We start from the raw sequence: 144179 nt of genomic DNA on the forward strand, positions 1-144179 counted from the left end.
TTTTCTAAACCTTACCCTAACCCTAACAGTAACCTTAGCAAGCAGTTGCTTATCAATATACTGTAGTCAGTTGTTTATCAACACATAGTTTGTTGATAGTATGACCACTGCTCAGTAGAGCATCTACAGATGGACTATCCAAGTAAAATGTGACCTAATTAAGGTAGACCAACTGAGAATCTTCTGAGGTGGATCTGCTGTTGTCCCCTCCTCAATCAATCAATCAAATGTATTTATAAAGCCCTTTTAACATCAGCTGATGTCACAAAATGCTGTACAGAAACCCAGCCTAAAACCCCAAACAGCAAGCAATGCAGGTGTTGGCATGGTAACCCTCACACCTACAGTGTCATGTTATCTGACATATTCATTCAGGAGTCATGGGGCAGTGCTGCCCACATTGTCAACCACTGAGGCCACTGTTTGACTCAATATTCTCAACAATGTCAACTTTATCACCAAGGCAAAGCAATAATTAAAGGTTTGTTTTTCCTGTTCAAAGTTAGTATTCATTCTTAGATTCACCTTCCTTCAATCCAACTTTTTAACCAAAAGTTGAGAAATATTCTACAGCTTTCACTTTCTGTCTCTGCATTTCACCCTTAGCTTTGATTTTATGATCCATGTCAAGTCACCCCCCCCCCCTCTTCCCCCCTTCCCCCCAAACACACATACCCCTGTCACAGATGTCAGATAGTTGAAGATAAGATTCAGATGAGCCAGTCAGATATACCATGATAGAGGCTGGTGTCACAGAGACCATGCAGCCTAGCTATGCCCCCCTCCCAGGATTCCCCTCTGCTGTCTCTATCCATGGGCCTCAGAAAGTCCCTCTGCTGTCTCTACCTATGGGCCTCAGAAAGTCCCTCTTCTGTCTCTACCCATGGGCCTCAGAAAGTCCCTCTGCTGTCTCTATCCATGAGCCTCAGAAAGTCCCTCTGCTGTCTCTACCCATGGGCCTCAGAAAGTCCCTCTGCTGTCTCTATCCATGGGCCTCAGAAAGTCCCTCTACCCATGGGCCTCAGAAAGTCCCTCTGCTGTCTCTACCTATGGGCCTCAGAAAGTCTCTCTGCTGTCTCTATCCATGGGCCTCAGAAAGTCCCTCTACCCATGGGCCTCAGAAAGTCCCTCTGCTGTCTCTACCTATGGGCTTCAGAAAGTCCCTCTGCTGTCTCTATCCATGGGCCTCAGAAAGTCCCTCTTCTGTCTCTACCCATGGGCCTCAGAAAGTCCCTCTGCCGTCTCTACCCATGGGCCTCAGAAAGTCCCTCTACCCATGGGCCTCAGAAAGTCCCTCTGCCGTCTCTACCCATTGGCCTCAGAAAGTCCCTCTGCCGTCTCTACCCATGGGCCTCAGAAAGTCCCTCTGCTGTCTCTATCCATGGGCCTCAGAAAGTCCCTCTACCGTCTCTACCCATGGGCCTCAGAAAGTCCCTCTGCCGTCTCTACCCATAGGGCCTCAGAAAGTCCCTCTACCGTCTCTACCTATGGGCCTCAGAAAGTCCCTCTGCTGTCTCTATCCATGGGCCTCAGAAAGTCCCTCTACCGTCTCTACCTATGGGCCTCAGAAAGTCCCTCTGCTGTCTCTTTACTAGTGTGTGTGTGTGTGTGTGTGTGTGTGTGTGTGTGTGTGTGTGTGTGTGTGCCAGGTTCACAGCTGGAGTGCTACTGCTCTCAGCAGGGCACATCTCCTTCAGATGAAAGGTTGCAAAGGTCACTTTGCACCGGCTGCATCTCTCTCAGTTCAACAAGGAAATGTCTGCTTGGCTAATCTGATGAAGACTTTATTGGCAATAGCTGATTTCCAAGGAACATTTCTCCCAAAGAAATTCCACAGAATTTCACAGTAGCATACCTCAGGAGCCTTTACCGTGGTTGTGAAATCTGCAGCAGACTTTAAAACTGTTTGAGAGCATTCTTCTGTACGGTAGATAGAAGCCATTTACCCCCTCCCTTCCATCTTTTTAAGACTTCTAGCAAGTTACATACCAAAGATTAGCCCACTTTCAACAGTCTTATGTTAGTAGCCCTAAGGAAACAGGTCTGACACCGACATCTTACTCAGTCAGAAATCCCTTTGTCCCTTTGTGTTGTCGTGTGTTGCTGCCATGCTATGTTGTTGTCTTAGTGTAGTGTTGTGTTGTCTCTCTTGTCGTGATGTGTGTTTTGTCCTATATATATATATATTTTTTTTTTTATCCCAGCCCCCGTCCCCGCAGGAGGCCTTTTGCCTCTTGATAGGCTGTCATTGTAAATAAGAATTTGTTCTTAATGACTTGCCTAAAGGCTAAATAAAATAAATGAAATAACATTTTAAAAACATATAGTGTTTCCATATGGCCAGATATGTATCATTACCTACATGGTATTAAATACAGTATATAACTTGACTCATTTGGATTCATTTCTGCAATAGGAGCTGGAGTAAACTCCCAGGGGCTTGATAGCTGGACAGTATGTACGATAACACTCAGGAAACAGAAACACTGGCTTCATACATGAGTAAAGTTGATACAATGACAACAACATGGAATCATAAACTGTACTGCTCTCCCATCCTTAAGAAGTCATTTTCCAGTGTTTTCACACCTCCTCCTTCTGATCGGGTGCACAGGATCAGTGTTGGTCACTCGAACCATTCAGAAAAACACTACCTTTGTGTGTGGACAGACCAACAGAGAAACAGACAAATTCCTCTACAGAAAAAAAGGTATTTTTTTCTCCCACGTCCTAATATGGGCATGGGCGTCAGTCCACAGTGAGATAGCTATGTGATCACATCACCGTCTGGAAAAAAAAAACTGAAAGAAATCACTTGTAAATACCAACTTTTGGACCATAGTATGGAATATATGGAGTCTTTTTACACGTTGACTTGACATTGTAAAATATTATTCAAAATATGCTTAATTCCAGTAGCCCCAGTGATTGTGTATGCAAATGCACTGTTGAATATTTTATCAAAGATATGAAACTGGTTTTCTAGTCAAGGTCCCCTCCAGGGTGTTAGTGTGCAGTGTATTCTCTGGTCAGCTGGAGGCAGTTGTTGGGAACTGTTTGACTTCTCTGCTCATTCTGTACCTTTGGGGAAAAGGATTGTGGGAGTAGCTTCCTGTGAGAGGAAGCTCTGATGGCCTGTAATAGTATATTCTTTATATTCCGCCGCAGCCTACAGAGAATTAACAAATATCTCTGCCTTTATGCCATCATCATGGCCCTGTTATTACCAAGCCAAACAAAACATAATAACCGGCTATCAAATTATTAAATAACTGTGTTGAGCATTCCTTAGCTGTGCAACACCTGAGTATCAAATTCTGCACACAAATATATTGGTAGTTAACAATGTGGCATTAGACTGAATCATGTGATTCAAAGATTAAATTGATCCAGATTGACACTTTCAGTACAGTTTTTATAACAAGGGTCAAAAAGTAGTCTAATACAAATGAATGTAGCCATTACTCTTGAATATATTTGAAGGTTGAACATAAATCAGAATACATAGCACTATCATTTTATTATAGTCTCTATGACATACTCTATGTTGTCAGCCAGTCAATGAATATGTGGATTGTCCTGGCCCTTTTGTGTGGTACGACCCTTGACACGATGCTGATGGTGTCACAGCAGTAGTACGAGTCAGCGTTTGGATCCAGATGGGCTGGAACCTGATTCAGAAGCTCCCTCTCGTGCTGAGTGCTCTCATCTCATGCAGCTAGTTATCCACTTCACCTGGGCAAGTGCTTTTCACTGGTAGAAGTGAATTGTTTATTTCATCTAAAAAACCCTCTGATCAATTAACCAGTGCACTGAGCCAGATAGAAATCTATTGCGCATACAGTACATTAGAATGTATAGCTAGAATGTTACTCACCGACAAAAAACACACATTTCCCTTGCATTACTAATCACGTGAGGACTGAACTAGTTTTTAGAAAAATATATAAATTAACAGTAATCCTAATAGGATGTGTTTTCTATGACCGTCTGTCAGGACCGGAATAAGAATATCCAGGACAACTACAGCACCCGGTGTTCACAGGAGGCCCAAGAAGATGATCAAGGACCTCGAGCCACCCGAGCCACGGTCTGTTCACCATGCTACTAGAAAGTGAAGGCAGTACAGCTGCATCAACGCTGGGACCGAGAGACTGCGAAACAGCTTCTATCTCCAGTCACCACCTAGCCGGCCTCCACTCAATACCCTGACCTGAATCTTAGTCACTGTTACTAGCCGGCTACCACCCGGTACTCTGCCCTGCACCTTAGAGACTGCTGCCCTATGTACACAGTGATTGAACACTGGTCACTTTAATAATGTTTACATGACTGTTTTACCCACTTCATATGCATATACTGTGTTCTAGTCAAGGATCATCCTATACAACTACTGCTGTCCACTTCATATGTATATACTGTATTCTAGTCAAGGATCATCCTATATAACTACTGCTGTCCACTTCATATGTATATACTGTATTCTAGTCAAGGATCCTCCTATATAACTACTGCTGTCCACTTCATATGTATATACTGTATTCTAGTCAAGGATCATCCTATATAACTACTGCTGTCCACTTCATATGTATATACTGTATTCTAGCCCTGGTTTATCCTATATAACTACTGCTGTATACACCTTTTCTATTCATATACTGTCGATAATGTCTATACACACCATTATATACATAGACATGTACATTCCGGACTCTGACATTGCTCGTTCTGACGTTTCTTCATTTCTTTATTTAGATGTTGGGTATTTATGTATATTTGTTTTGTATTGGCACAGCTAGAAACATCAGCATTTCGCTGCACCTGCGATAACATCTGCAACAATATGTGTACACGACCAATAAAAGTTGATTTGATTTGACTTGAGTCAAATTTCAGGACTCTTTCCACCCCTGCCCATTGATTGGGTTAATCATTGGTGAGGCCAGTCTAACTAGTACAACTAGAGGTGTTGCCCTAATTATCCAATTTAAAGAAATATATACAGTGGGGCAAAAAATAATTTAGTCAGCCACCAATTGTGCAAGTTCTCCCACTTAAAAAGATGAGAGAGGCCTGTAATTTCATCATAGGTACACTTCAACTATGACAGACAAAATGAGAAAAAAAATATCCAGAAAATCACATTATAGGATTTTTAATGAATTTATTTGCAAATGATGGTGGAAAATAAGTATTTGGTCACCTACAAAAGTTTATCTCAATACTTTGTTATATACCCTTTGTTGGCAATGACAGAGGTCAAATGTTTTTTGTAAGTCTTCATACGGTTTTCACACACTGTTGCTTTTGTCCCATTCCTCCATGCATATCTCCTCTTGAGCAGTGATGTTTTGGGGCTGTTGCTGGGCAACACAGACTTTCAACTACCTCCAAAGATTTTCTACATTTTACATTTTAGTCATTTAGCAGACGCTCTTATCCAGAGTGACTTACAGTAGAGTGCATACATTTTATTACATTTTACATACTGAGACAAGGATATCCCTACCGGCCAAACCCTCCCTAACCCGGACGACGCTATGCCAATTGTGCGTCGCCCCACGGACCTCCCGGTTGCGGCCGGCTGCGACAGAGCCTGGGCGCGAACCCAGCCCAGCCTGGGCGCGAACCCAGAGACTCTGGTGGCCCTAGACCACTGCGCCACCCGGGAGGTCATTTTCTATGGGGTTGAGATCTGGATTGGCTAGGCCACTCCAGGACCTTGAAATGCTTCTTACGAAGCCACTCCTTCGTTGCCCGGGCGGTGTGTTTGGGATCATTGTCATGCTGAAAGACCCAGCCACGTTTCATCTTCAATGCCCTTGCTGATGGAAGGAGGTTTTCACTCAAAATCTCACGATACATGGCCCCAATCATTCTTTCCTTTACACGGATCAGTCGTCCTGGTCCCTTTGCAGAAAAACAGCCCCAAAGCATGATGTTTCCACCCACATGCTTCCCAGTAGGTATGGTGTTCTTTGGACGCAACTCAGCATTCTTTGTCCTCCAAACACGACGAGTTGAGTTTTTACCAAAAAGTTATATTTTGGTTTCATCTGACCATATGATATTCTCGCAATATTCTTCTGGATCATCCAAATGCTCTCTAGCTAACTGCAGACGGGCCTGGACATGTACTGGCTTAAGCAGGGGGACACGTCTGGCACTGCAGGATTTGAGTCCCTGGCGGCGTAGTGTGTTACTGATGGTAGGCTTTGTTACTTTGGTCCCAGCTCTCTGCAGGTCATTCACTAGGTCCCCCCGTGTGGTTCTGGGATTTTTGTTCACCGTTCTTGTGATCATTTTGACCCCCATGGGTGAGATCTTACGTGGAGCCCAAGATCGAGGGAGATTATCAGTGGTCTTGTATGTCTTCCATTTCCTAATAATTGCTCCCACAGTTGATTTATTCAAACCAAGCTGCTTACCTATTGCAGATTCAGTCTTCCCAGCCTGGTGCAGGTCTACAATTTTGTTCCTGGTGTCTTTTGACAGCTCTTTGGTCTTGGCCATAGTGGAGTTTGGAGTGTGACTGTTTGAGGTTGTGGACAGGTGTCTTTTATACTGATAACAAGTTCAAACAGGTGCCATTAATACAGGTAACGAGTGGAGGACAGAGGAGCCTTTTAAAGAAGAAGTTACAGGTCTGTGAGAGCCAGAAATCTTGCGTGTTTGTAGGTGACCAAATACTTATTTTCCACCATAATTTGCAAATAAATTCATAAAAAATCCTACAATGTGATTTTATGGATTTGTTTTTCTCATTTTGTCTGTCATAGTTGAAGTGTACCTATGATGAAAATTACAGGCCTCTCTCATCTTTTTAAGTGGGAGAACTTGCACAATTGGTGGCTGACTAAATACTTTTTTGCCCCACTGTATATATATTTAACCTTTATTTAACTTGACCGTGTCCCCACTTTCAATGACTACAGTGCAGTGACTGTACTGTGAATACCACTCATTTCAACAAGTATTAATCAACTAATGTTGATCATTATCAAATTGCGGTAGGCTAAATGGAGTCAAGAATAGCCTTGTGTTGTTGAGACAGTGTCCTTGAGAAACCTGCTTTTCCCATGAAATACAGCCCAGATGGAAACCCACACTGGAACGTAAACAAACATGGGCTCTCTGTGTTTCCCATGCGTGTAGATACAGCTATCTGCCTATATACAACTACTGAAGCCAACAGTAAACCTCTCTGCTAATTTTAGTTTCATAACCATCATAATTACTCATCAATGGATGAATGTCTTTAGTCATGTACAATGCGGGTGTATGTACAGACGAGGAGAATAAGGCGTTTCAACAATGGCATTTCCTCAAAGGTTAGATGGGTATTGTAAGTAGTTTTTCTCTGATAGTCAGGGGATGTTTCCATTGCACACTGCCGTACACATTCTAGCAACACGTATAATGACAATGTATTCTTTATCGGCTGAATTTTGTAATTCGAGAGCGTTATGATTTCTAGTCACTTCAGTGAAGAACATAACAGATTTTTTGTATTTTATAATACAAAGCCAAAGTAACCACAACTTCAGCACAATTGTTGTCTGTTAACAGCCTCCAGTTTCTAAATGCCGTCCATACCAGATGTGTGTAATGCCTGCAGAGATGTGGCCTGTCTGCCTACCTGGATCGGTAAATTGCCACTTTCACCTTAACATTCTTCAGGGACAGTGGAGCTTATACACCATATACACCGTATACACCGTATACCCACTTATTTTTCAGACGGCATTGCGTATACCCACCTCTTACTCCCCACAACGTGTATCAATGTAGCGTAGTGGAGGTATATGCCCTATCATTTAACAAGGCTCATGGAACGAAATGGAAATGTTTAGCTACATTTGTTTAGAGATTTTTTTATTTTACCTTTTTTTTACTAGGCAAGTCAGTTACACATTCTTATTTACAATGACGGCCTACACCGGCCAAACCCGGACGACGCTGGGCTAATTGAGCACCGCCCTATGGGACTCCCAATCACAGACAGTTATGATACAGCCTGGATTCGAACCAGGGTGTCTGTAGTGATGCCCCTAGCACTGCGATGCAGTGCCTTAGACCACCGTGCCACTCAGGAGCGAGCCAGTGATCTAATATTTCTTCACATTTTCGGTGTGATTTTGGCAACAGGCTACTTTGAAGCAAGATAAGATATGCATCATAATATGAAGTAAATGTCCATGTTTCAAACAATTAAGGAACAGGATATAGTGATGCTAGTGATAGGCCTACCTGGTTTCTGGTAGATGGAAAGGCTTTCCCAAAAACCTTCTCAATTCAATGTTAACTAGCGACAAAGTAGCCTGTCAGAATGATATCATGATTATTTGCATCAGTCCAGTGGCCATTTGTTTTTCAAACTCCATCTCACGCGCTACAGGAAAACTGCTAACCAAATAACAGTGCTAGGTGCCTGCGCTACAGGAAAACTGCTAACCAAATAACAGTGCTAGGTGCCTGCGCTACAGGAAAACTGCTAACCAAATAACAGCGCTAGGTGCCTGCACACTTGAGTTAAAGAGTGACTACACTCAAAACTATACAAAAAATGTCTTAGATTTTTCCCAGAGCTCAAAAGTGGTGCCCTGATGTGGTTACTGTTGTGGACTTAGAACATCCTATTTGTTTTGGTATTAAAAACGTCTGTTCTGACTCAGTTGACAGCCTCTGTTTCAATAGTAGACCTACTATTAGCCTAATACACAGTACAGCATGGCTTGGCCTGACTGTGAAAGACCCATATGAGATGAATCATTTTAGGTCATTGTCACTGTTTCTCAAAGAAATGTTCACACAGGGAAAGTATTGTCAAAATAGTCCACTACTGTTAAAAAAAAAAAAAGGAAGTCACCCCTCCCCCCTGTTTTAATGCTCCAGTTCCTACCATTCTCAGAATGTAAGCTAACTTTTGCTGTGGGACACTTGAGGGCTTGTTTAAGATTCGTCACCCGCTTGTCTGAAAAGAAAAAGGTGACTTTTCTAACTGAGCAAGTGTCGGCCAGCTCATGCAGAGACCATTTATGTGTCATAAGACCTCACAAATTATCTGCTATTCAAATCATAATAACTTACTTTATATGATTGTTATTCGATTTATAATGACAGATTATTTAAACAACCATAGATGGTCCTACAATATGATGAATTAAGTGGACAGCTTGTCATATGATGTTAGAGTTGTTAGGTTAATAAATACTGATTGTCTCCCTGAAGCATATAGCACTGTATGATCACACTTGATCATCTGTTTTGGTTTATTTGGGATATTTCTGTAAAGAAGGACTGCTGTGAGAAGACCAATAGCAGAGTGCCTGTCTGCTGACTGACTGCAAGTCATACATAGGAACTTTAATCAGTAATGAGGAACTAACTTCCTGACAACTGAGCTACTGAAAATGGGCCAAAGAGCAAAATGCTCTCACATTGTTACCAACATGCAACAGTATACACAAGAACTGTGCCAGAAATAGAACAACAATTTCTCAAGCCCACATATGACAAATATTTTTATTAAATATGATAGATTACTTTGTATGTGTCTGACCTGTAACACATTTTCTGAGTGGTGAAAGGTACATCAACAGAGAAATGTGGACAGAATTATGATTTTCTTATTTTGTCAGCCATGGATGAATCAGCCATGTTTTATACAGAAACAAAGGTTTTCTCCTGGTTCCTTTAGGACATAAAGCTCATTGATTTAGACTTGTGAACAGCACCAGTCTCTGTAAGAGGCAGGGGGTGTTATGAGCCATAAGCACCTGTCTGCTACCATGGAAACAGAGAGAGAAAGAGGGACCTGGCCATTCAGCTTCGAGGCTGAACACAGAGACAGATGCGTTCAGCACCACAGAGGCTGCTAGCTGCAGCTATTCTGGTGGCTGTTGCAACTTCCTGTAGGAACCAGCTAGCCCTCATTCACCCAGTAGTGTTTCCTGTTGAGAAAATGACTCGCTGGTGCTGGCGGTGAAAGTATCTGCATGTCCTTACATGAATGAACTGTACTATTTCATTTATTTATGGTTTGTGGGGGTTTAGTATTTGATGGCTGACAGAGTTTGTGGTGGATTTTGAATCATTCTGTACTATTTTATTGCTAAACTTTCAGAATAAGAATGTTGTTAAGTATGAAGCAGAGCCATTCATTTTAAATGAAAAGGCTCCGCTATGAAGCATCAAATAATTATAATTCTGTGAAGATGAGAATTGAGACGGTAGTATGCCTACATTACTGGATAGAGAATACAGAACACGAAACACGGAATATGGTACACAGAATACAGAACACGGAACACGGAATATGGTACACAGAATTCAGAACACGGAACACGGAATATGGTACACAGAATACAGAACACGGAACACGGAATATGGTACACAGAATACAGAACACGGAACACGGAATATGGTACACAGAATACAGAATAGTACAGTAACTGCAGCATCTAGTATGTGGCCTGACTCTCAAAGCTCTTGATTAGATTTACACTCCAGCCGCCATGAGGATCAGGCTGAGGCACCCAGGGACTCGAAGACATCTGTGTTCCTCCCAGAGAGAGAGAGCTGAGCTGCAGCCCACAGCCAGTCCATCAGGCAGAGAGGCAAGTGCCTTCCCATCACAACTGACAGATGGCCTTCTGGGCCCTCACTGTGGGCCACGTTCATCACAATCCCCTCTCTCTCTGTGTGTGTGTGTGTCTGTGTGTGTGTGTGTGTGTGTGTGTGTGTGTGTGTGTGTGTGTGTGTGTGTGTGTGTGTGTGTGTGTGTGTGTGTGTGTGTGTGTGTGTGTGTGTGTGTGTGTGTGTGTGTGTGTGTGTGTGTGTGTGTGTGTGTGTGTGTGTGTGTGTGTGTGTGTGTGTGTGTGAGTGTGTGAGTGTGTGTGTGTGTGTCCTCCACGATGCAGACACCATAATGGCGATGACATCACGGTCCAGAGAAGTCCATGAAAACATCAGAGGATGAGGGAGGGAAGGAGCCCAGCACACAGAGGGGGAGATTACGTTACCCTGTCAGTTTAAAATCCTATTAGTTCGACACTACAACGCCTTTTGTGGATGCTGTTCAATGGATGGACATTGGACACCATTGGGCACATTCTAACAGTTTATTAACTGTTGGGGTTGGCTGAAGGAGCACTTTGGGGCAGATTTCTTACTGAAAAGCAGCAACCGTTTAACTACATGGGTTCATCTATTCCCTCCATACCTGGATGCCAAGATAAAATCATCCTTCACTCTTAGAATGGTCTGAATCAGCTTTACATAAATACTACTCAGGTGCAGTAGCTAAAGCTAAAAGTTATTGCAGAATATGTAGTCATTGAAATGGCACATACTGTATGAGTAAAATTACAACATTGCCATGGCCAGTATTGACATGGGCTATTTTTATCCTCTGATGTTTTCATGGACTTCTCTGGACCGAATTTGAAGATTCTCTGTCTTTGGAAAGTGTTTTGATACAGTGAGCAGTTAGTCAATTTATTAGTGTTAATGAGGGGCACAGAAGGGTGGCAGCGTCCGTAGCTGACGTGGTAGCCCCTTTGGAGAGCTCCTTGGTCTTCATGGTACCGCTTGCTTGGTGGTGCCCCTTGCTTAGTGGTGTTGCAGACTCTGGGGCCTTTCAGAACAGGTGTATATATACTGAGATCATGTGACAGATCATGTAACACTTAGATTGCACACAGGTGGACTTTATTAAACTCATTATGTGACTTCTGAAGGTAATTGGTTGCACCAGATCTTATTTAGGGGCTTCACAGCAAAGTGGGTGAATACATACTGTATGCACGCACCACTTTTCAGTTAAAAAAAAATATATATGTTTTTTGAAACAATATAAATATATTTTTTTTTACTTCACCAATTTGTATTATTTTGTGTATGTCCATTACATGAAATCCAAATAAAAAACAATTTAAATTACAGGTTGTAATGCAACAAAATAGAAAAACGCTAATGGAGATGAATACTTTTGCAAGGCACTGTATTCATACCTCTGCCTAAACATCAGCACCACAGGTAACTTCCACACAGCTGTGAACGATCTGAGAGACAAGGCAAGAAGGGCCTTCTATGCCATCGAAAGGAAGAAAAATTTGACATACGAATTAGGATCTGGCTAAAAATACTTGAATCAGTTATAGAACCCACTGCCCTCTATGGTTGTGAGGTCTGGGGTCCGCTCACCAACCAAGAAATCACTAAATGGGACAAACACCAAATTGAGACTCTGCATGCAGAATTCTGCAAAAAGTATCCTCTGTGTGCAACGTAAAACAGCAAATAATGCATTCAGAGCAGAATTAGGCCGATACCTGCTAATTATCAAAATCCAGAAAAGAGCCATTAAATTCTACAACCACCGAAAAGGAAATGATTCCCAAACCTTCCTTAAAAAAGCCATCAGACCTGGCTCTCAAGAGAAGACAGGCTATGTGCACACTGCTCACATAATGAGGTGGACACTGAGCGGCACTTCCTAACCTCCTGCCAAATGTATGACCATATTAGAGACACATATTTCCCTCAGATGACACAGACCCACAAAGAATTAAAAAACAAATCTAATTTTGATAAACTCCCATATCTACTGGGTGAAACACGACATTGTGCCATCACAGCAGCTACATTTGTGACCTGTTGCCACAAGAAAAGTGCAACCAGTGAAGAACAAACACCATTGTAATTACAACCCATATTTATGTTTATTTATTTTAACTATTTGCACATTGTCACGCCCTGACCTTAGTATTCTTTGTTTTCTTTATTATTTTAGTTAGGTCAGGGTGTGACATGGGGAATGTTTGTGTTTTGTTGGTTTTGGGTGTTTCTATGGTAAAGGGGTTGTTGGGTGTAGTATATGGGTTTGTGTTGAGTACATGTGTCTAGCGTTGTCTATGTATGTTTAGTTGTCTAGGAGAGTCTATGGTTACCTGAATGAGTTCCCAATTAGAGACAGCTGATTTCGGTTGTCTCTGATTGGGAGCCTTATTTAGGGTAGCCATAGGCTTTCATTTTGTTGTGAGTAGTTGTCTATGTGATACGTTTGTAGCCTGTGTGTGCACATCGTTGTTTAGCTTCACGATCGTTTTTCTTGTTTTGTATAGTTCGTAAGTGTGTTTGTTTCGTTTGCCTTCTTCACCAATAAAAGGAGATGGCTTATTTTCCTAAAGCTGCGTTTTGGTCCATCAATCCTCTACACGATCGTGACAGAACTACTCACCAATACAGGACCAAGCGGCATGGAAAGCGGCAACAGGACCCACCTACACAGGATTCGTGGACATGGGAGGAGATACTGGATGGTAAGGGGCCGTGGGCACAACCGGGAGAATATCGCCTTCCTCGTGAAGAGCTGGAGGCAGCTAAAGCCGAGAGGAGGCGATATGAGGAGGCAGCACGGAGACAAGGCTGGAAGCCCGTGAGTACAACCCAAAAATTTCTTGGGGGGGGCCTTAAAGGGAGTGTGGCGAAGTCCGGTAGGAAACCTGCGCCTACTCCCTGTACTTACCGTGGAGAGCGAGAGTACGGGCAGACACCGTGTTACGCAGTAGAGCGCACGGTGTCTCCTGTACGCGTGCATAGCCCGGTTCGGTACATTTCAGCTCCATGTATCGGCCGGGCTAGACTGAGCGTTGAGCCGTATGTCATGAAGCCGGCCCAACGCATCTGGTCACCAGTGCGTCTCCTCGGGCCGGCGTACATGGCACCAGCCTTAAGCATGGTGTCCCCGGTTCGCCTACATAGGCCGGTGCGGGTTATTCCACCTCCCCGCACTGGTCAGGCGACGGGGAGCATACAACCAGGCTCGGCGCTCAAGGGAGCCAGTACGCCTGCACGGTCCGGTATTTCCGGCGCCACCTCCCCGCTCCAACTCAGTACCACCAGTGCCTCCTCCACGCACTAACTATATGGTGCGTGTCTCCAGCCCTTTACCACCAGTGCCTAAACCACGCACCAAGCCTCCTGTGTGTCCCCAGAGTCCTGTGCGTCCTGTTGCTGCTCCCCGCACTAGCCCTGAGATGCGTGTCCCCAGCCCGGTGCCACCAGTCCCGGCACCACGCACCAGGCCTACAGTGCGCCTCAGCCGGCAGGAGTCTGCCGTCTGCACAGCGATGCCTGAACTGCCCGTCTCCCCAGCGCCATCTGAGCCATCCGTCTCCCCAGCGCCATCTGAGCCATCCGTCTCCCCAGCGCCATCTGAGCCATCCGTCTCCCCAGCGCCGTCTGAGCCATCCGTCTCCCCAGCGCCGTCTGAGCCATCCGTCTGCCATGAGCCTGCAAAGCCGCCCGTCTGCCATGAGCCTGCAAAGCCACCCGTCTGCCATGAGCCTGCAAAGCCGCCCGTCTGCCATGAGCCTGCAGAGCCGCCCGTCTGCCATGAGCCTGCAGAGCCGCCCGTCTGCCATGAGCCTGCAGAGCCGCCCGTCTGCCATGAGCCTGCAGAGCCGCCCGTCTGCCATGAGCCTACAGAGCCGCCCGTCTGCCATGAGCCTACAGAGCCGCCCGCCAGACAGGATCTGCCAGAGCCGCCCGCCAGACAGGATCTGCCAGAGCCGCCCGCCAGACAGGATCTGCCAGAGCCGTCCGCCAGACAGGATCTGCCAGAGCCGTCCGCCAGACAGGATCTGCCAGAGCCGCCCGCCAGACAGGATCTGCCAGAGCCGCCCGCCAGACAGGATCTGCCAGAGCCGCCCGCCAGACAGGATCTGCCAGAGCCGCCCGCCAGACAGGATCTGCCAGAGCCGCCCGCCAGACAGGATCTGCCAGAGCCGCCCGCCAGACAGGATCTGCCAGAGCCGCCCGCCAGACAGGATCTGCCAGAGCCGCCCGCCAGACAGGATCTGCCAGAGCGGCCCGCCAGACAGGATCTGCCAGAGCGGCCCGCCAGACAGGATCTGCCAGAGCGGCCCGCCAGACAGGATCTGCCAGAGCCGCCAACCAGACAGGATCTGCCAGATCCGTCAGCCAGCCATGAGCAGCCAGATCCGTCAGCTAGCCATGAGCAGCCAGATCCGTCAGCCAGCCATGAGCAGCCAGATCCGTCAGCCAGCCATGAGCAGCCAGATCCGTCAGCCAGCCATGAGCAGCCAGATCCGTCAGCTAGCCATGAGCAGCCAGATCCGTCAGCTAGCCATGAGCAGCCAGATCCGTCAGCTAGCCATGAGCAGCCAGATCCGTCAGCCAGCCATGAGCAGCCAGATCCGTCAGCCAGCCATGAGCAGCCAGATCCGTCAGCCAGCCATGGGCCGTCCCTCAGTCCGGAGCTGCAGTCCCTCAGTCCGGAGCTGCAGTCCCTCAGTCCGGAGCTGCAGTCCCTCAGTCCGGAGCTGCAGTCCCTCAGTCCGGAGCTGCAGTCCCTCAGTCCGGAGCTGCAGTCCCTCAGTCCGGAGCTGCCGTCCCTCAGTCCGGAGCTGCCGTCCCTCAGTCCGGAGCTGCCGTCCCTCAGTCCGGAGCTGCCGTCCCTCAGTCCGGAGCTGCCGTCCCTCAGTCCGGAGCTGCCGTCCCTCAGTCCGGAGCTGCCGTCCCTCAGTCCGGAGCTGCCGTCCCTCAGTCCGGAGCTGCCGTCCCTCAGTCCGGAGCTGCCGTCCCTCAGTCCGGAGCTGCCCCTTATCCTGGTGCTGTCCCTTACCCTGGTACTGCCCCTTAGTTCGGAGCTGCCCCTGACCCTGGTACTGCCCCTTACCCTGGTACTGCCCCTTAGTCCGGAGCTGCCCCTTAGTCCGGAACTGCCCCTTAATGCAGTGTGGTTAATGTGGAGGGGGGTCTTTTGGAGGAAGCTAAGGAGGCGGTTAGGGACTGTGGTGACGTGGGGACCACGACCAGAGCCGGAGCCGCCACCGTGGATGGAAGCCCACCCAGACCCTCCCCTAGACTGGTTAATGGTGCGCCCTGAGTTCGCACCTTAAGGGGGGGGTTATGTCACGCCCTGACCTTAGTATTCTTTGTTTTCTTTATTATTTTAGTTAGGTCAGGGTGTGACATGGGGAATGTTTGTGTTTTGTTGGTTTTGGGTGTTTCTATGGTAAAGGGGTTGTTGGGTGTAGTATATGGGTTTGTGTTGAGTACATGTGTCTAGCGTTGTCTATGTATGTTTAGTTGTCTAGGAGAGTCTATGGTTACCTGAATGAGTTCCCAATTAGAGACAGCTGATTTCGGTTGTCTCTGATTGGGAGCCTTATTTAGGGTAGCCATAGGCTTTCATTTTGTTGTGAGTAGTTGTCTATGTGATACGTTTGTAGCCTGTGTGTGCACATCGTTGTTTAGCTTCACGATCGTTTTTCTTGTTTTGTTTAGTTCGTAAGTGTGTTTGTTTCGTTTGCTTTCTTCACCAATAAAAGGAGATGGCTTATTTTCCTAAAGCTGCGTTTTGGTCCATCAATCCTCTACACGATCGTGACACACATCATTACATAGACATAATATGACATTTGAAGTGTCTTTATTTTTTGGTATCTTTTATGAGTGTAATGTTTACTGTTCATTTTGTATTGTTTATTTCACTTTGATTTATTATCTATTTCACTTGCTTTGGCAATGTAAACATATTTTTTTTAACTTTATTTAACTAGGCAAGTCAGTTAAGAACAACTTATTATTTTCAATGACGGCCTACCAGGGAACAGTGGGTTAACTGCCTTGTTCAAGGATAGAACGACACATTTTTACCTTGTCAGCTCAGGGATTTGATCTTGCAACCTTTCGGTTACTAGTTTAACGCTCTAACCACTAGGCTACCGGTTTCTCGTACCAATAAAGCCCCTTAAATTGAAATAGAGAGAGAGAGTGAGAATGAGAGAGAGAACGAGAGAATGAGAGAGAGAACGAGAGAATGAGAGAGAGAACGAGAGAATGAGAGAGAGAACGAGAGAATGAGAGAGAGAACGAGAGAATGAGAGAGAGAACGAGAGAATGAGAGAGAGAACGAGAGAATGAGAGAGAGAACGAGAGAATGAGAGAGAGAACGAGAGAATGAGAGAGAGAACGAGAGAATGAGAGAGAGAACGAGAGAATGAGAGAGAGAACGAGAGAATGAGAGAGAGAACGAGAGAATGAGAGAGAGAACGAGAGAATGAGAGAGAGAGAACGAGAGAATGAGAGAGAGAACGAGAGAATGAGAGAGAGAGAACGAGAGAATGAGAGAGAGAATGAGAGAATGAGAGAGAGAATGAGAGAACGAGAGAGAGAATGAGAGAAAGAGAGAGAGAAGATGCAGCCCAGGGAGGGTAGGACACAAAGGACCTAATTTCTTCTCAGACACTAAACAAGTCCACTAATGCTGCTCCACACTCACCCCTTCAGCTAGCAGATGGCCAGGGGCCAGGCCGTGGCAGAGTCCTCCATTCACAGAGACTAGGTGCGTCACAGTATATCTGCCATGGGGGCAATTATCATCTGTCTTGTGCCTGAGGAGAAAGGACACACCCACTCCGACTCCTCTAAACACAGGCATTGAAAAATCAGAGCACCGAGAACAAGAGTTAAACTGTTAAACTCAGCAAAAACACTGGGCTTTCCATTATGTAACGGTCAGTCATAATCTGACGTCAGACAGTAAATTTATTTAAAGACAGTAAATTAATTTAAAGACATCAACAGTGACGTTTCTGTGTATTTGTGTCACAGTCACCCAACGTATACTTAATCAATACGAGATAGATGCATTGATTGGGTAAGATGAATATCCAAGGAGGAAGATGATGTCACTGTTGACAGAATCAGCAGACTAGAAGAAGATATTTATCCAGATTCTCCAACTGGATTTGACACGAGCATACAATTTAACTGTAAGAAACCTGAATCAATTCGGGCACAAAGAGGAGAGTTCAAACTTGTTTGTATTTCCCTTTACAGCACAGAGGCCGCACCTGTGTTAGCACGTGACCTAGATGCTGCCTGCCAGTGCTTGTCACCTTGGATTAGGTTCAGGTAGCTGTCAACTGTGTACCTGTCACCCTCATTACAGAGCAGGTCGTCACAAAGCCACAGTAGACACAGAAAATGACACTCTCTGCCTGCCTGTGTGTGTCATAACATTTCCTCCCATAGGAATAGCTATAGTGAAAGCCTGCTCAATGGAGTGTGTAACCGTCTACATTACTCCAGCTCATAAATAAGTAATACAACAGGCAGTCAAATGCATCATCACCGTATTTGGCCACAGTGCAGAAGTCAGCACCTTTCCTGGTGCTGTATTTTATCAGGCTACTCATATCTCTTACCTTAAACCAGAATCTCTGTTTGTGGGTGTGGGTGTGTGTGTGTGTGTGGGTATGTGGGTGGGTGTGTGTGTGTGGGTGTGTGTATGGGTGTGTGTGTGTGTGTGGGTGTGTGTGTGTATGTGTGTGTGTGGGTGTGAGTATGGGTGTGTGTATGTGTGGGTGGGTGGGTATGTGTGTGGGTGTGTGTATGTGAGGGTGGGTATGTGTGGGTGTGTATGTGTGGGTGTGTGTATGGGTGTGTGTGTGTGTGTGTATGGGTGGGTGTGTGTGTGTGTGTGTGTGGGTGTGTGTATGTGTGGGTGTATGTGTGGTTGTGTATGTGTGGGTGTGTGTGTGTATGGGGGTGTGTATGGGTGTGTGTGTGTGTGTGTGTGTGTGTGTGTGTGTGTGTGTGTGTGTGTGTAAGTGTGCGTGTGTGTGGGTGGGTATGTGTGTGGATGTGTGGGTGGGTGTGTATGTGTGGGTGGGTGTATGTGTGGGTGTGTGTATGTATGTGTGGGTGGGTATGTGTGTGGGTGTGTGTATGTGTATGTGTGGGTGTGTATGTGGGTGGGTGTGTATGTGGGTGGGTGTATGTGTGGGTATGTGAGTGGGTGTGTATGTGGGTGGGTGTAATAGCTTGCATGGGGAGACAGTACTCCCTCCTCCACACTCAGACATGCAGTAGTCTTGTCCAAGGGAATGTTTGGGGAGTTGGAGGATGCGATGACAGCGGAGGGGGAGCCTCTCATTGTGCCTATGTCAGATGACTGTCTGAGATAGCTGCAGCACAGCTGGAGGCAGACTGGGAAGGAGGGGGTCTCCTGCTCCTGTTTTTCTAGACTGACTGAACAATGGCCCAGTGCAGCTAGGAAGACGGAAGACGTCCTGTGCAGGGCTGTGATAGGCTGATCTGGGATCGACACTAGCCCACTAGTAGTGGGCTGGATCAGACTGTGTTGAGGTTATAACTATAGTGGGCTGCATCAGACTGTGTTGAGGTTATAACTATAGTGGGCTGGATCAGACTGTGTTGAGGTTATAACTATAGTGGGCTGGATCAGACTGTGTTGAGGTTATAACTATAGTGGGCTGGATCAGACTGTGTTGAGGTTATAACTATAGTGGGCTGGATCAGACTGTGTTGAGGTTATAACTATAGTGGGCTGGATCAGACTGTGTTGAGGTTATAACTATAGTGGGCTGGATCAGACTGTGTTGAGGTTATAACTATAGTGGGCTGGATCAGACTGTGTTGAGGTGATAACTATACTGGGCTGGATCAGACTGTGTTGAGGTTATAACTATAGTGGGCTGGATCAGACTGTGTTGAGGTGATAACTATACTGGGCTGGATCAGACTGTGTTGAGGTTATAACTATAGTGGGCTGGATCAGACTGTGTTGAGGTGATAACTATACTGGGCTGGATCAGACTGTGTTGAGGTTATAACTATAGTGGGCTGGATCAGACTGTGTTGAGGTTATAACTATAGTGGGCTGGATCAGACTGTGTTGAGGTTATAACTATAGTGGGCTGGATCAGACTGTGTTGAGGTTATAACTATAGTGGGCTGGATCAGACTGTGTTGAGGTTATAACTATAGTGGGCTGGATCAGACTGTGTTTAGGTTATAACTATAGTAGGCTGGATCAGACTGTGTTGAGGTTATAACTATAGTGGGCTGGATCAGACTGTGTTGAGGTTATAACTATAGTGGGCTGGATCAGACTGTGTTGAGGTTATAACTATAGTGGGCTGGATCAGACTGTGTTTAGGTTATAACTATAGTGGGCTGGATCAGACTGTGTTGAGGTTATAACTATAGTGGGCTGGATCAGACTGTATTGAGGTTATAACTATAGTGGGCTGGATCAGACTGTGTTTAGGTTATAACTATAGTGGGCTGGATCAGACTGTGTTTAGGTTATAACTATAGTGGGCTGGATCAGACTGTTTTGAGGTTATAACTATAGCGGGCTGGATCAGACTGTGTTTAGGTTATAACTATAGTGGGCTGGATCAGACTGTTTTGAGGTTCTAACTATAGTGGGCTGGATCAGACTGTGTTGAGGTTATAACTATAGTGGGCTGGATCAGACTGTTTTGAGGTTATAACTATAGTGGGCTGGATCAGACTGTGTTTAGGTTATAACTATAGTAGGCTGGATCAGACTGTGTTTAGGTTATAACTATAGTAGGCTACATCAGACTGTGCTGAGGTTCTAGAGTGGGCTGGCTTTTACTGTGACACTGTTTTTGGTGGACATCATTACAGCTTGATGAGGGGAGACAGACACTGTCTTTGGGGACATCATTACAACTTGATGAGGGTAGACAGTGTGTATTTGGGGACAACATCAGTACAGCTTGACGAGGGTAGACAGTGTCTTTGGTACATCATTAGCAGAGGCTGTAATCTGCCCGAGTTGATCAGTCAAAATTCCCACATTACACAGGCAGACAAATTGATATCTTTAGCCACTAATTGGTATTTTCACCAATCATATGGGTAAAATCTTTGGGCAAAATATCAGAATTAGGCTGCCTGTGTAAACACAGCCTTTGTTGTGCATGATTACGTTTCTACAGTACATTTAATTTCTCATTGGGAGTTGTGTCATCAAATCAAATCAAATTGTATTGGTCACATACACATGGTTAGCAGATGTTAATGCGAGTGTAGCGAAATCCTTGTGCTTCTAGTTCCGACCATGCAGAAATATCGAACAAGTAATCTAACAATTTCACAACTACCATATACACACAAGTGTAAAGGAATAAGAATATGTACAGATACATATATGGATGAGTGATGGCCGAACGGCATAGGCAAGATGCAGTAGATGGTATAGAGTACAGTATATACATATGAGATGAGTAATGTAGGGTATGTAAACATTATATAAAGTGGCATTGTTTAAAGTGACTAGTGATACATTGATTACATCCCATTTTTAATTATTAAAGTGGCTAGAGATTTGAGTCAGTATGTTTGCAGCAGAAACTCAATGTTAGTGATGGATGTTTAACAGTCTGATGGTCTTGAGATAGAAGCTGTTTTTCAGTCTCTCGGTCCCAGCTATGATGCACCTGTACTGACCTCGCCTTCTGGATGATAGCGGGGTGAACAGGCAGTGGCTCGGGTGGTTGTTGCCCTCCATGCTATTAGTGCCTTCAAGAGGCGGGGGGGGGGGGGGGGGGGGGGGGGGTCAAATCATGACGTCAGTGATCTTCAGGTCAGAAAGTCAGAGCTTTAGAAAGATGCCCGAGTTTGTGACTTGGATGACCATTCAAAAGATGAGTCGGAGCGTGTCCCCTCCCCACAAGGAGTCCCCAGTTGTTCTGAACGCAGCAAACGCACCGGACTAAATTAATCTGGTACGAGACCATGGTGTCCAGGAAGAACGGGGAAATCAAAAACACTCGGCTGGAGAGCTCAGCCGCGTTCAGTGGGATTGTCATTAAGACTAACAGCAATCCACTTAACGACTACACCTGCTGATAGCTGTATCAAATTATGGGGATGAGTTAATTGACTAGTAAAACCTGTAATGAAGTACGCAAGCCATCTCCATTGGTGGCTAAACTTCTGAAATTGTTAGAACATATTGCCAAAATGCTTGTTGCCTGTAGGATGGGACGGGATTGCAGTATTGTCACCCCCCCCCCCTCCCCTCCATGAAAACATCCAGTACAATTGAAGCTATGCAGTTACTATTGTGGGAACAGCCATTTTGGCCATTGTAATATATCAAGTCCAGCCCTACCAAGTAATAAGTCCTTTAAGAATTTGGCTTTCCTACTACAAGTTCAGCCCATGGGTTCATTGTTTTGCTGGGGCAGGCAAGCCATTAAGCCAGTTGTAGTGATGCGTGCCAATGGTGCTTTTCTAGGTCAGTTGTGTGCACTGTGCCAAGGGCTCATCCACTTAGTGCCAAAGCCCACTAGTGAGTCAGTGAAACCATATCACCAGCATTACAAACAAAAACACTAGTCTTTCCCTTCTAGCAGCACCTTTGCACTGAACTGAAATAGTTGCCTCACCTAGCCAGTTTAAGGCTAACTGGAAATGACTCTGGATAAGCATGCTAAATGACTAAACTGCCACCACAGTCCAGCAGTTAGAAACACATGGCTTGGATTCTGATTAACAGTGATTGCACAGCCATTCAACAGTATAGAATATAATTCCAGATGTCCAAAAGGATAGCCCCAATTTGGTTGACACACTTGCAGAGTTGTAATGAACATTAATGTAGAACAAGGTGTACAATGTGAATCTTGAAACAAATGTAAGTACATTCAAAAGGAAATAACAATATCAAACAGTTACATTTTTTAATTGCATATCAAAACAAACTTGTGCATTCCAAGAATTGAACTTATACAAAACAATTGAACAAGTAACAGAAGCAAAACACTGCTTGATTTGAAAGCATTTCACAGGTGGCCAGAAGCTGAACTACACTGGATGTCAGACGTGTGGGTCCCTGGTTGGGCTGATCCATCACACCCTTGCTCCTCCCTTCACAACCACAAGTTGCTGGATGCAGGGACACGGCAGGGACAGGTGACAGAGCGCTGAAGTGAGTCAGCACGGGACGAGCAACACATCCTCCTAGTCAGGCTGCCAGTCAGTAGTTGTTTCCTTTCAGACTTTATGTAAAAGGGAGGGGGAGGGGGTTCTAGGGAGGAGGCTGTACAGGCTTCTGCTTTTGTCCAATTACAATGCAACTTAGGTTTTGGTTACAGTTATACAGCTGAAAGAGGTGAAAAAAAGGCAACGCTCGTGGAATGTACAGTGCATAGTGGAGGCTTGGGCTTTCATGCTGTTGCTTGCTTCTCCTGTTCAATGGCTGCAAGGAAGGGGATAGCATGTTAGTTCTTCATGTTTGCACACAGTGTCAACTTATCAGTAAGACAACACAAATTTCACAAAGGATAATCAGCATTTGACGTAGAATAAACTTAACATACTCTCTTTGGTGGGCAAGGGGTTTTTCTCCTGCGTTTCGGTCTTCTTCAACTTGGTCTTGTCAAAGTTGGAGACTTCCGCTAGATCTGGCTTGTCAGACATCTTTGCAGAGGATCTGGTCAGAGCAGATGACACCGAACAATTAGACATTTAGGTTTCAATGCAAATGAAAAAGCAACAATTTACTCCAGATTGGCAAATAAACAAAACTGTCTATCTAACCATGGGCCTTGAACACAATTTAACAGCTTCCATAATAGTTACTCTTAATAGGCCCATACATTCGAATCAAAGCCCAAAAGCAGACAAAGAGCACAATCCCCTACAGCACATGTGTTGGGGGGGGGGTTAAGAAACGCTTTCATTCTCCCCCTGTAAGGCAGGGCAAGCAGCCCACATCTAATTCGAGTATATACACACACACAACCTAGTCCATTACTTTTCTAGATTTACAAAAAGCAACGTATAATGTCATTATTTATGCAGTTTATTCTACGAGCACGTGTTCTCATCATTGGCGATAAATCTGGAGAACAGCATTGTGCCATTCTGAGAGCTGTCTAACAACCACCGCCCTGCTTGGGCAGCATCGCAAAACAGGTTGAGGCCAACTAGTGGCGTCGACCATCAGGTCAGCATTTGCACATTTGCTTTTTCATATTGACATTGTAGCACATCCTAAATCAAGACATGATAGTATTTGTAGGCAACATTGTAGCCTACGTTAAAAGATCCACACGTTTCACTCAAAAGAAGACAGACACTAGGAGGGTACCCACGTCAAGTGAGAGAACAAACAATTACACTATTGAATATGACTTCAACATCTAGAAACACATTAAGTGAGCAATATATATTGATTAAGCTTTTATGCCTAAGGATATTGCAGCGGTTCGAACCATTTATAGCCTACACGACATAACATACTACATGACTGTAAAGTTAACCTAGTTGGTTAAACATGCTATGTAGGCCCTATGACAATAAATAATTTGTTTGCGCACTCACCGGAGGTGTATTGGATACAGATGAGTCTCAATCCAGATGGCGCAGAGCACAAGTGAAGGCGGGCTGGTCAATCAAAGTCTATTATACTCCGCAATATGCTAATTTACAGCATGACGTCACGTCCCTTCACTCTCTTGCACAACTTGGTTGGGGAAAATATATATTACGTAATCTTCACAAGCGAGAGAGAGCATAAATAATATATATTGTTTTATTTGTTTATCGTACTGGACAACGACTTTTTATCTGATATGATTTAGGGCACCATTTCAGAGCATTGCTGTCAACGCCAAACCAGTCCACTGTCACCGGTAACTCTTCGTGATTGTGTCAATAATGACATCCTGTGGATTAACACAGTATTACATCAGATGGTAACCCTGACTTCATTGGTTTGCATTAGAAACATAGTAGGACTACTAGTTGATTACATTTTAGATAATGCATTTTAGATAATGCATGATCGTAAGGCACACTGGGGCTGTGACTGTCTGCGTAGTTCCCTATACAATGTTTTGAATTTGTGATCTTTTGAAATGATAATTCATATAATAAAACAATGAGTTATAACAATTTCAGTTCAATTCAATAAATGTAGGCCAGCTAAAAAATAAATAAAAATAATGTTTTTATTGTCACATACCATAAGTGCCACTGAACGGCTGACACCACAGCCCCAGATTCCCCCCATCTGAGCCTAATGAAACATTAATTTGACTGTTATCCCATAAAGACAGATGCCCACAGACGGACTGCTCCAATATTATCATTTTTTAAAATCAGATATCTACTTACAAATGGCATGAAGTTTCAACATATTAGCAAAAACCTTTGAAAATTCAGTTTAGAACCACCCACTAACCACTAACCACCATATCAAACTGAAAATTTGAACCACAAGTATAATAACTGGTGGCCATAGTCTTTGGCATTAAAGCAATGAATAGAACATTTCTTTACGTGTTGCTGATTTCAGATGTACAGAATCATCCATATTGTTCAGTGCAGAGTTAGACAAAATGATATAATAAGCGCTTGTAAAAAGGGATTGCAGTTGTTGTGTTTAACTGCTTAGTCTATTTGTGTGAGAAAGCTACCTCCCTCTTGAGTCTCTGGTCTGGCATGTGCTCTACTTATTGGTGAAGTACCTGGAGTACATCTGGTTGTACATCACCTGGTTGTCTAACCTGACAGCGTTCCTCAGGCACTGCCAGAACCAGGGCTCTGCGGCTGCAGTCCGGGTCCATTCCAGAACACTCTTCCCACACAGACGCCGCCGCAGACGGAGGAAGTGAGAGTGCTGCAGTACAGGTTCCAGGAGAACCAGCACAATCACGTCCATGTTTTCATCCAGCAGCCTCTGGTGGGCCAAGTACATAGCCATCCTGAAGGTGCCGGTCCTGACATATGCCTCGGTCAGCACAAAAACGGTCTTGCGGCTCTGTCGGATGCTGTGGGAGAGGTTGTCTATCAGGGGGACCCCTGGGACCCAGTCTCGCTCCTCCAGACAGAGAGGCAGGTGTTTCTCCTGCCTCTCCTCCTGCCTCTCCTCCAGCTGCACCCGCAGTTGGTTCAGTACCCAGTCTGTCACCAACAAGTCTCTGGTGTCGTAGGTAACAAAGGCATCATAGAGATTGTCTGTTGTTGTGGACCCAAAGGAATGGTAGCCCTTCAGCTTCGCCCTCAGGTAGTATAGAATATAGGAAGCATCCCAATAAAACACATGAGCTGCCATGGTGATGGCCATGGTGAGTATGATCAAGGAAGCAGAGAGGGAGTACTTCAGGAAGGCGTTGCTGTCATTGACGCATTCTTTAATGTCAAACAGTATCACTGGTTGTCCTCTCGTTTTGGCTGGCATGTTGCAGATCAACTCAGTGGCCAGTCTGGGGATCTCGACGTCTGTGTTATGCATAATCCACTGGATGAAGTCTAATAAGTCACAGGTACACTGGAATGGATTACCTTGCAAGAACAAGGTTTTCATGTAGTTTTCAGAGCCTGATAGGACGGTGGTCTCGTTGACGATGGTCAGTTGGTTGTGGCTGAGGTCAAGTATCTGAAGGTTTTGGGCACCTTTAAAAAATCCATCAGAGAGTTGACAAATCTGATTGTAGCTCAAGTCAAGCATCTGAAGTGCATTTGTGAAGTTTGAGAGATTTGCTGACATGTGATATAAAGAATTAAAGCTTAGATCCAGACTATTCAGTTGTTGGAAACTAGCCAGTTTATCCCAATCGAAATGGGTGAGTAAATTATGACTCATGCATAGTTTCTGAAGGGTATACGGTAAGTTTTCATAGACTGTTGATGGAATCTTCTCAATGCTGTTGAATGATATATCCAGATAGGTTAAATTCACCAGGTTTTTAAAAAGGCTGTTGTATGAGCCGTCCCTCTCTTTCCATAATGTGGCCAACAAATTGTGTTGAAATTGAAGCTCTTTCAAAGATGCGCTTGTCATCTGCTTAGTTGTTAATGTAAAAATGTTATTGTTTGACATATTCAGTACTTTCAAAGCTGGTAGATTTGTCAAAAAATTTAAATTATGTGTCACACCTGACACTCCAAAATAGTGGCTGTTGTAGCTTAGATCTAATACTTGTAGTTTGTGTAATTCCTTAAATGCATTGTCATAGGCCAGGTCAATCTTGTTAAACGACAGGTCCAGATATGTTAGGGCTGGTAACGTCGTGAACTCTGTCCCATTCAGTGCTGCAGAAAATCCATTTCTTGATAGGTTCAGACATGCAATGTCACCATAGCCCTCAAATTGCTTTGGAGAAATGAAGAAGATATTATTTGAACTAAGGACCAGCACTCGACCAGAGTCAAAGCACTCTTGTTTCACAAGGCCGTGTTTTAACTCAAAGGAAAAATCCTTTGAATGTGAATAGTGACTAGTGAGAGGTGACTTGTGCAGCGCCGGCTTTGAATTGCTTCCTAAGACACGGCCTGGTGAATCGCTCACTGAAACTGGATACAGCCTATTTTCTGCGAGGTATATTAGTTTCAAGTGTGAGAATTTTCTGAATATGGTAGAATTAGAGCGAACAATGAAATTAATTCCCATGTTTAACGCTGACAGATTTTTTAGATGATGGAGAGGGCTGAGAGTATCTGACTGGATTTCTTTAAAAACATAACCTGCTATATGTAATGTTCTAAGTGACACCAATTTAGAAAACTGTCTTGAAAGCAGTAGGGTGTCAGGGTAAGCTAACAAATCATAATTGAATGAAAAATCCATAACTTCTAGCTTTGGTAGATAGCTAAAAAAATTTCCTTCAGTCATAGCCTTAGACAAGAAATTATAAGAGAGGAACAGTTGTTTAAGATTGTTTAAACTCTCAAACCAGGAGTTATTGATACAACCGAGTGAGTTCCCTGCTAGGTGCAGTGTCTGTAACTCTGTAAGGCCATGAAATGCATGAGGATGAATATCTAGGTAAATTTTGGGACAGGGGACACACGGAAATGGAGCATTGGAGCATCGTGGACAGTTTCCCTGTAATTCAAGGGTTTCTAGATGGGTTAGTCCATGGAAATCATCCTTATCAATATACTGTATCTTGTTAGATTCAAGCCGTAATGTTTTTAAAGAGCTTGGAAGTTCTTTTGGAACTTGAGTTAAATTATTAAAGGCCAACGTCAAAACTTCTAAGTTAATCAATGCTGCGAATGTGCCGTTTCCTATAGTAAAATTATTCTCACAAGGATTCCAGTAGTAGCAGTTTTTGGATAAGAAAAGCTCCTTCACATGTGTTATACCAGAGAGGTTGCTCATATTCAAGAAATTGATTTTGTTATTGTCCAGCATGAGTTTTTCCAGGCTGAGTGGGAGGTTTTGTGGAATTTCAATGAGGCCATTTCCATTAAGCCTTAGGTCCTGCAGGTTTGTCAGATTTTTGAAGGCACCTTCGGCAATGTGACTTATATGGTTCTGGTTGACCCAGTTGAGATTGAGAACGGTCAGGTTCTCCAGATTAGAAAATGCACCAAAAGATACATTCTGGATGTTGTTTTCTGATAGGTCCAGCACAGTCACATTCCTGGTGATGCCAACGGGTACATTTCTCAGTTGACGCTCCTCACAATTGAAGATGATGTCATTAGTGGTTTTGGAAGTATTGACCACCTTAATGTCACATGGCATCCATAAGGTACATGAGGTATTTATGACCAGGAAGTGACACAGGAACAATGATGCCAACTGTAACCAGCAGGTGGTAGCAGCCTGTAAATATAAAGTACAAACGTGTGAGGATGGAAATATAATGACAGATTAATGAAAGACTAATGATTCATGAGGAGATGTCTAACTAACGTGGAGTCAGAGGACGCTGGTTGGAGGAGGTATAGAAGGACGGGCTCTTTGTAATGGCTGAAATGGAATAAATGGAACGTCCGCCAGCCTCCACTGTGTGGAGTAGACCTACAAGTAGCCCAAGATGTAAGTAGCCCAAGATGTACTCTCAAGGAGCCTACCATTACTCCTTGAAATCCAAGGACCTTATAAGACATGTTATTTTCAGAGGTAGACTGGCTCTGGTAGAAAAAAACAGCCATATACTCCATGTCAACGTGAATCAATTATCAATTGCGATACAGTTCTAGATACAGTTGAAGTCGGAAGTTTACATACACCTTAGCCAGACACATTTAAACTCAGTTTAACAATTCCTGACATTTAATCCTAGTAAAAATGCCCTATCTTAGGTCAATTAGGATCACCACTTTATTTTAAGAATGTGAAATGTCAGAATAATAGTAGAGAGAATTATTTATTTCAGCTTTTATTTCTTTCATCACATTCCCATTGGGTCAGAAGTTTACATACACTCAATTAGTATTTGGTAGCATTGCCTATAAATTGTTACTTGGGTTGAAAGTTTCGGGTAGCCTTCTACAAGCTTCCCACAATGATTTGGGTGAATTTTGGCCCATTCCTCCTGCAGAGCTGGTGTAACTGAATCAGGTTTGTAGACCTCCTCGCTCGCACACACTTTTTCAGTTCTGCCCACAAATTTCCTATTGGATTGAGGTCAGGGCTTTGTGATGGCCACTCCAATACCTGGACTTTGTTGTCCTTAAGCCATTTTGCCACAACTTTGGAAGTATGCTTGGGGTCATTGTCCATTTGGAAGACTCATTTGCGACCAAGCTTTAACTTCCTGACTGATGTCTTGAGATGTTGCTTCAATATATCCACATAATTTTCCTTTCTCATGATGTCATCTATTTTGTGAAGTGCACCAGTCCCTTCTGCAGCAAAGCACCCCCACAACATGATGCTTCCATCCCCGTGCTTCACGGTTGGGATGGTTTTCATTGGCTTGCAAGCCTCCCCCTTTTTCCTCCAAACATAATGATGGTCATTAGGGCCAAACAGTTTTATTTTTGTTTCATCAGACCAGAGGACATTTCTCAGAAAAAGTACGATCTTCGTCCCCATGTGCAGTTGCAAACCGTATTCTGGCTTTTTTATCGCAGTTTTGGAGCAGTGGCTTCTTCCTTGCTGAGCAGCCTTTCAGGTTATGTCGATATAGGACTCGTTTTACAGTGGATATAGATACTTTTGTACCTGTTTCCTCCAGCATCTTCACAATGTCCTTTGCTGTTGTTCTGGGAGTGATTTGCACTTTTCGCACCAAAGTACATTCATCTCTAGGAGACAGAACGCGTCTCCTTCCTGAGCGGTGTGATGGTTGCGTGGTCCCATGGTGTTCATACTTGCATACTATTGTTTGTACAGATGAATGTGGTACCTTCAGGCATTTGGAAATTGTTCCCAAGGATGAACCAGACTTGTGGAGATCTACCATTTTTTTCTGAGGTCTTGGCTGGTTTCTTTTGAATATCCCATGATGTCAAGCAAAGAGGCACTGAGTTTGAAGGTAGGCCTTGAAATACATCCACAGGTACACCTCCAATTGACTCAAATTATGTCAATTAGCCTATCAGAAGCTTCTAAATGACGTCCTTTTCTGGAATTTTCCAAGCTGTTTAAAGGCACTGTCAACTTAGTGTATTTAAACTTCTGACCCACTGGAATTGTGATACAGTGAATTATAAGTGAAATAATCTGTCTGTAAACAATTGTTTGAAAAATGACTTGTGTCATGCAGAAAGTAGATGTCCTAACTGACTTGCCAAAACTATAGTTTGTTAACAAGAAATGTGTGGAGTGGTTGAAAAACGAGTTTTAATCACTCCAACCTAAGTGTATGTAAACTTCCAACTTCAACTGTACCCTTTACTTTCATATCACATCAACATAATTTCACAAATGCATAATACACACTTACTGTACACTGTTTTATCACAGTTTCAGCCAACATTATTTTTTCAGTGACAACACATTTCTGGCGGCCATCTTCCGTTACACACAGGTGTTCAGAGCATACTAAATAGCACTTTACCACAGGTATTTGGAGTATGCTAGATAGCTCATTACCACAGGTGTTCATGGCATGCTAGATAGCTAATTAGCACAGATGTTCAGAGCGTGCTAGGTAGCTAATTAGCACAGGTGTTCAGAGCATGCTAGATAGCTAATTAGCACAGGTGTTCAGAGCGTGCTAGATAGCTAATTAGCACAGGTGTTCAGAGCGTGCTAATTAGCACAGGTGTTCAGAGCGTGCTAATTAGCACAGGTGTTCAGAGCATGCTAGATAGCTAATTAGCACAGGTGTTCAGAGCGTGCTAGATAGCTAATTAGCACAGGTGTTCAGAGCGTGCTAAATAGCTAATTAGCACAGGTGTTCAGAGCGTGCTAGATAGCTAAGTAGCACAGGTGGTCCCTCTGTCTTCCATCTGTCTTCCGTAAACATGTGCTGTAACGTGGAGATTTGGCCATGTGTGATGTTATTTCTCGCTGATATCAAAGATAATGTCCTTATGCTTCCAAAAACGTACTGCAAGCCATTCGTGTTAATGGTCAGACTGAGCGTCGGGGCTCTTAACAAATCCCCCCTCACAGAAGACGCCTTCACCCAATGACTCTTATGTGTAATGTAATGGAACTGAGAGTAAAGATCAAGGGCTGGCCTACAAGCACACATTTTATGGACAATAGCTCAATAGCAATAGCTTTGTGATGGAGGACATACTACTAATTTCCGCATACTAGTTATCTACAATATGTTTGCCTAGATAGAAATGGCATTTGTGAATGTAGCGATTGTGAAATATCACTACTTCCCCTTTAAAAAGTCATGTATTTTCTCATGTTTCATTATCAATTTTGCCGCTTGAGAAAAACAAATACCCCAAATACCCCAAATACCCTAAATAGACATATACCCTACATATATTAATAATAACTGATGTGAATCAAACTTACCATATTGTTTACCGTTGATTCCTTGTCAGATTTTGAAAGCCTTTCAAATAAGTAGTGCCTGATAGTTTAGTTACCAATTAGCAAAACAGTTTAATAAAACTGCAGGGGACTGTTCGTTTTCTTTTTGTTTCCATCGATGTAGTTCCTTGTGTAATGACTCAATTCCTCTCTACTCAAACACACATTGAAGTGCAACTAAAATTCCCCTTGCAGCTAGAGTTAGTCAAATGTGTTCAACAAGCTGGTTGGTTGCCTCAGTCAGGTGGATTCTGGGTAGTCAGTGTTGGGGCATGTTTTTAGGGAAGTTCTCTTCTGATTTTCTTCCTACTTTCTGTAATTAATTTATTTTTATACTGTTTCATATGGCATGCATCAAGAGATTAAAGGCAGAATCAATTAAACATTTTGTGAATCATTATTATTTTTATACATTTATTGTTACCTTACTCTCCGCAGCAGGATAGGAGCTTGAGACAGTATATTTATAAGCATTGCAGTACAGCAAACATAATCAGTCAGTATTAGAGATGAAAATTCATATCTAAATATTCTCAACATATACATTACATTTACTGTAAACCTTAAAACCATATTCTCACCAGATACATTACATTTACTTTAAACCTTAAAACCGTCTTTAAGATAATTGTCACATTTACAACAATTACCACATAAAAAGTCTACACTACCCACTGGGCACAGATGTCAATTCAACGTCTATTCCATATTGTTTCCATGTCATTTTATTGAAATGATGTGGAAACAACACCGATTCAACCAGTGTGTGCAGAGGGGGTAAGGTGTATTCTAAGTGAAAAAATGTAATCTCCTCCTGAAGAGATTACTGTATTGTTTTTGAGTGCCTCTGACTGGCTGGCACCATAGCCACAGATTCCCATCCCCCCATCTGAGCTAAATCAAACAGAAACTTCATAGATTAATTGATGAAGTTCTCCATTGGTTTGCTTCCCTCTTTTTGTCATTAAAGACATTACACAATCATTACACAATCACAAAAAAGGGCAATGCTATGTATTCTTAACATGGCGAAAAATCATTGTGTTTGGCCTTTTTCAAAGAGTCTCCTTGAAGAGATTACTGTATTGTTTTTGACTGTCTGTTACCAGTACACTCCTTAGGCTAAACCAAAAGTATTGCTGCGCTTGAGGATTTGTTGGCCACTCCATCACTGACCGCCTATACAACCTCTTCCGGAGTCTCAGGTACTTTGAGTGACTGGGGACTTTTTCCAGGAAAATCAAGACAATCACATCATCTCTCTCATCCATAAGCCTCTGATGGGCCATGTAGAATGCGGTCTTGAAGTCGCCGCTCTTGATGTACTTGTTCGTCAGTATGAACACGGTCCTCTTGCTCTGGTGAATGCTCTGGGAGAGGTTGTCAATCAGGGGGCAGCCAGGGATCCAGTCTCGTTCCTCCAGACACAGCTGTAAGGGGTGGTCCTCATGGTCCTCCAGCTGAACAAGCAGCTCCTTCAGCACCCACTCAGATACCTCCGGGTCCTTCTTGTCGTACACTACGAAGGCGTCGTAGGAAGCGCTCGGCGAGGACAGGCGTCTGTAACCTTTGAACTTGGCCAGGAGGAAGTGGTAGAGGTACCACACGTCCCAGAGGAAGAGGTGGCTGGAGATGGAGAGGGTGACGAAGCTGAGCACCAGGGATGTGAGGAGGATGTAGAGGATGATGGATAGGTAGTTATGCTGGCAGGCCTGCAGTTCTAGGTCCAGGGAGATGACCGGATGACCCTTCTGGGCTCCTGGAGCAGCACAGGTCACAGCGGTGGCCAGTCTGGGGATGTTCACCATGGTGCGGTTCAGCCACATCACAAACATGAGGGCGTTACAGTTGCACATGAACTTGTTGTTGTTCAGGACTAACGTGTCCATTTGATCGACAACATCATCAGGCATGCTGGTCTGCTCAATGTTTTGAATGTGATTGAAGCTGAGATCCAGATACTTCAAACTAAAGGCGTCCTTGAGGAAATACGCAGAGAGTTTGGATATTTGATTTTTGCGTAAGAGGAGAGTCTTGAGAGATCTGGTGCAGTTGGAGAGCTCTGGGGGAACTGTTGATATGCTATTGCTACTGAGATCTAGGACCTCTAAGTACTGAAGAATAATCAGCTTCTCCCAACTAAAAATCTTCAGTTTGTTGTTGTTGATGTAGAGATTAGTGAGTTTGTCTGGCAGGCCTTGGAAGACTTGCTGAGGGATGAAGTTGAGGTTGTTGTGAGAGATGTCTAGGACCCTCAGATTTAGCAGTTTTTTGAAGTAGTCGATGTATCTTGTATCACCGTCTCTCCAAAGCATATCTAAACGGTTACCTTTGAACTCTAACTTCTCCAGAGAGAGACTCTCCAGCTCTGTGTTGGTGGATGTAGAAATCTTATTATAGTTCATTAGTAATATCTTCAGTTTGGTCAGCTTTTTGGTGAAATTAAGCATGTGGGTCAAACCCTCAGATTCAAAGTAATGGTTGTTGTTGCTTATGTCCAAGATAACTAAACGACTCAGTTCCTGAAACGCTGAGGAATAGAGAAGGTCTAGACGATTGAATGAGAAGTCAAGGTACTGTAACTTAGTGAGGAAAGTAAACTCAGAACCATTTAGACTTTGGCTCATGGCATTTCCAGAGAGATTTAGGCATCTAAGGTCAGCAAGGTTCAAGAATCTGGAGTGAAGGAAAAATATATTATTCCTGCTGATATCCAGGGTTTTTCCAAACTTGCTGCACTGGGTATTGACGAATGAATTCAGCGTCCCATCCTCCTTGTCCTTGTATTTGCAGCTGCGAGCGTACTCATCGTATCTAAAATAATGAATCTCTCTCACTTCTCCATTGCGGCTATGCCCAGCATCTGACATTGGGGAGCCATGTATGGCTTCTCCTCCTGAAAAGGCAACAGACTGACCACTTTCAGAGGGGGACGATATTTTGTTGTCAGATAAATTGATTATTTTTAAGCTTTTCAGTTCCATTAGAATGCTGAGGTTGGTTATTTTGATGAAGTTGGTGCCCAAGTCAATGACCTCCAGGTTCTTTAGATGAATCAGTGGGCTGATGCCTTCCAGGGTGAGTTGCTGGAAGACGAAGGCCCTGATGCGGAGTACTTTCAAGGATTTCAGGGAGGAAAATGAGGAACTAAGGTGCAGTGTAGCTGGATACCTCTGCAGCTCGTAGTTAAAAGACAGGTCCAATTCTTCCAGGTTGGGTAGAGCTTGTGGGAAGTAAGTAAATGCTATCTCTCGAGCTAAAAAGTTGGTTGAGAGATCAAGTACTCGCAGCTCTTTACAGTTCTGAAACCACTCTCTAAGCACATACGTAAGGGAGTTACTATGCATGCGTAGTATCCTCAGTTTGGTCAACGTTTTAAAGGTGCGTGTGTCTATCTGAAGTGAATTGTTAGGACACGGAATACAAGGAAATGGTGCATTGTAACAGCGCGGGCAGTTTCCGCTCAGGTCAAGTATCTCCAATTGGGTTAGGTTATGAAAATCTTTGTCAGTAACCATTTCAATCTTGTTGTTATAGAGATACAACTCTCTGAGACTTGTCGGTAATCTTGGGGGAATGTAGGATAGGTTATTTGACTTGAGGGATAGGAGAGTCATGTTATCAAGCTGTAGAAATGCTCCCTCCTCAATTTGATAGGAAACATTACATGGGTTACGATAGTAACAATTTTGACCCAGGTAAAGAATCTGTACATTAGTGATGTCAGAGAGGTTCCTTTTCAGAATGGTATATATTTTATTCACCTCTAGACTGAGCAGAATGAGGTTCGGAGGGAGACCCTTTGGAATGCTGGTAAGCTGATTCCCATCCAAATACAGAGCCTTCAGATTCCTCAGGTCTTTGAAGGTGTTTGTCTTGATAGTCACACTCTCTGTGCACATGCGGTCCTTGGGGCCGATCTTGATGGGCACGCAGTTACAGCGCATGTCGATCTCGGTGAGGTTCTCCAGGCCCTGGAAGGATGTTGAGTTAATGAGAGGGATGTGGTTGATGGTGAGGGTCAGGTTGGTGGTGTTTCTGGGGATGTCCTTTGGGACCTCCAGAAGTCCTCTCTCAGTGCAATCTACGTTGACCATTGTGTCGTTGCTGGCCAGGGTGACGTCACAGGGTAGGGTTTTGGGGTACCAGCTTCCAGCTGCCAGCACAGAGGAGCACCACAGGCCCAGCAGTATCACCCCACACACGTGGAAAGATGCACATTCGGACCTCTGGGGGAACAGGACAGTGTTATTACTAGAGGGATAATGATAACACACTCTGACCTCTGGGGGAACAGGACAGTGTTATTTCTAGAGGGATAATGATAACACATTCGGACCTCTGGGGGAACAGGACAGTGTTATTTCTAGAGGGATGATAACACACTCTGACCTCTGGGGGAACAGGACAGTGTTATTTCTAGAGGGATAATTATAACACACTCTGACCTCTGGGGGAACAGGACAGTGTTATTACTAGAGGGGTAATGATAACACACTCTGACCTCTGGGGGAACAGGACAGTGTTATTTCTAGAGGGATAATGATAACACACTCTGACCTCTGGGGGAACAGGACAGTGTTATTACTAGAGGGATAATGATAACACACTCTGACCTCTGGGGGAATAGGACAGTGTTATTACTAGAGGGATAATGATAACACACTCTGACCTCTGGGGGAACAGGACAGTGTTATTTCTACAGGGATAATGATAACACACTCTGACCTCTGGGGGAACAGGACAGTGTTATTTCTACAGGGATAATGATAACACACTCTGACCTCTGGGGGAACAGGACAGTGTTATTACTAGAGGGATAATGATAACACACTCTGACCTCTGGGGGAACAGGACAGTATTATTACTAGAGGGATAATGACAACACACTCTGACCTCTGGGGGAACAGGACAGTGTTATTACTAGAGGGATAATGATAACAAGTTTTATTTGCCAGTCGCCTCTCTTAAACCACAGGACACAAGAGAGTCTTAAAATAATTTAGTAAATTAACTGCTCAATAAAATATACAAATATAGAAACCAGTGGCTCAGCTCAACAAAGCTGAGCAACAAAGCTACTGCAGATGTTGGTTAATTTAGGAAAAGGTTGTGATGGCATTTTTTATTTTTTACTATTTCTTGTTCTGATTCTATTGACCTTTACTATGTTGTTCTGCATAGACATAAACTTAAACAATATATAAAAATGTCCTTTTACCTCTATTGAGTCAAAATTCAAAAGGCACTCGCACATCTGAGCAATCTTTTTTGCAGGCGCATGGTAACAGTTGAACAAGATGAAGGAATAAGGAAACCGCACACTGCTCTTGAATGTATCACTGATCTTTAATAAGTTTACGTATTGGCCTCACGGCCTTCGTCAAAAAAAGCTCTGACGAAGGCCGTGAGGCCAATACATAAGCTTATTAAAGATCAGTGATACCATCAAGAGCAGTGTGCAGTTTCCTTTTTTCCTTCACCTCTATTGAGTCCTTTATAATCATGGTTAATTAAGAGTATTGGCACACACATGCATCAATCTAAGTAACATGATTAAAACTAATCCCCATCAAAATCTGTCAGTTATAATTTCAGAGAAATCCAATATTTTTGTCTCAATCCACCACATCTACCTATGTTGGTCTTCTGCATCGGCGGTGGAAGGTGTCCAAGCTACAGCGATGTTTGTCAGACCATGAGATGTCCTGAAAGTCGGTCTTCTCACGAAAAATGTATGTAGTGTCCAAGCGGTTTGGCCTTCAAAACGACTACGACCACTCTATCCACTCTATGGTCCTAATAGTTGGAAGGCCAAACCGTTCAGTGTTTTCTGTTTTGCTCTACGACCCGTCTGAAGGTAACCCATACAAACGAATGGAAGTATGGAGGTTGTTTTGTGCCAACAAAAATAAGGGGTTAAATATGTGTCCAAAAAACTCAAATATTTCCTGAGCTTTCTTATATCTCCTAGACAGACTCTTCAAAACATGATGTATTTTTTAGACCGACTTTTTAGCCAATTATTAATGTGCGATTCAATGCGTCTCGGTAGTAGCAAAGGCCAAATTCAATATGTTATTGAATTTATACCTAAAGGGGTCCTAAAATCCCAAATCGAATAACTAAATGATCCATGGTATGACCATCGTGTTAGCTTAGAGGTTAGAGACACAGGTTAATCCCCAGTTTCTTCATTTTCATCAATCTTTTTTTTCTCCTTGCACAATGGATGTGCATGCTACACCCTATATTCATGAACTGTATTATCATGTGAAATGTATTACCATATTACATGTATTACCATATGAAAGGTATTACCATATTACATGTATTATCATATGGAATGTATTATCATATGCACTGTATTACCATATTAGATGTATTACCATATTAGATGTATGACCATATTAAATGTACTATCATATGGAATGTATTATCATATGCACTGTATTACCATATTAGATGTATGACCATATGAAATGTATTATCATATGGAATGTATTATCATATGAAAGGTATTACCATATGACATGTATTACCATATTAAATGTATTATCATATGGAACGTCTTACCATATTAGATGTATTACCATATTAGATGTATTATCATATGCACTGTATTACCATATTAGATGTATTACCATATTAGATGTATTACCATATTACATGTATTACCATATTAAATGTAGTATCATATGAAATGTATTACCATATGAACGGAATTCTTACCATCATGTGAGACATCATTGTTCAGATCAACGTTTGTGTGGATAAGTTCTCACGCCTCAGTTCTCTCTTACTGTAAAATAAAAGGACTACTAAGAACGATAAAATGTTCACGTGAAAACGAGAAAACACAGGCTGATGGAACGTGGAAGGACAACAGATGCGCGAGTGAAAGTGTCTTTAATAGCTTCCACTTCCCTTTAGGCAGATGCTAGACACCCATCTATCAATAGGCATATAGTACAACTGTTGCCTAAGGTCATGTTCCTAAAATCTAAATTGTTAAATCAATAAATGTTGTCTATTTCTGGTGCAGGCTTAATTGAAGCACTTGATCAGCATTTTCTGTATGTAGACTTTCTTGGTTTATAAAATCTAATACTATACATTCAATAGCTTAATTTGCATATATATATATATATATATATATATATATATATATATATATATATATATATATATATTTAAATATAATTTAAGCAGTTTGCAGCAGTACTGATGAATTGTGTGTGAATGGAGCTTCTTTCAAGCATGTGCTCATCCTTGATTTTTAACATTTATTGATAGGAATATGCATACAGTTTGTCTTATTTATGATAGCATTGCAGTCTTCAAAATGTTCTGCCTTAATATTAAATCTAAAAAGGGATTAAAGTGGATTTTTCCCCCCCAAACGATCTACACAACCTACTCCACATTTTCAAAGCGAAAGAAAAATTATATTCAAACAAAGATGTTTTGATTGCATATGTCTTCACACCCCAGAGTTAATACCGGGTGGAGGCGCATTCCACATTTCTTTTGATCCTGACAAACTCTCCAGTCCCTGCCGGTGACAAGCATACCCATACCATGATGCTGCCAGCAAATACAGAGGGTTTCACTTTGTGATGTGTTGTATTCAAGTTTTTAAATTAGGCAAAAAATTACATTTCTTTGCCATGTTGTCTTGCAGAATTACTTAAGGGCCTTGTTGCAAACATAATGTGGATTTAACACAGGCTTCCTTCTTTTCACTTTGTGATACAGGTTAGTAATGTGGTGAATGAAATGTTGTAAAACACTAAGTATTTGGTGGCAGCATCATGTTATGGGTATGCTTGCCACTGGCAGGGACTGGGGAGTTTGTCGGGATCAAAGGAAATATGAAAGGAGCAAAGCCCAGGTAAAAAGTTAAAGGAAAACGTGCCTTAGGTCTCTATTCAATACATATTGCAGAAGTACAGCTTTACAGCGTGATTTAAATATTAAAGCAATGTTGCCATGTTAGCAGAGACTGCATTCAGTATGTTGCTCTAAGATTTGTGAAAAGTTGATAAAATCTTATGAAATTTTTTTCACAGCTGTAATTGTTGCCAAAGCTGCTTTCACCAAGTATTACCTCTGGGGTGTGAATAAATATGCAATCAAGAAATCTTAGTTTTCAATTTTGTATTTATTTGGAAGAATTTCAAAACATTTCATTTCACAATTTAGATGAAAAATTTTAGGTAGTAAAATGTGAAAACTTTGCAAAGGGTGTGTAGACTGACTATGGGCACTGTATACAAGGAGGAAACGTGTTTACTGGAGACATGTGCTGACACATTTCTCTATTGTGTTACCACAGTTTCAGGTTCATTTTTTCTGTAAATGAAAGTGAAACTTAGGTTTAGAGAAACACATCACAAAACTTTCCATCAGTTGGGCGTGCATGCAGGGACAACTGGGACAGTAGCTAGTGGCTGCAGTGAAAAACACAGCTGTCTGTGCCTGGCGAGGTTAGAATACCCCATGCAGACACACTCTCCAGTTTCCAAACAGTAAATAATTAAACATTGTTATTCAACAAACAAGGTCCAGGAGAGTTTTTGGTATAAATTATGAGAAAGATGAAGTAAGCTCCCTTCACTCATGCAGAAAGGGGCTTGGCTTTAGAGAACAAGAAAACAATATTTGTGAAATATTTTGAAATTGATAATTGAAAATTAAAATGGACCTTTATGTATGCCATTTGTTATCAGAAGAATAAAGGAGACCAGAGACCATAATCAGATTGCAGAGTTTTAAACCTTTAATATGTTACAGTGCTGACTACGTAAATAACAGGAAAGTACTCAGTGATCATGTGCAAAGATTCATAAACTACGTTGGGTTCAGCAAATGAAAAAGATTCATAAACTACGTTGGGTTCAGCAAATGAAAAAGATTCATAAACTACGTTGGGTTCAGCAAATTAAAAAGATTGAGGTCACAATGGACTGTATCACATAATATCATTTATTGTCTTCCACATTGATTTGTCTAGAGCTCTTTGTCATATAATATGTATCATGTGTAAAATAATATTTCAATACAATGAATACAAATATAATGCAGATCCAATAGAGGACACATGATGCCCCAAAAATTAATTATCAATTTGTAAAAGTATACTTATCAAGTAATATCAGTGTATATACCCTAAGATGAATTATTTTCTTGTCAGAGGCCTAAATATAATCTCTTTTAAAAGTGTCATCACGATTCAGAAAAGGCAAGGTGCGTCACAGCAGTTCACATTGGTTTGAGTCGAATAAACCCATGTCTCTTACGTATGGCTTTGAAATCACTAATCAGAAAGACAACCGTGCTGTTCTGTTTACTTGTAAAGGAGTGTTGTAATTGAGCAACTCAGTGTATTGACAATAGCAGACATGGTGGTTAGAGTGATGTGTCATCGGGGGAGCTGCCCGAAGCCGTTTCAGCAGTCGCAAGCGGACATAACTCATGACGACCTCGTCACCTTGGCTACCAGCTCGTCGCCTTGGTGACCAGCTCGTCACCTTAGCTACCAGCTCGTCCACCTTAGCTACCAGCTCGTCACCTTAGCTACCAGCTCGTCACCTTGGATACCAGGTTGTCACCTCCAGCTCATCACCTTGGCTACCAGCTCGTCCACCTTGGCTACCAGCTTATCTGCCTTGGCTACCAACTCGTCCACCTTGGCTACCAGCTCGTCACCTTGGCTACCAGCTCGTCACCTTGGATACCAGCTCGTCACCTTGGATACCAGCTCGTCACCTTGGCTACCAGCTCGTCCACCTTGACTACCAGCTCGTCTGCCTTGGCTACCAACTCATCCACCTTGGCTACCAGCTTGTCCACCTTGGCTACCAGCTCGTCTACCTTGGCTACCAACTCATCACCTTGGCTACCAACTTGTCACCTTGGCTACCAGCTCGTCCACCTTGGCTACCAACTCTCCACCTTGGCTACCAGCTCGTCTACCTTGGCTAACAACTCGTCACCTTGGCTACCAACTCGTCACCTTGGCTACCAGCTCGTCCACCTTAGCGACCAGCTCGTCCACCTTAGCGACCAGCTCGTCCACCTTGGCGACCAGCTCGTCCACCTTGGCGACCAGCTCGCTCTGCCGGCTCTCATGGCTAAAGCCCTCCACCAGTGACATGCAGGCCTTTGTTAAGCAGCAGAGCATGTGAAAACTGAGTCAGGGTGAGCAGGGTGCACCAGGGCCATGTGACTACAGGCGCTGCCTCGCTCTAGGGCCTCCATGGAGAGCAGCTGGCTGAATCTCCACAGGTCGGGCTACCTGACCTCTGACCTCTGGATCTCTCTCTGGCCCCCTCCCTGACCTACACTGGAGCGCACTAGGGCTATTATCTAAAGGGCATCTCTCTGTGTGTCTGGGACCCCCTTGGGGAGGCTGTAAGTCTTCCCTTCAGTGAGTTCACATGGGCCAGCATTGTTCCCAGACTCATGTCACTCAAAGTCACAACACTGGCCATGTTGAGGTGTTCAGCCACAGTGGAGGGTTCAGCTCCAGAGGTGCATAGAGAGATTGTGTTCTCTACCTCAACACTGAGGTCGGTAGGGAGTGATTGGGTCCTTTGACCTCCAGAGAACGGCTGTGGGATGGGGTTTTCTCCACCTTCATCTACATCGTCCCCAACCATGTTGGTCTTCCTTGGGGAAGCATTGAGTGGCACCTCCTCCAGGCACATCCACCACCTCCTGCGGTGCAGTCTGGGTAGTGGCATGGCCCGGAGCTGCTTGGCATCCCGTGACTGAGAGCTAACTGATCTAACAGACCATACTGAGCCCTGAGACAAGCTCTTGGAAAGTGTCTTGGAAAAAGCAAATCTCCCCTCTGTGGCTTGGTGGAGTCGTCGGGTGACTGGACTCTCTGGGCGCTCCACCCGTTCAGAGTGGCTTTTGTTTTTTCCAGCAGCGCTTCGAGGCTCCCAGAGCCCGGCGTGATGCTGCTCCAGCTCCTCCTCAGCATCCGACTCCTGAGGCTGCTTGTGATACGTTCACATGGGTGTAAGCTTGAGAGGAATGCCTGGGTGCAGTATGGGAGGGACTCAGGGCTGTGGCACCCCTGCTGCTTTGGCACACTGGGAACACTGGACTCTGGACGTGCTGCTGCTACTGGTGAATGATGGTGGTGAGTTGGTGGTGGTGGCGGCGGAGTTGACCTCAGAGAGAGCTGAGGAGGAGTCTTTCCCAGCAGCCGTCTCCAGCTGTGTACAAGCTACACTACGGGGGAGCAGAAATACAAAGAGAATCATTAAGCATCTCCCTGACAACATGGTGCATTGCTTTGATCTCTCATCACCCTTTCCTGTTTTCATCAGCCGACTTTTTAGTAAGATTTTTTTCTCTAATTATGCTTTCATAACATAGCTTGATTTCTAGAGAATGGTGTAAAATAGAATAACGTTGCATTTCAGCACTTTGACCAACTCTCCCTGCAGCAAGTTTTGCATAATGGACCGAGAAGGCCTCACGCACAGCAATATTATTACATCTTACAACAATCCTCTACACATCACAGGAGTTTGGTGGCACCTTAATTGGGGAGGATGGGCTCATGTTAATGACTGGAGCGGAATCAGTGAAATGGTATCAAATACATCAAACACGTGGTTTCCATGGTTTCCATGTGTTTGATGCCATTCCATTCGCTCCTTTCCGGCCATTATTATGAGCCGTCCTCCTCTCAGCAGCCTCCTGTGCTGCACATGCATGCACTGTATTATTGTATAAATACTATTGACATTCTACTGTCTTTCTGCCTGAAGGGATGATTATACCCTGTCACTCTGACGCATATCCTAATCCCCATGAGTTAATCATTTATCAACAGCCACACTTCCCTCCTGGAATTGTTTCCCAAAGCCACTTAAAAATCCACTTAAGAATTTGATTTTCCTGTGTTTTATGCATATTTCCACACTATGAGGTTGGAATAATACTGGAAAAAGACCTGTAAGCACACAGACATCATAGGAATACACTTATTTAGTTGTACCTGTGGTTTCTTTGATCTTGGGCATCCGGTGGCAGTCATCTCCTCGTACGGTACCGAACCCAGGCTCAGCACTGGTGGCTGCGTGGATCTTCCTCAGCAGGGTGGGGTCCATGGTCTGATGTCTAGCCTTGCCTTGCTGCGTGGCCTGGCCTTGGGTGCCATAGGCCTTCTCCTCCCAACTCATATGGCCCATTCCCTTGAGGGAACACTCCGACAGTAGATGCATGTTTTCTCCAGCGCAGAGGGGGGAGTCCATGGGCGTGACACATCTGCTGCTTCCTGTACTGCAGCTAGCGTCTATGGAGGAACACTGTGAGCTCTGGAGGGAGTGGACACCCTCGCTGCTCTGTAACGATGGCATGTGCTTACTAAGGTGGTACTCATAGAGCCGTGTGACATCCTGCTCGGCTGAGGGGATCCTCGACTGCTGCTGCTGCCGGTCGCTGCTGGGTAAATTGGCTTCCTGGGTACTGTGGGGGTCTTTGGCATGGGAGTGTGAAGCCTCTAACTGCTGGCTCCTTTCATCCCAGTCCTGCTTGTCTCCCTTAATTGTTACCCTGTCAGAGAGGGAGGCTTGTGAGTCATTCACACAGTCTAGGGAAAGATTGTTGGCCACTTTGTTTTCAGGCGGCCGGTGATATCTTGGGGGCTTCTCTCGATACGGATATGGCGTTCGGCCCAACTCGAATTGGTTCATGTATGGAGATTCCCTTACAATAGCATTATATTTGGGTGGCTCCCCTCTATTTGAGTGGACTTTGCTGTTTCGTTTTTCTCTTGAGTCACTGGTATCTCCCTGAATCCTTCCCTCAGGGTCACTGTGCTTTCCTGGCTGCTTGCTCATCAAAGAGCCCATGTGCAGTTTGCTAAAGTAGTCGGTGGGGGACTTGGTCTCCATGGTCTCTGGCTCCATCTCTCCCCTTTCTGAGTAGAGGATCTGGGTGGATGACACACCCGAGGACGTGGCCCCTTCCTCTTTCTTCTTCTCCTCCTCCTCCTCCCCCTGGGTCTCCTGAGGGTCGTGCTGTATGGCCAGGGCCGTCCCGTCCTCATACCGTGTTACAGGAAACTCTATTTTCTCCTCAGTCAGAGTGTGGTAGCCCTCAGTGGTTGCTACATACAGTCTCAGGTGGGTTTCAGAGAGTTTCTGTGCAGCGACCAGCTCTGAGCTCTCTGTCATCTCAGAGGAGTTAGTCTCGTTGCCAGAGTCTGACGAGGACTCGGGGCTAAATGCCCTTGATATTTCTATACCTGTGTGCCACAGAGAGAAAGACATTTTATTAACAACTTCACCTGAGAGATATTATAAAATAGTACACATTTCATTGGTACAAAAAGAATGAAAGCTGTGAGTTGAAATGCATTTGTGCACTGTTCATAAATTATAAAACAAACAAAATGATACACAAAAAAAGCTCTGGAGACAAAATTAGTGTCACACAGCAAATGTTTTACGTTCAAAATGAATGACACAATGCACACACAAAATGGAAACATAGAACAAAATGTTTTTTTTATTGAAAAATCAACAACAACAAATGAAAAACGTTCATGTCTAGATAATTTGCGTGGTGTTAATGAATAAACGTTACAGTAGTGTAAGAAGAAGAACCTGTGCTATTTTCTGACTGTGGTTTTGGGCTCTGCTCCTCAGAAGCTGCCAGGGCCTCCAGGGCCTGTAATGTGGACACCACAGCTTCGTCCAGGGCCCCCTCAAGGCCCTCCTCCACCTGTGTGGTGACTGAGTCTATGAGGGACACTGGGATATTATCACGGGTCCCCTGGCCCTTCTTGACAGGCAACCGGGCCCCCCCGTGCTGCTCGTCCTCATCAGAGCGGTCCCTGAAGCCTGGGGGCGGGGCTGCGATGGCCAGGTTGAGGGAGTGAAGCAACACATCTTCGTTATCTTTCTCGTCCTTACCCTCCCATGGCGGGGGCAGGGAGGTCAGGTCGATGATGTCATCGCTGGACCCAGAGAGCGTGAGGAACCTAGCCTTGTCCAGATCCCCCATCAGTCCCATGTCCTCCTCGCAGCTGATGTCCTCCTCGTCCTCGTCCGCGTCTGTGGTGTCCGCATAGCATATGTCGTGCAGCAGCGGCTCCTCACTGCACTCGGTGATGCCGAAGATTTTGTCAGCGTAAGGATATCCCTCCCCGGTCATCCCCATGGGATCACTGCTGTTGTAGTCCTCATCTAGTCGCTCATACATGGGGTCGTGTAGAACCTCTGGGCCTTCCTCCATCAGCCTCTGGTAGCCCAGGTTCTGGGGGTCCACACTGTCTAACGGAGGATCCCCGAAAGTGAAGGAGACCTTGACGCTGCGGGGGGAGTCCTGGGGTTTGGGCCTGGGGACACAGAGGTAGGGTTGGGGGTGTGTTGGACCACTGGTCCCCCCTCTGGCATCCACCCTCTCTGCCATTTGCATGCAGTACTGGGGCGGCTGCTGTATCTCAGTGATATAGCCAGGGGCAATGTAGTCTGTGTCTCTATTGGTGGAGGGCTCTCTGATGCAGCGCTGGTTGTTGTGGTGCTGGTGCTCCTCACATCCCCTAAAGGAAGCGCTGTATGTCCACTCTATGGCCTGGTAGACCTGCTTTACTCTGGAGTCATGGCCTGAGGATAGGAACCAAACCAGGGGTTGATAATCAGGTTTCTGCAACAGCAGTTATATTGTATCGACTTAGAACTGTATAGAGTCTAGAGACTCACCGGTGTTGACAACATTCCCTGTTTTGGCCACGTTGAAGATGGAACGACGAGAGTCCACCAGTAGTCTGTAGTATCCAGCAGTCAGACAGGCCAGATTCATCGCATCAGTGGACTCCATTAGCAGAGTGATGGGCTGGAAGATAAGAGGACAACAATGAACACACACTAACTGGAAATAGACTAAGATTAAGTAATGTCAGGAGCTGAATTAAGACAAGGCTTAGTGGTATTCTAATGGTTCTCATTGAGCATTCATTTCCTTGCTCAATATTATTACAGAATATAATTTTCTTTGCTTATTAAGGCAAAGTACTAGAGGCTGATTTTTTTTGTTGTTGCATCAAATGAGCATTTCTGAGATTTTAGGGTATTTTGGTATTAGTACTTTAATTAAAAAGTAAACATAATATTTCTTAAACTTGATGTAGATGTATATTTTATTTTGTTTATCATACTTCTGTCATAAAAATTTCTGGAATTTTAACCACATTAAAATGGACATAAATCCATAATTTCACAGCTCACTACAAGTAATGACACTTCATTTAAAAAATTTAAACTACGTAATCACCAAAAGTAACTATTGAGAGCTCCACAAACAATAACTAGTAATGCTGCATACTCAAAGAAAGGTTCAAATCTCACCTTTCTGGTTAAAATACATTCCTGAGATGTAGTCACTTTTTAAGACACAAGCGTAAGTACACAGTACAAATATGATAAAAATATGAAATATTTGATGTTACATATTTCCTATTCAACAAAACTGTATGTACAGTATAAGGCTAGAAATGACTTATATGCTTTCTAAATATAGCATAATCAAATGATAAAATGACTAACTATAAAATTAATGAAATTGTTTTTTATTTCTTCATCAATCTACACACAATACCCCATAATGACATCACAATACCCCACAATGACGAAGCAAAAACGGGTTTGTAGAAATTTTGGCAAAAAAATAAAAACTGACATTTACATAAGTATTCAGACCCTTTACTCAGTACTTTGTTGAAGCACCTTTGGCAGTGATTACAGCCTCAACTCTTCTTGGGTATGATGCTACAAGCTTGGCACACCAGTATTTGGGGAGTTTCTCCCATTCTTCTTTGTAGATTCTCTCAAGCTCTGTCAGCTTGGATGGGGAGCGCTGGTGCATAGCTATTTTCAGGTCTCTCCAGAGATGTTCGATCGGGTTCAAGTCCGGGGTCTTGCTGGGCCACTCAAGGACATTCAGAGACCTGTTCCGAAGCCAGTCCTGCATTTTCTTGGCTGTGTGCTTAGGGTCATTGTCCTATTGGAAGGTGAACCTTCACCCCGAACTGAGATCCTGAGTGCTATGGAGCAGGTTTTCAACAAGAATCTCTCTGTACTTTGCTCTGTTCATCTTTCCCTCGATCCTGACTAGACTCCCTGCCGCTGAAAAACATCCCCACAGCATGATGCTGCCACCACCATGCTTCACCTTAGGAATGGTGCCAGGTTTCCTCCAGATGTGACACTTGGCATTCAGACCAAAGAGTTCAATCTTGGTTTCATCACACCAGAGAATCTTGTTTCTCATGTTCTGAGAGTCCTTTATGTGCCTTTTGGTAAGCTCCAAGCGGGGATTGTGTGCCTTTTACTGAGGAGTGGCTTTCGTCTGACCACTCTACAATAAAGACCTGAATGGTGGAGTGCTGCAGATGGTTGTCCTTCTGGAAGGTTCTCTAATCTCCACAGAGGAATTCAGGAGCTCTGTCAGAGTGAACATTGTGTTCTTGGTCACCTCCCTGACCAAGGCCCTTCTACCCCGATTGATCCGTTTGGCCAGACGACCAGCTCTAGGAATAGTCATGGTGGTTCCATACTTCTTCCATTTAAGAATGATGGAGGCCACTGTTCTTGGGGACCTTCAATGCTGCAGAAATGTTTTGGTACCCTTCCCCAAATCTGTGCCTCGACACAATCCTATCTCGGAGCTCTACAAACAATTCCTTCAAGCCTTATGGCTTGGTTTTTGCTCTGACATGCACTGTCAACTGTGGGACCTTATATAGACAGGTGTGTGCCTTTCCAAATAATTTCCAATCAATTGAATTTACCACAGGTCGACTCTAATCAAGTTGTAGAAACAAAGGATGATCAATGGAAACAGGAAGCACCTGAGCTCAATTTAAAGTCTCATAGCAAAGGGTGTTAGGGGGAGCAGCACAGGGGAATCCAAGCGCAGACTCAGACAGGAAAACAGGGATGAATGAACCCAGATATTTATTGTAACAGGGAGAGATGAAGTGCGGATCCAGAGAAGTTCGGATGAGTTGTAGGAAACCAGATGTGGAGGCTGAGGTTTGAGTGAGCTGGGTTGGGACAGGGTAAACAGGTCCAGAGGGGAATCCAAGGGAGTGTTGGTGGGTTGAATCCAGAACAAGGTAGCAGGGTGGTGAGATGTGGAACAGAAGACAGGAAACAGAGTCAGAGCAGCAAGACGAACAGAGATTACGATCTGGCAGAGGGGAAGTGGCAGGACTGAGTATTTGTAGAGGTCTAGATTATGGAACGGGTTGCAGCTGGTGGGGAACTGCTCTGACTAAAGCACACCTGTCTCCAACCACACAATCACACAGAGAGAGAGAGAGGGAGAGGGAGTACTAGGGGAATGGCTGCAGGTCAAGGAGACACTGGATGTCCACTAGGGGGTGTGGCAGGAGGAGCAGATGTGACAAAGGGTCTGAATACTTACAGTATGTAAATAAGGTATTTCAGTTTTTATTTATTTTATACATTTGCAAAAGATTCTAAAAACCTGTTTTTGCTTTGTCATTATGGGGTATTCTGTGTAGATTGATGAGGGGGGAAAAGTATTTTATCCATTTTAGAATAAGGCTGTAACGTAACAAAATGTGGAAAAAGTCTAGAGGTCTGAAAACTTTCCAAATGCTCTGTAAATTCTTCAGACTTGTATAGAGAAAATTGTTGTAACATTTTATTATATTATATTTTTATTTGGAAATATTTACCAAAAATGCAGTTTACCTACATATTTTTGTATTTTTATAGATTAAAATAATAATAATTATTTAACCTTTATTTAACAAGGCAAGTCAGTTAAGAACAAATTCTTATTTACAATGACGGCCTATAGATAGAAAGATTAAAAAACGATATATCCACAATACGTTCCTGGAGTGTCTTAACAAAATGTTACATATTTTTATAGAATATTTCAGAAAAAGTTTCATATTGGTGTCAATATTCAACTGCTAAAAAGTTTGTTGTGATAGGATTAATGGGAAAAAAATACCACACTCAGAATGAGTTCATGTAGAAGATTTCACCTTCACATCCAGAACATGTAGCTCTACCCTGACATTCTTCTCGTCCTCTGTGTACATCTCGATACGGTTGACGTGGCTGAAGTCCGCCAGCAGCGCCACCAGGTTAGTCTTGGTGTTGATCACATGACTGATGCCATACCTGGGACCCACTAGTAAGGTCACCTCTGTGTGCTTCTCTCCTTGCTGTGGGCATAAAGCAGAAGGGAAACCAGTGAAAGACAATACACACGGGGGTGGACTGGGACCACATATTGGCCGTGGCATTTCTAACACACCGGACCATTTTTATCCTTGAGGCCCCCATACAGGCCCAATTTTTTCCTTGAAGCCCCCACACCAGCCCATTTCCCCCTTGAGGCCCATACACCAGCCCATTTTTGTCCTTGAGGCCCTTACACAGGCCCATTTTCTTTCTTGAAGCACCCACACGGCCCATTTCTTTCACTTATGGCCCCCATATTAGCCAGATAAGGATCTGATATTGATATTTGGTGTGTCGTTACTCAAAAGTTCAGAAAATAAGAGGTAGTTATTTACCAGCAGTATAGATTTAAACACCCGCCCTCCATACAGTCTCAGGTCACTGAGATACTTCAGATAGTGGACCTTGGCCTGCAATGCTGACAGCTGAAAGAGAACATGAGCAATTTAGGCTACTGTCGTTGCATGAATGTGCACAGAGGATTTATTTTACAAAGAAGGTGGCGCTATGATTGGTCACAGTGACGCATTACATTATCTAACAGTGGGAAATGTATGAGAGCATGAGAAATCAGGTTCAGTATTCCACTAGGTGGTGCTCTTTTCCAATGTGCTGCATTACGAGTGAGCTGGAGAAGAGGGGGAGAAGAGGAGACAGGAAAGAGAGGGAGAAGAGGAGACAGAAGAGAGAGAGAGAGATTGAGAAGAGACGAGAGAGAGGGAGAAGATACAGGAGAAAGAGAGAGGGAGGAGACAGGAGAGAGAGAAAGAGAGAGAGAGAGGAGACAGGAGAGAGAGAAAGAGAGAGAGAGAGAGGAGAGAGAGAGAGAGAGAGAAAGAGAGAGAGAAAGAGAGAGAGAGAGAAGAGGAGACAGGAGAGAGAGAGAGAGAGAGAGAGAGAGAGAGAGAGAGAGAGAGAGAGAGAGAGAGAGAGAGAGAGAGAGAGAGAGAGAGAGAGAGAGAGAGATATGTATTTAATGCTTTAATGTATTGTTGTTCTGATTAATATTGTTGTTGTAGCTGTTATTAATGGTAATTCCATGTCCACTACTACTATTATTATTGCTGTTGGTCCCACCATTTATTTATATATAAATATATATATATATTGTATATATATACATATATATTTGATTTAGATTTTTCGATATGTTTACTTTGACAATGTAAGTAATAATTTAATAATGAACTTGCCATGTCAATAAAGTCAATTGAATTGAATTGAATTGAATTGAGAGAGAGAGAGAGAGAGAGAGAGGGAGAAAGAGAGAGAGAGAGAGAGAAAATAGGAGAGAGAGAGATATGTATGGAGACGAGGAGACAGAGGAGAGAGAGAGAGAGAAGAGGAGACAGAAGAGAGAGAGAAATAGAGAGAGAGAGAGAGAAGAGGAGAAAGAGAGAGAGAGAGAAGAGATTGGGTGAAAAGCCAAAATGTGCAGTTTTGGCAGCCAAATATGTGTCCTCCTGCCACAACCTGAGGGACAGCCAGTGAAAAATGCAATGTAATATTGATAATATTTCCCATTTAGCTTAGTTTTGTTTTGTCTTTCATACCAGGTCATATGTCTTCTCAAGTCATATTGACACTGGTCTACTACTGTTGCTTTAATGTATTGTTGTTCTGATTAATATTGTTGTTGTTGTTAATGGTAATCCCATGTCCACTACTACTGTTATTATTGCTGTTGGTCCCACCATTTATTTATATATAAATATATATATATATTTTGTATATATATACATATATATTTGATTTTGATTTTTCGATATGTATACTTTGACAATGTAAGTAATAACGAACCTACCATGTCAATAAAGTCAATTGAATTGAATTGAATTGAATTGAGAAGAGGAGAGAGAGAGAGAGAAGAGGAGAGAGAAAGAGAGAGAAAGAGAGAGAGAGAGAGAGAGAGAGAGAGAGAGAGAGAGAGAGAGAGAGAGATGGAGAAGAGGAGACAGAGAGAGAGAGATCGAGAGAGAGAGAGATGGAGAAGAGGAGACAGAGAGAGAGAGAGGGAGAGAGAGAGAGAGAGAGAGAGAGAGAGAGAGAGAGAGAGAAAAGACAAGATAAAAAAATACAAATATATAAATAAATATAAAAATAAAAAGACATGGCTACCCAAAGAGGAGCGTGTATGTGGTCACTGCACGACAGGGGAGGTAGAAACAGAGATGCACTTCTCTCCTTTACTGTGATAAATATTCCTCACCAAGAGATTCATTATTCACAGAAATGTCTACATTTATTCCAAATTTTAACTTACTAAACCCAGAGGAAAAACTAAAAATACTCATGGGCGAAGGAGCAATGGCTCCTCTTGCAGCCAAATATGTATTTGCCTGCCATAGCCTGAGAGACACTGAATAATAACATCTGCATAGTAAGCAGTAACTGTTATTACTATTATTACTGTTGTTTATCATTCCAAGTAGTAATGTTATGGGTGGTAATGGTAATGATAGCAGTTTAATGATGGTGGTGGTGGTGGTAGTAGTGGTAATGATGATAGTAGTTGTAGTACCGATGTAATGGTGAAGATGACCGTTATTTAGTTATAAGTTAGTTATAGTTTCATTTTTTTATTACATTACGTTCGATTATTGACTGTTACCATTTTATTGTTACTATTTTTATATTTAATTTTGTATTATTATTTACTGCCATTCTATATTATTATTTGTCATTGTTTATAATTTTATTACAATGTATATTGTATACATTGTTGCTTTGGCAATATTGACACAATGTTTTTCATGCCAATAAAGCAGCTTGAATTTGAATTTGAATTTGAATTTGAGAGAGAGAGAGAGAGAGAGAGAGAGAGAGAGGGAGAGAGAGAGAGAGATGGAGAAGAGGAGACAGAGAGAGAGAGATGGAGAAGAGGAGACAGAGAGAGAGAGAAAGAGAGGAAACAGGAGAGAGATAATAAAGGTACTCTACCTTTTTTCCAGGAGGTACCAGATTCTGGTTGGTTTTGAGAATGTGTGTTAGGGCTTTCTTGATGTTCTTCTCTTTCATACTGGATAGTACTGCAGGAGGGAGGAACAGTGCCAAACCCCACTCCTTCCTGTAGAGCAAGAAACCATGGTAACACAGGTTTAATGTACAACAGAAGAATGCATTCGTCCAGCAACAATCAATCACTTTATAAAGAGGGGGTGCATTGATTAGCCAACAGCTAGTCGATTATAATCAATATGCATATTAAATACATGTGGTATTTATGACGCACCAATCAATGGGGAAATCATTACTGTATCTGACATGGATGTAATTCCTTCATGAAGACACCCAAGCCAGATAATGATTTTTTATTTCCAGATTATTCTCAAGTCACTGAGCAAGTGTTGAGAGTCTAATGTTGTGAGGGTGTCAAAAGCTCTCATAACAATGTGTTGGTGGACTGAACATGTAAGGAAATGCAGTGCCATGTTTGAACTTTAAGGAATCACACTAGACATTGGATCTGTTCTGTGTTGACCTGGTGGTGGGAAGCAGTGTGAAACCCAAGCTACTCACTCAATGTACTTGAGGGAGACTTTCTGCGATTGTTTGGTGTTAATAGTGAGGATGTACATCTGCAGGGCAGCCAGACGCAGGGCCGTGTCGTATTTCAGCTCTGACCCAAATCTCTCCAGCACCACGTCATTACAGCTCTTGGAGAGGAGAAGAGGAGGAGGAAGAGAGGACAGGAGAGATAAGCAAAGGGGAGAGGAGAGATGTTACACTGGTTAGACTATTGTTCCTGACCTTGAACCAGACAGTACTAGTACACAGTAACTATGGTATGAAGTTACATTTGGCTCCCCTAGTGTCTCTGGTTGTGGTGGGCTCCAAGTCAACAGCAGATCATTAAAACATTTCTGATCTAATGTTTCTACAAGGAATCTTACCAAATACATATCAATGAATATCATAGAAAAATATACATTTTGATAACACAACAAACCTGATACTTTTCAATCAGGCAGTGTTGTCTTCCATGTGCTGTGACTCACCTGAACATAGAGGTATTCAAACGCCACTGCATCTCTCCTGAGGAGGTCAATGGGGTCCTTTGGGACAAAGCTGATGCGGAAGAAGCATTTCATCTTGTGCGCCCCTGGTCTCTGTGTTGCCTAAGGCACCAGACCAGGACAAGGAAGTGACATTTAGTGATGCGGTGTCATGAATAATGAATAATGGATTAAAGATACTGCCATTTAAATGCTGACATTTATTTTAAAAACTCATTACAAACCTATAAAATAAGCTTCAAATCTATATCCTCGTTTGAATGCTTACAGAAACAAAACAAAATGTATAACTCACATTTGTTATAACAAATGTATTTAAGACCAGAATGATAAACATTGTTTTATTACAGTTTTTCATTTTTATATTGAATATATAATACTGACCTGTCTTTTTTGTGACTGTTTAAAATGAGCAAAAGGTGAAAAACAATTTCTCAGCCACATTATACTTATATTCATCTACAGTCTGTTGGGGTGTCTGCATAATGTTCACCGTTACCCTACAATCATTCAATCACATGCCCAACAACATCCATTTCACACTGACTATGAGGAAAAAAAGCAGGTCATATTTGATTACACTGTATTGGGGCCTAATATTGTCAATCTGTCGTCTACCCGAGCATGAAGCCACCCCACTGTCCCCCCCCCCCCCCCCCCCCGATGACGTCTCACCTGAGTTAACATCTCCTGCTCGTGGAGGAGCATGAGTCTGCTGGCCGAACCCTCGTGTCTGTGCTCCAGCATCAGTGAGAAGTGTTCAATACTCTTAATGAAGAGCTTCTCTTGCAGGGTCAAGATGACATCCTTTCACACAGACAGAAGACACATTCATTATTCAGATGTTACTGTATGTGTCAGGCACGTGCAGGGACCACCAAGTGACAGAGTGAGGTGTGACGAGAGGAGAAAAGCTGTGTAAAGCACACATTTGCATTATATATACCCTAGCTAAATATGTATGTATTCTTAAGCAAAAAAAAAAATACTGCATATCCTAGTAAGATAATGGAAAATAAATGGGGTTTGAGTCTCAGTAAAAACCTATTCAAAATGGAGGATTTTTTCACATCCTATAATCATAATTGTACAGCGCATAACTTGACAGTGTGTCAGCCGGCGTTACATAGTATCAGACAGATAGAAAACGTACACGTTGGAGATGTTTTGTTTATGAGGAAATAAAGCCCTGGCCTACTTCTCCATGCTTCACAGTTAAATGAAGTTCCAGCTGACGTGCCTTCGTGGGAGTGCTTTGTGTAATGCACATTTGGACACCTGCTGAATCCTAATGAAGTAAAGATAATATGATATGCTGCTGTGTTCAAAGGAATTAACTCTTCTAGAAGTGGCCTATGAATGATGTAAGGTTAAATAGAAAAGTCATTTTTTTAAACGAAACACTGTCCCCATTACAATGTCTTAGTGAATGCCACAGTGTACCTTAATGGATGTGTTCCTGTCAAACTTAAAGGATTTAGTCTGTCCGTTCTCCAGGTACACCTTCAGAACATTTGTCATGAAGAGTAGAGAGTTGTCCTTCACAGATTCCTGGAAATAAGAAGAAAATGGGGATGATTACTATAGCTTCAATATTGATCAGTGGGCTACACTGTGAAATGGGGATGATTACTATAGCTTCCATATTGATCAGTGGGCTACACTGTGAAATGGGGATGATTACTATAGCTCCCATATTGATCAGTGGGCTACACTGTGAAATGGGGGAAGATAATGGAAATAACTATCAGCAATGGCAATGTGAAGAAGAACACGACTGCGTCCAATACAGTTTAACAGTGTAACATATATTGCAATATTAGAAGATTCAAAGTCATTATCATTGGTGCTTTTAGCTTTTGGAGAACACTGGTATACAATCACATGAGACAGAGAGGGATGGATAGTTTCAGTGCAGTACTGTAGGTCTTACCGGGACTTGACCGTTAATGATGACCTCCTCTGCGAAGCGGACTTTCACTGGATTAGACTTTAACTTGGCCTTTTTGGCTGCACTGATGAACGCAGATTTGGGTGACTAGGGGTGGGGGTCGGTGGGAGAAACAGAAGTTAAAAAACAGTTGGCAACAGGACTTCCCCTTCGGAGAAGTCACAACAAATCAGCCGTTTCTCTCTCTCTCTTTTCTCTCTCTCTCTCGCTCTCTCACTCTCTCTCTCCCACGCTCTCTTTCTGCCTCTCCCTCTCTCGGCCTCTCTCTCTCTCTCCCCCGCTCTCTTTCTGCCTCTCCCTCTCTCGGCCTCTCACTCTCTGTACCCCGCTCTCTTTCTGCCTCTCCCTCTCTCGCTCTCTCACGCTCACTCTCTCTCTCCCACGCTCTCTTTCTGCCTCTCCCTCTCTCGGCCTCTCACTCTCTCTCCCCCGCTCTCTTTCTGCCTCTCCCTCTCTCGGCCTCTCTCTCTCTCTCCCACGCTCTCTTTCTGCCTCTCCCTCTCTCGGCCTCTCTCTCTCGTGTGAGAGCAGAGACTTCATACAGAGAAATATAATTAGAAGAAATTAATGCTCAAATTATATAATTTTCAGAGCTGTTTTTGAAATGATTCAATTTAATACGTTTTACAAGTTCTGTGCAGCCTTTCTGAATGTAATTGTTACTTTTGTAATATGAAAAATGTGAAATGTGCTTCCGAAAGCCAGGTTACAACACAGCATGATTTCTGCTAGAGTTGGAACACACAGCATTCTCTCTTTCTCTTTCTCTCTCCCTTATCCCTCTCTTTCGCTCTCTCTCCCTCTGTCTCCCTGTCCCTCTCTCTCTCCCTTCACTCTGTCTCTCTCTTTCTACCTTCACTCTGTCTCTCTCTCTCTCTCCCTTCACTCTGTCTTTCTCTCTCTCCCTTCACTCTCTCTCTCCACCTTCTCCCTCTCTCTCAAGCGAATTGAAGGTGCTTTTACAGTGCCTTGCAAAAGTATTCACCCCCTTGGCGTTTTTTCTATTTTGTTGCATTACAACCTGTAATTTAAATGGATTTTTATATGGATTTCAAGAAATGGACATGCACAAAATAGTCCAAATTGGCGAAGTTAAATAAAAAATGAACTTGTTTAAAAAAAATCTAAAAAATAAGAAACGGAAAAGTGGTGCGTGCATACAGCATGTATTCACACCATTTGCTATGAAGCCCCTAAATAAGATCTGGTGCAACCAATTACCTTCAGAAGTCATATAATTAGTTAAATAAAGTCCAACTGTGTGCAATCTATGTGTCACATGATCTGTCACCTGATCTCAGTATATATACACCTGTTCTGAAAGGCCCCAGAGTCTGCAAAACCACCAAGCAAGCAGTTCTATGAAGACCAAACAGGTCAGGGGCAAAGTTGTGGAGAAGTACAGATCAGGGCTGGGTTATAAAAAACATATCAGAAACTTTGAACATCCCATGGAGCACCATTAAATCCATTTTTTTTAAATGGAAAGAATAAATGGAAAGATAAAATAAGCAAAAATGTTTGTTGTTTGCCAAAATTCATGTGGGAGACTCCCCAAACATATGGAAGAAGGTACTCTGGTCAGATGAAGGTACTCTGGTCAGATGAGACAAAAATGTTGCTTTTTGGACATCAAGGAAAACACCATGTCTGGCACAAACCCAACACCTTCCATCACCCTGATTACAGCATTCCCACAGTGAAGCATGGTGGTGGCAGCATCATGCTGTGGAGATGTTTTTCATCATTAGGGACTGGAAAACTGGTCAGAATTGAAGGAATGATGGATGGCGCTAAATACAGGGAAATTCTTGAGGGAAACCTGTTTCAGTCTTCCAGAGATTTGAGACTGGGACAGAGGTTCCCCTTCCAGCAGGACAATGACCCTAAGCATACTGCTAAAGCAACACTTGAGTGGTTTAAGGGGAAACATGTAAAGGTATTGGAATGGCCTCGTCAAAACCCAGACCTCAATCCAATTGAGAATCTGTGGTATGACTTAAAGATTGCTATACACCAGCGGAACCCATCCAACTTGAAGGAGCTGGAGCAGTTTTGCACTGAAGAATGGGCAAAAATCACAGTGGCTAGATGTGCCAAGCTTATAGAGACATACCCCAAGAGACTTGCAGTGTTAGTTGCTGCAAAAGGTGGCTCTACAAAGTATTGACTTTGGGGGGTGAATAGTTATGATGCTCAAGTTCTGTTTTTTTGTCTTGTTTCTAGTTTGTTTCACAATAAAAAATATTTTGCATCTTCAAAGTGGTAGGCATGTTGTGTAAATCAAATGATACAAATCTATTTTAATTTCAGGTTGGAAGGCAACAAAATAGGAAAAATGCATAGGAGGTGAATACTTTCGCAAGGCACTGTATGATGAGCTCCTTCTCAAGGTGAAGTAGTTTCCAGTATAATAACACTTATCAGGCTGTAGAGACAGTCTTCGTACAGGGAAATATAATTAGAAGAATGTACAGTAATGCTCAGATTATATAATTTTCAAAGCTGTTTGTGAAATATTCAATTGAATAAGTTTGACAAGTTCTGTGTAGCCTTTCTGGATGTAATTGTTACTTTTGTAATATATAAACCACTATTGTTTTCTCTACAGTTACTTCTGAAATGTGCTTCGAAAAGCCAGGTTACAACACAATAGACAGAATTATATTAAAATCATTGTCTATTTTGGTGATGACAGCACAAATCCATCTCATTGAACTATTCTATAAATCATATCACTGACGTTCACAATAGCGGTTACTGTGGCATTGTATCCATCACCATATGGTTCTCCCGAGTACTAACAACTGTGGACATGGCAGGTTCAGGTTAACTTGGGGTCTCAAGCTTGGTTTTGAAGCTACCATGAGAGGACTTGGACCGTGTTCAGTGTTCAGTGTTTGGACTGCATTCCCTGTGAGTTAACCAGGGGAACACTCAGCAGTATCCTGCCTGTTACAACGCAAGCACAGACATATGGCCACGTTTCATGTCTCGGATTGTCTCGGATTCACAGAGTCAACAAACCAATCAGCATCGCAGACAAACCGTCTATTGAAATCTTTTCCCCAGGAGTTTGCTCTGAATCTTTTCAATGGAACCTTTGAAGATGGGAGGAAGACTTACTGGGTACGGTAGAACCACTGTCAAAACAATGGATTCTTTGCAGCTCCTGGGAACACAACACAAACAAACCAAAAACATCATTATAGATTGAAAAGGTAAATATGTCAAATTCAGCGGAAGTCGATTAATCCACTCTGAGTCATGCATTGTTTGGCCTACAGTGGGCAGATTATGACTGTTAGAAATAAGCCGACAAAGATGGGTTAACAAGATGAGCAATCTGGGTCACACTTTGTCTGGATAGTCCATCAGTAGATGCTCTACAGATGGTCATACTATCAACAAACTACACTATACATACAAAAGTATCTGGACACACCTTCAAATTAGTGGATTCGGCTATTTCAGACACACCCGTTGCTGACAGGTGTATAAAATTGAGCACAAAGCTATGCAACCCCATAGAACAAACATTGTCAATAGAATGGCCTATAATCAAGAGCTTAGTGACTTTTAACGTGGCAACGTCATAGGATGGCACCATTACAACAAGTCAGTTTGTCAAATGTCTGCCCTGCTAGAGCTGCCAACTGTAAGTTCTGTTATTGTGAAGTGGAAACGTCTAAGAGCAACAATGGCTCAGCCGCAAAGTGGTAGGCCGCACAAGCTCACAGAATGGGACCGTAGAGTGCTGAAGCGTGAAGCACAATAACTGTTTGTCGGGGGCTTCATGAAATGGGTTTCCATGGCCAAACAGCCGTACACAAGTCTAAGATCACCATGCACAGTGCCGAGCGTTGGCTGGAGTGGTGTAATTCTCACCCCCATTGGAGCAATGGAAACGCATTTTCTGGAGTGATGAATCATGCTTCACCATCTGGCAGACCGACAGACGAATCTGGGTTTGGCAGATGCCAGGAGAAGACTACCTGCCTGAATGCATAGTGCCAACTGTAAAGTTTGGTGGACGAGGAATAATGGTCTGGGGCAGTTTTTTCTGGTTCGGGCTAGTCCCCTAAATTACAGTGAAGGGAAATCTTAATGCTACAGCATACAATTACATTCTAGACGATTCGGTGCTTCCAACTTTGTAGCAACAGTTTGGGGAAGGCCCTTTCCTGTTTCAGCATGACAATGCCCCCGTACACAAAGCGAGGTACCTATAGAAATGGTTTGTCGAGATTGGTGTGGAAGAACTTGACTGGCCTGACCTCAACCCCATCGAAGACCTTTGGGATTGGAACATCGACTGCGAGCCAAGCCTAACCGCCCAACATCAGTGCCCGACCTCACTAATGCTCTTGTAGCTGAATGGAAGCAAGTGCCCGCAGCAATGTTCCAACATCTGGTGGAAAGCCTTCCCAGAAGAGTGGAGGCTGTTATAGCAGCAAATGGGGGGGGGGGGGGCAACTCCATACTAATGCGCATGATTTTGGAATGAGATTTAATACAAGCAGGTGTCCACATACTTTTGATCATGTAGTATATCGGTTGATAACTGCTTGCTAAGGTTACAGTTATGGTTAGGGTAGGGGTTAAGTTTATGGTTAGGGGTAAGGGGTAAGGGTTAAGTTTAGGGTTAGGGTAAGGGTTAAGTTTAGGGTTAGGGGTAAGGGTTAAGTTTAGAGTTAGGGTTAGGGTTAAGTTTAGGGGTAAGGGTTAAGTTTAGGGTTGGGAGTAAATGTTAAGTTTAGGGTTAGGGTAAGGGTTAAGTTTAGGGGTAAGGGTTAAGTTTAGGGTTAGGGGTAAGGGTTAAGTTTAGGGTTAGGGTAAGGGTTAAGTTTAGGGTTAGGGTAAGGGTTAAGTTTAGGGTTAGGGGTAAGGGTTAAGTTTAGGGTTAGGGGTAAGGGTTAAGTTTAGGGTTAGGGTAAGGGTTAAGTTTAGGATTAGGGTAAGGGTTAAGTTTAGGGTTAGGTTAAGGGTTAAGTTTAGGGTTAGGGTAAGGGTTATGTTTAGGGTTACTAGATAGTTTGTTGAAATGTAACTGATAGTTTGTAGATAGTCTGTAGAGCATCTAGAGATGGTTTCCAAATAAAGTGTTACAGCAATCTGTTCTAGCGATGCCTCATGCCTGGAAGTTAATCCTGTATTGGTACAGTAGTTTACTGCTGAGAGAGAGCACAACACACTGCAAGGCCAGGGGAGCAGTGATGGAATGGACTCCTTAGTCTCATTTTTCACTGCACTAATCTGCTGTACAGACACACTCCACAGTCCACAACATGTAGGTCATGAGAGGACTGGCCGTTCAGCCACTCACTCACTCACTCACTCACTCACTCACTCACTCACTCACTCACTCACTCACTCACTCACTCACTCAGTCAGTCACTCAGTCAGTCACTCAGTCACTCAGTCACTCAGTCACTCACTCACTCACTCACTCACTCACTCACTCACTCACTCACTCACTCAGTCACTCAGTCACTCAGTCACTCAGTCACTCAGTCACTCAGTCACTCAGTCACTCAGTCACTCAGTCACTCAGTCACTCAGTCAGTCACTCAGTCACTCACTCACTCACTCACTCACTCACTCACTCACTCACTCACTCACTCACTCACTCACTCACTCACTTAGTCACCTGAGTCAAACACATCAATTTAATAAGACACATGGAAATAATTCCCACTGCTATACGTTTGGACCTGCATGGTGCAGCAGTGGACTAAACACTGTACCCACTACATGTACCTACACATTATTATTGGTATTCAAATTGAAACTATACAGAGGGAATGATCCTATAAGTAGATTGTTCACTGTTTGTTTCTTTTCAGGCATTAATGCATTCATATAGACATTTACTGTCTACTGTCCCGGCGAAGGACTCACGAGTGATGAAAATGACTCAGCCAGGCAAAGTACACACAGCTTGATATCACAATGTTCCAGGAAAGAACTGGCCTACAGCACAAACATAAATCCTATCTAAACTCAGCAGGGTATGCTACTAGAGACGTTGAGATCTTGTACCTGACGAGGTCGATGACCATCTCCCTGGGGGCGGAGCTGACCAGCTCGTCGTTAATCATGATGATCTCGTCTCCGGGGGTCAGTCTGCCCTCAGAGGGACCTCCTACCAAGACACAGGGAACCCCAGTGGTATCAATTACAACGTTTCTAGCTAGTAATTCATCTTTGTTTTCTGAATTCATTGTACTCTGGCCTTTAGGCTTACGTTTGGCTAATTTAGGAAGTACCCTAATGTGAATGGTCAATTAATATAACATGAACATGGACTTTCATTGGATGTCATCATCACCCATTGGTCGCCATCTTTTGTCATCTGGTCACCATTGGATAGTACTAAATCTTACTTCCTGATGCTAATGGCTATATGTGACATTATTAGTTAGATGTGGTTCATTAATGCTGATTGGTTTACAGGTGGGCTGGTGTGTTACCTGGTGTGACTGACCGAACCACCACTGGTTTTTCACTGCCTGCCACAAAGCCGAATCCCAGGACTGGATCTCGTCTCATCTCCACCTTACGGGGGGCCGGAGGTACAAACTTGTCCCCGTCCAGACGAACCTCCTCCAAGGAGCTGCTTTGGGACATGTGGCTGGGAGAGGAGAAAGGAGAAGGACAACCATAGAACAGGTAAGAATAGTATCACTCTGATGAAGATCCACTGACCAGAAGCTCAGCTACATTAAAGAAATGTGCATCTGAGTGGAAGTGTCCAGAGGCTTTTTTTCCACGATTGAAAAGGGAGTAAATTACAGGAAACTTTCAAAGTTTACCAGTAAACTACCATAATTTTGGTTTCTTTCAAGTATTTTATGTAATCTATCACAAGACATTTAGTGGCCCTTTTCAGGATGTCAGATTATCACAGTGGTCTGTAATTATCTCATGTGTGGCCTTATCACATGTAAAATATATGAAATAATTAAACAAGATTTACAATTATTTTCAAATACATTTTAAATGACAAAGCTGTAAAACGTTATCCTAAATTTAAACCATCAGCTTAGTGAATATCATTGGTATTTAATATGAGGGTTTCAGCATTCAAATATGCTTTAAATGTTTTTACAAACTTGTATATATTTTACTGTCAATACTTATTTGTTGTCAATGTTTTGGCGTCAAACTAGTGGAAGTTATGAAAAAAGTCAATAGTTGGACAAGTTGCAGAGGTAATTGAAAATAATTCCATTGTTGATTAGATGCTTTAATAATTAATGAATTACTAAACCACATGGTCTAGCTACTAGAAACGTATGGACAATATGGACACAGATAGAATACATGAATACTATATATGAATACAAAAAATGGTTAAGCTATTTAAGTATACTATTAGAAAACAATATGCTATCTAGAACCTAAAAAGCTGTCCTCATAGGAGAACCCTTTGAAGAACCCTTTTTAGTTCCAGGTAGAACCCTTTTGGGTTCCATGAAGAACCCTTTCCACAGAGTCCTCTATATGGAACCAAAAAGGGTTGTACCTAGAACCAAAAAGGATTCTACAATGGGGTCAGCCAAAGATCCCTTTTGGAACCCTTTTTTCTAAGAGGGTATAAATTACCAAAGGTACGATAGAATGCCCTAGAATTTCTGTTAATTCCCAAAATTACTGAAGATTCCTGTAACTTTGGTAAATTACCGGTAGCTTTTCAACCCTAACAATGTCACTAAAGGACTGACACACCAGCTGAAAGACACAAATCTGTTTGTTTTTTACCATACATTTCCTATTTAAAACAGATGTGTGATTCAGTATATCCAAAATGAAAATGGGCCAAAAATGTGTTCAAAATCTATGTAACAAAGTATGTAAAAATCTACATGCACCAAGATTCCATTCTATGAAATACTGCTGTAACTTTTGCCAGATTATTCCATAAATCTAAAAAATACAGCAGGAGTACAGCATTAAATGTCTCTTCGATATGAACCAGTCTATTAAGATCCTTAAACGTTCAACGCTGAAAAGCAGCATTTAGTCAGAAATTACAAACTACTGCCATGCCTCGAAATAGAACACGTGGGCGATGACAATCAAGCTGACATTGTATCTTCCTGCAGCCAACGCTCACTGCCACTCTTAATAAGAAAATCTCAAACAAAACCCACACACATACTGACACAGAAAATGTACTCGATGCCTTTTCAAGATTCAGCAGTGAAACAGTATATGGCAGCGTCTTACATGCACGTGATTATTCAGGAACACCGGAAACCCGAAATAGACACTGTGGCCATTAGCCTATGAGACAATTGGCCTGTGTGAGGTGGTGCATTATGGGGAGGGGTCAGTAAAAGGTCCTGAGGTTCTAACAGAGACATACTGGGATCATGTTTGACCTGTGGCACCACTGTGGTTGGCCAACCTGTCACTCACTGACTGTTAGTCAATCTACCTCAAACCCTGATTTCCCCCTCTCATTTCAACTAGTCAACGTTGAATTGAATTAGTTGATATTCCCTCATCTATGTAAATACACTGCTATTCAATTTGACTACCATGCTAACTGTGTTGAATACCAGTGGTGTAAAGTACTTAACAAAAAACACTTTAAAGTACAGTTAAGTAATTTTTGGGTGTATCTGTACTTTACTTTAGTATTTATATTTTTGAAAACTTTTACAACATTCTTTAAGAAAATATTGTACTTTTTACGCAATACATTTACCTTGACACCCAAATGTACTTGTTACATGTTGAATGCTTAGCAGGACAGGAAAATGGTCCAATTCACCAACTTTTCAACAGAACATCCCTGGTCATCCCTACTGCCACTGATCTGGTGGACTCACTGAACACACAGGCTTTGTTTGTAAATAATGACTGAATGTTGGAGTGTGTCCCTGGCTAAATGGTGCCATCTTGTTTGCTTAATATAAGGAATTTGAAATGATTTATACTTTTTCTTTTACTTTTGATAGTTAAGTATATTTTAAACCAAATTATTTTAGACTTTTATTCAAGTATCTTCACTTTTACTCAAGTATGAAATGTGGGTACTTTTTCCACCACTGTTGAATACGTGCATTTGTAGATCATGTCCAGTACGCAAATGATAGCAGTCTTTACATTGACAGGTCATTTTTTGTTAATACCACATAAGCAGTTAAGAAAACAGTTTGTGTGCTGCTTTGTAGCTTTGCTTCTTTCTGTATTTTCCTCCAGCTTTCCCTTCTCCAATTCCTCTCTCCAGAAGCAGGACTGTAGCATCCAAGGCAGGAGCAGCAGCAGCAGTAGCAGCTCTCTCCATGGTGCCCACTGTGCTGGGTAATTAGGCTCATGGGCTGGCTGAGGAGCCAGTGTGTAATTCACAGTCATTTCTGACACATGTTCCACTCGCCACTGAATACCCACAATTAATCTTTCAAGGCACTGAGCGAGAGCAGGGAGGTTGCAGGCAGGGTCTTTCTCAACATTTACATGGAGACCTATGGCCACAGACACTCAGATGTCTTCTGACATTTCAACCACATTGTGAGGCATGTTATATGGTTGTTTCGCTTGGTTTAGGTTACGATTGTAACATATTGTATTTGATTACATTCAAATTCACCAAGGTGCCACTGAGACAAATTGACTTTGAATTTGTAGTGTGAGTTTCAGCACTTCTTCTTCTTCGATGAGGTTTAATGGCGGTTGGCATCCAATAAATGTTGCATTACCGCCACCTACTAGCGCTACACATTCCTTTGTCTCATGCCCTTTTCTCCAATGCTACACATTCCTTTGTCTCATGCCCTTTTCTCCAATGCTACACATTCCTTTGTCTCATGCTCTTTTCTCCAATGCTACACATTCCTTTGTCTCATGCCCTTTTCTCCAATGCTACACATTCCTTTGTCTCATGCCCTTTCCTCCAATGCTACACATTCCTTTGTCTCATGCCCTTTTCTCCAATGCTACACATTCCTTTGTCTCATGCCCTTTTCTCCAATGCTACACATTCCTTTGTCTCATGCCCTTTTCTCCAATGCTACACATTCCTTTGTCTCATGCCCTTTTCTCCAATGCTACACATTCCTTTGTCTCATGCCCTTTTCTCCAATGCTACACATTCCTTTGTCTCATGCCCTTTCGCACACTTCTCACACCTAGGAACCTCCCTCCTACACACTGCTGCCACATGCCCATAAGCTTGACACCTGTAACAACGTAACGTATTCGGCACAAAAGCTTGTACAGGGTAACTTATATATCCTAATGTAACCGATGTGAAGCTAGCTAGCTAGTTAGCGGTGGTGCGCGCTAATAGCGTTTCAATCGGTGACGTCACTCGCTCTGAGACCTTGAAGTAGTTGTTCCCCTTGCTCTGCAAGGGCCGTGGCCTTTGTGGCGCGATGGGTAACAATGCTTTGTGGGTGTCAGTTGTTGATGTGTGTAGAGGGTCCCAGGTAGGGGCGAGGAGAGGGACGGAAGCTATATTGTTACACTAACATCACTTTGTTGGGCAAAGACCCAACATCAAAACTCAAAAGAACAGACAATGACTATTCTGTTTTGCCACTCATGCCACCCTGTCTGTGTCTCACCAAACGACAATTATCACAAACACCGGGAATCTTCCCCTTCAGTTGGTCAACTTTTACATTTACCACTACCGCTATTATTCACTCCTTTCAATAGCACCCTTTTCTTGAAAGCAAAACAATTCACATCTCTTGCCCCCATTCGTTTAACACAAACATTTATCACAAGACCACTTCTGGTTAACCTCACCGATTCCACAGCACCAAACTCTGTTTTCACCAACCCCGAAACCACAAATGAATCAGCCAAAAGGCAAGGGTCTACTTTTTCCTTAAAACTTCACTCCTATTGTCACAGACTCATCTTTATCCTGACCCTCGGTGCAAGCCTCGGGCTCCGAGAACTTCACCACACCAACCATCTCCGATACTTTGCCCTCATTCACTTCTATTTATCCTCCTGTCTTCAGCTCACTCTGCTTACACTTTCTACCATTCTCCTTTAACAAACCACCTCCCTTTTTTCTGCCATTTTTAACTGACTCAAGCTCACCTTCTTCCTCCCTCTTAGACCTACTCTGTCTCTCTTTTTCCCCTCCATTCCTCCTCCGTATTCCAAGTATAAGTCTCCTTGTGATAATTCTGCACTTCTCCTGACATACATCTTGTTCTTGCCTTCCCAAGGGAGGCCATTTAACCGGCTGTCACAATCTCCGTACAATCAGCATGAACCCCTCGGGAATGTAGCACTCAACAGTGCATCCCACTTATAAAGCAGCTGCTTCTTCTTGATGTTCTCCTTAATCAATAACTACCGCAAAGCTTTTCTATTTCAAACAAGCGTGCTCTTCCAACCACCGTCCACCGTCTCGAGTTTCAGCATTGACATGACAACCACAACATATAGAGGGCTTGCAGTTGACGTACGACTCCTAATGGTGGCCATGTTGGAAGACCACCGCATGAATTCTTGCAACATCAACAGCCGAGGGGCTTCTCCAAACGGCATGATAACAGTGCCTAAAACGAGTTGATTTATCACCACAGTCATTTTCTGTGGAGTATTTGGCTGCTCTAACAAGGCAGGAAAGACAATGGGAAAAATATGTTTACAGATTCCCAGCAATCATGAAAACACCATTGGTGATACCAATGAGATAAAACTCAAGAACTGTCAGAAAAGTAAAGAAACCTTTTTGCCCGTCAAGACCTGAACCTGAGCTGTCAGTACAGGGTCTGCCATGATCATTTCATCACTGGAAAGTCAAGTTTGATTGAATTTGAGTTTAGGTTAGCTGTTAAAAACCTCTTAAGGGCCGGAGGCAGTGTTCGTAAATTCGGATGACTGACGTGCCCAAAGCTTGTTACTCAGGCCCAGAAGCTAGGATATGCATATAATTGGTAGCCTTGGATATAAAACACTTTGAAGTTTCTAAAACTGTTAAGAATAATATCTGTGAGTATAACAGAACTGATATGGCAGACAAAAACCTGAGGAGAATCCATCTGGATTATTTTTCTTTTGAGGTCACCACCCATTCAAATGCTTGTCTATGGGATAGTCAAATGAATTCCTCCCAGATTGCAGTTCCTATGGCTTCCACTAGATGTCAACAGTCTTTAGAAAGGGTTTCAGGCTTGTTTTTTGAAAAATGAGTTAGTAGTTGTAGTTTTTCAAGGTGGCTCTCATTTTAGACTGTAGTCTTGTGGCGCGCGTGGATGAGGGCGTGCACTTCGTTATTTCTCTCCGGAAATGAACACACTATTCTCCGTCTTAAATTGTATCATTTATTTACATATTAGGGTACCTGAGGATTGATTAGAAATGTTGTTTGACTTGTTTGAACAAAGTTTATTGGTAACTGTTGGGATTCCTTTGTATTCATGTTGAACTAGTGGAACGGGAGGATTACTGAATCAAACGCGCCAACTAAACTGACTTTTCTGGGATATAAAGAAGGACTTTATCGAACAAAATTACCATTTGATGTGTAGCTGGGACCCTTGGGATTGCAAACAGAGGAAGATCTTTAAAGGTAAGTGATTTATTTTATCGCTATTTCTGACTTTGTGATGCCTGTGCTGGTTTGGAAAATGTTTTTAATGCTTTTGTGTGTGGGGCGCTGTCCTCAGATAATCACATGGTGTGCTTACGCCATAAGGCGTTTTTGAAATCTGACAAAGTGGCTGGATTAACAAGAAGTTAAGCTTTTAAATGATGTAGGACACTTGTATGTTCATGAATGTTTAATATTATGATTTTGTAATTTGAATTTGGTGCGCTCCAGCGTCACCGGATGTAGTCGATTTTGATCCCGATAACGGTATTTGTGCGCTAAGAGGTTTTAAGATAACCAGGTGTTAACAACATCACTGTTTACAAAATTAGCCAGCTAGATAGCTTGTGGTCTAATTATTAGCATGTGTCGGGTAAGCTTTGGGGAAGAATAATTTTTTCAACATAAAAATGCACATTTATAACAAAGGTTTGCATGCCTCTATCATTGCATTTGCAGAATAATGTAAGACTACTATTCCCACTGTGATAAGTAGCTTGGATAATGATCATTTAGGCTATTAATAAATGAATGGTAAAGCAAGATTAGAGCCAAAGCAAGACTAGAGTAGGTTAGAGCCAGACGAGCTTCAGTGATGTGCATCGTACAGACAGACTCTCTCTAGAGTAGGTTAGAGCCAGACGAGCTTCAGTGATGTGCATCGTACAGACAGACTCTCTCTAGAGTAGGTTAGAGCCAGACGAGCTTCAGTGATGTGCATCGTACAGACAGACTCTCTCTAGAGTAGGTTAGAGCCAGACGAGCTTCAGTGATGTGCATCGTACAGACAGACTCTCTCTAGAGTAGGTTAGAGCCAGACGAGCTTCAGTGATGTGCATCGTACAGACAGACTCTCTCTAGAGTAGGTTAGAGCCAGACGAGCTTCAGTGATGTGCATCGTACAGACAGACTCTCTCTAGAGTAGGTTAGAGCCAGACGAGCTTCAGTGATGTGCATCGTACAGACAGACTCTCTGCATCCAATACGCTCTGTCTTCCTCTGGAGCACTGCTCTTATGTAACCTCTCTCTGCCGTCACGCCGTTCCAGCTCTAGCCCCTGGGTCAATAGTTCCCCTGACTATTTCCTACTGTGCCTATCTCAATGCAAAGCATCATAATTATAACACATCTCCCTTATATGGCAGCTACATGTAATCACGAGGGAAATGATGTGTACACCTTTTCTACTGTATTACAGCAGGGTTTTAAATATACTGTATATATATATATATATATATATATATATATATATATATATATTCTATGAGTACATACTGGATGTAAATTAGAATGCACCATGTTATGCATGAAGAGATAGGGAAGTAAGAATGCCAGGGTGGCTCTGGGAATCTTGTTGATGCAGGCTGTCATATTTGTACTGCTTGATCATCACTGCTGGGAGAGGAGAGCAGAAGAAAATATATCCTCCTACAGAAACAGCATAAGAGATGAAGAAGCAGCCTCACTTGTTACGCTGTGCTTTGTAGTCCCAACACAGTACACTACACCACAGTACACTACATTACAGTACAATACACTACACTACACTACATTACATTACACTACAGTACAGTACATTAAACTACACAACAGTACACAACAGTACACTACAGTACACTACATTACAGTACAATACACTACAGTACAGTACACTACATTAGACTACACTACAGTACACTACACTACATTCGACTAAAGTACACTACAGTACAGCACACTACAGTACACTACAGTACATTACACTACATTACACTACAGTACACTACACTACAGACAATACACTACAGTACACTACAGTACACTAAAGTACAGAACAGTACACTACAGTACACTACAGTATAGTACAGTACTCTGCAGTACAGTACACTGCAGTACACTACAGTATAGTACAGTACTCTGCAGTACAGTACACTACAGTACACTACAGTATAGTACAGTACTCTGCAGTACAGTACACTACAGTACACTACACTACAGTACACTACAGTACACTACAGTATAGTACAGTACTCTGCAGTACAGTACACTACAGTACAGCGAAACCACAGTCAGATCCCCAAAGCTACATCACCCTGGCATCTCAACAGCTACATCACCATGGCATCCCCACAGCTACATCAACCTGGCATCCCCACAGCTACATCACACTGGCATCCCCACAACTACATCCACCTGGCATCTCCACAGCTACATCCACCTGGCATCCCCACAGCTACATCCACCTGGCATCTCCACAGCTACATCACCCTGGCATCCCCACAGCTACATCCACCTGGCATCTCCACAGCTACATCACCCTGGCATCCCCACAGCTACATCCACCTGGCATCTCCACAGCTACATCACCCTGGCATCCCCACAGCTACATCCACCTGGCATCCCCACAGCTACATCACACTGGCATCCCCACAGCTACATATACCTGGCATCTTCACAGCTACATCACCCTGGCATCCCCACAGCTACATCACCCTGGCATCTCCACAGCTACATCACCCTGGCATCTCCACAGCTACATCACCCTGGCATCTCCACAGCTACATCCACCTGGCATCTCCACAGCTACAACACCCTGGCATCTCCACAGCTACATCACACTGGCATCTCCACAGCTACATCTACCTGGCATCTCCACAGCTACATCACCCTGGCATCTCCACAGCTACACCACCCTGGCATCTCCACAGCTACATACCCTGGCATCTCCACAGCTACGTCACCCTGGCATCTCCACAGCTACGTCACCCTGGCATCTCCACAGCTACATCACCCTGGCATCTCCACAGCTACATATACCTGGCATCTCCACAGCTACATCACCCTGGCATCTCCACAGCTACATCACCCTGGCATCCCCACAGCTACATCCACCTGGCATCTTCACAGCTACATCACCCTGGCATCTCCACAGCTACATCACCCTGGCATCCCCACAGCTACATCCACCTGGCATCTCCACAGCTACATCACACTGGCATCTCCACAGCTACATCACCCTGGCATCCCCACAGCTACATCACACTGGCATCTCCACAGCTACGTCCACCTGGCATCTTTACAGCTACGTCACCCTGGCATCCCCACAGCTACATGCACCTGGCATCTCCACAGCTACATCACCCTGGCATCTCCACAGCTACATATCCCTGGCATCCCCACAGCTACATCACCCTGGCATCCCCACAGCTACATCACCCTGGCATCCCCACAGCTACATCCACCTGGCATCTCCACAGCTACATCACCCTGGCATCCCCAAAGCTACACCCACCTGGCATCTCCACAGCTACATCACCCTGGCATCCCCACAGCTACATCCACCTGGCATCTCCACAGCTACATATACCTGGCATCTCCACAGCTACATCCACCTGGCATCCCCACAGCTACATATACCTGGCATCTTCACAGCTACATCACCCTGGCATCCCCACAGCTACATCACCCTGGCATCTCCACAGCTACATCACCCTGGCATCTCCACAGCTACATCAACCTGGCATCCCCACAGCTACATCACCCTGGCATCTCCACAGCTACATCCACCTGGCATCTCCACAGCTACCTATACCTGGCATCTCCACAGCTACATCCATCTGGCATCCCCACAGTTACATCACCTGGCATCTCCACAGCTACATCACCCTGGCATCTCCACAGCTACCTATACCTGGCATCTCCACAGCTACATCCACCTGGCATCCCACAGCTACATCACCCTGGCATCTCCACAGCTACATCACCCTGGCATCCCCACAGCTACATCACCCTGGCATCCCCACAGCTACACCCACCTGGCATCTCCACAGCTACATCACCCTGGCATCCCCACAGCTACATCACCCTGGCATCCCCACAGCTACATCACACTGGCATCTCCACAGCTACATCACCCTGGCATCTCCACAGCTACATCACCCTGGCATCTCCACAGCTACATCACCCTGGCGTCTCCACAGCTACATCACCCTGGCATCCCCACAGCTACATGCACCTGGCATCTCCACAGCTACATCACCTGGCATCTCCACAGCTACATATACCTGGCATCTCCACAGCTACATCACCCTGGCATCTCCACAGCTACATCCACCTGGCATCTCCACAATTACATCACCCTGGCATCTCCACAGCTACATCACCCTGGCATCCCCACAGCTACATCCACCTGTCATCTCCACAGCTACATCACACTGGCATCTCCACAGCTACATCACCCTGGCATCTCCACAGCTACATATACCTGGCATCTCCACAGCTACATCACCCTGGCATCCCCACAGCTACATCACCCTGGCATCTCCACAGCTACATCCACCTGGCATCTCCACAGCTACATCACACTGGCATCTCCACAGCTACATCACCCTGGCATCTCCACAGCTACATCACACTGGCATCTCCACAGCTACGTCCACCTGGCATCTTTACAGCTACGTCACCCTGGCATCCCCACAGCTACATGCACCTGGCATCTCCACAGCTACATCACCCTGGCATCTCCACAGCTACATATCCCTGGCATATCCACAGCTACATCACCCTGGCATCTCCACAGCTACATCACCCTGGCATCTCCACAGCTACAGCACCCTGGCATCCCCACAGCTACATCCACCTGGCATCTCCACAGCTACATCAACCTGGCATCTCCACAGCTACATCCACCTGGCATCCCCACAGCTACATCCACCTGGCATCCCCAAAGCTACATCACCCTGGCATCCCCACAGCTACATAAACCTGGCATCTCAACAGCTACATCACCATGGCATCTCCACAGCTACATCACCCTGGCATCTCCACAGCTACAGCACCCTGGCATCCCCACAGCTACATCCACCTGGCATCTTCACAGCTACATCACCCTGGCATCCCCACAGCTACATCCACCTGGCATCTCCACAGCTACATCACCCTGGCATCTCCACAGCTACATCCACCTGGCATCCCCACAGCTACATCCACCTGGCATCTCCACAGCTACATCCACCTGGCATCTCCACAGCTACATCACCCTGGCATCTCCACAGCTACATCCACCTGGCATCTTCACAGCTACATCACCCTGGCATCTCCACAGCTACATCCACCTGGCATCTCCACAGCTACATACCCTGGCATTCCCCCATCTATCCACCTGGCATCCCCACAGCTACATCCACCTGGCATCCCCACAGCTACATCCACCTGGCATCCCCACAGCTACATCCACCTGGCATCTCCACAGCTACATCACCCTGCCATCTCCACAGCTACACCACCCTGGCATCTCCACAGCTACATCACACTGGCATCTCCACAGCTACATCTACCTGGTATCTCCACAGCTACATCACCCTGGCATCTCCACAGCTACACCACCCTGGCATCCCCACAGCTACATCACCCTGGCATCTCCACAGCTACATCACCCTGGCATCTCCACAGCTACATCACCCTGGCATCCCCACAGCCCTATCCACCTGGCATCTCCACAGCTACATCAACCTGGCATCTCCACAGCTATATCCACCTGGCATCCCCACAGCTATATCCACCTGGCATCCCCACAGCTACATCACCCTGGCATCTCCACAGCTACATCACCCTGGCATCTCCACAGCTACATCAACCTGGCATCCCCACAGTTACATCACCTGGCATCTCCACAGCTACATCACCCTGGCATCTCCACAGCTACCTGCAGTCTCATAGAGATCTAAGTAAGTCCCTTTGCGGGTGAATTCTTCAGGAGCCGGAAAACAATTAGGCTTTACTTCTCTGCTCTGAAGAGCAAGCTACAGTAAGGAGGCTGGAGCGTGTCTCTGAGTGTGTGTTTGTCTGTGAGTGTGTGTGTGTGAGAGAGAGAGTGTGTGCGAGCAAGGCAGGTGTCTGTGTGTGAGAGATAGAGTGTGTGTGGGCAGGGCATGTGTCTGTGTGTGTGTGTGTGAGAGAGAGAGTGTGTGTGGGCAGGGCATGTGTCTGTGTGTGTGGGTGTGTGAGTGTGTGTATGCGTGTGTGAGAGAGTGTGTGCGGGCAGGCCATGTGTCTGTGTGTGTGGGTGTGTGTGTGTGTGTGTGTGTGTATGCGTGTGTGAGAGAGTGTGTGCGGGAATGGCAGGCCATGTGTCTGTGCGCAGAAATAGAAGGAAATGGAGAATCAGTATTCTGAAGGATGGAGGGAGAGAGAGAGAGAGCGGAGGCACTAGCAATGACGTGGCTAGAATAATCACAGGTTACCAAAGCCTTCAAAACATCTGGGACTGAGAGAGAGAGCATCTCTCCTTTTTCCCTCTCCTATTCTCTCCTCTTTTCCTCTCCTCTCTTCTCCTATTATCCTCTCCTCTCCTATTCTCTCCTCTTTTCCTCTCCTCTCCTCCTCTCCTCTTTTCCTCTCCTATTCTCTCCTCTCTTCCTCTCCTCTCCTATTCTCTCCTCTTTTCCTCTCCTCCTCTCCTATTTTCCTCTCTCCTCTTTTCCTTTCCTCTTTTCATCTCCTCTCCTATTTTCCTCTCCTCTTTTCCTATCATCTCCTCTTTTCATCTCCTCTCCCCTTTTTCTCTCATTTTTTCATCTCCTCTCCTCTTTTCCTTTCCTATTCTCTCCTCTTTTCCTCTCCCCCTCTCCTCTTTTCCTTTCCTATTCTCTCCTCTTTTCCTCTCCCCCTCCCCTCTCCTCTTTTCCTTTCCTATTCTCTCCTCTTTTCCTCTCCCCCTCTCCTCTTTTCCTTTCCTATTCTCTCCTCTTTTCCTCTCCCCCTCTCCTCTCCTCTTTTCCTTTCCTATTCTCTCCTATTTTCCTCTCCCCCTCTCCTCTCTTATCTTTTCCTCTCCTCTCCTCTTTTCCTCTCCTCTCTTCTCTTCTTTTCCTCTCCTCTCCTCTTTTCCTCTCCTCTCCTCTTTTCCTCTCCTCTCTTCTCTTCTTTTCCTCTCCTCTCCTCTTTTCCTCTCTTATTCTCTCCTCTTTTCCTCTCCTCTTTTCATCTCCTCTCCTCTTTTCCTCTTCCCTTTTCCTCTCCTCTTTTTCCTCTCCTCTGCTATTTTCCTCTCCTCTCCTATTTTCCTCTCCTCTCCACTCGTCTCCTCTCCACTTGTCTCCTCTCCACTTGTCTCCTCCCCTCCCCTTTCAGCTCACTTACTTGATGTAGAAGTCTCGCCCGTCTCTATTGGTGGCCATGTCCCATCCATTGGGGGGTCCATGTGCACTGCTGCAGGTGCCAGGTGGCAGCCAGCCTGATGACTTGGTCCTATGGCTGTAGAGGAGGAGAAGAGGAGGTCAGCCATATCAGACTTACAGTAATTTCATCGCCTTACGCCTCGCAAATTTTGTAGCAATAGAGGGCTCAGTATAGCTCTGCTTTGACATGATTGGTTGACGGTAGGTAGGTGTGGGAGTTCATGTATAAAACACAAACTCAATTCCTTGACAACAGCTCTCCTCTGTTCCGCGAAGCGCAAGTATGAAGGCCTTGACTTCTGTGGAGGCCGCATCGCAGTGAATGCTGTACGGCCACTACAGATGTCGGAATGACCATGCAGAGCATTTTAGAGTAATGACGAATTCCTATACGCCGAGTCAGTATTCACGTAATAATAAAGAATTCCCCTCGATTACGCCAACAAATTGGGAAAACATTATTTCCAATTGACCCCTAATTGTAAAAGAGACAACTTTGTTGTCGATTTTTGTTATACAGAAAACACAAAACATGCCGAAAAGATTCTGGGCTGTTCAATGTACAAAATACCCAACCTACGTTTTACAATGCTCCCACGTAGGGAAATAGAGCCTGCGAGAAGACCCTGTGGCTTCAGGCTATTTGGCGTGGGAGAGTGGGAAGTGTTGGGATCCAGCGTTCAAGAAGGCTACACATACGTAGCTAAGTGTGTGGAAAGCATTTCATCACAGGTGAGAAATGTACACTTGTTTAGTGTAGTCCGTTTGTAACTCAACTCACTACTTGTAGCTTTAGAGTTTGTTTGTGTTGTTGGTTGTGGCTAGCTTATTGTTATGGTCGGTAGTGATGGGGTCAAATTGGGGTCATGATAGGGCTGCACCAAATGTTTGATGTATTATAATAATTGATTATAATATGTTGTATTCATAGAAGAGGAGGGGCTATGGGACCCATCCTCCTCTACATTTATAGGGTCCTAGATTACAGATTAACAATATATATATATTCATTGTAAGGTTTTAGAATTGTTCCACAGTCCGTAAGTCTCTGCCTATTATAAAGAAATGGGTGGTCTGTGAGAAAGCATTTCAAAGATAAACATAGAGCCCTGCGGGGGAGTAGAAGAGATATGAGGCTAGTCAGACTGCTGAGGCCTTAGAAAACACTGGAACTATCGTATCTCTTGCAAGTTTGTATAGCTGTGTATGCATGGGCTTGGTCTGATGAGTAGCAGGTAATGACGTATGCAGTGACATCCCAGGGGGTTGACTACAAGCATGATTAAAGCAACTTGGACTTTTCCTATGGGGCGGAACTCATGAGAGGCATCGGTTGTATGTGGGATGTTTGATCTTTGACTTCTGTCTACAGCTGTATTTTGATTAAAATTGTTATGATTTATAAGTGCACATTTTGAGTGTTCCTTATTTGTTAAGTAATAAAACGGAGCACAGAAAAACGGAAGCAACAGTAGCTAGCTAGCACTCACATGGCTGCAAGCAGTCATGAAAAAGGGCGTGAGGGAAGTCCTACATTATGTTTTTCTTACGTTACGTTTACGTTAATCTTTAAATGTAGTTTTATAATTGCAGTCAACAAGAAAACTGCGTTTGAAAAGGGTGATGTTTTTTTGCTGTGAGCCAATGGAGTAACCACAGGTTGCTTTCCCACAGGCGGGCTGGGCCTCGATGTTCTTTCTAATACCGAATGGGAGTGTAGGTTGCATCATAAATGGTACCCTATTCCCCCATACTCTCTTAGAATAAAAGGGTTCCAAAAAGGGTTATTCGGCTGTCCCCATAGGGCATAGGTAGAACCCTTTCTGGTTTCATGTAAAAAACCTCTGTTGAAAGGGTTCCACCCTTGAACCAAAATGGGTAGTTCCCTTCTAGATTCTAGATAGCACCTTTTTTTCCAATAGTGTAGAGTGCGCAAATTGACAGAAAATTCAAATTTGTGCAGATAGATAAACTGCATTAGAACAGCACATAGTAGGTATATTCTTCAAATATACTGAACAAAAATATAAATGCAACATGCAACAATTTTTTAAACGATTTTACTGAGTTACATATAAGGAAATCAGTCAATTGAAATAAATAAATGAGGCCCAAATCTATGGATTTCACATGACTGGGCAGGGGTGCAGCCTGGGAGGGCATAGGCCCACCCACTGGGGAACCAGGCCCAGCAAATCAGAATGAGTTTATCCCCACAAAAGGGTTTTATTACAGACAGAAATACTCCTCAGTTTCATCAGCTGTTCAGGTGGCTGGTCTCAGACGATCCCGCAGGTGAAGAAGCCGGATATGGAGGTCCTGGGCTGGCGTGGTTACACTTGGTCTGGGGTTGTGAGACTGGGTGGACGTACTGCCAAATTCTCTAAAACAATGTTGGAGGTGGCTTATGGTAGAGAAATGAATATACAATTATCTGGCAACAGCTCTGGTGGACATTACTGGCATTAGCATACCAATTGCAAGCTCCTTCAAAACTTGAGACATTTGTGGAATTGTGTTGTGACAAAACTGCACATTTTAGAGTGGTCTTTTTATTGTCTCCAACACAAGGTGCACCTGTGTAATAATCATGCTGTTTAATCAGTTTCTTGATATGCCACACCTGACAGGTGGATAGATTATTTTGGCAAAGGAGAAATGCTCACTAAAAGGTATGTAAACAAATTTGTGCACAAAATTTGAGAGAAATAAGCTTTTTGTGCGTATGGAACATTTCTGGGATCTTTTATTTCAGCTCATGAAACATGGGACCAACAAATTATATGTTGGATTTATATTTTTGTTCAGTATACAGTCCTAGCAGTCTGTCAAATTAAATCTTATCACATCTAACTCCATTTTACACGGCATGAGTCATCACGGCATAGTCTGAGGCAGTCCATCTAGGGTGACTACATGTCCCAGTAGGGCTGGCATATGGCCAAAATCTCATATCACGATATAGGTCATTTCATATCCCGATAACGATACATATCACGATATAGCACATTTTCTGTATATTCAATTGATAAATAGTTTACATAAAATTACCACATGTAAAGACCTATTTGTTATTACATTTTGAATTACACTCAACAGATTAAAAAGGTAATTACTCATATTTGATAATTTATTTTATTTAGAACCTGTGCAAATGTTAAATTAAGCATGTAACAAAATATTAAATATGAATATGTAAAATCTAAAAAGGTAAATAGAAAACACTTAATTAAACTATAGTTGCAAAAACAAATATATATATATATATTATTTTTGGGGGGCTTGCCTGTTTTGAATATTATTTTGGCATTGATACCTGTCACATCAATTTGCATTTGGTACCTTGGGTCGAGTGTTAGCACCAACTCACGAAACCCCCATTTCTCGACCGTGTAAATTGCGGCCATGTGTTTACAGATGTAAGTTGTAACGGTAGCTGTTATCTCCTTCCATCTTCGTGATACTTTGCCATATGGTGTGTCGCGGGCAAAAGCCTCTTGCAACGTCTGAGTCAGGGGGTTGTTTTGAGCACTCGACTACGTTTTTGTGTCTCATCCGTAGAATCTCTCAGTACTGTGCCACATGATTCTTGCGTAGGTGGTAAAAGAGGTTAGTGGTGTTTGAGCCTGTCTCGGGACCGGCCTCCGGCATATTTTGCAGTGGACGGTTTTCTGGTCCGTGTCAGACTTTTCATACCCAAACCACGTCCATGCGACCGAAGTAGCCCCTCTTTTAGGTACGGTCTCTGTGCTCTGTGTCACGTCCACTCCCTTCCATGTTTGTTAGTGTTGCTAATTTCCTTCCACACGTGAACGCAAAGCGCCGTCCAATTGACGAAAAATATTGCCATAATGAGTGTGATTTGCGATACAACGAAATAAACGGTAGAGCACGACATGAAACGATAGACGTTTTTCTATCGTCACACGATATACAATGTCATATCGCCCAGCCCTATGTCCCAGATTGTGTGGAACAGTCCCCTCATTTTGTCCCGCAACCAAACAATGATGTCCTGCATTTTAGCAATAAATTAAAACACCCCTAATTTACAAAAAAAGGTTGATTTGTCCCATATTTTAGTCAGACATTCCCACCTGTCTCTTTTGCAGTCACGTTGCGTTTATGACAACATTTATATCATAAACATCTCCAATCGTTGTTGAGATCAGATATTCTGTGCAGCACAAGACGAGACATAGGCCAATGTCACAACTTGTGAGGTTCTCCATGCTCACTAGTTACTCATTAAAAACATGTCTGCTACTTCCTTCAATCCCAAATTAGGCAAAATAGTAGGTTAGGTGCGCTTCAATTAGCTCCCTCTGTGCAGTGGAAGGGGGAGGGGGATGTTGCAGCAGGTGCTACAATGTCCCACAAAATCATCCCGTGGTCCCGCATTTGGGTAGTTTAAATGAGGCCATCCTAGATCCATCCCAACTATGGTCACAAGGCTACCGTTAATTTAACAAAGTTACCGCAATTTATCGTAACTTTGGCAATTTATACACTCTTAGAACAAAAGGTTCCAAAACGGGTTTACAGCTGTCCCCATAGGAGAACCCTTTTTGGTTCTAGGTACAACCATTTTAGTTCTAGGTAGAACCCTTTTGGGTTCCACGTTGAGTTCCCAGTGGAAAGGGTTCTACATGGAACCCAAACGGGTTCTATTTGAAAACAAAAAGGGTTCTAGATAGAATATTTTTTTCTAAGAGTTTATAACATAATTTATTTTTATTTTATTCATATACGGTATAGTATTCATTGTTTATAACTGTGTCCGTATTGTCCATTAGGTTCTAGTAGATAGACCATATGGTTCAAGAGAAAATAGCTTAATTAATGAAAAAAACATATCATCAACAATGGCATTGTTTTCTATTTACTCTGCAACTTTTTTCACAACTGCCATCAGTTTGACGGCAAAACATTTACTACAAATAAATAGACATAGTAAAATACATTTAAGAGTGTATATATATTTTTTTGTTTATGATATTTAATGCTGAAACCCTCATATTAAACACCAATAGTATTCACTAAGTTGATGGTTTATATTTAGGAGAATATTTTACAAATTTGTTATTCTATTATAAAACCATCTTAAATTATTTCATGTATTTTACATGTTATTAAGCCACACAGAAGGCCAGAGATAATTACAGACACCTGTGATAATCTGTAATACCCAAAAGGACCACTATATATCTTCTGATAGATTACATAAATGATCAAATCCTTGAAATATAAACAATTCTGGTAGTTTACCGATAAACTTAGAATGTTTCCTCTAAAATACCCTCCCTTTGCAACCCTAATCCCAACTCATAGCAAGTGGATGTCTAGTTTGAATGTCACGGACAATGTTCCTTAACCAGCGTTCACTCACTGAATGTGAATCACATTAATAATGTAATCGAGACACATAAAAAACATCTCACTCTTGTGCTGTCAGAGGCATGAAATTGGTTTTATTTTGAGATTTCAGGAGATTTATTAGAAAACAGGGAGCCCTAAGGAATTATGAGATAAGGGCAATGGCAGGAATAGTTTATCAGGGAGCAAACAGAAACACATGTCTTAATTGCCACTTTTTTGGAAATAATGAATAGAAGTACTGAATGAGCCAAGAAGAAACTGTCTTTCCTATAGCATCTGTCCTGTATTTTGTCTACCAACTGAAGATTATGAAAACCCAACAGTCCAAATCTAAATAGCAAAGTCACCAAAGACTCTAATCCTCACCTTGCCACGACACTTATATCCAGTCATTAAACAAAATACTTTTTGTGTCTTAAATGTTCAAGTAAAACTATCTCCTCTTGTGCCACATCTAACAGGGTGATGGGAACTCAGAATAGTCCCAGTCGGTATTCACGTAATATATTCTCTCTCCCCCTCTCCCTCTCTCTCTCTCTCTCTCTGTCTGTCTGTCTGTCTGTGTAATCTGAGGGGAATATGTCTCTCTAATATGGTCATACATTTGTCAGGAGATTAGGAAGTGCACGTCATTTTGTTGCCAGTGTGCACATAGCCTGTCTTCTCTTGAGAGCCAGGTCTGCCCACGGCAGCCTTTCTCAATAGCAACGCTTTCCTTAAATTTGGATCGGTCACTGCCACTGCCAATCATGAGAAAACAAAAAGGAAAACATATTGGAAAGAATTCACAAAAAAACTGAGAAAACTAGAATGATATATGGCCCTATCTCTGTTTAGGGCCATATATCATTCTAGTTTTCTCAGTTTTTTTGTGAATTCTTTCCAATATGTTTTCCTTTTTGTTTTCTCATGATTTGGTTGCGTCTAAATGTGTTGTTGTCCTGGGGCTCTGTGGGGTCTGTTTGTTTTTGTGAACAGAGCCCCAGGACCAGCTTGCTTTGGGGATTCTTCTCCAGGTTAATCTCTCTGTCGGTGATGGCTTTGTTAAGGAAGGTTTGTGAATCACTTCCTTTTAGGTGGTCGGGGAATTTAGCGGCTCTTTTCTGGATTTTGATAATTAGCGGGTATCGGCCTAATTCTGCTCTGCATGCATTATTTGGTGTTTTACGTTGTCCACGGAAGATATTTTTTAAGAATTTTGCATGCAGATTCTCAATTTGGTGTTTGTCCCATTTTGTGAATTCTTGGTTGGTGAGCGAACCCTAGACATTTCTCTTTCCTATCTTTTGGTTTCTCTGTCTCCCTCCCTCCCTTTCTTTCTGTGTGTCTCTCCATATTTGAACAATGATGGGTGATGATATGAACACTGTGGCAGCAGTAAGTTATGTCACTTCAAAGGCTTCTTTGCCATTTAACAGGCCTCTCTTCTCATTCATTATTCAAAGCCTTTCTTTCTTTCACTCTTTATTTCTCCCCAGTTACCAGCCCGGGCTTAATGTCTGTATGTTTTGTGTATTAAATTACAGGGGCGTCTGTTGGAAATAACATCTGTAGCCTACTCTGTAACCTATAGCACAGCATAGCAGTAGGATAGGCTGGGCTCCAAACAGGGCCATGCAATCTGATTTCCTCCAATAAAATGGTGTGTTTGAGAGGTATTAGTGTTTCCACATGCTATGGATTTATTGGAGCCACAGTGCATTAACAGAACGCAGCAAGTTCCCCTGGCTGTGTATTCAGGCCATATTTTCTACACAGCTGAGTGAATATGTATGGGACTGCATCCGACCAGAGGTCAAATCAAATCAGTATCAAATCAAACAAGTGAAATGCTTACTTACAAGCCCTTAACCAACAGTGCAGTTCAAGAAGAGTTAAGAAAATATTGACCAAATAAACTAATGTAAAAAATTATAAAAGTAACACAATAACATAACAATAACGAGGCTATATACAGGGGGGACCGGTACCGAGTCAGTGTGTGGGGGTCCAGGTTAGTTGAGGTAGTTTGTACATGTAATTGCATTATCTTTATCGACATTTGTTGTTCGTTAGAATTGTACCGCATACCGTGTTATGGTATTTGCTTTATTTAGTAAATACTGTTACATTCTTCCTTAGCACTGAAGATTGTGGTATGCCTATCCTACAAAAAAACATATTTGTGTTACTATACAACATGAATTAAGTGTATTTAAAGTACTATATACAGTAGGTAGAGAACATTGAACAAGACTATGTCAAAAACCTATTTCTGACAAAAAATGCAGATAGAGGCTCTCCAATGGCGGCAATGGCAATCCTCCGGAAGCCTTTGTTATTTATAAATGGAGCTTCAAAAGATGTGCCTTCAAAATACCATTCTGAATGGACGGAAAGCTGTATCAAATCCATCCTCGATCTTTCTCTCCCGTAATGTCACAGTCATTGATATTTTGATCTTCGATTTCTTTTGTCTTTAGTCCCGGGCTACATTATAACATTGAAGTTCGCTCCAGTGGTTGGACAGTGAAACTGAGCCTAGGTAGACTTTAATAAATGATGACGGTTCTATCCCTGCCCTCTGCAGTAACAGAGGTTAGGTTAGCAAGGTTAGCAAAGGAGTCAGAGGAAGTGAGTTTCTGGACATTAGGTTTGTTTCTGATGCTCAACAATGGCGGTGGTTATACGTGGACGGGGATCCCTCTTCTAATGGCTCTGAGAAACAGAAAGTGGATATACAGTAAGAGGATACTGTATGTATTTTGTTAGTATGGTACTGAACATGTTTCATAATCAACGAATCAGTTATAATACATTATCAATATTTTGTAAATATCAACATTACCTTCAATGTTGTAGATTACAAAAATTAAAGCAGAAACAGAAAGTCCATAACCCTCCAAAAATAATAAGATCGAGAATTGTAAACCCTCCTCCTCAAGAGTAGCAATTTTCCACCAGCAGTCAGCCTTCAGGAAACATAACAGTTGTTGAGTAATAACCAATAAAACTCCTGGGAGTTGCCATGGCAATGAAGGTCTGTGGACTTCAGGCTCCATATTATAATCCAAGTTGAAACACAAAGATCACGACCTCGCCTACTTTTCACATCTGCTACATGTCTATATGTATGTGTGGGAGAGGAGCAGGAAGCAGTATCTTTACCTCTAAAGGTGTCTGATTTCTGGGCATAGCTTATTTTCCAAGTTCAAACCCACATCAGACCCACATCAAAACAACAATCGACCCTAAGTATCCAATGGTCTCTAGACTGTATGCAGTCAGAGGCGCTATCACTTTCCAGTGGATTATAAATACACGCTCTTTTCAGCACATGTGACAAATAATGTTTGATTTGATTACCGGTAGTGAACACAAGGAGCACTATTTCTTTCCAAACTATAATAAATAAATAAATATTCATATATAATATTTTTTGATTTATTATTATTATATATATATATATATATATATATATATATACATATATACACATATGTACGTACTGTATGCTAACAAAATACTAGTGAGATGTCATAGCGGACGCTGGGTTAATGCTAAGAAGTGCAAACAAACAAACTAAATGCAGGCCCGACAACCCAGCTCATAAAGTTATACAACCATATCCAAAGGCACACTGTAGTCTCTGCTGTCCCGGGGAACAGTGGGTTAACTGCCTTGCCCAGGGTTAGAACGACAGATTTTTAACTTCTCATCTCAGGGATTCAAACCAGCAACCTGGCCCAACGCTCTAACCACTAGGCTACCTCCCGACCCTTCATTGCACTAGATAATAACCTCTGTTGTCATTGAGTTTGAAACCTTCGTTTTGATCTTGCAAGCTAGACACCAATTATTTGTAAATATTTTCTGTATTCAGGGGAAACACATTGAGACAAGGGTCTCGTTCACAAACCCGGATGATTGTAACACAACAATAAATACAATATGAAACAAAACTGCAACCAATACAATGTCAAATTAAATAAAAAATACAGCACAACACAACATTTAACAAAAACAGTTACATTCCTCAGCTACAAGGTCCTCAATCAATACTTTAAATTGCCAGAGCGACATCAGAACATCCTTTTGTAAAGTTTGGTAAATTGTTCCAGCAGTGAGGAGCAGTAAAACTGAAAGCTGATTTACCTAATTTGGTGGAGAACCGAGGAACCTCAAGAGTTAAGCAACAACCCTGTGAACGCATTTGGTAACTCACATTTGTATACTTCAACAACGAAGTTAGGTAGGTCGGAAGCTTGTGTAGTAGACCTTTTTAAACAAAAAGGGAATAGTGAAGTGATCTACAGGACTTTATTGAGGACCAGCCAAACTTTAAATACAGGATGCAGTGATGAGTATTAATTGTTAAAGATTTAACCAGATTTAACCACCCCAGTCATAGACTGTTCTCTCCGCTACCGGCATGGCAAGCGGTACCGGAGCGCCAGTCTTGGACCAAAATTATTATCAACAGCTTTTACCCCCAAGCAATAAGACTCCTGAACAGGTAATCAAACGGCTACACGGACTATTTGCATTGTTTTCCGCCACCCCCGCAAACCCCTATTTTACGCTGCTGCTACTCTCTGTTTATCATCTTTGCATAGTCACTTTAAAACCTCTCTGGGATATGTGGGACGGTAGCGTACCACCTGGCCAACATCTAGTGAAAATGCAGAGCGCCAAATTTAAATAAATTACTATAAAAATGTAACTTTCATGAAATCACACATTCAATATACCAAATTAAAGCTACACTTGTTGTGAATCTAGCTAACGTGTCAGATTTCAAAAATGCTTTACGGCGAAAGCAAACAATGCTATTATCTGAGGATAGCACCCCAGCTAACAATCACAGACCATCATATTTTAACCCTCCCGGCGCGACACAAAACGCAGAAATAAAGATATAAATCATGCCTTACCTTTGACGAGCTTCTTCTGTTGGCACTCCAATATGTCCCATAAACATCACAAATGGTCCTTTTGTTCGATTAATTCCATCGATATATATCCAAAATGTCCATTTATTTGGCGCGTTTGATCCAGAACAACACCGGTTCCAACTTGTACAACGTGACTACAAAATATCTCTGAAGTTACCTGTAGGCTTTGTCCAAACATTTCAAACTACTTTTGTAATACATCTTTAGGTATTTTTTTACGTAAATAATCGATAAAATTGAAGACGGGATGATCTGTGTTCAATACCGGAGGAAAACAATGTGTAGCATGCTTTCTGGTCACGCGCCTCTAACAAACTGTACACTTCACAGGAGCCTCATTCTGAACATGGTTACTTCTTCATTTCTCAAAGGACAAACCTCAACCAATTTCTAAAGACTGTTGACATCCAGTGGAAGCGATAAGAACTGCAGGAAGGTCCCTTAGAAATCTGGATTCCCAATTTTGGGATTCCCAATCCCAGTTTTTTTTTAAATTTCTTTAATTATTTATCGTTTACCTAATACCAATTTTTTTACTTAAAAATTGTGCTGTTGGTTAAGGGCTTGTAAGTAAGCATTTCACTGTAAGGTCTACTACACCTGTTGTATTCGGCGCACGTGACAAATAAACTTTGATTTGACATGATCTAAAGGTTTAACTTCTCTGCGCTACGGATCCCTTTTACGGGATCATTTTCCTAAACAACCGCTGAATTGCAGGGCGCAAAATATTACTAAAAATATTTATAATCATGCAATCACAAGTGAAATATACCAAAACACAGTTTAGCATGTTGTTAATCCACCTATCATGTCAGCGAAAGCAATCTAAGCTTTTGTGAGTGTATCAATCAATGCTAGAACAGTTAGCCTTATACTAGCTTGGTTAGCTTGGTCACGAAAGTCAGAAAAGCAATAAAATGAATCGCTAACCTTTGATAATCTTTGGATGTTTGTGCTCACGAGACTCCCAGTTACACAACAAATGTTCTTTTTGTTCGATAAATATTACTTTTATAACAAAAAAACGCCATTTGGGTTGCGCGTTATGTTCAGAAAACCAAAGCCTCGTTCCGTTCGACAAAAATTCCCAAAAGTATCCGTAATGTTTGTAGAAACATGTCAAATGTTTTTTATAATCATTCCTCAGGTTGTTTTTAACATACATAATCGATAATATTTCAACCGGGCCGTAACCTAAGAGAGAAAAAGAAAATGGAGAGCTACCCTCTCGCACGCAGGAACTAATCAGAGGACACCTGACTAGTTTTGAAAAATCTCGCTCATTTTTCAAAATAAAAGCCTGAAACTATGTCTATAGCCTAGTCACAGCCTGAGGAAGTCATTGGAAAAGGAATCTGGTTGATACCCTTTTAAATAGAAGAAAGACGGGCCAGGAAACACAGATTAAAAAATATATATATATCACGTCCGGGTTAGATTTTCTCAGGTTTTCGCCTGCAGAATCAGTTTTGTTAAACTTACAGACAATATTTTGACAGTTTTGGAAACTTTGGAGGGTTTTATATCCTAATCTGTAAATTATAAGTATATTCTACGATCTGGACCTGAGAAATTGTCCGTTTACCTTGGGAACGTTATTTAAAAAAATAAAAATAATCTGACCCCTAGCGTCAAGTTAAGACTGTTTAATGGCTGCTGCATTCAGGTAAATGGTGTCACCATAGTCAATAACTGGCAGGGAAGTTGACTATACAATCTGCCAACTTTAAATCTTTACTTTTTAACTGGCTCATCATTATGTTTTTGAAATGTTAAATCCTTGCCAATCCAATTGCCCAGATATTTAGATAGAAAATTAGCTATCCAAATTCCTAGCTTGGGCCTTGAGCTGGAGAAAATGTATTTGGCAGATCTTAGATAGTTATCTTATAAACTTAGGACCCTGTCTTTCAAAGATAATTAGCAAAAATCTAAATAACTTCATAGATCTTCATTGTAAAGGGTTTAAACACTGTTTCCGATGCTTGTTCAATGAACCATAAACAATTAATGAACATGCACCTGTGGAACGGTCGTTAAGACACTAACAGCTTACAGACGGTAGGCAATTAAGGTCACAGTTATGAAAACTTAGGACACTAAAGAGGCCTTTCTACTGACTCTGAATAACATCAAAAGAAAGATGCCCAGGGTCCCTACTCATCTGCATGAACGTGCCTTAGGCATGCTGCAAGGAGGCATGAGTACTGCAGATGTGGCCATGGCAATAAATTGCAATGTCCGTACCGTGAGAGGCCTAAGACAGCGGTACAGGGAGACAGGACAGACAGATGATCGTCCTCACAGTGGCAGACCACGTGTAACAACACCTGCACAGGATCAGTACTTCCGAACATCACACCTGCGGGACAGGTACAGGATGGCAACAACAACTGCCAGAGTTACACCAGGAACGCACAATCCCTCCATCAGTGCTCAGACTGTCCGCAATAGGCTGAGAGAGGCTGGACTGAGGGCTTGTAGGCTTGTTGTAAGGCAGGTCCTCACCAAACATCACCGGCAACAACGTCGCTTATGGGCACAAACCCACCGTCGCTGGACTAGACAGGACTGGCAAAAAGTGCTCTTCACTTACGACTCGCGGTTTTGTCTCACCAGGGGTGATGGTCGGATTCGCATTTATCGTCAAAGGAATGAGCGTTACACGGAGGACTGTACTCTGGAGCGAGATCGATTTGGTGGAGGAGGGTCCGTCAAGGTCTGGGGCGGTGTGTCACAGCATCATCGGACTGAGCTTGTTGTCATTGCAGGCAATTTGAACGCTGTGCGTTACAGGGAAGACATCCCCCTCTCTCTTGTGGTACACTTCCTGCAGGCTCATCCTGACATGACCCTCCAGCATGCCAATGCCATCAGCCATACTGCTCGTTCTGTGTGTGATTTCCTGCAAGACAGGAATGTCAGTGTTCTGCCATGGCCAGCGAAGAGCCCAGATCTCAATCCCGTTGAGCATGTCTGACCTGTTGGATCGGAGGGTGAGGGCTAGGGCCATTGCCACCAGAAATGTCCAGGAACTTGCAGGTGCCTTGGTGGAAGAGTGGGGTAACATCTCACCGCAAGAACTGACAAATCTGGTGCAGTCCATGAGGAGGAGATGCACTGCAGTACTTAATGCAGCTGGTGGCCACACAAGATACTGACTGTTATTTTGAGCCCTCCTTTGTTCAGGTACACATTATTCTATTTTTGTTAGTCACATGTCTGTGGAACTTGTTCAGCTTATGTCTCAGTTGTTGAATCTTGTTATGTTCATACAAATATTTACACATGTTAAGTTTGCTGAAAATAAACGCAGTCGACAGTAAGATGACATTTCTTTTTTTTGCTGAGTTTAGTTATTATACATTGAGCTGGCCAAGTGAATTTCAAGAGTAACTTGATCACCTCTCTTGTGCTGCCCAGCAGTGGACATGTTACGCTCGTCGTCGGATGATAAATGACCGGACCAAGGTGCAGTGTGGTCAGTGTACATTCTCTCATTATTTGAAAACATAACACTGGGAAAAAACAATGAACACAAATGTAAAGCTAGTCGTGCAGAAAGCAGCAAACAAAGACAAGATCCCACAAAACCCAAAAGGAAACTTACAACATATATCTGATTCCCAATCAGAGACAAAGATAGACAGCTGCCTCCGATTGGGAATCAAACACACCAACATAGAAACAGAAAACCTAGAATGCCCACCCTAATCACACCCTGACCAAACCAAATAGAGAAATAAAAAGTCTCTCTAAGGTCAAGGCGTGACAGGACATTATGTCACGAAACTTCTGTTTGCTTCATGCTATTTGTAAAAAAACAAACATAATCAAATAACAATTTTTTGGGCACGAATACAACAGGTGTAGTAGACCTTACCGTGAAATGCTTACTTAATGTGAATCAATAGAATTTTTGTGAGATTTTTTGGGGGGGAGAAATGGGGAACGGTATTGAAAATCATACTGTCAGTAATTGAAAATACCCTTGTATGCAGAATATATGGTATACCGCCCAAGCCTAACACACACACACACCAATTTTCTTAAATGCATTGCAAGCATTAAAATCCTCCCTCCATAAAACACAAGTAATGTTGACCTCTGGGAGCTGTCCTGTCAATCAGTGCTGAAACAGCACACTGAACTGACTGGCAGCAACTGCTGCAGCATGTTATCCCTGCTGTCCACATCAGATTCCAAAGAAAAGAGATGGGCTCTGTTTGAAACACTAGAGTGACAGGGTACACTCTCACGGAAGCATGGGGACTACTCTTGAAACTCCTCCCAGTGCTACACACTAATCTCACTGTAAATTGAACATGTCAGTAGTTTGTGAGGGGGAAGTAATGTACATGTGTTTGGATATCTAATCTGTGGACAAGCAGCAGCTGAGATGAGCATCCCCAAGGAGGAGGAGACCGAAAGAGAGCCGGGGGGCGTTGATCTGGAGGAGGAGACAGAGAGAGAGAGCCTGGGGGGTTGATCTGGAGGAGGAGACTTAGAGAGAGAGCCAGGGGGAGTTGATCTGGAGGAGGAGACAGAGAGAGCAAGAGAGCCGGGGGGCGTTGATCTGGAGGAGGAGACAGAGAGAGAGAGCCTGGGGGCGTTGATCTGGAGGAGGAGACAGAGAGAGAGAGCCTGGGGGAGTTGATCTGGAGGAGGAGACAGAGAGAGAGAGCCGGGGGGCGTTGATCTGGAGGAGGAGACACAGAGAGAGAGAGCCTGGGGGCGTTGATCTGGAGGAGGAGACAGAGAGAGAGAGCCTGGGGGCGTTGATCTGGAGGAGGAGACAGAGAGAACAAGAGAGCCTGGGGGAGTTGATCTGGAGGAGGAGACAGAGAGAGAGAGCCAGGGGGAGTTGATCTGGCGGAGGAGAAAGAGAGAGAGAGCCTGGGGGAGTTGATCTGGAGGAGGAGACAGAGAGAGAGAGCCTGGGGGAGTTGATCTGGAGGAGGAGACAGAGAGAACAAGAGAGCCTGGGGGAGTTGATCTGGAGGAGACAGAGAGAGAGAGCCATGGGGAGTTGATCTGGAGGAGGAGACAGAGAGAACAAGAGAGCCTGGGGGAGTTGATCTGGAGGAGGAGACAGAGAGAGAGAGCCATGGGGAGTTGATCTGGAGGAGGAGACAGAGAGAACAAGAGAGCCTGGGGGAGTTGATCTGGAGGAGGAGACAGAGAGAGAGAGCCATGGGGAGTTGATCTGGAGGAGGAGACAGAGAGAGAGAGCCTGGGGGAGTTGATCTGGAGGAGGAGACAGAGAGAGAGTCTGGGGGAGTTGATCTGGAGGAGGAGACAGAGAGAGAGAGCCGGGGGGCGTTGATCTGGAGGAGGAGACAGAGAGAGAGAGCCTGGGGGAGTTGATCTGAAAGTTCAGATTCCCTAGCTGCATCCTAAATGGCACCGTATTTGAGACACGGTGTAAACGTAATGTATCTGTTTGACCCTACAGATAGTTTCTCTATCTCCATTCAGTCACAAATGCATTTCACTGAAACCATAAAACCTTGTCTCATTTCAAGCTTAAAGTATGAACGCTATACTTGAATGCTTGACGTGCAGCCGAAATGTATAACCACTTTCTGTCGTGGTGAGCATAAGGTCCGTTTTGTGTGCTACATCTCTCACGTTTTTTTTGGCATCTTTAATGGTAATAAAATGGTGTTAAATACCTACATCGCACGTGATCAGCAGGGGGAGAGAATAATTAACACAGCAAATGAAGCCAAATCTAGTCCCAAGAGTGGTATGTATATTTCACAGTTGTCTCTCACACAGTAAGGAAGCGCGGTGTTGGTATCTAGCGCTTTGCATTTGGCTTCTGCCCCTGGGCAACACCATCTATTACATATTTTAAACATTATTTCAAAAGAGCTGAATATTAAATGCCCCTATTTGTCTTTGTAAGTGCTGATATTGTTGCCATGGGCAGTTACTACACTATGGCAGGCAGCTCTCTCTCTCTACCATTTATTTATAGGACAATTTACTTAGAGCCATATGAAACATACTTTATGTATTTCTGAGCACCTCCCAGACTTATAATACCTACTAATGGTCCAGTTACTTTAGACAGAAACTAAAAGTAGGGATGTCGGCTGGGGAGGATGGGTAGGCATAATACACCACAGTCTAGCAATCCAAAGGTTTCATGTTTGAATCTTGTCAGGGACAACTGTAGCATTTTAGATAACCCTTATTCTAATATTAACCCAGTTCACCTAACCTGCTACGTGAATTCACCTAACTTTGGTCGTTTTAGTTCCCCTAATCGCCAATCCTCCCTATAATTCTCCTTTGGTGTAATTGCGTAACCTGGTCTCAGATAAAGACGTGCAATACTATACATCCTCCAGCAGGTATGATAAGTTGCATCATCCAATCTTTATGCTATTGTACGACTGGGTAAGACTTATGATAATATACGTCTTCTAATCCGTATGACCTGGTACAAACGCAATTCCGTTCATAACAAATCATACTAAATGGAGTGTCGTAGATTTACTTTCAGAAAAATACAAATTGCCTTGAAACTACATTGTTTACGTGGTTTCAAGACTAATGAGCCCATCCGCCAATATCTTACTTAGTATTATTGTTGTGTGAGTGTGGTTGAAATCCTTCTGTCTCTGAGTCTGAACACTGTCTACCTACAGGAGGCTGGTGGCACCTTAATTGGGGAGGACTGGCACCTGGTAATGGCTGGAACGGAATAGGTGTAAAGGTATCAACAACATCAAACTCAGTGGTTATCAGGTGTTTGATGCCATTCCTTTCACTCTGTTCTAGCCATTATTATGAGCTGTCCTCCAATCAGCAGCCTCCACTGCCGTCTGCCTGTTATTCAGGCCTAGCCAGAACATCATCGAATAGAGATGTTCTTCCTCCTGCAGGCATCAGTTCCTAAAGTGTCATACTGGCTGCCTACCTTGTTTTCTTTCATGCACTAGTTCCAGGAGCCCACTGGGCTCTGCACCAATTATATTAGAACATCCCCCATCAAAACAATCAATAACTCTCATTGCACCAGTCACTGTACTATACAACTAATAAAATCCACTATGCCGTTGCAACTGGTAGTGGGAAGAAGCTCCTATATAATTGGACATCAGTTAAACACAGGCAGACAGGCAGGCAGACAGGCAGGTTAGGCAGACAGAGTTTCTAGATGGTATTGCATAAAGGACACCACAAACACACATCTCCCCCACCGTTTTATTGACGAGGGACATAGATTACCCCTCCAAGACGAGACCTAATAACCCTCAGCATGCACATGCCACCCAAACCACCAATGGCACAACTGGGCTTATGACCTTTATCAAGGTATACAGCATGTTTCACACAAATCATCCATTTTCTTTTATCTACAGTCATGGCCAAAGGTTTTGAGAATGACACAAATATTAATTTTCTCAAAGTCTGCTGCCTCAGTTTGTATGATGGCAATTTGCATATACTCCAGAATGTTATGAAGAGTGATCAGATGAATTGCAATTAATTGCAAAGGCCCTCTTTGCCATGCAAATGAACTGAAACCCCCAAAAACATTTCCACTGCATTTCAGCCCTGTCACAAAAGGACCAGCTGACATCATGTCAGTGATTCTCTCATTAACACAGGTGTGAGTGTTGACAAGGACAAGGCTGGAGATCACTCTTTCATGCTGATTGAGTTCGAATAACAGACTGGAAGCTTCAAAAGGAGGGTGGTGCTTGGAATCATTGTTCTTCCTCTGTCAATCATGGTTAACTGCAAGGAAACAAGTGCCGTCATCATTGCTTTGTACAAAAAAGGGCTTCACAGGCAAGGATATTGCTGCCAGTAAGATTGCATCGAAATCAACCATTTATCGGATCATCAAGAACTTCAAGGAGAAAGGTTCAGTTGTTTTGAAGAAGGCTTCAGGGCGCCCAAGAAAATCCAGCAAGCGCCATGACCGTCTCCTAATGTGGATTCAGATGCGGGATCGGGGCACCAACAGTACAGAGAACGCTCAGGAATGGCAGCAGGCAGGTGTGAGTGCGTCTGCACGCACAGTGAGGCGAAAGACTTTTGGAGGATGACCTGGTGTCAAGAAGGGCAGCAAAGAAGCCACTTCTCTCCAGGAAAAACATCAGGGACAGACTGATATTCTGCAAAAGGTACAGGGATTGGACTGCTGAGGACTGGGGTAAAGTAATTTTCTCTGATGAATCCCCTTTCCAATTGTTTGGGGCATCTGGAAAAAAGCTTGTCCGGAGAAGACAAGGTGAGCGCTACCATCAGTCCTGTGTCATGCCAACAGTAAAGCATCCTGAGACCATTCATGTGTGGGGTTGCTTCTCAGCCAAGGGAGTGGGCTCACTCACAATTTTGCCTAAGAACACAGCCATGAATAAAGAATGGTACCAACACATCCTCCGAGAGCAACTTCTCCCAACCATCCAGGAACAGTTTGGTGACGAACAATGCCTTTTCCAGCAGGATGGAGCACCTTGTCATAAGGCAAGATAAGTGGCTCGGGGAACAAAACATCGATATTTTGGGTCCATGGCCAGGAAACTCCCCAGACCTTAATCCCATTGAGAACTTGTAGTCAATCCTCAAGAGGCGGGTGGACAAACAAAACCCCACAAATTCTGACAAACTCCAAGCATTGATTATGCAATAATGGGCTGCCATCAGTCAGGATGTGGCCCAGAAGTTAATTGACAGCATGCCAGGACGGATTGCAGAGGTCTTGAAAAAGAAGGGTCAACGCTGCAAATATTGACTCTTTGCATCAAATTCATGTGTCCACATCACCAACAAACTAACATGGTCTAAGCACACCAAGACAGTCGTGAAGAGGGCACGACAAAACCTATTACCCCCGAGGAGACTGAAAAGATTTGGCATGGGTCCTCAGATCCTCAAAAGGTTCTACACCTGTACCATTGAGAGCATCCTGACTGGTTCCATCACCGCCTGGTTTGGCAACTGCTCGGCCTCCGACCGCAAAGCGCTACAGAGGGTAGTGCGAACGGCCCAGTACGTCACTGGGGCCAAGCTTACTGCCATCCAGGACCTCTATACCAGGCGGTGCCAGAGGAAGGTCCTAAAAATTGTCAAGCTATAAGACTCCTGGACATCTAATCAAATGGCTACCTAGACTATTTGCATTGCCCGCCCCCTCTCTTTTACACCGCTGCTACTCTCTGTTGTTGTCATCGATGCATAGTCACTTTAATAACTCTACCTCTGTAGCGGTACCCCCCGTATATATTCTTGGTTAGGGGCTCATAAGTAGGCATTTCACTGTAAGGTCTACACTTGTTGTATTCGGCGCATGTGACTAATACAATTTGATTTGAGTTGACAACTAAAGTTAATGCTAGCCGAGGGACCATTAGATAAACAGATAATGCATGCTTGTCACAACTCACGGGGAACATGCCTGCCTTCCCGCCCATTTGATTGACAACTAATAGATATGCTAGCTGTGAATAACATCCGTTCAAGTTCAGCATAGCTAGATAGATAGCAATACAATTCACATCTCTTGCTAGCTAACCAAATGACACCTGATTCTTTAGCTGTAGCCATAGAAAAACGATATGAGGGGGAAAAGTTGGTCACTCACCAGTGGCGACGTTATGGGCGGGCCTTAGAGGGTCTGCCCCGCCCTACCATACCTCCTTGGTATTGATAATTTATTTGTGCGCCGACAGAAAGACGCATTAAGTCATGATTTAATTAATACGGTCTAAATAAAATAACTCTAAATATTTCACCAGGATGCATGACAAATGATCATGAGCTTCTTTAAAAAAATATATTGTTTCAAATCACAATTGTGTTTGGGGAGCCTGCTATTTTGGGGAGTCAGAAATGGCGACGAGTAGAGTGGGCGAAATGGAGAAGAAGTTGATGAAGCAACAGCTGTGCTGGAACGTCACAATAGGGGTGTCAGTTCTGATGGTATAGAGCGGGAGGATGAGGGTCAAGGACCTGAATGGTCTGTAGTGGAAAGACATAGGAAGAAGAGAGATCATGATACAGAAAGCAGTGGAGCGTCTAGTAAAGAATGCATAAAGAGGGCCAAGGTAGGATGCAAGAGTAGTGATGTGTTGGAGTGGATGTGTTGGAGTGTTGCACCCTATCCAACTAACTAGTGACATAGAGAAAGAGGTAGGCGAAGTGAAATTAGCTCGGTTCATTGGACATGGTAGATTGTTAATATTGTGTGGTAGCCAGGCTCAGTAAGAGATGATTCTGAAAATGGAAAGAAGACTAAAAGCCATGTCCCTGGTGCTTATGTTTGGTTGAGGAGAGATCACTGGGGTCCCAATATATATGTCCACAGATGAGATTAAAGAAAATGTATAGGGAGGCAGAGTGATTGAGGCCAAAAGGTTGGTCAGTAGGAAAGAGGGTCAAAGTGAAAGCCTATCAGTGACGCTGAGGTTTGAGAACGTCTTGCAGGGAAAAGTACAGATAGGATTCCTTAGCTTCAATGTTAGAGAATTTGAACCATCCCCAATCACACTGTTTTAAGTGTAAAGAAAGGAAAAGATGTGCCAACTGTGGAAGGGGAACATGATTATGGTGAATGTGGGAACAATGTGAAGGTTAAGTGTTGTAATTGGGGGAGAACATAGTGCAGCATTTGGTGGATGCCAGGTGCAGAGAGAGGCTCAGAGATATAGAATTAGTCATGATGACAACTATATGCAGAGACTGTAAGACTTGCCTAGTTAAATAAATAAAAAATACAGATTGGTGGAACTACTGTGTGGAATGATGGAGCTTCCATGGCTGCTCCAGTACTAACCAGACCTACTGTCAGACTGATAGAGCTTCCATGGCTGCTCCTGTACTAACTAGACATAATGTCAGACTGATGGAGCTTCCATGGCTGCTCCTGTACTAACTAGACATAATGTCAGACTGATGGAGCTTCCATGGCTGCTCCTGTACTAACTAGACATAATGTCAGACTGATGGAGCTTCCATGGCTGCTCCAGTACTACCTAGACATAATGTGAGACTGATGGAGCTTCCATGGCTGCTCCTGTACTAACTAGACATAATGTCAGACTGATGGAGCTTTCATGGCTGCTCCAGTACTAACTAGACATAATGTCAGACTGATGGAGCTTCCATGGCTGCTCCAGTACTAGCCAGACCTACTGTCAGACTGATAGAGCTTCCATGGATGCTCCTGTACTAACTAGACATAATGTCAGACTGATGGAGCTTCCATGGCTCCTGTACTAACTAGACATAATGTCGGGGATGGTGTTTCTGCTGGTCCTGGCATGGTTTCAAGGCATGTTCAGAAATATTGTGCTCATAAATGTGTAGTGTCAAAGGACACTTCGATAATGAATAAAGTTGACTTCATTGCTTTTATTGGTAAGGTTATCAATACGACTCGGGTTGTGGAAAGCAGAAATGCCAGGTGGAAGGTTAATGTGGAGATGGCAAAAGAGATATTGGGGGTAACGTATGTTACTGCTGAAATGGTTGTTGACATGCTGAACAATCCTAAGGGTGAATTTTTCCGCATGATATAGATAAAGCTTAATGGTGTTGGGGAGGGGTAGGGTGTGGTAGAAGTTGGTAGGGATTCATTAGTTTTTTATATTTTCACATTAGTACAGAATTTGGGAAAATCATGATTGATCGTACATTCCAGCACAGTAGGTGGCGTCGTGCACTTAAAGAGTTGTTTGCGGACCGCTTCGACATCATAGAAGTTGAAGACGAAGAATGTAGAAGACAAAGAAAAGACTGCAGTTTGGATAGTACGTGTGACATTAGCTGATTGAGTTGCGTCTGTTAGTAAAAAGCGTCTAAATAAGCCTGTGTGTGAAGATCATGTGTCTTGAGTATAATTTAAAATGTTGCATCAAGATGAAGGGGGATGAGGCGAAGATATGGTGCGTCTCCCACGCACACAACTCATTATTTCTTCGCCTCACACAAGACAACAAAGTTTTTTTATTTATTTTTAACATCCATTGCAAATGATAGTTCCTCATTATTTGAAAAATCTTTCCAACACTCCCGGCCTCGATAATCACCAAGCCTCGGTGTGAAAGAGCAAAATATAATGATCTGATGATCCCATATATTCAGTGGAAATGTCTTTAAAAAACAGCTTTCTGTTCCGAGATCGCTGGTGCAGGAAAAATGTAGGGCTCAGAATAGGCTAGTGGATACAATGTTGCTAACGGCGACAGCTTTGGGCCGGACCCTGTGATGATTTGATACAATGTTGAACTTCACTAGCAATAGCTCAAGTCAAGACATTTAGAAAGGGATGCAGACAGGCAGAGAAGACAGATGACTGTGATCAAAAGAACCAGAATTTTCATCAAATCAAATTGTATTTGTCACATATGCCAAATACAACAGATGTAGACCCTACCGTGAAATGCTCACTTACAAGCCCTTAACCAACAGTGCAGTTCAAGAAACAGACTTAAGAAAATACTAAATAAAATAAAAAGTAACAGTAGAATTACATGACAATAACGAGGCTATATACAGGGGGCCCGGTACCGAGTAAATGTCCGGAGTACAGGTTAGTCGTGGTAATTTATAGGTAGGGGTAAAGTGACTATGCATACATAAACAGCGAGTAGCAGTTGTGGAAATAGTCTGGGTGGCCATTTGATTAATTGTTCAGCGGGATTATAGCTTGGGGTAGAAGCTGTTAAGGAGCCTTTTGGACCTAGACTTGGGGCTCCAGTACTGATTGCCGTGCGGTAGCAGGGAGAACAGTCTAGCACTTGGGCGACTGAAGCCTTTGATTTATCATGGGCCCCATTTCTGGGCCTTCCTCTGACACCGCCTGGTATATAGGTCCTGGATGGCAGGAAGCTTGGCCCCAGTGATGCACTGGGCCGTACGCACTACTCTTAGTAGCGCTTTACGGTCAAATACCGAGCAGTTGCCATACCATGCGGTGATGCAACCGGTCAGGATGCTCTCGATGGTGCAGCTGTTGAACTTTTTGAGGATCTGGGGACCCGTGCCCTCTTCACGACTGTCTTGGTGTGTTTGGACCATGATAGTTTGTTGGTGATGTGGACACTAAGGAATTTGAAAGTCTCGACCCTTTCCACTTCAGCCCCGTCGATGTAAATTGGGGCATGTTCATCCCTCCTTCTCCTGTATTCCACAATCAGCTCCTTAGTCTTGCTCACATTGAGGGAGAGGTTGTTGGCCTGGCACCACACTCATAGGTCTTTGACCTCCTCCCTATAGGCTGTCTCATCGTTGATGGTGAGACAGTCTGAGGATCAGTGTGACAGATGTGTTGTTGCCTACCCTTGCTACTTGGGGACGTTAGTAAATGCAGGATCCTGTTGCAGAGAGAGGTGATTAGTTCCAGGGTCCTTAGCTTAGTGATGAGCTTTCTGGGCACTATGGTGTTGAACGCTGAGCTGTAGTCAATGAACAGCATTCTCACATAGGTGTTCCTTTTGTCCAGGTGGGAAAGGGCATTATGGAGTGCGATTGAGATAGCGTCATCTGTCGATCTGTTGGGGCGGTATGTAAATTGGAGTGGTTCTAGGGTTTCCGGGATGATGGTGTTGATGTGAGCCATTCAAAGCACTTAATGGCTACTGACGTGAGTGCTACGGGGCGGTAGTCATTTAGGCAGGTTACCTTAGTGTTCTTGGGCACAGGGACTATGGGGGTCTGTTTGAAACATGTGGGTATTACAGACTCGGTCAGGGATAGGTTGAAAATGCCAGTGAAGACTCTGAGCTCTGAGTACACGCCCTGGTAATCCATCTGGCCTTGTGAATGACCTGTTTTAAAAGGTCTTGCTCACATCGGCTATGGCGAGCGTGATCACACAGTCATCTGGAATAGCTGGTGCTCTCATGCATGCTACAGTGTTGCTTACCTCGAGCGAGCAGGATATTTTCTACTGTTTTTATTTGCCAGCTTGAGGCCTATGTATTTTACTTAGTTGATGATGGAAGTTATAAGCCTACTGCTTCACTGGCCTATAGGCTATCTCTGAGTTCTCTGCTCTCATTTCTTTAGCCACCAATGGATCACAGTGTATCAATGTGTCCATATGGCAGAAGCCAGTGCTCTCGCCATAGTTAAGTTGTAACTAAATCAGCGCATGGGCTATATTGAAAAAACATAACGAAATGGCAGGTCATTGATTTATAATGTTTATAATTCATGTTGGGCTGTAAGCACAACCCCCAGCTGTGGACGTCGGGCCCTCATACCACCCTCATGGAGTCTGTTTCTGACCGTTTGAGCAGACACATGCACATTTGTGGCCTGCTGGAGGTCATTTTGCAGGGCGCTGGCAGTGCACCTCCTTGCACAAAGGTGGAGGTAGCGGTCCTGCTGCTGGGTTGTTGCCCTCCTACGGCCTCCTCCACGTCTCCTGATGTACTGGCCTGTCTCCTGGTAGCGCCTCCATGCTCTGGACACTACGCTGACAGACACAGCAAACCTTTTTGCCACAGCTCGCATTGATGTGCCATCCTGGATGAACTGCACTACCTGAGCCACTTGTGTGGGTTGTAGACTCCGTCTCATGCTACCACTAGAGTGAGAGCACCGCCAGCATTCAAAAGTGACCAAAACATCAGCCAGGAAGCATAGGAACTGAGAAGTGGTCTGTGGTCACCACCTGCAGAATCACTCCTTTTTTGGGGGTGTCTTGCTAATTGCCTATAATTTCCACCTTTTGTCTATTCCATTTGCTCAACAGCATGTGAAATTTATTGTCAATCAGTGTTGCTTCCTAAGTGGACAGTTTGATTTCACAGAAGTGTGATTGACTTGGAGTTACATTGTGTTGTTTAAGTGTTCCCTTTATTTTTTTGAGCAGTGTATATATTTTTTAAATCCTCAGCAATCTACACACAATAAATCCTAATGTCAAAGTGAAAAACAGGCTTTTAGAATTTTTTGCATATATCTTAATATATCAAATATCTTATTTACATAAGTATTCAGATCCTTTGCTATGAGACTCAATTTAGCTCAGGTCCATGCTGTTTCCATCGATCATCCTTGAGATGTTTCTTGATTGGAGTCCCCCTGTGGTAAATTCAATTGATATAAGGTCCCACAGTTGACAGTGCATGTCAAAGCAAAAACCAAGCCATGGGGTCAAAGGAATTGTCCGTAAAGCTCCGAGACAGACATGTGTCGAGCCACAGATCTGGGAAAGGGTACCAAAAACATTCTGCAGCATTGAAGGTCCCCAAGAAACAGTTGCCTCCATCGTTCTTAATTGGAAGAAGTTTGAAACCACCAAGACTCTTCCAAGAGCTGGCCGCCCGACCAAACTGAGGAATCGGGGGAGAAGGGCCTTAGTCAGGGAGGTGACCAAGAACCTGATGGTCACTCTGACAGAGCTCTAGAGTTCTTCTGTGAAGATGGTAGAACCTTCCAGATGGACAACCATCTCTGCAGCACTCCACCAATCAGGCCTTTATGGCAGAGTGGTCAGACGAAAGCCACTACTCAGTAAAAGGCACATGACAGCACACTGTGTAGTTTGCCAAAAGGCACCTAAAGATTCTCAGACCATAAGAAACAAGATTTTCTGGTGTGATGAAACCAAGATTGAACTCTTTGGCCTGAATGCCAAGCGACACATCTGGAGGAAACCTTGCACCAGCCCTACGGTGAAGCATGGCATTGTCAGCATCATGCTGTGGGGATGTTTTTCAGCGGCAGGGACCAGAAGACTAGTCAGGATCAAGGGAAAGATGAACGGAGCAAAGTACAGAGAGATCCATGATGAAAACCTGCTCCAGAGCGCTCAGGACCTCAGCCTGGGGCGAAGGTTCACCTTCCAACAGGACAACTACCCTAAGCACACAGCCAAGACAATGCAGGAGTGGCTTCGGGACAAGTTTCTGAATGTCCTTGAGTGGCCCAGCCAGAGCCCGGACTTGAACCCGATTGAACATCTCTGAAGAGACCTGAAAATAGCAGTGCAGTGACGCTCCCCATCCAACCTGACAGAGCTTGAGATGATCTACAAAGAGGAATGGGAGAAACTCCCCAAATACAGGTGTGCCAAGCTTTTAGTGTAATACCTAAGCGGACTCGAGGCTGTAATCACTGCCTAAGGTGATCCAACAAAGTACTGATTAAAGGGTCTGAATACCTATGTAAATGTTATGTTTCATTTTTGATACATTTGCAAAATTGACTAAAAACCTGTTTTTGCTTTGTCGTTACGTGGTATTGTGTGTAGATTGATGAGGGGAAAAACAATCAATTCAAATTGAGAATAAGTCTGTAATGTAACAAAATGTGGAAAAAGTTAAGGGGTCTGAATACTTTCCAAATGCACTGTATGTACATTTGGTGCTGTATATTGCATTTTAACGTATTGAAAGAGATAAATTATTATTACTATATTATAAATCCAGCTTTAGCTGCAATGCTTTCAGATGTGCCTATTATGTTGTGACCCTAATGAAGAAGTACACATTCCCACCACTGCTCGTTATTGAACCGGACACACGAAAGCAGTGCAATTGAAGTAAAGCCCTTTCTTGCCGTCAAATGACCTAGTGAGCTCATGGCTGGAATGTTATTTAAAAAAAATAACAGTTAAACGCCGAAAATCTGCTGTTTATAGGTCAAACGTTTTTTTCAACCGGTTTGGTTATACTTCAGTCTTCTGTGATGTATATAAAGTGTAATATTGGGATGCAACACTATATCTGACATATATCTGACAACTCTTTATCTGACATATATCTGACAACTCTTTATCTGACATATATCTGACAACTCTTTATCTGACATATATCTGACAACTCTTTATCTGACATATATCTGACAACTCTTTATCTGACATGGTACAGATGTCTTCTTTTTTTTTAAACGTGTGTGTGTGAGGTGTACACTCTGTGTGACTCTGATTTAGCCCACTACAGTAAAAGGTTAATCCACCAACGCGAGCGCATCAGGCTGTAATTAGTAGATGACTCAACTGTTGATTCATTTATACTCGCTTGTGTGTCCTATTTGGCCCGCGGGCCTTGATACATGGGCGCTAGCCTATTAGGCACGTTATGACTGACTAGTGATCATTGCCTCTTGCTAATTTGATTTTATTGACATTCCCAACCTTAGTTACAGTCGTCCATTTTCTTTATTCAAAATATTGAGTGATTGAAACTGAAACAGTGCATCCCAAAAAGGTGGAGGCAGAAAACAATGTACCAGGCAACTGTGATTTACAACATGATAGCATTATTTTTAGACTACCAAGAAATGAATTGGAGAATTATATGAATCATGCATTTCAATGTAATATTAGATATTTATACGGTAGTGTTTAATGTTTTATTTCTCAGTAAATCAACCAGGTAAAATCATGACAAAGATATTGTAATTTATTATGAGTACACTTTGAGTGTATACTTGTAACTTACTGACTAGTCAGTCAATTGAACTGCATTCATCCATTCTGCAAACTATGCCTTAACTCTACATCATGGCCTTTCGACCCTATTTTCAAAACATCTTATGAAGTTGGATTTGAAGCATTTCTTACTGATATTATGAGTTTCTGTCTGTTTCATATCTGCAAAGTAGTTCAAATGCTGTCAGTTCCACTTAAAAATGTAATGTACATGTAATACTTGAGATAATAATTGAAGAGTTTCATTCCAAAACAGTTGAAGTGGGAAGTTTACATACACTTATGTTGGAGTGATTACAACTCGTTTTTCAACCACTCCACAAATTTCTTGTTAACCTCTCTGGTACAATTGGGACGCTTGCGTCCCACCTAACAAACAGCCAGTGAAATTGCAGGGCGACAAATAAAAAAACAAACAGAAATCTTATAATTAAAATTCCTCAAACATACAAGCATTATACACCATTTTAAAGGTAAACTTCTCGTTAATCCAGCCACAGTGTATGATTTCAAAAAGGCTTTACGGCGAAAACACACCTTGCGATTATGTTAGGTCAGCACCTAGTCACAGAAAACCATACAGCCATTTTCCAGCCAAGGAGAGGGCTCACAAAAGTCAGAAATAGCGATTAAATTAATCACTTACCTTTGATGATCTTCATCTGGTAGACAATAAATGTTTGTTTCGTTCGATAATGTCCTTCTTTATGACCAAAATCCTCCTTTTTGTTCACGCGTTTTGTCCAGTAATCCGAATCTACAAGACGCGTGCAGACAAAAAGTCCAGACGAAAAGTTTAAAAAAGTACAATAAAAGTTAGTAGAAACCTGCCAAACGATGTTTAAAATCAATCCTCCGGTTGTTTTTGTTATAAAAAATCTATAATATTTCAACCGGACAAAAGCTTCGTCAATAGGAAAGGAGAAACAAGAAAGGCGCGTTCCCGATCAGGCGCATGGCTGATGTCTGGAAATTTCCACTAGCCTCTCATTGAAAGTGCTGTATCTACCTAATTTTTCAGAGTAAAAGCCTGAAACAATGCCTAAAGACTGGCCACATGTAGAGGAAGCCATAGAGCTCGTGAACTGGGTCCTAAGTCTTTGTATGGTGGATAGGCTTTCAATGGAAAACAGCCTTTCAAAATAATAGTACTTCCTGGTTGGATTTTCCTCGGGTTTTCGCCTGCCATATCAGTTCTGTTTTACTCACAGAAATTAGTTTAACAGTTGTGGAAACTTTAGAGTGTTTTCTATCCAAATCTACTAATTACATGCATATCCTAACGTCTGGGCCTGAGTAAAAGGCAGTTTAATTTGGGCACGTTTTTCATCCAAAATTCCGAATGCTGCCCCCCACCCTAGTGAAGTTTTAACAAACTATAGTTTTGGCAAGTCGGTTAGGACATCTACTGTGTGCATGACACAGGTAATTTTTTGTTCACAGACAGATTATTTCACTTATAATTCACTGTATCACAATTCCAGTGAGTCAGATGTTTACATACACTAAGTTGACTGTGCCTTTAGACAGCTTGGAAAATTCCAGAAAAGGATGTCATGGCTTTAGAAGCTTATGATAGGCTATTTGACATCATTTGAGACAATTGGAGGTGTACCTGTGGATGAATTTCAAGGCCTACCTTCAAACTCAGTGCCTCTTTGCTTTACATCATGGGAAAATCAAAAGAAATCAGCCAAGACCTCAGAAAGAATATTGTAGACCTCCACAAGTATGGTTCATCCTTGGGAGCAATTTCCAAACGCCTGAAGGTACCACGTTCATCTGTACAAGCAATAGTACGCAAGTATAAACACCATGGGACCACGTAGCCGTCATACCGCTCAGGAAGGAGACACGTTCTGTCTCCTAGAGATGAACTGACTTTGGTGCAAAAGTGCAAATCAATCCCAGAGAAACAGCAAAGGACATTGTGAAGATGCTGGAGGAAACAGGTACAAAAGTATCTATATCCACAGTAAAACGAGTCCTGTATCGACATTACCTAAAAGGCCGCTCAGCAAGGAAGAAGCCACTGCTCCAAAACTGCCATAAAAAAAGCCAGGCTACGGTTTGCAACAGCACATGGGGACAAAGATCGTACTTTTTGGAGAAATGTCCTCTGGTCTGATGAAACAAAAATAGAACTGTTTGGCCATAATGACCATTGTTATGTTTGGGGGAAAAAGGGGGATGCTTGCAAGCCGAAGAACACCATCCCAACCGTGAAGAACGGGAGTGGCAGCATCATGTTGTGGGGGTGCTTTGCTGCAGGAGGGACTGGTGCACTTCACAAAATAGATGGCATCATGAGGCGGGTAAATGATGTGGATATATTGAAGCAACATCTCAAGACATCGATCAGAAAGTAAAGCTTGGTCGCAAATGGGTCTTCCAAATGGACAATGACCCCAAGCATACTTCCAAAGTTATAGCAAAATGGCTTAAGGACAACAAAGTCAAGGTATTGGAGTGGCCATCACAAAGCCCTGACCTCAATCCAAAAGAAAATTTGTAGGCAGAACTGAAAAAGAGTGTGCGAGCAAGGAGGCCTACAAACTTGACTCAATTACACCAGCTGACAGGTGAGATGCAATTGAGCTTTTCTTTTTTAAAGAAATTATGAAAAAGATTGGTGTGCGTCTAATCATGCCATGGGGTTGTTCAATGACAGACATGTATTTGTTTAAAATCTGTCACTTTTTGGTTTTACACAGTCAATAAGTGTGTAATGTACAAATGATACATCTGTGACATCAATATTTAGATATTTAAATGTATGTATACAAAATAATTTAATACAGTAAAATGAGATCTGTATGTGAAACATTTACAGTACATTTGACATTTTCATCATTTAGCAGATGCTCTTATGCAGTGCCACTTTCAGTAAGTGGCAATAGTGCATTGATCTTAAGATAGCTAGGTGAGACAACCACATATTATGTCAAATACTGCCTGGTATGGCAACTGCTCGGCCTCCGTACTCAAGGCACTACAGAGGGTAGTGCGAACGGCCCAGTACATCACTGGGACCAAGCTTCCTGCCATCCAGGACCTCTATACCAGGCGGTGTCAGAGGAAGGCCCTGAAAATTGTCAGTCTCCAGCCACCCTAGTCATAGACTGTTCTCTCTGCTACCACAAGGCAAGTGGTACCGGAGCGCCAAGTCTAGGTCCAAGAGGCTTCTGAACAGCTTCTACCCCCAAGCCACAAGACTCCTGAACATCTAGTCAAATGGCTACCCAGACTATTCACATTGCCCCCCCCTCTCCACACCACTGCCACTTTCTGTTGTCATCTATGCATAGTCACTTTAATTAACTCTACCTACATGTACATACTACCTCAACTAACCGGTGTCCCCACACATTGACTCTGTACCGGCACCCCCCTGTATATATTGTTCTTTTTTTACTGCTCCTCTTTAATTACTTCTTACTTTTATCTATTAATTTATATGTTATCCATATTTTTTTAAACTGCATTGTCGGTTAGGGGCTCGTAAGTAAGTGTTTCACTGTAAGGTCTACCTGTTGTATTCGGCGCATGTGACTAATAAAATGTTATTTGAAATACACAGGATACAAAAATTCCAGATAAACAATGGATATATAAACGTAAAAAAAGTAAAATAAATTTTTCACACACATCTAAAATGTATGAATAAAAAAATCTGAGAAAAGTAATATTTTACACACACATAAAGGTTCTCATAACCAATCATTTCTGACAAAACAACACCAATGTGAAAAATTGGTGAATATAGCGTTTTGATTAAACTCATAAATGAATCATCCCTAGTACAAAGATAGTGAATATATAGAAAATCAATGCCATAAATGTTTCTAATTTGCTTTTCATTTGTCATTCAATAGTCCATTTTTCAGTGAATTTACCTACGTGTGTTTCATTGAGGAACTTGTCTATGTTTTAACAGGAAACGGCTTGAATGTGAAATGTGATATGAAGTTAGATGATAAACTGATTATATCCCAGCCATAGACATGCAGTGTTGCTGATGGAAGCAAATCCCTCAGGAGGATTATCTAGATTCAGATCAATAAAATGCAGAAATCCCAACAGGCGCAAAATGTGACTGTCGGTCTGGAAAATGGATGAATCTTACTCAAAATTGTTATGACACATACATACAGACAGACAGACACATATTCCAGTTACCTTTCCTCCTGTTTTATGCTGTAGCCTATTTATAACTGCATAGCACTGTAGTCGAACCTCAGAGGCTCCTAAAATGACTTGTGTGTGCAGGTAATGTGTTGACAACCTCAGAGTAATCAGATACATCATGGTTTGGCAACTCACCCTGATTCATGGAGGCTCAACACACTTCATATGGAGTTGTCTTCTAGATGCTCACTATTCGCTTAAGATTAACATAACGTAACATAACGTCTGCCTCATATCGCACTGTTGCAATCATTTGCAAAAGTTTTACCCAGTTCAATCAGTAGACACAATAAGTTACAAATATACACTCAAAGTGTACTCATAACAAATGACAATATCTTTTTCATGATTTTACCTGGTTGATTTACTGAGAAATAAAACATTAAACATTCCTGTATAAATATCTAATATTACATTGAAAAATGCAACTATATAATTCATCAAAATGTGATTTTAGGGTTACAGTAAATGTCACTGCCAACCAATAATTCATGGGTATGTGCATATGCTTTAAATCCCACCATAAAACACTCCATTACGTATTGCAACTGAGTATGAATGTGTAGTGGCAGATTGAACAATGACCATATATTCACATTCTGATATAAACACCTCATTAAGTTCAGACACATGGAACACTTCACTTCAGTCTCTGTTGCTTTTCTCCCCATCTCCTCCTCCCCCTTTCCATCCCTCTTTTTCCCCTCTCTCTCTCTCTCTCTCTCTCTCTCTCTCTCTCTCTCTCTCTCTCTCTCTCTCTCTCTCTCTCTCTCTCTCTCTCTCTCTCTCTCTCTCCATCTCACATGAATCGCATGTGACAGCACTCAGACTAAGTCATTATAATAATAATTTTAACAGTATGTGCAGTTTCTACAAACATTACACCAGATTCCATTCTAAATGGTGCTTTTTAAATCCTCTGTTTTCTATGTGAATCATGCCTGTGGGTAAAGGATCCACCACCGCTTATTACACAAGTGGCATGGAAGCAGACAGGCGAATTAAACAGCATCCATTGGACTCACCCTGACAGCTTTGGCATCTTCACAAAGCTAAACACATCCATGTGTGCAGCAGGCTGTGGTCTGTCCGTCCAAGGCTACAAATTGATCATCTACTTCAGGTAGCTGTCTCCATTGTCCCTCTGTCTTTAGCAGTGGGGCTAAATAATACAGGGAGAGAAAAAAATCTGGAGCTTCCACAAGTCAGGTGGAGAGATTAGTCCTCTTGTCGGAGCTTCTGCATGGCTGAGTGATTGCTGTGTCCTCGCATCAGCGGCACAAATCCACAGCTTGTGGAAAAGGATCTGGCAGTGGCGCTTCCCTCGGCTACATCCTTCAAAGCATGCCTGGATCCGTTCGTTAAGCCACCTTCATTTAATTTCCATCGCAGTGGAATGATGTGCAGGGGCCGCGCAGTAACAACCGCTTTGAAGAGACACGGCGAGAGGGAGAGCGAGGGAGAGGCACACACACAGAAAGAGAGAGAGATAGAGTGAGGGGCGGGCAGGGAGAGAGAGAGGAAAAGAGAAAGAAATGTGATGTCGGGTGGAAGCTGGGGTTGTAGGGTGGAAGCTGGGGTTGTAGGGTGGAAGCTGGGGTTGTAGGGTGGAAGCTGGGGTTGTTGGGGGGCGCTGGGGTTGTAGGGGGAAGCTGGGGTTGTAGGGGGAAGCTGGGGTTGTAGGGGGAAGCTGGGGTTGTAGGAGGAAGCTGGGGTTGTAGGGTGGAATCTGGTGTTGTTGGGGGAAGCTGGGGTTGTATGGGGAAGCTGGGGTTGTAGGGGGAAGTGGGGGTTGTAGGGGGAAGCTGGTGTTGTATTGGGAAGCTGGGGTTGTAGGGGGAAGCTGGGGTTGTAAGGGGAAGCTGGGGTTGTAGGGTGGAAGCTGGTGTTGTTTGGGGAAGCTGGTGTTGTAGGGGGAAGCTGGGGTTGTAGGGACACAAATCACTGCTGATGGATGCAACCCGGCTCCCTTGCATTGCTCCTCTTCTCTAGAAAGGACATGCTCATCAATTCCTGACATCATGTGTCGTGTTTTCAGAATGAAAGGAGATAATGAAGGAGAATCCACAGCAGCAGTGTGGGTGTTGCTCAGCAGGGAGAGACGAGGCGAAAGAGAGAGAGAGAGAGAGAGAGAGAGAGAGAGAGAGAGAGAGAGAGAGAGAGAGAGAGAGAGAGAGAGAGAGAGAGAGAGAGAGAGAGAGAGAGAGAGAGAGAGAGAGAGAGAGAGCGATGAACTAAACAATACATGAGCACCAAGGCCATAGAGGAGCAGAGGGACTAGAAGGGAAAGAGAACCTGTCATTCTCCTCAGTGGCTGGATAGCCAAGGCCTCCACCCTCCACAGCCGCTCACAAAACCACAATCTCCAAACACATTGACATGGCCATATGAGAGGACACACACTGACTGTCGTATTTAACCAGTCATGCTGGTTAAGTGTGCCTTGAATTCTAAATAGACCACTAATGTGTTATGCATCTGTGTTTTAATATTACATTTTAATTTATCTTACTTGGTAAATATTTTCTCCTTCTTGAACTGCACTGTCGGTTAAGGGCTTGTAAGTAATCATTTCACAGTAAAGTCTACACTTGTTGTATTCGGTACATGTGGAAAATAAAGTTTGATTTGATTTCAGTCTAACCACTTGGGTCATGATTCCTTCAATGTAACCCCACTGAAATAGTATTTATTTTTGTACAGACCTCAGTCCTGTTGCATAGCATTACCTGGTGCTATTCAGTGCAGCTAACCCATAAGGTGGAGGATAATAAAATGAGGATGTGTGATTAATCAGTGGTGCTCCTGTATTTCCTAGCCATTAAACGAGTCAGCAGCGTGTGTACTGCATGCCTCAAGCAATGGAGTCGTTTTTCACATTTTGAGTTTGAAACTTTTCCATGTTTCCTGCAATACCAGTCAAAAGTTATGACACCTACTCATTCAAGGGTTTATTTTTACTATTTTCTACATTGTAGAATAATAGTGAAGACATCAAAACTATTAAATAACACATCATGTTGTAACCAAAGAAGTTTTAAACAAATCCAAATATATTTTATATTAGAGATTCTTCAAAGTAGCCTTGATGACAGCTTTACAATCTCTTTGGAATTTTCTCAACCAGCTTCACCTGGAATGCTTTTCCTACAGTCTTGAAGGAGTTCCCACAAATGCTGAGCACTTGTTGGCTGCATTTCCTTCACTTTGCGGTCCAACTCATCCCAAACCATCTCAATTGGGTTGAGGTTGGGTGATTGTGGAGGCCAGGTCATCTGATGCAGCAATCCATCACTTTGCTTCTTGGTCAAATAGCCCTTACACAGCTTGGAGGTGTGTTTTGGGTCATTGTTCTGTTGAAAAACAAATGATGGGATGGCGTTTCGCTGCAGAATGCTGTGGTAGCCATGCTGGTTAAGTGTGCCTTGAAATCTAAATAGATCACTGACGTGTGTTATTTCATAGTTTTGATGTCTTCACTATTATTCTACAATGTAGAAAATCGTAAAAAATAAAGAAAAACCCTTGAATGAGTAGGCGTGTCCAAACTTTTGGCTGGTACTGTATATTCCAAGTAAAGTTCCTATATTCCATGTAAAGGTTCCTTTTTTCCATGTAAAGATTCCTATTTTCCATGTAAAGGTTTCTATATTCCATGTAAAGATTCCTATTTTCCATGTAAAGGTTTCTATATTCCACGTAAAGGTTTCTATATTCCACGTAAAGATTCCTATTTTCCATGTAAAGGTTTCTATATTCCATGTAAAGGTTCCTATACTCCATGTAAAGGTTCCTATACTCCATGTAAAGGTCCCTGTTTTCCATGTAAAGGTTCCTATACTCCATGTAAAGGTTTCTATACTCCATGTAAAGGTTCCTATACTCCATGTAAAGGTTCCTATACTCTATGTAAAGGTTCTTATATTCCATGTAAAGGTTCCTATACTCCATGTAAAGGTTCCTATACTCCATGTAAAGGTTCCTATACTCCATGTAAAGGTTCCTATACTCCATGTAAAGGCTCCTATACTCCATGTAAAGGTTGCTATATTCCATGTAAAGGTTGCTATATTCCATGTAAAGGTTCCTATACTCCATGTAAAGGTTCCTATACTCCATGTAAAGGTTCCTATACTCCATGTAAAGGTTCCTATACTCCATGTAAAGGTTCCTATACTCCATGTAAAGGTTCCTATACTTCATGTAAAGGTTCCTATACTCCATGTAAAGGTTCCTATACTCCATGTAAAGGTTCCTATACTCCATGTAAAGGTTCCTATACTCCATGTAAAGGTTCCTATACTCCATGTAAAGGTTCCTATACTCCATGTAAAGGCTCCTATACTCCATGTAAAGGTTGCTATATTCCATGTAAAGGTTGCTATATTCCATGTAAAGGTTCCTATACTCCATGTAAAGGTTCCTATACTCCATGTAAAGGTTCCTATACTCCATGTAAAGGTTCCTATACTCCATGTAAAGGTTCCTATACTTCATGTAAAGGTTCCTATACTCCATGTAAAGGTTCATATACTCCATGTAAAGGTTCCTATACTCCATGTAAAGGTTCCTATACTCCATGTAAAGGTTCCTATACTCCATGTAAAGGTTCCTATACTCCATGTAAAGGTTCCTATACTCCATGTAAAGGTTGCTATACTCCATGTAAAGGTTCCTATACTCCATGTAAAGGTTCCTATACTCCATATAAAGGTTTCTATATTCCATGTAAAGGTTCCTATACTCCATGTAAAGGTCCCTTTTTTTCCATGTGAAGGTTCCTGTTTTCCATGTAAAGGTTCCTATACTCCATGTAAAGGTTCCTATACTCCACGTAAAGGTTGCTATATTACATGTAAAAGGTTCCTATACTTCATGTAAAGGTTGCTATATTCCATGTAAAGCCATTGCTTAAAAAAAATAAATCATTTTCAATATGGTCTACGGAATTGATCATGTTGATGGATGTGAGGATATTAGCAAAGGAAACATATTGGAATGTAGCCTATGCAACCTTGGAACAGACTCAAAGTACCCCAGAGTCAGCCCACTGTGCAGTCTCACATGCAAATGATGGATCACCGAATGTCTATTTTCCAATTGAGGAAGAATCACCCCTCATTAATTACAGCCTACACTACAGACCTGGCCCTTGTGTCAAATAGCACCTAGAATCCCTTTATATCATTTGATCCATGGGGTTCAATACTACTTCATGTTGCCTCCGTCATCCTGATAAAATGGCCTCTTCTCCTTGTTAATGAAGGCTATCTATTCAGACTCTGTCTCTGTCTCTCTCAATGTGCCATCATACACACAATGCATTTTACATTTCTAAGAAGTAGCTAAAATAAATCCTAGTCTATTTATAATGTATTGTATTAAACCAGCTATGCAGATGAAGGCACCAGCCACTACCACGGTCGTTCCTTAACCTTTACCAAATAATTACATTCTCATCTGACACATGGGAGATTGGCTATACACTGAGTGTACAAAACATTAAGAACACCTGCTCTTTCCACAACATAGACAGACCAGGTGAAAGCTATGATCCCTTATTGATGTTACTTGTTAAATCCAAGGGAAGGAGACAGGTTAAATATGGATTTTAAAGCCTTGAGACAAATGGATTGTGTATGTGTGCCATTCAGAAGGTGAATGGTCAAGACAAAATATTGAAGTGCCTTTAAATGGGGTATGGTAGTAGGTGTAAGGTGCACCGATTTGAGTGTGTCAAGAACTGCAAAGCTGCTGGGTTTTTCATGCTCTACAGTTTCCTGTGTATATCAAGAATGGTCCACCACCCAAAGGACACAACTGTGAACACTTTCGACACCTTGTAGAGTCCATGCCCAACGAATTGAGGCTGTTCTGAGGGCAAAAGGGGGTGCAACTCAATATTAGGAAAGTGTTCCTAATGTGTTGTACACTCAGTGTATGTCAATTATGGCTATTGACATTAAAGCAGACCAAGAGGCCACGATACCCCTAATAATGCCCATGAGTTACTCCTATATCCAACCCAGTTGGGATGCAGGAATAATTGCGACTATATGTAGGCCTGACAGAATATTAATCTCTTCAATAATATTATCCCACACTGCAATGTTAAATATAATATTGGATGCTTGGGCCAAGGCATTTAAAACAATGATTTGCAACCGTTCCCCAGCAGACACATAGCAACCATTCCATATTAAAATGCCCCAGATTGTTAGTGTCTGGAGAGTGACTCAGAGTGCCTTTGCTCGTGGTGAGGCGTGCAATAAATAATGTTTGGTCCAACTCATGACTAGGCTGCTGTTGTTATTGTAAGGCAGAAATGTACTTGATCAGAAAACCCCATTACCCACATCACCAATGACTTAACATGGACCACACACACACACACACACACACACACACACACACACACACACACACACACACACACACACACACACACACACACACACACACACACACACACACACACACACACACACACACACACACACACACACACACACACACACACAGTTGTGAAGAGGGCATGGCAGCGTCTCTTCCCCCTCAGGATGCTGGAAAGATTTAGCATGGGACCTAGGATCCTCAAAAAGTTCTACAGCTGCACCATCGAGAGCATCTTGAATGGCTGCATCACTGCTTGGTATGGCAAATGCACCACCCTTGACAGCCGAGCACCACAGCCCAGTACATCACTAGGACCAAGTTACCTACCATTAAGGACATTTACAGTGCATTCAGAAAGTTTTCAGACCCCTTGACTTTTTTCCACATTTTGTTATATTACAGCCTTATTCTAAAAATATATAGTTTTTTTCCCTCATCAATCTACACACAATACCCCCATAATGACAAAACAAAAAAAGACTTTTAGACATTGTAGCAAATGTTTAAAAAAAAGTAAAAACTTAAGTATCATATTTACATAAGTATTCAGACCCTTTACCCACCTTTGGCAGCGATTACATAACCTGTGTTCGCTTTGTCATTATGGCATATATTGATGATATTTTTTATTTTTTTAATCCATTTTAGAACAAGACTGTAACTTAACCAAATGTGGAAAAGGGGAAGGAGTCTGAATACTTTCCGAATGCACTGTATACGAAGCGGTGTGAGAGGAAGGACCTAAAATGGCCTCCAGTCACAGAAATTATAGACTGTTCACTCTGCTACTGTCCAGTAAACAGTACCGGAGCTTCGGCTCTCGAACAAACAGCAAATCCATTCAGCATGTTATAAGTATGGGACCAAATACTCAACTTTTGACTACTTTAATACACATATATTAATTTGCCCTAATAATTTTGGTCTTCTAAAATGAGGGAGCTATGTACAAAATTGCTGTCATTTCTAAACAGTTCCCCTGGTATGGGTGAAAATAGCCTCAAATTAAAGCTGCATAATATCAACAACAAAAAAATCCCCCTTGTGTTACTATTTTATTGTATTATTATTTTGTAATTCTGCATTGTTGGGAAAAACTCTTAAGCAAGCATTTCCCGGTAAAGTCTACACCAGTTGTATTTGGCGCATGTGACAAATAAAAGGATGATTTGATTTGAGACCTTGGGCCTCAGGAATCCTGACCCTCGATGACTTTAACTTCTAAAGCTCATCAGTAACCAGTAAGGAAATATCTCATTCTGCAGACGGTTGGTCCATAAAACAAGGAAAGCGCAGCATCTTAACAGGCTCACAGACAAAACAGTGTGAAAATATAGAGGCATAAACATTTTAGGAATATATGGAGCAGATCATATTCAGGTCCCCCTTACAAAATAGTGCAGTTATACTGCAGTTATATGCAAATTACTGCAGTAAAGAAAACTGTGATATTTTGAATGCAGTATTTGCAGCATACTGCAGTTATACTGCACTCTAACTACAATCTTTTTCGTAAGGCCCAAACAACCAGTGCATCTAGTACACCCAGATCAGATCAGTGAGTCGACCATGTCTGACAGCCTGCTTGATCTGCACACACTGTGTCCCATGGCTGTGGGGGAGAAGGAGAGACTCAGCGTATTCTGGGCTGCTTGTCCATTTGGGCCGCTGCCTGGCCCAGAGGCCAGCAGAGTGGCACAGGATATTAAGGTCAGACAGGAGGACTTCTAGGGAGAGTGTGACCCAGGCCTTGAACCAATCAAAGCTTCCACTCTGATCCCTAACCTAGCTTCCTCTCTCCCTGAGCTCGTTTTAAAAAGAGCTGATTTCAGTCTTTGACGACACTGGGATATTAAAAATCCACCCGTGATAAGCTCAATTCTGCAAGTCCAGAGTTTGGCTCAAGTTGCTCGCTAAGAAAGCTAAAATAAGACCTATAAGAAGGAGGCTATGGAATAATCACATTGGGAATTTAGCGTATAACAGTGATTTAAGAACAGCACATACTTATATAATCCCATTCAAGATATCAAAATGTTTCATTTGAGACCGGTACTGCATCAGACTGTGAAGGAAAATAGTATTCGTACATGGTACTATGTATGTTTCATGTTTAATGACAAACCGGGGCATAGGTCTAACACATTTTAATAAACAGATACTTCAGCTAGCAATATCATTGTGTGTAGTCATGCAAGGAAAACCCCCAACAACCCAGTGTGGGTGGCGCATTGCCTCAAGGGTAATGTAGTCTTAATGTTATTAACAAATGACAACATACAGTATCTTCCTTCCTTTAAAAGAAAACCACTTTTCTCTCTAACTAAACATGGCACATATCAAATTTCATGCTAGAGTGCTTACTGAAGCAGTTGGACAGTGTTCTAACTGTTTTGTTCATTACTGGAAGCATTTCACACTTCAGGGTTGTAATCCGGACGCTTCTCAGTCATTTGAGTGAATGGCTGAAGCCTTAGATCCACTGGGTTTCATCTGAGTTGTTGTGACACATGCTCCCATTGAATCGAGGGGCAACTTGTCTCTGCATGCCTTCTTGGTGTACATGATGTTCAGTAGGGCCGGGAAGATTCCAGTATCATGATACTCGTTACTATCATGGCAAGGAAAGAAAACACGAAGCGGATTTAACTTCTTTAGGACAACAGCCCTAACTTTGTAAAACAAATATCATTATGTCGTCATCCAGAGTCACATGTATTTATTTTCTAAACTATAGGACACACTACTTTTACATACAGCAGGTGTTTAAAGGACCAAAGAGTTTGGTCTGCTTCGTGTTTTCATTTTTTGCAATGGAAAAGATATTGCGACACTGGTATCGTCCAGGCCCTAATCTCCAGGTTTTAGTTCTGGCAAGTGTCTTGCGCTTTTGTCTCTTCGCTGTTTTTGTTTCTCTTCCTGTTTTTCCTTTGCGAGTTTGACTTTGCGATCACCTCTGGGTGTTAGCAAGTCCTCATGAATGGGTAGGTTGGTTCTACATCCCATCAACATTTGTGCAGGTAAAAGTACAAATCTGCTCTGCAGCGGTGCGCTATGGTCAGATCATCAGACTTTTTAGGAAATCCTTCTTTCCATCCTGTGCTTTTGACAGTTATAACTGAACTCATCTTATTCTAAGCCATTGGACCCTAATTGGGGCTAGAGGTGTTGTGAATCCCCAGTCGATGGTGAAAAATTGGAATTCAGAACGGGAGAACTGCGGGCAATTGTTGGAGTGCAACCCCATGTCTTGCAAAACAGTTTTCAGGTAGGTGAATACAGCTTGGAGGTAGTTGGCAGTGTTGCTACTTCTGGGTAGGTTGATTAGTAGTCGGTAACAAAAATGTAGGGTTGGGCGATGTCAACGCTTGTCCTGTCGTCATGAAATACCCACAAAACATTGTGATAGATACAATGGTATTGCCCACTATTCCCACCCCACTCAAGGCTCTGGATGCTACTATTAAGGTTAACTTTTTCTTTAAATTTTTTCTCGCTAAAAAGGACCTCTAGCGCAAGCTCACCTGCTACAGGAAGAACAAGCGGAATCATGACACATCCAATAATCCTGTTTTCTCCTTGGACATTTGTTTTTCTGTGCAGGCTATCCATTCAGTATTGTTTCTTTCAACCATGTCATTGTTTTGTCAGCTGCTGTCTCTCTTTTGATCTGCTCCATTCTCTCGACAGACACAGGAAGTGACGCTACGATCATGTTGACTTAGGCCTGGATCTCAGCGATTTTCTGTGTGTCAGCGCTCTCTTTCTTGTCGACTGCTTGAGAAAGAGTGTCGGTGGTGAACAGGAACTTTCCCTGGGTGTAGATCATCTTCACATCATACTTTTGCGGTCTGATCAACATTCTCTGGATTTTTATTGGAAAATCATTCAGTCGCTTGGACATGATTGACACCAATTTACTTATTTTTTTTATTTCACCTTTATTTTCCAATTTATTTGTGGTCGGTTTATACTGCGAAGGCTTGTCCGTAGACGTATTGATAAAACCTTTCGCACGGGTAGGTGCTCGCCAGGAGTTCTTTCTCTTTTTATGCGTACCTTGTTTCTGCTCCTGTCAAGGCGCTGGATGATCCTGTCAAGGCTCTGGATGCTTTGGATGCTCTAGATGCTCCTGTCAAGGCTCTGTGTGCTCCTGTCAAGGCTCTGGATGTATAAGCAATGGGTTGCCAGGTATCGACATGCTGTTGCAGAAGAACTGCTTCCAGGCCAAACTGTGAGGCGTCTGCGGAAATCCTTGTGCTTTTATCTGGATTGTAGAACCTGAGCAATAGCTCTTCTGTGATTGTCTTTTTCAGGTTTGTGAAGCAGTTTGTTTGCTCATGGTACCATTCCCATTTGCTTTTCTGTTCCAGAAGACATATGAGTGGTGACAGTTGAGTTATGAACTTTGCATGGTAGGGGATCATGCGTCTCACGTTGTCCTTGTTTTGTGTCCGCTCCTTGTTGTTGATGGCTGATGTTTTCCTCAGATCTTTCTGGTTAAGGCTGTTGCCTTATTGCCTCCACACCAGAAGTCAGGGTCGCAGTAAAATTCCACATAACTGTTGAGTCACGGTAACATCTTCTTATGCACTCTGGACATGTGTTGGTAGTGCCTAACTCGCTAACGGCCATCAGGTCGCTAATGGCCTGGAACTCAGCACTCTATTGTCCCTCTAACCACTCTGACATCAATGCACATCTAATCGAAAATCACATCACACACTTATCATTAAAACAGTATCATGCTTTTAAAATTCACCTCACTGTGATAGATTAATTTGATTAATTTGAAGACAGAAGTTCAACTACAGGTTGAAACTGAGTGGAAAACATGGTTGTTGTGGATGTTGTTTCAAAGCCTAACTTAACTAAATGGACAGCTGTTTCTAAGGTGATTATTCATTCAGAACACCCATTCTACCGGAGCTTGTGCATACACATAGGCCAAAAATATTAGCCCAAGCCCCCCCAAAAATGGTTTATTAAAATAATGATTGTGCCATTAAACAATACCACGGCAAACTCGCATTTGCCTTTGTTTAGTTTCAGGTTGACTTTCCGTGTCAGCTCCAGCACATGTCTCACTCTCGTGTCGTGTTTTTCTTTTGTGGACCCCAGGACAATGATGTCGTCCATCATGGGCTCTACTGGAATGTGCCCGAAGATCATGTGGATTGTTTTGTGGCAGACCTCTGGCGCTGAGAGAATCCCGTATGGTAGATGAAGAAATCTGTACCTGCCCTCAGGTGTATTGAAGGTGCATAGCCTTGAGCTTGTGTCGTCTATCTTAATTTGCCAGAATCTTGTTGAGGCGTCAAGCTTACTGGACCACTTTGGCAACTTGAAATGCTCTAGCTTTGTTGAAATCTCTAAGGTCTAGACATATTCTGGAGAATGCCGCTCTTTTTCTCCACAATTACCAGTGAGTTTATCCAATCTGTGGGTTCATCCATTTTTGTGATGACGTCCAACTTTTCCCAGGCGTCTGAGTTCCTCCTTGAGATTTTTTTTGCGAATAGAACTTTTCTGTACAACTGGAGTAACTTTCTCATCAGTAAATATATATATATATTTTATATATATTTTTTACCCCCAATTTCGTGATATCCAATTGTTAGTAGTTACTATCTTGTCTCATCGCTACAACTCCCGTACGCGCTCGGGAGAGGCGAAGGTCGGAAGCCATGCGTCCTCCGAAACACAACCCAACCAAGCCGCACTGCTTCTTTAACACAGCGCGCATCCAACCCGGAAGCCAGCCGCACCAATGTTTCGGAGGAAACACCGAGCACCTAGCGACTTGGTCAGTGCGCACTGCGCCCGGCCCGCCACAGGAGACGCTAGTGCGCGATGAGACAAGTATATCCCTACCGGCCAAACCCTCGCTAACCCGGACGACGCTAGGCCAATTGTGCGTCGCCCCATGGACGTCCCGTCGCGGCCGGCTGCGACAGAGCCTGGGCTCGAACCCAGAGTCTCTGGTGTCACAGCTAGCACTGCGATGCCTTAGACCACTGCACCACCCGGGAGGCCCCTCAGTAAATATTTTGTGTTCTCGAACAAATCCTTGTAGTCGGTCAGTAATGGTTATTTTTTTGTTCTGTCATGTCACTCCAAACACTCTTTCCACCAGATTGAGCTTTTCACATGCACTGGTTCCTAGGATAGGCTGTACAGTCTTTTCCACGATCTGAAGCTATGTTTTGAACTGTTTTCCCTTGTGCTGTACAGTTACTATGCCGCTTCCTGTGCCTGGTACGTTCACCCAAAGTATAACCAGTAACCATGTTATTCACAGCGTATGTTTTGCTCTTCACTTTGTGTTTTGTAGTCATCTAGCGACAACAGGTTTACCTGAGCTCCAGAAATGAGCTTGAATGGTATTATAGTTTCATTAACAGTCAATGGCAGAATATAGCTTTTACTGCATTGCAAATATCTACAGAATCAACAAATAATTAATCCTCCTTCTCGAGTGAACCTTTTTCTTTGTAGTCTCACACGGAACCCAAACCGGCTGCGCGCGTGCGCCATCGTACGCTATCGTGCGCTATCGTGCATAAATGTATTTTGCCCCCCCACACCAAATGCGATCACGACACGCAGGTTAAAATATCAAAACAAACTCTGAACCAATGACATTAATTTGGGGACAGGTCGAAAAGCATTAAACATGTATGGCAATTTAGCTAGTTAGCTTGCACTTGCTAGCTAACGTTAATTGGTCCTATTTAGCTAGCTTGCTGTTGCTAGCTAATTTGTCCTGGGATATAAACATTGAGTTGTTATTTTACCTGAAATGCACAAGGACCTCTACTCCGACAATTAATCCACACATAAAACGGCCAACCGAATCGTTTCTAGTCATCTCTCCTCCTTCCAGGCTTTTTCATCTTTGAATTTATATGGGGATCGCATCTAAACGTTCATTGTATTACCACGACAACCCGCAACAAAGTTTGTCTTTCAATCACCCACGCGGGTATAACCAATGAGGAGATGGCATGTGGGTACCTGCTTCTATAAACCAATGAGGAGATGGGAGAGGCAGGACTATCAGCGCGATTTGCGTCAGAAATAGGAATGACTTCTATTTTAGCCCTTGGCGTCGCAGACGCTCGTTGGCACGCGCGAGCTGTGTGGGTACAATCATTTAATTACATGGATTTCTACATTTATTTTGCGACGCTCGGGCACGCAACGTGTCCGGTCTGGTCAGCATGTCAGCTTTGCCGCATTTTGAGAAATAATTATTTTTCCCAACAGTTGTTACACGATTTATCATGTGCAGCGAAACTTTGTGGTGGTTTGATTTTTTAAATGTTGCTTGTTTCTGTTTCCTAAAACATTTTGTGCACTGCTCCTCTCTCTTTTTACTGCTGTCTCATCCCTCCACAGCTCTTTAGAGTGTGCTCTGGTTGTTTCAGCTGCTCTACATATATTCACTGCTTTATCCAAAGTTAAATCTTGCTCACGTAGCAATCTCTCCTTGAGTCCATTATCAAGCATGCCACAGACTATCCTGGTTTTCACTAGTGAGTATTTCAGAATTTCAAATTCACATGTTTTGCTCAATGTGTTCAACTCAGCCAAATACTGGTCAAACTGACTCCCTTTTTCAGACCATGAGTGAAAACCTTGTGTCTCTCAAATGTGATGTTCTGGCTTGGTACAAAGTACTCCTAAAATTTTGACATGAGCTCAGTCAATGACAAGTTTGCCTTGTCTGGCTGGAAGCTATTGTAAATATCAAATGCATCCTCTCCAATAACATGCAAAACTATTTTATCTTTAAATTTGTCATCATCCCCTACTCCACTGGCAACTAGGTAGATATTGAATCTCTGCTTGAAACGTAACAATGGATTAGAAAACCAGTCGGTATCTGGTGTGACCACCATTTGCCTCGACATCTCCTTCGCATAGTTGATCCGGCTGTTGATTGTGGCCTGTGGAATGTTGTCCCATTCCTCTTCAATGTATGTGTGAAGTTGCTGGATAATGTCGCGAACTAGAACATGCTGTCAGTCCAGAGCATCCCAAACATGCTCAATGGGTGACATGTCTGGTGAGTATGCAGGCCCTGAAATAACTGGGTCATTTTCAACTTCCAGAAATTGTGTACAGATTCTTGCGACATGGGCCCGTGCATTATCGTGCTGAAACATGAGATGATGGTGGTGGATCAATGGAACGACAATAGGCCTCAGGATTTTGTCATGGTATCTCTTTGCATTCAAATTGCCATTGATAAAATGCAATTCTGTTCGTTATCTGTATCTTATACATGCCCATACCATAACCCTACCGCCAACATTGGGCACTCTGTTCCCAACGTTGACATCAGCAAACCGCTTGCCCACAGGATGCCGTACACAGATCTGACTGGTATACTTGAAACTGGGATTTATCCGCGAAGAGCACACTTCTCCAGTATGTAAGTGGCCATCGAAGGTGAGCATTTGCCCACTGAAGTCGGTTACAACACCAAACTGCAGTCAGGCTAAGACCCTGGTGAGGATGACGAGCATGCAGATGATCTTCCCTGAGATGGTTTCTGACAGTTTGTGCCGAAACGTTTTGCTTGTGCAAACCTACAGTTTCATCAGCTGTCCAGTTGGCTGGTCTCAGACGATCCAGCAGGTGAAAAAGCAAGATGTGGAGGTCCTGGGCTGGCATGATTACACGTGGTTTGAGGTTGTGAGACCGGTTGGACGTCCTGACAAATTCTCTAAAATGAAGTTGGAGGTAGTTTATGGTAGAGAAATTAACATGTACCCAGCACGAGGTGCACCTCTGTAATGATCATGCTGTTTAATCAGCTTCTTGATTTACCACACCTGTCAGGTGGATGGACTATCTTGGCAAAGGAGAAATGCTCATTAACAGGGATGTGGACAAATTTGTTTTCAAAATTTGTGAGACATAAGCTTTTTGTGCGTATGGGATCTTTTATTTCCCCCTACGCAGGCTCAGGGGTCTGGGAAGGAGGAACATCTTCATTCAGTATTCGGCTGTTATTTCCCACAGACTCGCAGACCCAAAAACAATTTTTTTTGTACGTAAGGAACATTTCTGGGATCTTTTATTAGTGCTCATGAAACATGGGACCAAACATGTTGCGTTTAGGATTTTTTAATTTTTTTATAAACAGATACTTCAGCTAGCAATATGACTGTGTAGCCGTGTAACATTGTCTTACATCATATCTCACAAAGGGTCATGGGATTGATCAAAAGTAACGGGCTGCAAAAAACATTTGAAAATATTACCTAGGTGATGTCGTAGGTTGAATCCAACTTCTGCCTCAAAACTGTCTGAATTAATCTAAGCTAAAACAATACATACAGTACCAGTCAAAAGTTTGGACACACCTACTCATTCAAGGGTTTTTCTTTATTTTTTACAATTTTCTACATTGTAGAATAATAGTGAAGAAATCAAAGCGATTAAATAACACATATGGAATCATGTAGTATCCAAAAAACAAATACAAATACATTTTATATTTGAGATTATTCAAAGTAACCACCCTTTGCCTTGATGACAGCTTTGCACACTCTTGGCATTCTGTCAAACAGCTTCACCCTGGAATGCTTTTCCTACAGTCTTGAAGGAGTTCCCACATGCTGAGCAGTTGTTGGCTGTTTTTCCGTCACTCTGCAGGCCAACTCATCCCAAACCATTTCAATTGGGTTGAGGTCTGGTGATTGTGGAGGCCAGGTCATCTGATGCAGCACTCCATCACTTTAATTATTGGTTAAAATAGCCCTTGCACAGCCTGGCGGTGTGTTGGGTCATCGTCCTGTTGATAACAAATGAAGGTCCCACTAAGTGCAAACCAGATGGGATGGTGTTTCGCTGCAGAATGCTGTGGTAGCCATGCTGGTTAAGTGTGCCATGAATTCTAAATAAATCACTGACAGTGTCACCAGCAAAGCACCCCCACACCATCACATCTCTTCCTCCTTGCTTCACGTGGGAACCACACTGCAGAGATCATCCATTCACCTACTCTTCGTCTCACAAAGACACGGGGGTTGGAAACAAAAATCTCAAATTTGGACTCATCAGACCAAAGGACAGATTTCCACCAGTCTAATGTCTAATGCTCGTGTTTCTTGGTCCAAGTAAGTCTCTTCTTCTTATTGGTGTCTTTTAGTAGTGGTTTCTTTGCGTTGAGATGTGTCTGTTACTTGAAATCTGAAGCATTTATTTGGGCTGCAATTTCTGAGGCTGGTAACTCTAATGATCTTATCCTCTGCAGCAGAGGTAATTCTGGGTCTTCCATTCCTGTAGCGGTCCTCATGAGAGCCAGCTTCATCATAGCGCCTAATGGTTTTTGCAACTGCACTGGATGAAGTTCTTGAAGTTTTCCAGATTGACTGACCTTCATGTCTTAAAGTAATGATGGATTGTCGTTTCTCTTTGCTTATTTGAGCTGTTCTTGCCATAATATGGACTGGGTCTTTTACCAAATAGGACTATATTCTGTATACAACCCCTACCTTGTCACAACACAACTGATTGACTCAAACACATTAAGAAGTAAGAGAAATTACACAAATTAACTTTTAACAAGGCACACCTGTTCAATGAAAATGCGTTCCAGGTGACTACCTCATGAAGCTGGTTGAGAGAATGCAAAGAGTGTGCAAAGCTGTTATCAAGGCAAATGGTGGATAATCTGAAGAATCTCAAATATAAAATACATTTTGATTTGTTCAAAAACATTTTGGTTACTACATGATTACATATGTGTTTTTTCATAGTTTTGATGTCTTCACTATTATTCCACAATGTAGAAAATATATATATATTTTTTTTAACCCTTGAATGAGTAGGCCTGTCCAAACGTTTTACTGGTACTCCATGTCAGTAATGTTCATGTTTTTTTGTGTGAGGAAGTCTTAGTCGCCCCGTTTTACATCTAGCTGAGAATTAATGTGCTTCAATTAGCAGATTTTCTGAAGTTTGACTATGGGCACAAAAGCTACCATTAATTTGTCCAACATCAACGGTTTGCTAACATTAGCTGTGCCAGTCACTGAAATCATCTTTGACTCAAACAACACTGCTAATGTATGCTAATTATGAGTTTTAATGATGCAGCTGTTCTGCCATGAGTAATTGCAGTAGCCTCCCGACGATACGATCGTGGAGAAACATGCTGATCTACAGTGGTCTACAGCGCAGCGGTCCTAGGCACTGCATCTCAGTGTAAGTGACATCACTACAGTCCCTGGTTCGAATCCAGGCTGAATCACATCCGGCCGTGATTGGAAGTCCCATAGGGCGGCGTACAATTTGCCCTGAGTTGTCTAGGTTTGGCCAGGGTAGGCCGTTATTGTAAATAATAATTTGTTTTTAACTAGCTTGCCTATTTAAAAAAAGGTTAAATAAAAAATAAATACATCTACGTAGTGATTTCTGATAACAGTCGGTTCCTCTTGTCTACAACTTTATGCCCGTGTCACTGCTGATTTATTCACTGAGTTAAACAATGTTAGCAGGAATCCTGCAAACCCAAGATGAGGTCTGTAGGATATATTGGCACGGGTTTTGTTAGAACCGAGACGAAGTTGAGGGCCGGCAAACCGTGCCAAAATATGTTCCAAACACAGGCTCCGAGGGCTATATCACATTTATACAGTTGTGGCCAACATTTTTGAGAATGACACAAATATTAATTTTCACAAAGTCTGCTGCCTCAGTGTCTTCAGATATTTTTGTCAGATGTTACTATGGAATACTGAAGTATAATTACAAGCATTTCATAAGTGTCAAAGGCTTTTATTGACAATTACATGAAATTGATGCAAAGAGTCAATATTTGCAGTGTTGACCCTTCTTTTTCAAGACCTCTGCTATCCCCCCTGGCATGCTGTCAATTCACTTCTGGGCCACATCCTGACTGATGGCAGCCCATTATTGCATAATCAATGCTTGGAGTTTGTCAGAATGTGTGGGTTTTGTTTGTCCACCCGCCTCTTGAGGATTGACCACAAGTTCTCAATGGGATTAAGGTCTGGGGAGTTTCCTGGCCATGGATGCAAAATATCTGTGTTTTGTTCCCGAGCCACTTACTTATCACTTTTGCTTTATGGCAAGGTGCTCCATCATGCTGGAAAAGTCATTGTTCGTCACCAAACTGTTCCTGGATGGTTGGGAGAAGTTGCTCTCGGAGGATGTGTTGGTACCATTCTTTATTCATGGCTGTGTTCTTAGGCAAAATTGTGAGTGAGCCCACTCACTTGGCTGGGAAGCAACCCCACACATGAATGGTCTCAGGATGCTTTACTGTTGGCATGACACAGGACTGATGGTAGCGCTCACCTTGTCTTCTCCGGACAAGCTTTTTTCCGGATGCCCCAAACAATCGGAAAGGGGATTCATCAGAGAAAATTACTTTACCCCAGTCCTCAGCAGTCCAATCCCTGTACCTTTTGCAGAATATCAGTCTGTCCCTGATGTTTTTCCTGGAGACAAGTGGCTTCTTTGCTGCCCTTCTTGACACCAGGCCATCCTCCAAAAGTATTCGCCTCACTGTGCATGCAGATGCACTCACACCTGCCTGCTGCCATTCCTGAGCAAGCTCTGTACCGGTGGTGCCCCGATCCCGCAGCTGAACCAACTTTAGGAGACGGTCCTGGCACTTGCTGGATTTTCTTGGGCGCCCTGAAGCCTTCTTCACAACAATTGAACCGCTCTCCTTGAAGTTCTTGATGATCCGATAAATGGGTGCAATCTTACTGGCAATATCCTTGCCTGTGAAGCCCTTTTTGTGCAAAGCAATGATGACGGCACATGTTTCCTTGCAGGTAACCATGTTTTTTTATTTTTTTATTTTTTTATTTCACCTTTATTTAAGCCAGGTAGGCAAGTTGAGAACAAGTTCTCATTTACAATTGCGACCTGGCCAAGATACAGCAACGGTTGACAGAGGAAGAACAATGATTCCAAGCACCACCCTCCTTTTGAAGCTTCCAGTCTGTTATTTGAACTCAATCACCATGACAGAGTGATCTCCAGCCTTGTCCTTGTCAACACTCACACCTGTGTTAATGAGAGAATCACTGACATGATGTCAGCTGGTCCTTTTGTGGCAGGGCTGAAATGCAGTGGAAATGTTTTTCTGGGATTCAGTTCATTTGCATGGCAAATTAATTTTGCAATTAATTGCAATTCATCTGATCACTCTTCATAACATTCTGGAGTATATGCAAATTGCCATCATTCAAACTGAGGCAGCAGACTTTGTGAAAATTTATATTTGTGTCATTCTCAAAACTTTTGGCCACGACTGTACAGCAGGTTACCAACATTCAAATAATGATTGACATATTGTCATAAAAAATATCATTTTGATGAATGTATTCATACCATTTCATCCTTCGATAAGATTTAGTCCCGACACAATTCTAGGGTTGCTACCCAAGCCGGCTGGTCGTTCGTTCTATCGGTTCGGTTGCCAGAGACGCGATCCAGTCGTTCAGTCTTTTTGTTCTGTATCCATGGACGCGACCCAGTCGTTCGTTCTAAATGTTCCATTGCTATACTGGCTGACAACATTCTTATCCGTTGCTTGCTAGCTAAGTCAACTATGGCTAACTTACAGCCCCGTCAAACACTGCAGCCAGAATAACAACAGTAGCTGCATTTGCTTTTGTTTAAGCTGTGTTATTTAGACACATCCATAACAATGAGTTAATGAGCGTGATTTCCCCTGAGGAGCTAGCCAACAAAACAGCTAACACAATCGCTTCAAACTGAAGCTGGAAAGACAGCAAACTAGCTGCACTTTATGTTTTTCATTTTTTAATTGACATTTCTTTTTATTTATCCATAAAAAGGATGCTAAGTGATTAATGATTTCGACTGGCTGAGAAACGCTACCTGCCTCTGTCTCGTCCTGACACATTCATTACTATTGTCACGCTCGTCGTATTGAGGAGACCAAGGCGCAGCGTGATATGAATATGTTCTTCTTTTAATAACGGAAGAACACGAAACAAACTAACAAAGTATCAAAAAAACGACCGTGAAGCTAAATAGAACGAGTGCTGACATGCAACTCCACATAGACAACTACCCATAAAACCTAAATGGAAAATGGCAACCTAAATAGGATCCCCAATCAGAGACAACGATAAACAGCTGTCTCTGATTGGGAACCAATTCAGGCCACCATAAACCTACATTACCTAGACATACAAAATCCCCATAGATAAACAAAAACCCTCAACAAGACAAACACACACATACCCACCCTCTTCTCACCCTGACCTGACCAAAATAATACAGAAAATATAGAAAACTAAGGTCAGGGTGTGACAACTATTGGACAGCTGAATATTGAAACAATGTTGCAAATGTCGGAGAGACACTCGACAGCAAGGTTTATACAAATCTTCACTGTTGAAAACTAAATGCTAGTCTAAAAGAAATGTAAGATAATGTCTAGATGCTTTCTATAGTGGAGATCAAGTTTATTAATTGCCGGTCTGGGCTGATGAGACAGTGGATTGCGCAGTCAGATGGGAACAGAGTAAATAGGCATTTCAACGTCATAGATTTAGCCAGTGGTAATGCGGTTTTAACAAATCAGCATTCAGGATTAGAATCACCCGTTGTGTAAAGCATGTTTGGACTTAGGAGGTTCCATCTGTCAATGCAACCATTTACATAACATCAATGGAAAGTACAATCATCACATGGCCAATTACTGTGACATCACCGACACCCACCCAGCATCCATACTAAACATCCTCTCTAGAGCAGGGGTTCCCAAACTCGGTCCTGGGGCCCACCCTGGGTGCACAGCTGATTCAAATAACCAACTCATCCTCAAGCTTTGAAGATTTGAGCTGTGTAGTGCTATGGCAAAACTCTCAGGGGGGGATCTCACAGGACCGAGTTTGGGAACCCCTGCCTTAGAGACTAATCCAATCAAATATAGAGGGGAATCACATGGTACACAATATCCATCTTGTTCTCAATTGGTTTGAGAAATGTTGTCATTTGTAGACTTAAAATATAATAAAATGAATCGAAAATCCTGAATCTAATCCTAAACAATCGTGCATTAATTCATCACTAACACAGATGTTAAAAGTTGAAAATGTTGCAGTTTTTTTTGTGTGTGTAATCAAACAAAATTAAGCTAGTCAGAGAATATGGAGATAACACAGTGAAATCCTCAGAGTTGGTCATTGAGGATGCATCAGAGTACAATACAGAACTACACATTTATTAGGACTGGAAATCTCTACTCACTGAATGACCGTGAAGACTCCAAGTTCATTGTCATCTGGGTCCATATCTGGGTCCATATCTGGGTCCATATCTGGGTCCAGAGCTAATGACAGGCCTTGACACAGCCCTCGTTTTCCTCTCCTCTCCTTCCGTCTCTCCATACCGATCCTTTTCACCTGCTCTGCTCCTTCACTTCTCTCTCCAGAGTCTGTCTGTTCCACGCTCTAGCAGGATTTACCATAGGCGACTGACTGAGCTAACGTGCCTGCCTGAACCAGCTGTTTTCACATACTGTGGTCCTGTCCCAGTCAGGGAGAGAGAGAGGTGCCCTCAGGGCAGGGACCCAGCTTGGCTCTTCTGCCTCAGTAATAAAATAACATCACATTCCGGGCCAGTGCGTCAGAAAGCAAAGAGGGATCAATGGTGAACAGCTGGAAACCAATGGGTGGATGTGCTGGTGCACTTCTGATCCTTCACTAAGGAAAAGGCACAAATACAAGTATTTTAAAATTTATTTTATAAACAAAAAGCATGTCTGTCGTTCTATAGAGTGGTGTCTATTTGGTATTCCATGAATGAATAAAGTCTTCTGTATTGTCAGGTGTTCAGATTATGGGATTGTTAGGGCAGCATTCTCCCTTAAAGCTGCAGCATTACAGCATTATGACAGCTTTATAATAGTTCATGCTGGGTTATGCTGAGCAGATGCTCTCATGACTGAATGGCATATGCAGTCTTCCATTAGAAGAAGCCTGTGTTATGAAGTGAAGCAGTCCTCCATTAGAAGAAGCCTGTGTTATGAAGTGAAGCAGTTCTCCATTAGAAGAAGCCTGTGTTATGAAGTGAAGCAGTCCTCCATTAGAAGAAGCCTGTGTTATGAAGTGAAGCAGTTCTCCATTAGAAGAAGCCTGTGTTATGAAGTGAAACAGTTCTCCATTAGAAGAAGCCTGTGTTATGAATTGAAGCAGTCCTCCACTAGTTATGAATTGAAACACTCCTCCACTAGTTATGAAGTGAAGCAGTCCTCCATTAGTTATGAAATGAAGCAGTTCTCCATTAGTTATGAAGTGAAGCAGTTCTCCATTAGAAGAAGCCTGTGTTATGAAGTGAAGCAGTCCTCCACTAGTTTTGAAGTGAAGCAGTCCTCCACTAGTTATGAAGTGAAGTAGTCCTCCACTAGTTATGAAGTGAAGCAGTCCTCCATTAGTTATGAAGTGAAGCAGTCCTCCATTAGTTATGAAGTGAAGCAGTCCTCCATTTGTTATGAAGTGAAGCAGTCCTCCACTAGTTATGAAGTGAAGCAGTCCTCCATTAGTTATGAAGTGAAGCAGTCCTCCACTAGTTATGAAGTGAAGCAGTCCTCCATTAGTTATGAAGTGAAGCAGTCCTCCATTAGTTATGAAGTGAAGCAGTCCTCCACTTGTTATGAAGTGAAGGAGTTCTCCATTAGTTATGAAGTGAAGCAGTCCTCCATTAGTTATGAAGTGAAGCAGTCCTCCACTAGTTATGAAGTGAAGCAGTCCTCCATTAGTTATGAAGTGAAGCAGTCCTCCATTAGTTATGAAGTGAAGCAGTCCTCCACTAGTTATGAAGTGAAGCAGTCCTCCATTAGTTAAGAAGTGAAGCAGTTCTCCATTAGTTATGAAGTGAAGCAGTCCTCCATTAGTTATGAAGTGAAGCAGTCCTCCACTAGTTATGAAGTGAAGCAGTCCTCCATTAGTTATGAAGTGAAGCAGTCCTCCATTAGTTATGAAGTGAAGCAGTCCTCCATTAGTTATGAAGTGAAGCAGTCCTCCACTAGTTATGAAGTGAAGCAGTCCTCCATTAGTTATGAAGTGAAGCAGTTCTCCATTAGTTATGAAGTGAAGCAGTCCTCCATTAGTTATGAAGTGAAGCAGTCCTCCATTAGTTATGAAGTGAAGCAGTCCTCCATTAGTTATGAAGTGAAGCAGTCCTCCACTAGTTATGAAGTGAAGCAGTCCTCCACTAGTTATGAAGTGAAGCAGTCCTCCATTAGTTATGAAGTGAAGCAGTTCTCCATTAGTTATGAAGTGAAGCAGTCCTCCATTAGGTATGAAGTGAAGCAGTCCTCCATTAGTTATGAAGTGAAGCAGTCCTCCATTAGTTATGAAGTGAAGCAGTCCTCCATTAGTTATGAAGTGAAGCAGTCCTCCACTAGTTATGAAGTGAAGGAGTTCTCCATTAGTTATGAAGTGAAGCAGTCCTCCACTAGTTATGAAGTGAAGCAGTCCTCCACTAGTTATGAAGTGAAGCAGTCCTCCACTAGTTATGAAGTGAAGCAGTCCTCCATTAGTTATGAAGTGAAGCAGTCCTCCACTAGTTATGAAGTGAAGCAGTCCTCCATTAGTTATGAAGTGAAGCAGTCCTCCATTAGTTATGAAGTGAAGGAGTTCTCCACTTGTTATGAAGTGAAGCAGTCCTCCATTAGTTATGAAGTGAAGGAGTTCTCCATTAGTTATGAAGTGAAGCAGTCCTCCACTAGTTATGAAGTGAAGCAGTCCTCCACTAGTTATGAAGTGAAGCAGTCCTCCATTAGTTATGAAGTGAAGCAGTTCTCCATTAGTTATGAAGTGAAGCAGTCCTCCACTAGTTATGAAGTGAAGCAGTCCTCCACTAGTTATGAAGTGAAGCAGTCCTCCATTAGTTATGAAGTGAAGCAGTCCTCCATTAGTTATGAAGTGAAGCAGTCCTCCACTAGTTATGAAGTGAAGCAGTCCTCCATTAGTTATGAAGTGAAGCAGTTCTCCATTAGTTATGAAGTGAAGCAGTCCTCCACTAGTTATGAAGTGAAGCAGTCCTCCACTAGTTATGAAGTGAAGCAGTCCTCCACTAGTTATGAAGTGAAGCAGTTCTCCATTAGAAGAAGCCTCTGTTATGAAGTGAAGCGTGTGTGTTTTGCCTCTGGCCAATTCCACAGTAAGGGATCACAATTTGACTCAGATTTCTCACTTTAAAAGGTATGCCAAACAAAAAACATTAATTTCAAAATTTAGAAGCATACAACTCAATGCACAAGGAATGCTTTGATTAATTTATACAGGCATGTTCACAAAAACACAGGTACTACAAGAACTGAGCAGATGCAAAATTTGGTGACAGATTACGGTTAAATCTCCCTCTGGTTTTTATGTGACCATGTTTTCCAAAAACTGTTAACTATCTGCTACAAATTAAGATTCAAATATACAGTATGGGGTGAAAGAATGGGGTGTCAGCTAAAACATGACACATTGAGTTTGAAAACATTTATTTTGATTAATGAACTACAGTAAATTAAGTGGATTTACATCCGGTAATGGAATTATGGTAACAGAATATAATCCCTGATCTGTACTATACAGAAATTTTGAATTATGAATATGAATATCATGCTCTTCATGGTGGTGTATCCTGAATAGGTACACAAAGGTAGAAATATGCAATATCCTTCTTTTCCATATTTGGGTATTATTCTACACACTAGCTCTTATTGTAATGAGCTCCGCCCCCGAAACAAGACCACATTTGGTTGTTCGGTACCAGACCAAATCTGAAACAATCATAGACATCTATATTTCACCAGTTTGAACATCACAGTACAGCACAGTACAGAAGAGTTCAGTACATGCAGTACAGTACAGTAAGGTACAATACAGTGCATTATACTGTACTCTAGTGTGCTCTACTGTACTTTACTGAATTCTACTGTTCTGTACTGCAGTGTACTGTACTGTACTGTTCTGTACTGTAGTGTATTGTACCTTGCTGTTCTGTACTGTGCTCTACTCTATTGTGCTTGGAGTGACCAAATTTCAACTACTTATCGACATCTATGGATGTCTTTTGTCGGTTGGTGTTCAGTGGGTGAGGATGCTTGTTACAGTAAATGGAAAGAAGGCAGGTGGTAGGTGTCATGGTTGGTGTTAGTAAGAGCCAGGAGAGGTGACATTAATTGGAGAGAGAGCGAGAGAGAGTGGCAGAGAGAGAGAGAGAGAGAGGGAGAGGGAGGGGTTGTCCAGAATCTTTTCACAGTCTTGCTTTGACCATCAGATGACAGAAAGCGGGGGTGCAACTGTCACTGGGGATGGGGGGGACATGTCCCCTCCACATTCTGAAATAGCATTTTTTTGTTCCCTCCAGTTTTATCATTGGAATGTGATTTAAAAAACGAGGCAACGTTGTGCTTTAAGACCATGCGGACGCCTCCGAGCGGTCGGGTAGGCTATTTGCAGTGTTTATATGTGTCACGCCCTGACCATTGATTGCTTTGTATGTTTCTATGTTTTGTTTGGTCAGGGTGTGATGTGGGTGGGCATTCTATGTTGTATGTCTAGGTTGTCTATTTCTGTGTTTGGCCTAGTATGGTTCCCAATCAGAGTCAGTCGTTGTCTCTGATTGGGAGCCATATTTAGGTAGCCTGTTTTTCTTTGTGTTTTGTGGGTGGTTGTATCCTGTGTTCGTGTTTTCACCATACGGGACTGTTTCGGGTTGTTTGTAATTTTGTTATTTTCGTTCAGTGTTCGTTTTGATTTATTAAATATATCATTATGGACACTTACCACGCTGCGCATTGGTCCTCCGATCCTTCCTACTACTCCTCGTCAGACGAAGAGGACGAAACCCGTTACAATATAACTGGATAAAAAATAATAATACAAATAAAGTTATGCCCCCCCTCCCTTTTCTAAAACCAAAGTTGCGCCCCTGACAGAAAGACCAAAATGTATGTTATGTGCTGAACCTAATAGTATGCCTGTGGAAAGGAGGGCAGTAGTAGGTGACCCAACGGTGGTTTGTGACTACTAGGATCTCCCATTGTAGCCAATTCATTTGCAGTAATTGCGTTACCGATTTGCTAACAGAATTACGTGTTTTAATCACTTAATAATTCATAAACAAACTTGAAATCAGTAAAAACACTAACTAATTGGTAGTTCTACCTTTACTTGTTTCCTTCTGTGAACTTTCATTATCCTCCCTCATGAGGGAGAGACATTTGAAAATATCTTATGCGGGGTTTTGGTAACGGAATTTCAAGGCACAAGGTAAGATTTCTTCAACTTACTAAAGCAAATAAGCGGTGGTGTAAACTAAGTAAAATTAATTTAAAATACTACTAAAGTAGTGTTTTGTGTATCTGTACTTTACTCTCCTATTTATATTTTTTACAACTTATACTTTTTCTTCACTACATTCCTAAAGAAAATATGTACTTTTCAAATGCTCAGAGAGGACAACAATATGGTCGAATTCACAAACCCATCAATATAACGTGTTGTCATCCCTACTTTTGATCTGGAGGACTCAATAAACACAAATACCCCATTTGTAAATGTTGTCTGAGTGTTTGAGTGCGCCCCTGACTGTCCCCAAAAATAATAAAACATAATAAAAAGACAGAATCGTCCCGTCTAGTAAAATAAGGAATTTGATTTCTGTCACGCCCTGACCATAGAGAGCTGTTTACTCTCTATGTTGGTTATGTCGGGGTGTGATTAAGGGTGTGTTATCTAGGGGAATTGTATGTCTATGTTGGCCTGGTGTGGTTCCCAATCAGAGGCAGCTGTTTATCGTTATCTCTGATTGGGGATCATATTTAGGTAGCCATTTCCCCATTGTGCTTTGTGGGATCTTGTCTAGGTGTACTTACCACTACTCTGAGCTTCACGTTTCGTTTGTTCCCTTTTATTGTTTTTGTTCTTTAAGTTTCTCTTCCAATTAAAAGGATGGAAACATACCACGCTGCATCTTGGTCCGCTCCTTATAACGATCGTGACAATTAATGACAATTTAGTACTTTTTCCACCACTATACTTAAGTACATTTATAACCAGACACTTTTAGACTTTTTCTCAAGTAGTATTTTACTGGGTTACATTCACTTTTAGTTGAGTCCTTTTCTATTCTATTCAAATCAAATCAAATGTTATTTGTCACATACACATATTTAGCAGATTTTATTGCGGGTGAAGTGAAATGCTTGTGTTCCTAGCCCCAACAGTGCAGTAGTATCTAACAATTCACAACAATACATACAAATATAAAAGTAAAAAAATTGAATTAAGAAATATATAAATACTGGACGGTCAATGTCGGAGCGGCATTGACTAAAATACAATATAGAATACAGTATATACATATGAGATGAGTAAAGCAGTATGTAAACATTATTAAAGTGACTAGTGTTCCATTACTAAAGTGGCTCGTGATTACATGTCTATGTACAGTGCCTTCAGAAAGCATTCAGACCCCTTTACTTTTTCCACATTTTGTTATATTAGTCTTATTCTAAAATGGATGAAAAAAAACAATCCTCAGCAATCTACACACAATACTCCAAAATGAAACAGCAAATGCAAATGTATGAGAAAAAAAACAGATACCTAATTTACGTAAGTATTCAGACCCTTTGCTATGAGACTCGAAGTTGAGCTCAGGTGCATCCTGTTTCCATTGATCATCCTTGATGTTTCCACAACTTAATTGGAGTACACCTGTGGTAAATTCAATTGATTGGATATGATTTGGAAAGGCACACACCTGTCTATATAAGTTCCCACAGTTGTCAGAGCAAAAACTAAGCCATGAGGTAGAAGGAATTCTCTGTAGAGCTCCAAGACAGGATTGTGTTATGGCACAGATCTGGGGAAGGGTAGCAAAACATTTCTACAGTATTGAAGGTCACCAACAACACAGAGGCCTGTCCCTGATCTATTTCATCCATCCTTGTGCTTGTCTCCACCCCCTCCAGGTGTCACCCCTCTTCCCCATTATCCCCTGGGTATTTAAACCTGTGTTTTCTGTCTGTCTGCGTCAGTTCGTCTTGTATGTTCCTAGTCAACCAGCGTGTTTTTTTCCGTGCTCCTGCCTTTTCTATTCTCTTTTGCTATTCCTCCCGGTTTTGACCCTTGCCTGTTTTCTGGAATCTGTACACACCTGCCTGACCATTCTGCCTGCGCTGACCTCGAGCCTGCCTGCCACACTGTACCTCCTGGACACAACTGGTTTTGATCTTTTTCCTGTCCCAACCATTCTCTTGCTTACACCTTTTGGATTATTAATAAATATCAAAGACTCAAACCATCTGCCTCCCGTGTCTGTGTCTCGCCTTGTGACTTTATAGTGGCCTGCATCATTCTTAAATGGAAGAAGTTTGGAACCACTAAGACTGGCCGCCCGACCAAACTGTGCATTCGGGGGAGGAGGGTCTTGGTCAGGGAGGCGACCAAGAACCCGATGGTCACACTGACAGAGCTCTAGAGTTCCTCTGTGGTGATGGGAGAACCTTCCAGAAGGACAGCCATCTCTGCAGCACTCCACTAATCAGTCGTTTATCGCAGAGTGACCAGACGGAAGCCACTCTTCAGTAAACGGCACACAAAAGCCCGCTTGGAGTTTGCACAAAGTCACCTAAAGACTCTCAGACCATGAGAAAGAAGATTCCCTGGTCTGATGAAACCAAGATTGAACTCTTTGGCCTGAATGCCAAGCGTCACGTCTGGAGGAAACCTGGCACCATCCCTACGGTGAAGCATGGTGGTTGTAGCATCATGCTGTGGGATGTTTTTCAGCAGCAGGGACTGGGAGACCAGTTGGGATAAAGGTAAAGATGAACGGAGCAAAGTACAGGGAGATCCTTGATGAAAAATTGATTCAGAGTGCTCAAGACCTCACACTGGGGCGATGGGTCACCTTCCAACAGGAAAACGACCCTAAGCACACAGCCAAGACAACGCAGGAGTGGATTCGTGACAAGTCTCTGAATGTCCTTGAGTGGCCCAGCCAGAGCCCGGACTTGAATGCGAAAAATCATCTTTGGAGAGATCTGAAAATAGCAGTTCAGTGACGCTTCCCATCCAACATGACAGAGCTTGAGATGATCTGCTTAGAAGAATGGAAGAATCACCCCAAGTACCGGTGTGCCAAGCTTGTTCCCAAGAAGACTCGAAGCTGTAATTGCTGCCAAAGGTGCTTCAACAAATTACAGAGTAAAGTGTCTGAAAACTCATGTACATTTGAAGTGGGAAGTTTACATACACTTAGGTTGGAGTCATTAACTCATTAACTCCCCCACTCCACAAATTTCTTGTTAACAAACTATAGTTTAGGCAAGTCGTTAGGACATCTACTTTCTGCATGACATAAGTCATTTTTCCGACAATTGTTTACAGACAGATTATTTCATTTCTAATTCACTGTATCATAATTCCAGTGGGTCAGAAGTTTACATACACTAAGTTGACTGTGCCTTTAAACAGCTTGAAAATTCCCAAAAATTATGTCATGGCTTTAAAAGCTTCTGATAGGCTATTTGACATCATTTGAGTCAATTGGAGGTGTACCTGTGGATGTATTTCAAGTACTACCTTCAAACTCAGTGCCTCTTTGCTTGACATCATGGGAAAATCAAAAGAAATCAGCCAAGACCTCAGAAAAAAAATTGTAGACCTCCACAAGTATGATTCATCCTTGGGAGCAATTTCCAAACGCCTGAAGGTACCACGTTCATCTGTACAAACAATTGTACACAAGTATAAACCCCATGGGACCACGCAGCCGTCATACCGCTCAGGAAGGAGACGCATTCTGTCTCCTATAGATGAACGTACTTTGGTGCGAAATGTGCAAATCAATCCCAGAACAACATCAAAGGACCTTGTGAAGATGCTGGAGGAAACAGGTACATAAGTATCTATATCCACAGTAAAACGAGTCCTATATCGACATTACCTGAAAGGCCGCTCAGCAAGGAAGAAGCTACTGCTCCACAACCGCCATTAAAAAAAACAGACAACGGTTTGCAACTGCACATGGGGACAAAGATCGTACTTTTTGGAGAAATGTCCTCTGGTCTGATGAAACAAAAATAGAACTGTTTGGCCATAATGACCATTGTTATGTTTGGAGGAAAAAGGGGGATGCTTGCAAGCCGAAGAACACCATCCCAACCGTGAAGTACGGGGGTGGCAGCATCATGTTGTGGGGGTGCTTTGCTGCAGGAGGGACTGGTGCACTTCATAAAATAGATGGCATCATGAGACGGGAAAATGATGTGGATATATTGAAGCAACATCTCAAGACATCAGTCAGGAAGTTAAAGCTTGGTTGCAAATGAGTCTTCCAAATGGACAATGACCCCAAGCATACATCCAAAGTTGTGGGAAAATGGCTTAAGGACAACAAAGTCTGACCTTAATCCTATAGAAAATGTGTGGGAAGAATTGAAAAAGCGTGTGAGATTAAAACTTCTTAAGGCTAGGGGGTGCTGTTGTCACTATTTATGGTACTCGTGTAATTTTTTGAAACGGCTTCCTACAAAATTCTTGATCGTACAATATGCATATTAATATTATTATTGGATAGAAAACAGTCTATAGTTTCTATAGGAGTTGAAATTTTGTCTCTAAGTGGAACAGAACTCATTCTACAGCAATTTCCCTGACATGGAGTCAGATTTCAGAAATGTTGGCCCCTGTTCTGGAGTCAGTTTTAAGGCCAATGTTATTCCTATGAGTATACGGACACTGCTTACGTCTTCCCCTGGATGCCTTTACGTGATGACGATTTGAATGGGGTCGATTGCGCAATCACAGGCACTATAAATAAAAAAAACCTGTAGCTAGGAACTCTTTTCTTGCTGCGTCATGCGCGCGGCGGCCACCGACCCGCACTTGTTCCAAGCATTAGTGTAGGGAGTAATATTACTCTGGTCATGTTTCTACTCGTTATAGGAGTTAAAAACATCATAAGGTAGTTAATTTAAAGCGTTTTATAGCAATTTATATCCGTTTAGTGCAATTTTGGGACATTTATTTCTGAGACGCTGTGAATCTCTGGGCACGCTTCCAGTTCATGCCGAACGCAGTTGGCATTTCCACATGGCAAGAGGACAGCTTTCCACCAAAAGACGATTAGACCCAAGAAAGGATCCTTTGCCCAAGATACTGATGGAAGAACAGCTCAAAGTAGGAACAATTTATTATGATAAATCGTGTTTCTGTCAAAAAATGTTAATGGCTTAGGACGCCATCTTTTTTGACGTAGCTTCGCTTGGCGCAAACTGTATTGAAAAGTAAGGATAATTTAAAAAATGTAATTCCGCGATTGTATTAAGAATTAAATTGTCTATCAATCACTCTCCACCCTATATTTTTTAGTCACGTTTATGAGTATTTATGTATACGAGTAGATCACTGTCTAATATGGCGCACCAACATTTTCTCACCAGCTGGGCTACTTTTCCCATTGTCTAACCATGATTTTGGTGGCTAAATATGCACATTTTCGAACAAACTGTATATGTATGTTGTAATGTGATGTTACAGGGGTGTCATCTGAAGAATTCTGAGAAGGTTAGTGAAAAAAATAATATATTTTGGCGATGTTTACGTTATCGCTCTCTTTGGCTAGAATCAATGCTGGGGTAATGTTTGCACATGTGCTATGCTAATATAACGATTTATTGTGTTTTCGCTGTAAGACACTTAGAAAATCTGAAATATTGTCTGTATTCACAGGATCTGTGTCTTTCGATTGGTGTATGCTGTGTATTTTTACGAAATGTTTGATGATTAGTAGTTAGGTAAACACGTTGCTCATTGTAATTATTCTAGTCCATTTGTGACGGTGGGTGCAATTGTAAACTATGCCATCTACCTGAAATATGCACATTTTTCTAACAACCTATCCTATACCATAAATATGTTATCAGACTGTCATCTGATGAGTTTTTTTCTTGGTTAGGGGCTATAAATATCTTAGTTTAGCCGAATTGGTGATAGCTACTGGTGTTGGTGGACAAATAAAAGATGGTGGATTATGCTAATGTGTTTTTAGCTAATAGATTTACATCTTTACATATTGTGTCTTCCCTGCAAAACATTTTAAAAATCGGACATGTTGGCTGGATTCACAAGATCTGTGTCTTTCATTAGCTGTATTGGACTTTAATGTGTGAAAGTTAAATATTTAAAAAATATATATTTTTTGAATTTCGCGGCTCTGCCTTTTCAGTGGGGGTGGGGGGGGGGTGCCGCTAGCGGAACGTGTGTCCTTGAAAGGTTAAGGAGGCATGCAAACCTGACTCAGTTACACCAGTTCTGGCAGTTGGAATGGGCCAAAATTCACCCAAATTATTGTTGGAAGCTTGTGGAAGGCTACCTGAAATGTTTGACCCAAATGAATCAATTTAAAACTTCTTGTCAATAGGGGGGCGCTGTTTTCACTTTGGAAAAAATCGTGCCCAAATTAAACTGCCTCGTACTCTATTCTAGATCGTACAATATGCATATTATTATTACTATTGAATAGAAAACACTCTCAAGTTTCTAAAACTGTTTGAATTATATCTGTGAGTAAAACAGAACTCATTTTGCAGCAAACTTCCATACAGGAAGTGAAAAATCTGAAAACGATGCTCTGTTCCAGGGCCTGCCTATTCAATTGCCTAATATTTATCGATATGCATGCACTTCATACGCCTTCCACTAGATGTCAACAGGCAGTGGAAGGTGGAATGGGGTGTCTAGCTTGATCGGAGGCCGAACAAGAGCTTTTGGAGTGACAGGTCTGGAAATTTCTTTGTCTTCTCTTGCGCGCGAAGTACGTCGACATTGGCTTCTGAAAAGCGTTCGGTATACACGGCGGATATCTCCGGCTCTGATTTTATTTGATACATGTGATAATAACATCATAAAGTTGTTTTTTTCAACCGAGTTGTATCAGTTTATTCAACGTTTATTGGGACTTTTGGAATTTTCCGTTCTTTGCGCCAAGAGAAGATGGGCATGTTCGCGCCACATGGCTAGCTAAGGTTGCTAATTCGAAACCAAACAACGATTTATTCTGGACCTAGGACTCCTTGTACAAGATTCTGATGGAAGCTCAACAAAAGTAATAACAATTTATGATGTTATTTCGTATATCTGTGGAAGATGTTGATTCCTATTCTCTGCCGTTTTGGCGGGTGCTGTCTCGCAATAACGCAAGCTGTTTGTTATGGTAAAGTTATTTTTAAAAATCTAACACGGCGGTTGCATTAAGAACCAGTGTATCTTTCATTTGCCATACAACAAGTATTTTTATGTAAAGTTTATGATGAGTTCTTTGGTCAGATTAGGTGAGTGTCCAAAATAGCTCCGGACATTCTGGTGAATCGATGCTACATATTCACAATGTATAACCACGGTTTGCAGCTCTAAATATGCACATTTTCAAACAAACAATAAGTGTATTGTATAACCAGATGTTATAAGACTGTCATCTGATGAAGTTGGTCAAGGTTAGTGATTCATTTTATATATTTTGCTGGTTTTTGCGAATGCTATCTATGCAGTGAATAAATGTGGTTGTGTGTTTGGTTTTTGTGGTAAGCTAATATAATGCTATATTGTGTTTTCGCTGTAAAACACTTAAAAAATCGGAAATATTGGCTGGATTCACAAGATGTTTAATCTTTCATTTGCTGTACACCATGTATTTTTCATAAATGTTTTATGATGAGTATTTAGGTATTTCACGTTGCTCTCTGTAATTATTCTGGCTGCTTTGGTGATATTTTTGATGGTAGCTGCAATGTAAAACTATGATTTATACCTCAAATATGCACATTTTCAAACAAAACATACATTTATTGTATAACATGTTATAAGACTGTCATCTGATGAAGTTGTTTCTTGGTTAGTGACTAATTATATCTATATTTGGTCGTTTTGTGATAGCTACCTATGCGGTAGAAACATGGTGAAAATATGCGGTTGAGTCTTTGGCTATTGTGGTTAGCTAATTGAAATACATATTGTGTTTTCGCTGTAAAACATTTTAAAAATCGGAAATGATGACTGGATTCACAAGATGTTTATCTTTCATTTGCTGTATTGGACTTGTGATTTCATGATATTTATATGCTATTATTTACTTGTGGAGCTATGCTAGGCTATGCTAGTCAGCTTTTACTGATGAGGATGCTCCCGGATCCGGGATGGGTGTTAAGTAAAGGATAAGCCCTGAATCAACCTAGGTCTATTTGTCATGTTTGATCATAGGAAGTCATAGGAAGCCAGAATTTCTCATTGGTGTTTATTCAGCGTGTCCATTTCGTAATGGGACGTCCTTATGGATATACATTGGCAATGGACATTGTCAACTTGCAGAAGAGCATGTTCACACTGACAATATAACATAGGCAGCCGAGCGGAAATGGAGGAAAACTCGCCTCCCTGCGGACCTGGCATCCTTTCACTCCCTCCTCTCTACATTCTCCTCTTCTGTCTCTGCTGCTAAAGCCAATTTCTACCACTCTAAATTCCAAGCATCTGCCTCTAACCCTAGGAAGCTCTTTGCCACCTTCTCCTCCCTCCTGAATCCTCCTCACCCTCCTCCCCCCTCCTCCCTCTCTGCTGATGACTTCGTCAACCATTTTGAAAAGAAGGTCGACGACATCCGATCCTCGTTTGCTAAGTCAAACGACACCGCTGGTTCTGCTCACACTGCCCTACCCTGTGCTTTGACCTCTTTCTCCCCTCTCTCTCCAGATGAAATCTCGCGTCTTGTGACGGCCGGCCGCCCAACAACCTGCCCGCTTGACCCTATCCCCTCCTCTCTTCTCCAGATCATTTCCGGAGACCTTCTCCCTTACCTCACCTCGCTCATCAACTCATCCTTGACCGCTGGCTACGTCCCTTCCGTCTTCAAGAGAGCGAGAGTTGCACCCCTTCTGAAAAAACCTACACTCGATCCCTCCGATGTCAACAACTACAGACCAGTATCCATTCTTTCTTTTCTCTCCAAAACTCTTGAACGTGCCGTCCTTGGCCAGCTCTCCTGCTATCTCTCTCAGAATGACCTTCTTGATCCAAATCAGTCAGGTTTCAAGACTAGTCATTCAACTGAGACTGCTCTTCTCTGTGTCACGGAGGCGCTCCGCACTGCTAAAGCTAACTCTCTCTCCTCTGCTCTCATCCTTCTAGACCTATCTTTGATACTGTGAACCATCAGATCCTCCTCTCCACCCTCTCCGAGCTGGGCATCTCCGGCGCGGCCCACGCTTGGATTGCATCCTACCTGACAGGTCGCTCCTACCAGGTGGCGTGGCGAGAATCTGTCTCCGCACCACGTGCTCTCACCACTGGTGTCCCCCAGGGCTCTGTTCTAGGCCCTCTCCTATTCTCGCTATACACCAAGTCACTTGGCTCTGTCATATCCTCACATGGTCTCTCCTATCATTGCTATGCAGACGACACACACTTAATCTTCTCCTTTCCCCCCTCTGATAACCAGGTGGTGAATCGCATCTCTGCATGTCTGGCAGACATATCAGTGTGGATGACGGATCACCACCTCAAGCTGAACCTCGGCAAGACGGAGCTGCTCTTCCTCCCGGGGAAGGACTGCCCGTTCCATGATCTCGCCATCACGGTTGACAACTCCATTGTATCCTCCTCCCAGAGTGCTAAGAACCTTGGCGTGATCCTGGACAACACCCTGTCGTTCTCAACTAACATCAAGGCGGTGACCCGTTCCTGTAGGTTCATGCTCTACAACATTCGCAGAGTACGACCCTGCCTCACGCAGGAAGCGACGCAGGTCCTAATCCAGGCACTTGTCATCTCCCGTCTGGATTACTGCAACTCGCTGTTGGCTGGGCTCCCTGCCTGTGCCATTAAACCCCTACAACTCATCCAGAACGCCGCAGCCCGTCTGGTGTTCAACTTTCCCAAGTTCTCTCACGTCACCCCGCTCCTCCGCTCTCTCCACTGGCTTCCAGCTGAAGCTCGCATCCGCTACAAGACCATGGTGCTTGCCTACGGAGCTGTGAGGGGAACGGCACCTCCGTACCTTCAGGCTCTGATCAGGCCCTACACCCAAACAAGGGCACTGCGTTCATCCACCTCTGGCCTGCTCACCTCCCTACCTCTGAGGAAGTACAGTTCCCGCTCAGCCCAGTCAAAACTGTTCGCTGCTCTGGCACCCCAATGGTGGAACAAACTCCCTCACGACGCCAGGTCAGCGGAGTCAATCACCACCTTCCGGAGACACCTGAAACCCCACCTCTTTAAGGAATACCTAGGATAGGATAAAATAATCCTTCTAAC

At 42.9% G+C, this 144179-nt stretch overlaps 2 protein-coding genes and 1 pseudogene across 2 annotated transcripts; all 3 read right to left on the reverse strand.

Moving 5' to 3' along the window:
- Positions 1-24213: 24213 nt before the first annotated feature.
- Positions 24214-31752, reverse strand: LOC129820843 (toll-like receptor 8). Its single transcript, XM_055877871.1, has 2 exons — positions 31553-31752; positions 24214-28444 (listed from the first exon to the last, which is right to left on the reverse strand). Exons 1-2 carry the CDS (start codon positions 31553-31555, stop codon positions 25337-25339), a joined length of 3111 nt encoding a protein of 1036 aa, XP_055733846.1. The 5' UTR covers positions 31556-31752; the 3' UTR covers positions 24214-25336.
- A 247-nt stretch (positions 31753-31999) lies between these two features.
- On the reverse strand, positions 32000-38418 carry tlr7 (toll-like receptor 7). The gene is made up of 2 exons (XM_055877872.1): positions 38303-38418; positions 32000-35799 (listed from the first exon to the last, which is right to left on the reverse strand). Exons 1-2 carry the CDS (start codon positions 38318-38320, stop codon positions 32626-32628), a joined length of 3192 nt encoding a protein of 1063 aa, XP_055733847.1. The 5' UTR covers positions 38321-38418; the 3' UTR covers positions 32000-32625.
- A 1911-nt stretch (positions 38419-40329) lies between these two features.
- On the reverse strand, positions 40330-108933 carry LOC129820844 (FERM and PDZ domain-containing protein 4-like; annotated as a pseudogene).
- Between the last annotated feature and the right edge of the window lie 35246 nt (positions 108934-144179).

The sequence above is a fragment of the Salvelinus fontinalis genome, chromosome 23 (assembly GCF_029448725.1).
Source record: "Salvelinus fontinalis isolate EN_2023a chromosome 23, ASM2944872v1, whole genome shotgun sequence".
In the NCBI taxonomy this organism is placed as follows: Eukaryota; Metazoa; Chordata; class Actinopteri; order Salmoniformes; family Salmonidae; genus Salvelinus; species Salvelinus fontinalis.